The sequence below is a fragment of the Lemur catta genome, chromosome 16 (assembly GCF_020740605.2).
Source record: "Lemur catta isolate mLemCat1 chromosome 16, mLemCat1.pri, whole genome shotgun sequence".
NCBI lineage: Eukaryota > Metazoa > Chordata > Mammalia > Primates > Lemuridae > Lemur > Lemur catta.
In genome coordinates, this window is record NC_059143.1 from 56,483,400 (window position 1) to 56,627,578 (window position 144,179).

Sequence of the window (144,179 nt, forward strand, 5' to 3'; positions counted from 1 at the left end):
TGGCCTCTTCCACCCTCACGCAAGTCACGGGCTAGCCCTCCTCTCACACACGATTCGGGCCTTCACCTCGTCTCATGCAGGATATGGGGCCCCACCTTCTCTTCCGCGGGGAATCGGTGCCCCACTTACTCCCAGGATTGGCTCAGGAGCCCTGGCTCCTCCCCCATAGGGCGTGGCCATCCCATCTCCCCCAGGTAGGCTGGGACAGCACCGCCTGCTCTAAGGGTGTTGAGAGTGCATTGCTTAAAACGCCTCTCACTCTGGGCAAGGGTCCCTGTCTCCTCTCAAGCACCGTGTTGTGGCCCCACCTCTTTTAACAGTGGGTGGGACGTGTTAGCCCCTCCTTCCCTCAAGCAGGGAATGGGTCCCCACTCCTCACGCAGGACACGGCAGCCCCACCAAAGCTCATCTGTTGGCTGTCCAATGTTCTCTAAATCCCAGAGGTGAGAACTGGCCTACAGAACAGGGCTCATCTGTGGGCTGTGTCAGGTTCTCTAAGTCCCTGGAAGGGACCAGCTGAAGACCAGGGCTCATCTCTGGGCTATATCAGGTTCCGTAAATCCCTTGGGGTCTGGTGTACAGACCAGGGCTAAACTGTTGGGATGTCCCAGATTCCCTAAATCCCTGGGGGGACAGGCCTCCAGGCCAGGACTCATCTGTGGGATGTCCCAGGTTCCCTAAATCCCAGGGGGGCCTGGCCAATAGAACAGGGCTCATCTGTACACTGTTCCCTAAATCTTGAGGGGACTGGCCTACAGACCAGGGCTCATTCTTGGGATATCCTAGGTTCCCTAAATCCCTGGGGGGACTGGCCTACAGACCAGGACTCATCTGTTGGCTGTCCCACGTTTTGTAAATGCCAGGAGGGGGGACTGGCCTACAAAACAGGGCTCATCTCAGCAGTCTCAGGTTCCCTAAATCCCTGGGGGCCTGGCTTACCACCAGGGATCCTCTGTGGGCTGTCCCAGGTTCCCTAAATTACTGGGGGGACAGGGATATACAACAGGGTCATTTGTGGGCCATCCCAGGTTGCCTAAATTCAAGGGGGGACAGGTCTACAGGCCAGGGCTCCGGTGTGGCCTGTCCCAGCTTGCGCAAAACCCTTGAGGACTGATTTACACACCAAGGTTCATCTGTGGGCTCTCCCAGTTCCCTAAATCCCTGGGGCAGACTGGCCTAAAGACCAAGGCTCATATGTAGGATGTCCCAGGTTCCCTGAATCACTGGGGGGTGTGGTCCACAGACCAGAGCTGTCCCAGGTTCCCTAAATACGTGGGGGGACTGGCCAGAAGACAAGGTCTCATCTACAGGATATCCCATGTTCCCTAAATTCCTCAGGGTCTGGCCTACACAGCAGGGCTCATCTGTGGGATGTCCCATGTTCCCTAAATCCAAAGGCGCAACTGGCCTACATACCAGGGCTCATCTGTCGGATGTCCCAGGTCTTTAAATACCTGGGGGGACTGATCTACAGACCAGGGCTCATCTGTCGGCGGTCCCAGGGTCCCTACATCCCTGTTGGGGAGTGGCCTACAGCCCAGGGCTGCTCTGTGGGAGGTCCAAGATTCCCTAAATATCTGGATAGGACAGGCCTATAAACCAGGGCTCATTTGTGGGATGTCCCAGGTTCTGTAAATCACAGATGGGGAGGAGTGGCGTACACACAAAGGCTCAACTGTGGGATGTCCCAGGTTGCCCAAATCCCTTGGGGACTGATTTACAGATCAGGGCTCATCTGTGGGCTGTCCCAGTGCCCTAAAACCCTGGGGGCTTACCCACCAGGGCTCATCTGTGTGATTTCCCAGGTTCCCTAAATCCCTGGGGTGGATTGACTTGGAGAGCAGGGCTCTTCTGTGGGCTGTCCCAGGTTCCCTAAATCCCAGGGAGGGACTGCCCTACAGACAAGGGCTTATCTGTGGGCTGTCCTAGGTTCCCTAAATCTCTGGGGGGACTAGCCTACAAGACAGAACTGTCCCAGGTTGCTAAATTCCTGGCAGGACTTGGCTACAGAGCACAGCTCCTCTGTGGGTGGTCCCAGGTTCCCTGAATCCCTGGAGGAGACTGGCCTAAAGACCAGGGCATAATTCTTGGATGTCCCAGGTTCCCTAAATCCCTGGAGGTCTGGCCTACAGACCACTGCTCATCTGTGGGATATCCCATTACCCTAAATCCCTGGGGGGAACTGGCCTACAGAGTAGGGCTCATCTGTGGGCTCTACCAGGTTCCCTAAATCCAAGGGGGGTACTGGCCTGCAGCCCAGGGCTCATCTGTGGTATGTCCCAGGTTCCCTAAATCCCTTGCAGGACTGGCCTACAGACCAGGGCACATCTGTGGGTTGTACCAGCTTCCCAAAATCCTGGAGGGACTGGCCTATAGACCAGGGCTCATCTGTGGGATGTCCCAGATTCCCCATATTCCAAAGGGGACTGGCCTAGAGACCAGGACTCATCTGTGGGATGTCCCATGTTCCCTAAATCCCTGGGTGGGAACTGCCCTACAGATCAGGGCTCATCTGTGGGATATCCCAGGTCCCTAAATCCCTCAGTGTACCAATCTAGAGATGAGGGCTCATCTATGGGCTGTCCCAGGTTCCCTAAATCCCTGTTGGAGAGTGGCTTACAAACTAGGGCTTATCTGAAGGCTGTGCTAGTTTCCTTAAATCACTGAGGGGACTAGCCTACAGCCCAGGGCTCATCTGTGGTATGTCCCAGGTTCCCTAAATCTCTTGCAGGACTGGCCTAGAGACCAGGGCTCATCTGTGGGATGTCCCAGATTCCCCATCTTCCAAAGAGGACTGGCCTAGAGACCAGGACTCATCTGTGGGATGTCCCATGTTCCCTAAATCCCTGGGTGGAAACTGCCCTACAGATCAGGGCTCATCTGTGGGATATCCGAGGTCCTTCAATCCCTCAGTGTACCGATCTAGAGATGAGGGCTCATCTATGGGCTGTCCCAGGTTCCCTAAATCCCTGTTAGAGAGTGGCTTACAAACTAGGGCTTATCTGAGGGCTGTGCTAGTTTCCTTAAATCACTGAGGGGACTAGCCTACAGACCAGGGCTCATCTGTGGGCTGTGCCAGGTTCTGTAAATCCCTGGGGGAAACTGGCCTACAGACCAGGTTCATCTGTTGGCTGTTCTAGGTTCCCTAAATCCCAAGGAGGGACTGGTCTATTAGCCAGGGCTCATCTGTGGGCTGTCCCAGGATCCCTAAATCCCTGGGGAGACTGTCTGCAGACCAGGGCTCATCTGTGTGATGTCCCAGGTTCCCTAAATACTTGGAGAGAATGGCCTTATGACCAGGGCTCATCTGTCGGCTGTTCCAGTTTCTGTAAATCCTTGGCAGTGAACAGACCTACACACCAGAGCTAATCTGTGGGCTGTCCCAGGTTCCTTAAATCCCTGGGGGGACTGTATAGACCAGGGCTCATTTGTGGCATGTCCCAGGTTCCTTATGTCACTGGGGGGACTGCCCTACAGACCAGGGCTCATCTGTTGGCTGTGCCAGGTTCCCTGAATCCCAGGGGGGAACTGGCATGCACAACAAGGCTCAACTGTGGTATGTCCCAGGTTGCCCAAATCCCTTGAGGACTCATTTACAGACCAGGGCACATCCGTAGGCTGTTCCAGTGCCAGAAATCCCTGGGACAGACTGGGCTACAGACCACGGCTCATCTCAGTGATGTAAAAAATCTCTAAATCTCTGGGGGTACTAGCCTACAGACCAGAACTGTCCCAGGTTCCTCAATTCCTGGCAAGACTGGGTTACAGAGCACAGCTCCCCTATGGGTGGCCCCAGGTTCCCTAAATCCCTGGGGGTGGGACTGGGCTACAGACCAGGGCTCATCTGTGGGCCATCCCAGGTTCCCGGAATCCCTCCCATACTGGCCTAAAGACTAGGGCATAATTCTTGGATGTCCCATGTTCCCTAAATCCCTGTGGGTCTGTCTTACACACCACGTCTCATCTTCAGGATGTCCCATGACCCTAAATCCCTCGGGGGAACTTGCCTACAGACCAGGGCTCATGTGTGGGTCTACCAGGTTCCCTAAATCCAACAGGGGACTGGCCGGTAGGCCAGTCTGTAGACCAGGGCTCATCTGTGGGATGTCTCATGTTCCCTACATCCCAAGGAGAACTGGCCTACAGACCAAGGCTCATCTATTGGCTGTCCCAGGTACCCTAAATACTTGCGGGGTCTGACTTACACACCAGCACTCATCTGTGGGCTGTCCCAGGTTGCTGAAATCATTGTGGGACTGTCTATAGACCAGGGCTCATCGGTGGGCTTTCCCAGGCTCCCTAAAACCCAGGGGGGTCTGGCCTACGCACCAGGGCCTATCTGTGGAATGTTTGAGGTTCCCTACATTCCAAAGGGGACTGGCCTAGAGACAGGGCTCATCTGTGGTCTGTCCCAGGTTCCCTAAATCCTTGGGGAGGGACAGCCGTACACACCAGAGCTCATCTGTGGACTGTCCCAGGTTTTCTAAATCCCTGGGTGGACTGTCTATAGACCACGGCTGATATGTGTGATATCCCACGTTCCCTAAATCGCAGAGGAGACTGGTCTACAGACCACGGCTCATCTATTGGAATGTCCTAGGTTTCCTGAATCTCTGGGATACCAGCCTACAGACCAGGCCTCAACTATGGGATGTCCCACGTCCCGTAAATCCCTTGGGGGGCTGGCCTACACACAAGGGCTCATCTGTGGGATTTCCCAGGTTCCCTAATAATTCCCTGGGGAGGACTAGCCTAAGAACAGGACTCATCTGTGGGAAGTCTCAGGTCCGTAAATCCCTTGGAGTACTGATCTACAGACCAGGGCTCATCTGTGGGCTGTCCCAGGTTCCCTAAATCCCTGGGGAGACTGTCTGTAGACCAGGACTCATCTGTGGCCTGTCACAAGTTCCCTAAGTCCCTGCGGTGACTGTTCTACAAAACGGGGCTCATCTGTGCAGTGTCCCAGGTTGCCAAAATCGCTGGTGGATTGTGTACAGGCCAAAGATCATCTGTGGGCTCTCCCAAGTTGCCTAAATCCCTGGAGGGAGGACTACAAACCATGGATCATGTGTGGTATGTCCCATGTTCCCTAAATCACATGGGGGCCTGGTCTGCAGACCAGGGCTCATCTGTGGACTGTCCCAGGTTCCCTAAATCCCTGAGGTGACTAGACTACAGACCAGAGTTGTCCCAGGTTTCCTAATGCCCAGGGGGCATGGGCCTACCCACCAGGGCTTATCTTTGGGATGTCCCAGGTTAACTAAATCCCTGGGGTGGACTGACTTGGAGAGCAGGGCTCCTCGGTGGGCTGTCCCAGGTTCCCTAAATCCCATTGAGGGACTGCCCTACAGACCAGGGCTTATTTGTGCGCTGTCCTACGTTCCCTAAATCTGTGAGGGGGTACCAACATACACAACAGAGCTCATTTATCGGCTGTCCCAGGTTCCCTAAATCCCTGGAGGGACTGGCCTTATGACCAGGGCTCATCTATTTGGATATCCCAGGTTCACTGAATCTCTGGGGTACTGGCCTATAAATCAGGCCTTAACTCTGAGATGTTTCATGTTCCCTAAATCCCTGGGAGTACTGGCCTACAGACCAGGGCTCATCTGTGGGATTTCCCATGTTCCCTAAATGCCTCGGGGAACTGGCCTACACACCAGGGCTCATCTTGAGATGTCCCAGGTTCCCTGAATCCCTGGTGTACTGGCCTACAAATCAGGGCTTACCACTGGGATGTTCCAAGTTGCCTAAATCCCTGGGAGGTCTGGCATACAGACTAGGGCTCATCTCTAGGATTTCCTATGTACCCTAAATTCCTTGGGGCAGTGACCTACTCACCAGGGCTCATGTTGTAATGTCCCAGGCTCCCTAAATCCCTGGAGGGACTGGCCTGCACACGAGGACTCATCTGTGAAATGTCCCAGGTCACTAAATTCCTGGTCAGAATGATCCAGAGACCAGGGCACACCTGTGGGATGTCCCAGGTTCCCTAAATCCTTGGGGGTACCTGTATACAGACCAGGGCTCATCTCTGGGCTGCTAAGTTTCCCTAAATCTCTTGGGGGCACTGGCCTAAGGACCAGGGCTCATCTGTGGGCTGGACCAGGTTCCCTAAATCCCTGGGGGTACCTCTATACAGATCAGGGCTCATCTCTAGGCTGTTGAAGTTCCCTAAATCTCCTGGGGGCACTGGCCTAAGGACCAGAGCTCATCTGTGGGCTGTCCCAGGTTCCCTAAATCCCTGGGGGGACTGGTCTACAGACCACGGCTCATCTATGCAAATTATCAGGTTTCCTAAATCACCTTGGTGGAACTGGGACACTGAAGGACAGTCTCAGAAACACTTCCAGAAAAAGAAAACTGGAACCGAAGGGAAAGACACATTTTTCTCCCAGTTGGGGATGGTGGTGAAGTGGGCCTGGTGGATCGGACTGTCAGGGAGAAAGGTGTATTTCCTGATTTGGGGTTAACGGTGATGACCTGGGAGCGTGTGGCTGCTGCAAAACACATGGTAAAACACACGGGAGTACTTACCGTGAAGTAGCAGACCTCACACAGCAATGACGCTGGAGACTCTGAAGGCGGGATACAGAGGACTTTGCGCTGCGAAGGCACGTTGCCTGGAAGGATGAAATTCCTGTAGGGAAACTACGTTTGTGAACAACCACCTGAACACCCTACCAGTAAAACAGAGATGACAACGAACTCCCTCACAGAGGCTGAGCCAGACCCACATCCAGCTCAGAGTATGATACCCTATTAGGGTGGAGAGGCCACCGCGTGGACGTCAGACCCGTGGCCACCACGTCCTGGGCGTGGGGGACCTCAGTGTCGTGACAACTGTGGGTTCCCCATTTCCAAATGTCCACACGGAGCCCCTCCCGGGTCTTTGAGGACTGGCCGCCCCTCAGCAGGCAGCTGCGGACAGGAAGGCGGTGCCCGTGGGGCTCGGACAGGAAGGTTGAACTCACCCTGGGGGCCTCACGTCTGAGTGAGGACAAGGAGGTCGCACTCGCTTCGGGTCTGAGGCCCGGCCAGCAAGCGGCAGATGGCTAGTACTGGGAAAGCTAACATGGCGGCACTGCGTCCTCTCACGCCACCTGTAATGCCGCATGCAAAGCCGCGGGGCATGACGGGCGCTCCGCCCCCTGCCAGCCGGCACCGGCCCTGCAGCCCTCGGTGCTCATGAGGGGGGGGCGGTGGAGAGCACTCCCTCCTGGCCTTGCTGGAGAACCAGTTAAAATCCAAGTTCAGCATCTTCGGAGCCAGGATCTGGAAATTCAAACTCAGATGGGCTCACTGTCCTGTGTCTTTCAGGAAAATGGGGAGGCCCCTGGGAGGGGCTTGTGCTGAAAGGGCCCCACCTAAAAGGGGTCTCACCTGGGAGGGGGATCACCTTTAACAGTCTCATCAGAAAGGGGCCTTATGTAAAAGAGGCCTCTGCTGAAAGGACCCTCAGCTGGAAGGGCCTCACCTAAAGGGGACTCACCTGACAGAGACCTGCACTGAAAGTGTTCTCGGGTGAGTGGGTCTCACCTGAGAGGAGCCTCACCTGGGGGGGGGGGTCCTCAGCTTAAAGGGCCTCACCTGTAAGGCACTTCTTCTCTTCTCGGAGATCCCTCACCTGAGAGGCCCCTCAGCTGAAAGGGCTTCAGCTGAAAAGGGTCTCGGCTGAGAGCGTCCCTCAGCTGAAAAGGACATCACCTGACAGGGTCCCCAACTGAGAGGGGCCTCACCTGGGAAGGGCCTCAGCATAAAAGGGCCTCAACTGAGAGATGTCACACCTGAAAGGGGCCCTCAGCTGTGAGTGCCTCAGCTGACGTAGCTACTGAGAGGACCTCACCTGAGCAGGCTTCACTGAGAGGCCTCACCTAAAGGAGCCTCATCGGAGAGGTGACTCACCTGAAAGCGGCCAAAGTTGAAGGGGCCTTACCTGAAAAGGACTGAAAGGGGCCTCACCTGACAGGGCCTCAGCTGGAGGGACCTAGCTAACAGGGCCTCACCTGAAAAGGACTTCACCTGAGGGGGCCCCAGCTGACAGCAGCCTCACCTGAGAGTGGCCTCAGCTGAAAGGGCCTCACCTGAAATGGCCTTTCCTGAGAGGGTCCGAAGGGACCTTGGCATTGCAGACAACCACGTGGCCATGGCAGATTCAGCGGCTGCCGATGCTGATGTCCTTGGTGCCGTAATAATACTGCACTGCAGGCCCCTGAGCGCCAGGGCCCAGGCTCACCCACCCACGTCCCAGGACCTCAGGTCCCGGCTGCCCCCCAGAGCCGGCTCCCCCCCCATCCGCCAGGGGCTGCCCCACATGCTAGACAGGGTGGGCTCACCCAGTGCATGACTGTGGGGTCCCGCAGCGCCTTGCCCATGAGGTGACCCAGCAGTGTGTTGGTGCGCAGGAAACGTAGGCGGACGTTGGTGGCTTTGGTGAAGTTGCGCAGCAGTGGCGAGTAGGAGTAGTTCATGGCCCCTGGGCACTCATTCACCAGGGACACCATGATCTGCAGAAGGTGTGGACGGTGAGGCCAGGTGTGGCCGCCAGGAGCAGACCGGCAGAACCCACCACTACGCTGTCCTCGGACTCACCTCGCCATTCTCCAGGGACACTATGCGTGAGTACTCAGTGGTGCAGATGGCGTCGTCATCCCACGTGACCGCGGCCCAAACCGCTCCAGGCAGCCCCTCTTGGAGGCTGCAGGAAAGGGCTGGAAAAGGAGTGCTGAGGCCACCAGAAAAGCCCGTGGGCCAAGAGGCGGGGCCCCTGGGCTCCCTGACTTCCCTGAGCCTGAGCACCTGGAAGGCTGCCTCTTGGACTGGTCACCTGAGCCTGAGCCCGGCCACCTCATCTTGAGGTGGGAATGCTGTGCCCTCGACAGGTCACCCAGCCAAGGCTCCACCAGCCAGTGGGACTTGGGGAAAAGGTCACTGAACCCTGCTGAAGGAGGAGCTCCTGCCCCGCCGGCCACGCTGGGTGTGCACAGCTGCACCGGCTCACCACCTACACCCCTCCACCCCTCTCCCTGGGACATGTCTAGACAGCAAGTATCTCCCGCTCCCCTTGGAGGACTGTCTTCATGTCCTTCCTTGGGGCAGTCCCCCACTGCCTGTGAGAGAACTGCCCCTCCTCCACTCTCGGGCCAGGGAGTTTTGGGGGACACGTGACCAGGCCGCCAAACTGGAGCATCCCCATCCTGCCAACCTGACCCATCAGGGTGGCAGGTGGCCAAAGGCAGCCGGTGAGTGAGTTCCAGGACCCGGCTCTCCTGACACAGGCAGCTGAGCTGGGAGGAAGCCAGCTGGGAGCCACCAGGGACCTGTGTCACCACCACAGGGAGCTGTCAAACATGAAGGCAGCGCAGAAGGAGCCAGGAGATGGCACCGAGATTCCTGCCACCACCAGCCCCTGGGCCTAGCTGTGCTGAAAGTCGGGGGTGACCTGATGAATTCCCCTTTGCTTCTCGGTCCTCACACAGATGGTCCTGACCCACACAGGGGTTGGGCATGAGGGCCGGGCTGGTGACCGAGACCTCAAGAAACCATGGTCACAGCGGCCCCGCTGCCCAAGTTTGCAAACTTGATGAGCACATAGGCCACGTGGAAAACTTGTGGGGACCGAGGGTATCAAGGTGCCCCTGCCAATCGGGAGGGCCACAGCAGGTGATGCAAGACACAGGTGCCCCACAGGGGCATATGTGGATTTGCCTGCCAGGGGCAGAAGGACCCAGGGGACAGGCCTGCACTGTGGACAGTGATGAAGATAGTTACCATCCCTCTGAGAAATCCCCTCCCGAGCCTGGGGTGTGTTGGCCGGAAGCTCGGGGTCACACTGATCCTTCAGGCTCTGTGGTTGCAGACAGAGCTCACTGGGGGAGGTCCCAGGCAGTGGGCCTGGCCAAGGTGGAGACACAAGCACATTCCAGTGTCCCCACAGCATGATGTCTGGCCAGGACAGGTGGCCAGACAGTGCCCCCACCACCAAGCAAGTCCAGCCCCCAGAACATCTGACAGTCAGTGCCGTCCCAGGACGGGCTCTGTCCTGTCACCCACTGACTGGCCCCCAGCCACTGAGTCCCGGGCCAGGTGGAATGAAGCAAGTTGGGACCCAGTGCTGCCATCAGAGCCCTGGGGGGAGACAGATTGGCAAATGGGCCCTTCTAGTGCTGAGCCAAGCTGGGAGGCCTCACTAGCCCAGGACTGGGGGCTACAGCTTCCCTGTGGCCCTGGGCTCATGGGATAGCCCTGGCCCAGGGCAAAGGGAAACTGTTCCTCGAGATGCACCTGGAACCCCCAGGCCCTGCCCAAGGGGCCTGGGCCACCTCTCCTGCTTTCTCCCCATGTTGGCCCTGCCTGATCCCAGGGAGGTGCCCGTAGCCTTATTTCTCATTGTTCTAGCTGGAGGACCACATCTTGGGCCATCTCCTATGCCTGTGCCTGGGACTTAGTAGGGTCATTCCTCAGCACAGCCTTCGTAGGGCACTTTGGACACTGCCTCCGGGAAGCCCTCCCTGACTGCAGCCCATCCACCCCACCCTCGGCCCTGGGCATCCTCTCGCTGGTCATCACTGCCCCAAATGGGCATCTGCACACACCCATGATTGTCCCACTGGCCCCATGCCTACATCCAAGGCGCACACGCGCCCATCAGCCCAACAGTGTATGCTGGGCCCAGCTCGTCAGATCACCCAGGCCTGTTGGGACGAGCCCCTGAAGCAGCAGAGGCTCTTGGGGGCTGAGGGTCCTTCTGGGCTGGGGGCTGGGGGTGAGCTCATGCTGCCACAGGTGCCCCCCAAAGCCCCCAGGGACTTAGCACTGGGCAGGTCCACCCCCACCCACCACAGTAGTGGCTCCCTGCGGGTGAAGGCTATAGCCCCCCAGGAGAGGTCTCTGGCCCCTGAAAACCATCAAGGGCGACAGGCTGACCATGGAGTAGGGTAGGGGGGCACAGAGATCCTCCCAGGAGAGGACGAGTGCCTTGGTGGGACCCCACCGTCACAACCCCGGTGTGCATGTCCCATGTAGATGTCCCCACGTCCCATCCACCTGGGGGGCAGCCAGTGTCTAGGCTCAGCCCCCACATGACAATGAGGAGGGGGTGTAGTTTCCAGGGAGGGTGACAAGGCCCTACACACACACACTGCAGTGCAGGAAACAAAGGGGAAAAGGCCCCGGGGGCCTGCCGGGAGGTCCCTCCATCTGCCCCCCATCTGCATAAGAACCCAGCTCCCAACAGGAGTGGGGGGCTCCCGACACAGGGCAGAATCTCAGCTGGCGCGGACCCCTGCTCACAGGTGGGCTCTGAGCTGCCCGCCAGGCCTCTGAGGGTGACTTCAGACCCCAGGGTCCCCCGGCACCTTCTGTTCCAGGGGATTTCTCTGCATAGGTGCTGCCGGGGACCTGGAGGTGCTGTTGGCCTATGGGTCTGCAGGAGAGAGTGGGGGTCCCTCCAGGGCTGCTCAAGGCCCGCAGTCACCCTTCCCAGACTGAGTTGGCTTGCGGCTGCTGTGCTGTCCCCTATGGAAGGACCACAGGCCCCTTATGGCTCCAGCCCTTGAGGGGCACATGCTGCCCAGAGTCCAGGCAGGACAGGGTTCCAGGACCCCAAGACACACTAGGCCTGAGTCCTGCTGGGAAATCTTGGCATTGCAGGGACACCGAGTGGAACCCAGCGTGGCCCCCAGGGGGTGGGGGTGGGGGCACAGCTTATTCACCCGCTGCTAGGCTCTGAGGTCATCCTCCCCTCCCCCATGGGTGGGGACAGAGGGACCAGCACTGTCCGGCCAGGCAGGGCTTCCAGTGTCTTCGGGAACCAACCCTACACCCAGCCTCACACCTTCGGCTCAGCAGACCCCTGTGGGCCCAATGCAAAGGCACTCCAGGAAGCCTGCACGCTGGGGCATTGACACAGCCTGTTCCTGGGGAACTGGCAGCACAGCCCTCCACCAAAGTCTCCCTAGGAGAAGGAAGGACCCCGCGGGCCCTGGGACCTGCCCCTGTCTTTTCCTGAGCACTGGGAAGGCTGCACCCTCCGATGTCCCTCCCCTCGCCTTTCCTGCAGGCTGGTGGCATTTTTCCCAGCTGAGAGCACTTGCACAAAGATTGACTGGCAGACACCGATCAATTGGCAGGGAAGGGCAGCATGGAAACTTTGCCCCCACACTGCTGGGATCCCGGCATGGGAGTACAAATACTTGTTAGAATTCTTGCTTTCACTTCTTTTGGGTATATACTCAGAAGTAGAATTGTTGGATTATATATTAATGCCATGTTAATGTTTTGAGCTACTGCCATATTGTTTTCCACAGCAGTGGTGCTATCTCACATTACCACCAGCAATGCACAAAGCTTCCAGTTTCTCCATAACATTATTATCTTCTCTTTTTTGGGTAATAGCCATCCTAATGCCTAGGAAGTGGTATCTCAGTGCGTGTGTGTGTGTGTGTGTGTGTGTGTGTGTGTGTGTGTGTGTGTGTTTTGAGATGGGGTCTTGGTATGTTATCTACGCTGGTCTTGAATTCCTGAGCTCAAGCAATCCTCCTGAGTAGCTAGGACTACAGGAGCATGCCACAGCGCCTGGCTTCTCATTGTGGTTTTTTTTTTTTTTTTTTTTTTTGAGACAGAGTCTCATTTTATTGCCCAGGCTAGAGTGAGTGCTGTGGCATTAGCCTGGCTCACAGCAACCTCAAACTCCTGGGCTTAAGCGATCCTACTGCCTCAGCCTCCCGAGTAGCTGGGACTAAAGGCATGCGCCACCATGCCCGGCTAATTGTTTTTCTATATATACTTTTAGTTGTCCAGATAATTTATTTCTATTTTTAGTAGAGACGGGGTCTCGCTCAGGCTGGTCTTGAACTCCTGACCTCGAGCGATCCACCCACCTCGGCCTCCCAGAGGGCTAGGATTACAGGTGTGAGCCACCGCGCCCGGTCCTCATTGTGGTTTTGACTGCTTTTCCCTAATAAGTAGTAATATTGAACACCTTTTTGTGTGCTTATTGGCAACTTGTGTATCTTCTTTGGAGAAATATCTACTCAGATCCTTTGCCCATTTTTTATTTCGGTGATTTTCTTGTTGAGTTGTAGTTCTTTACATATTCTGAGTATCAATCCCTTATCAGATATATTTAAGTCATTAAATATGAAATGTCTGACTTTTTAATCAAAAGTATTGTTTATTATATCTTAAACAAGAAGTAGTACAATTAATCAAAGTATATGCCTAAACTACTGACACAGTTTTGCCATCTTAATGGTAGCTTCTTTATGCCAGCAACGAAGAAGCCTGGAGAGCAAATGGCAATGAAATCTCAAAAGGTGTTTTCCATAGCTTGTTGAGAATTGAGTATTTTTCCTCACAAGATGTGGTCCAAACCCTGAAAGTGGTAGTCAGTTGGTACAAGGTCTGGTGAATACGGTGGATGACAGAGTTTCCAAGTCCAGCCTCTGCAGTTATAGCAGTGTTGTTTGTGCAATGTGTGGTTGAGCATTGTCTTGCAAGAGGACTGGCCTGTCTCTATCAACCAATATCACTGCTTAATTTCAAGCATCCTCATCATTTCATCCAATTGGCTGCAGTAGACATCCACTGTAATCCACTGACCAGGCTTCATGAAGCTGTAGTGGATAATACCAGCGCTGGACACCAAACAGGCACCATTAGCTTTTTTTGATGAATATTCAGTTTTGGACTGTGTTTTGGCACTGCATCTTTATCCAACCATTGTGCCAAATGCTTGCAATTGTCAAAAATAATACATTTTCCATCACACATAACAATATGGTGTAAAAATGGCTCATCTTTATGTTGTGACAGCAAAGAAAAGCAAGCTTTGGGGTGATTTCTCTCCTGACACTCATTTAATTCATGCAGAACCCATTTATCCAGCTTCTTTACCTTGCCAATTTGTTTCAAATGATCCAATGCCACTGGAACAGTAACAGCAAACCTTGCTGCTGGCTCATTCACGCATCCATTGAGATGGATTCGTTTCCACTACAACTTTTAGCTCATCATTATCCACCTTGGTCTCAAGTTGCCCACGTGGCTCATTAGCAAGTCCTAAGAAATTTGAGTTGGTCTTTATTATACAAAGAAAGTAGGAGAAAGGGTATTACAAGAAACTTCTTATGGACATATTTTAGAGTAGGACTATACTTGTTTTTCACATATAGGATTTATAAAGTTTTACATACTCAAATTTATCAGTCTTTGTGTGCGTGTGATTTTTTTCCCCATTGCTTTAGGGCTTTGGATATTCTTCTCCATGCTCAATCTTACAAACAGGTGCCTATATTTTCTTATAGCTTTTGAAAAAAATCTTGTGTTTTTACAGTTGTATTACTTAAGTGATTTGGACTTTGTAAAAAGAGTGTAGTGTAATGTAAGGATATATTTAATTTTTACAGAGACAAATTTTCCACTCCAGTTTGTTGACTGATCCATGCTTTCTCTATTTATATAACATTTCTCAATGCAGAATCTGGAGAAGTGGTATACTGGTCAGGTGTTATGAAACACAGAGAGTGTTCGTTGGGGCAAGGAAGAATTTGGAGGGCCATGCCTAGGGGTCCTTCCCTAGGTGGTCCCGGCTCTGAAACTAGTTGATGAAAAACCATACCTCATGCCCCATTACTCTCCCTTTCCCTTCCTTCCCCTCACCACCTTAGTCTCTTGCCCTCTCTTCACAATCTAGTAGATAAATTCATAAATTCAACCTAATCCGAATTAGGTTGCATGGAAATAACTCTTTTGGTCTTCTGGACTTCCCCCCAACCTCCAGCCCCTGGCCACCAGACCCACACACACATTCACTCAGCTGAAGGACAAAAGAGATAAATAGAACCATTGTAAAGGGAAAACAGAGCCAAGGGTTAAATGCTAGGCAAAACCATTTAGAAATTCATAGATAAGTTACCTAATTTACATTAGGTTGAATGAGAGATGGTATGTGGGTACAAAAATTGAAATGATGCCCACAAAGTATAAGAGGAGAAAAATGTGCAGTTATGCAGCCACTACTTTCCTACACATATATGATGCTGTCTTACTCGAGTGGTCTCTGTGAAATATTAATATATAGAACCATACAGTCCTCTATTTTATAAATTAAGTACCAGACTTAAAAAAAAAGAAAGGCGATTCACTTAAAGCTTTTCATTGTTGGAAGTCCAATGTTCAAACCAGTTATGGCTTGCTTTTCTTCTCACATTCTTTAACCTCTCTACTAAATTTTAATGGCATATATTTATCCTTAAAATCAAAATAAGTTAAAATTATTTTGTGATGGTCTTTGAGATAGACAAAAACTCTGGGATGTATGAGAACAAGGGCTGTGAATGGTTTGAAAGATCATGTTTGACTGATGTACATCATAGACCTATTCAAGTACCACCTGTTTCTAAGTTCTAACTTAATCTTAGAGACCAGCAATGAAAGCTAATTGATAAATTGGATTAGATTCCCAAAATTTCTAGAACAGTCTCTTTCTGATGATTCTCAGGTATAGTGGTCCCCCCTTAAGCTGTAGGGGTTCCAAGACCCCCTGTGGACGCCTGAAACCAGGATACTATCAAACCTTACTTATACTATGATTTTTTCCTACACATACATGTTTATGATAAAGTTTAATTCATAGATTAGGCACAATAAGAGATTTACAACAATAATAATAAAATGGAAGAGTTATAACAAAATACTATAACAAAAGTTATGTGACTGTGGTCTCTCTCAAAATATCTTACTGTACTGTACTCGCCTATTTTCAGACCTCACTTGACTGCTGGTAACTGGAACTAAGTATAGGTGCACGTGCCCACTGATGACGAGAGCAAGACGTCTTAGCCAAAATGTCTTCCTTCCAAACTCCTGGGAGAAAGGACAAGAGGGAAAATATGCGAGCATTATAAAAGTATGCCTATCGCTGATACTTTCTTAAACCACAGGTGTGCGGGGTCTCCTCCCGTTAGATGTCAGATGCAGACTGACTGACTGATAGACAACCTACTTGGAACGCAAATTTGCGGTGCTCTTGCCAAATTGGCAAGGGCTGGTCCTGTTCTTGTTGAGGTGCTGCTTGCCTGTGCACGGAACGGGAGTGCAGCACCTGTCTGCAATTCCTCCTGACGACGGATTAAAAAGATGCTAGAACCAGGTGGCCGGTTTTGTGGCTGCAGAACCAGCGGCGCTGGGACCGCGGAGCCGGCTGCCCCTCAGCGCGCGTGCGGACGGAGGGCGCGTGCGGCTGCGCGGGAACGCGCTGAAGCGGCTGCGGGCAGCGCGCCGGAGCCGGGACGGAGCGGAGGTAGGAGCGGCGCGCGGGGCTCTGGCGGGCACAGCCCGGCCGGGCGGCAGGGACGGGCGGCCCGCGGGGACGCCAACCTTTCCGGCGACGGCGCCGAACTTCCTGCCTGGCCGTGGCCACCGCTCGGAGGACACACAGACAGTGCGGACGCGCTGCCAACATGGCGCCCCCCGCGCCCGCCTGGCGCCGGCTCAGGCCCCAGAGGCGCCGGGCGGCGGGAACCGGCGGCCCCGGAGGGAGGGCCGGGCGTGGCGGCGGCGGAGCCGGAGTATAATGGTGGGGAAAGCTCGGCGGCGCGGGGCGGAGGCCCGGGAGGACGGCGCGGGGCCTGGTCGGGCCGGGAAGCTGCATAGTCGCGTGATCACGTCCGCCGGGCCCCAAGCCGCCCGCCCGGCCAGGCCTCCGGCCGTGCGCGGTGGGGCCGGCGGCAGCGCGGGCCCGGCGTGTGGACGGCGGAGAGGAGAGGACGCTTCGCAGTCTCCGGGCGCCGTGGGCGGTGGGAGCCGCGGCGCAGGGTTGGGCCGAGGCCAGGCGGGGGTCCGTGCCTGTCCCGGGGGCTGCGGGCGATCCCGGGGGTGAGGCCGCCGCTGCCTCAACGGGTCCTCGCAGGCCTCCGGGACTGTCCCGTGGGGTCCGCCGCCCTCCTCCCGCCGGAGCTCTGGGGAGAAGCTGCCGGGCCGCGCTGGGACGAGGGGGCTCCTTGGGGACGGCCGGGCCGCGAACTGTCCTTTGCTCTGTCCTCCCTCGCGGTTTTCTTCAGAGCCAGGCTGTGGAGGCGCTTTGCGGTGTGTGCACAGCACCTGGTGTTTTACACGGCGTCCTGTGCGGGGTTGTATGTGGTGTGTACTCAGAGTCATGCTGTGTGTGCACGGCATCCTTGTCCTTAAGCTGTGTATGCAGTACCGAGTGTCATATAGAGTATTACACAGTACCCAATGCCATGTACAGTGTGTTCATAGTACCTAGTGTTCTGTACTGTGTGTACACACTGTCCTTGTCACGCTGTGTATGCAAGCGCTACCGGTTGTCTCATACAGTGTATACGAAGTACTTGGTGTCATATACAACAGTGTATACATAGTTCCGCATGTCATACATGGTGTGTAGGGAGTATTCTCGTCACTTATGCTGTGCATACGGTACTCAGTGTCATAAATAGAGTATATACATAGTACTTGGTATCATGGGGTATGTACATAGTACCAAGTGTCATATAACGTGTAGATGGTATCCCTGTCATGCTGAGTACGCAGTATACAATGTATCGTATATAGCATATACATAGGACTGCTGTGTATGCAGTATCTTTGTCATGCTGGGTACACAGTACTCGGTGTCATATACATTATATACATAGCATCTGGCATCACATACAATGTGTACATAGTACTTGGTGTTATATACAGTGTGTACACAGTATCCTTGTCACTTTTGCTGTGTACCCAGTTCCCATTGTCATATACGGTGTGTATGCAGGACCCACTATCCTATACATTGTATATGTAATAAGTGTTGTCATATATGGTGTGTACAGTATCCTTGTCACTTCTGCTGTGTACCCTGTGTACATAACCAGTGTTATATACAGTGTATGTGCAGCATCTGGTGTTCTATGCTGTACACATACAGTACCAGTGTGCATGCAGTACCCAGTGTCATATACAGTGTGTATGCGGTACCTGATGCTCTATGCAGTGTGTACAAGGTACCCTGCTGTCATGTACAGTATGTATGCAATACTCAGTGTCATACAGTGTGTACCTAGTACAGTACCTGGTGTCACATATAGTGTGTCTGTAGTACCTGATGTCATATTTGGTGTGTATGTAGTATCCTTGTCACATAAGCTGTGTACCCAGCACCCACTGTCAGATGCAGTGTGTACACAGTCCCCAGTGTCCTATCCTGAGTATGTAGTACCCTATGTCATACAAAGTGTAAACATTGTCCCTGGTAATAAGGATGTTTGTGAGGTTGGAAGTGATGCCCAGGTGGCCCCCTCAAGGAGCGGGCATCCTACAGGCAGGCTGGGTTTTTAGGAAGGTCCTGGGTCCTTGCTCTGCCTCACTGTGGCATTCTGCACCCCACAGTCGCTGTGTCTCATGAGGCAAGACAATTCTTAAAAATAATCTAATTTGTTTGTCCACAGGCAGAAAATTAATGTTTACTTGTTTACTTTTAAACTGAGAAGCACGGTAGTATCAGCTTACTAATAATGGAACGTTTAAACTTTTCAGATTTTGGGGTCATTGGTTCTAATTAATGGTCTGAAGTTATCAGAGAGAGAATGTTGGTTGTACTTTAAAAGTTTAAAGGTTTGAGTGCTTTCTGGTAGGCAAGGTCATATTTGTAATTCTTCTGAATGTCTGATTTGTACATGCAGGAGATAAAATATGATTTTCTGTACAGGCATATTATTTTACTTGTCTTTGACTAATTGATGCAGATTACATTACAGTCATTATTTTTGGTTGACTCATCTTTATAAGATGAACAGGATACAGAATCAGATCAGAAGATATAGTTTGTAATTATGACAGAATCAAAATATTTTTCTTATTTAAGTATGAGATTAAGAGGATTTCTGTATTTTACAATGTCTTTGTTTTCTGTAGAAATTGCTGATGTGAAAACTGAATCTCCCTTTTACATTCTCTAAATTGGGCACCTTATTTTTGCAATTACCATTTGTGAGGTATTTAAATAAGCATACATGTCCTTCCAGCTTTACAAAGAAAAATCAATTAAAATGTTAAAATTTAGCTCTTTAGTTCATACTACACATTCCTAGGATGTGGTTATGTTGGTGCTTTGAATAGATATCATCTTGCATGCTTCAGTAAATGACATATGTTTGTTTGAACTCTTACTGTTTTGTAACCCCCCCTTTTTTCTTTTTAGGGTTGCTCAGATAATGTATAATATGGGCATTCATACCCTTTGGCATACCTTAATTGAGACACTAATTGGAGCGAACTAAGAATTTTAACATTTGTAATAGAAGTATGAAATGCTGCTCTAACTTGCTTACTTAAAGCCCTAATGCTCTGATGTCAGATTGTCTTTGTCTTCCTTGTCCTTCAATTGAATTCTACACAGAGACCATCATTACATTTAAGCAAAGAGGCTGTGTCTTAAAAAAAAAAAAATGGAGAAAATAGTCTTATCCTTGATAGTTAAAAACTTTTCACTGTTTGCAAACCTTAACTTGGATTTACTATTTAATTTTTTTTACAGGGTGATAGGGGTTTTTTTGTTCGTTTGGCTTTTTTTTTTTTTTTCCTTTGTCATTAGAGGTAGCATGGCAAAATGATGAAGAGCACAGACTTTGAGACACAACAGCTCAGGTTTGAATCTCTCCTCTGTCCTTTACTAGCACAGTGACCTTGGGCAAATCACTTTAACTTGCCATGCCTTGTCTCAGTTTCCTTATAGGAAAAACAAGGGGGATAGTAATTGCAGCAAACTCATAGGGTTATTGTGAAGATTAGATGAGGTACCATTTTTAAAGCACCTGAAACAGTGCCTGGCTCATAATGAGCACAGCAAAGATAGGTAAACACAAGTTGAGCTCCTTCTTACAATACATTAATTTCAAGTTGATTTAGGAAACACAGATCCTCAACCTGTAGTCTCAATAAAGGTATTTCCGTACTGTGTTCTGATATAGGCTGTCTTGTGTTCCCAGTGACAGTCTAACCTTAAGAATTCTTTCTAAATTTATTTGTTTTTTCTTCATTCTACTAGGAGAAGGAATATGTGTAATGCATGCCCGTCACTATTTTTTAAAAGCTGCCAGTATAAAAGTTGCCTATTAGAAATGGTAGTTTTAGTATTTGGAGCTCAAGTACCATGTACCTTAGGTTTTGAAACCTCATGTGCCCAAAGCATGGATTTAAATGAAATTCATAAATAACCTAAAACCTCATTCATCATTGATTTTGACTGTTATTTCCTATGATAGAAGTTAGACAGTTTCTGTGTTTAGTTTGCTTTGTTTCTGCTTTGCTTTTCCTAGTGTGCTCTTATTATTTTTTTATAAGTCATATTAAGAATAGAAGGAAGAAGAAAATGGACTGTCACATACATAGAAGGTACTCAAGGTGGTTTATGAGTCAAATCTAATTCAGGAAAATAGTAATTAAACTAGTGTGGAAAGGGATGAGATCTGAAATTATGGTATGATATATTCACATACGATATGCCTTGTCTTATTAATTTGTATTTAACTCTCATGACATACATCTGAATCTCTGCTTTTGCACAGTAGTTATCTCAGAATGTTGGAAAATAAGCATTCCTTACACTCCTGAGGGCTTGTTTACCTGAAGCAATTTTAATGTTTTTTATCATGACTCAATCTTTGACGAATAATACAAATATCTGAAATACGCATTGTGAGAGTTCTTATTTTAACCATTAGTTTTAAATTAATATTTCCCCCCACATCTGTCACCCTGTCTGTAATTGTTTCAGGTTGTATGTTTTATATTTGTTTGAAACAGACTTTTTGAATAAAGAAAATCTTTGTCACCTCTTCATTTGATCGTCCTTAATCCCTTACCAACATTTTTACTAGGAATTTTCACAAGAAGTAAAAAGTAACTGATTTGAGTTCAGTGTCTACCTGTATCTGTCATGTAATAACTTTGAGTTAGTTACTTGCAGTACCACTGTCACATTTCAAAACAAGTATGAATCTGCTTTGGTGCAGAGACTTTGTGCAGAGGTTGCACTGCAGGTTATCAGTGTTTTGCCCCCCAGTAGTCTTGGTTTTTGAAATGTTTTGGTGTCTACAATTTTATAACACAGATGAGTTATAATGATATATATTAATATCATGTATTGTCCATCTACTGTATGTCAGCCACTGTGCAATTATTTACATACATTATCTCACTTAAAACCCTTATGTATTATCATCTTAAAAGCATAGCAGTCCTCCTTTAAGTTATGGAAGGTTCACCTTGTAGCACACCCCTCATCCCCTCCCATTGCAGGACAAACAGAAAAACACACAAGCAGAAGAGAAGTGGGTGAATCAGATGTTTTGAGAGAGAATGTGATCCATGTCACATGAAAGTTTGAGAATCCCTGGAATAAGAGGTAAATGATAGAAATGAAGATAATGGGAGGGACATAAGACTCTAAATCTAAATACTCAATAAAATAGTCTTTTTGAGTAATCACGGCTTAACTTTAATTTTTAAAACATACAGAAATGAATTATTGCTTTAAAGAAAGAGCTTATGTGTGTGTAGGTACCTGCTGTTATGTTTTTTCTGTAGGAAATTCATAAAAAGTTATTTAGTTTGTATTGTGAAAATGCTATATAAGCTTTAATATCAAAATTAGTTACAAATGGAAAGAAATAGTCTATAAAATAAAAATTATTTGGAATTTTTTTTAGTACTTGTATAATCCATTACATATTTTAGGAGGGAAATTTAGCAAATTAGATATTTAACTCAATTCAACAAATTATTTAGATATTTAGTTAATCTTTGTTTTTTGTATATTTTCTATTTCAGAGTAGTATTCTGATTTTTAACACAGGTTTCTTTTAGGGGAAATTTAGCATCTTGGAATGTATTTTCACAATTAAGGTGCAGGGTAAGATCTTTTAAATGTGTTTGATCAGATAGCAGTAGAAATACCCTTATGTGCAAACACTGAAGTAATTTATTCACACTATTAAGTCATTGGAAAGTTACGTTTGCACTGGGTATGTGGCAGATTGCACTTAAAGTTGGTAACATCAGCAATTGTCCAGAGTGTTTGCTCCATAAATGGCTAAAAGTTTGTCTTTATGTAAAATTAAAAAGAGAAATGATGAGGGTAATAGAATACTGTTGCATCAGAGTTTTAAAGGAGTCATATAGACTCTTATCTATGTGTTCTTCAGAGATGAGAGTGATATATTTCCAGATCACATTATCTTATACATTAGTTGGAAAATGTGTTGCTGAAAACTTGTACACAAAGTTTTATTTTTTAAACTGAATAATAAGTATAGTAGCTAAGCTAGTTTTATTTTAAATAAATGCTTTTATAGTTCAAGTTGCTTCATAATTAAATCTTTCATAAAATCACATTAAAAATTGCATTTTTGTACAAGTAGAATATATGCAATTTTAATGTCTTAACTTCATTTATTAATACATTGTTATTTATTGGAACTCTGCTATGTGCCATACACTTGCTAGGTGCTGAGGTGAACAAGATAAGAGAGTTCTTGCCATTACAGAGTTTATAGTTCAGAGTAACACAATTACTGAAGGAAGCACAATAAAGTGTAACAAAAGAGAGTAAGTGCAGGGTACTGTGGAACAGAATCTGAAGTAAGATACATTGTATTTGAGTTAAGATTATTTGTGAGGTGTTACCACTGATGACTTAAAATTTATTCTAATTTGTAACTTTGAGATTTTACCGTATTAACCACCTGCGGGTTTTTTTTTTTTTTTTTTTTTTTTTTTTTTTTGAGACAGAGTCTCACTCTGTTGCCCGGGCTAGAGTGAGTGCCCTGGCGTCAGCCTAGCTCACAGCAACCTCAAACTCCTGGGCTTAAGCGATCCTACTGCCTCAGCCTCCCGAGTAGCTGGGACTACAGGCATGCGCCACCATGCCCGGCTAAATTTTTATATATATATTTTTAGTTGGCCAGATAATTTCTTTCAATTTTTAGTAGAGACGGGGGTCTCACTCTTGCTCAGGCTGGTCTCGAACTCCTGACCTTGAGCAATCCACCCGCCTCGGCCTCCAAGAGGGCTAGGATTACAGGCGTGAGCCACTGTGCCCGGCCCACCTGCGGGTTTTTAAAAGCAACTTTCTTTCTTTCTTTCTTTCTTTTTTTTTTTTTTTGAGACAGAGTGTCACTCTGTTGCCCTGGCTACAGTGTTCTGGCATCAGCCTGGCTCACAGCAACCTCAAACTCCTGGGCTCAAGCAAACCTACTGCTTTAGCCTCCCAAGGAGGTGGGGCTACAGGCATGTGCCACCATGCCCAGCTAATTTTTTCTATATATTTTTAGTTATCCAGATCATTTCTTTCTATTTTTAGTAGATCCGGGGTCTCGCTCTTGCTCAGGGTGGTCTCGAACTCCTGACCTCTAGCAGTCCATCTATCTCAGCCTCCCAGAGTGCTAGGATTACAGGCATGAGCCACCACTCCAAGCCTAAAAGCAACTTTCTTATGTTAATTTTTTACAGTACTCTGTTAAAAAGTAGACCTGTATTAAATATCAAACATATGTTCTCCAGATATTATCTGAGCATTTAAGTGAAACATAGACCCATTTAAAAGTTTTAGTGCTTTTTTTTCCAGTTTGGTCAGCTTGTATGTTAAATAAATTTAAAATATAATTCAAAGAATGTAGGATCTTCTTTCTTAGTTTAAGCATTTATCATATGGACATAAAAGCAAGATATACAAATATTTTTCAATGGATTTCTGTTGAGAGTTTGTCACATTCTCATAAGTGGAATTAAAAATACTATTTAAAAAAATTCAGTTAGATACGATGGTTTATAGCAAGAGAATCTGACTTATATACATTTTAATTTGACCATGCACATTAGATCACTTTGCAAGTCCACTTTGCAAGCAGTTTCTAGCAAGCTAAGTTTTATCACAAACAGTGCCTGTGGCACTACGGTCTTTTTTTAAAGATGTCCATCATTGAGCATCTTCCATACTAGGCAATGTATATTTTCCATTTAGTCTTCACAACAGCATCATGAAGGGAATGTTGTTACAACGATTTTACAATAAGGGAAGAGACACAGTTAAATTGCTGGCACCCAAGTTCACACAGAGATAATCAAATTGGTTTCAATCCATGTGTATGATGACTACCAAACCTGTAGTATGTTATGCTACTCTGTCTCCCTAAAACCCATCAACCTCTTGGGTCTTTGTACTGATATGCCTTCATCTTCCCAATGTATCTTTATAAGTCTGCAAAAGTATGTAATATTAACAAAATGTAAAAACTATGCTCATTCTACCTACAGAAGCAGAAGGTGGAAAGGCAGGGATATTAGGAAACTCCTGATAATCAAAACATTCCTCACATAAAATTCTGGTTAATTCCAGTTTCACTGGTGATGATAGCTGGCAATCTAAGAACAAGTGTGGGTAATTGGCTCATTTTCTTGCTGTCACTATGGTAGCTCATGTTATAAAGATAACTTGAGGCAGGAGCAGTGGAGGTGGGGAGACCTATGATCTTTATTTTAATACTTATGTAATGGAGAAAAATGTTTGAAAACACTTGGAATTAACTCCAACATTAAAGCATTCTTGTCTTCAAAGGGGAAGTCATTGTCTTGAGGAATCTTTTAACATGCCTTCTACTGGATAAGTTCAATTTAGATTGAAATAGCTAATTTCTTGAAAGCTGTGGTAAATGCTAAGGCTTCAGAATTCCATTAGGTGTGCACTGTCATCTAAAATAAAATACCCTTTCATGAGAAGCATGTGGTGAAGAGAGTAACAGACCAAGTGAGTTATAGCATCCACAGATCCAGAGCATCCTGACAGCCATCAATAGCAATGTTCCAGTGGGTTATTAAATGATTTTCTCATATTTGATAGCTATGGAAAGATTTTTAAAAAGAAATTTTTTAACAAAGGCTAAGTATAGAGAAGCTCTCTGAACTTGAAAGCTATTATGAATTTTTTACTTTTCTCTTTTTGTAGATTCTTGATTTACTTGCTTATTGTTTGTTTTTCGTATCTCAAAAGTGCATCTGAAAAATGCTGTTTGAGAGAGCAAGTCCTTAATTTTCAAATGAATTTTGACATGGGGCTCTTCCCCAATTAATATAAAATATGCCCGTTTTAACTTTCCAGTCAAAAAATAAGAATAATTTATTTGGGGTTTCCATTGATGGCAAATTTAATAGGTTTTGGGAGGAGGTGTATTTACCATTAGAGATGTTGTCTTTTTAAATTATAGACAATATAAAGTCTAAAGTAATTTTTTTCTACTGTACTTATAATTTATCATTTCTCTTATATGTTTGGAAATACCAAGTTTAATATCACTTAATATCAACATACCTGAAATGTTTCTTTTGAAATACCTACTTATTTACCACTCTTCACATATATGTTCTACACAATCTTAAGAAGCCTCTTACTTGTGATTAATATTCATGTTGGTTTGTTTCAGGCAAGAAACTGCCATTTCAATCATTTGAAACTTAAATTTTATTTTTTTTAAGGACTATTCAAATAAAATTAGTTTTAGTCCTAGTTACTTTGTTTTTTTTTTTGTTTTTTTTTTTTTTTTTTTTGAGACAGAGTCTCACTTTGTTGCCCAGGCTAGAGTGAGTGCCCTGGCGTCAGCCTAGCTCACAGCAACCTCAAACTCCTGGGCTTAAGCGATCCTACTGCCTCAGCCTCCTGAGTAGCTGGGGCTACAGGCATGTGCCACCATGCCAGGCTAATTTTTTTTCTATATATATTTTTAGTTGTCCAGATAATTTTTATTTCTATTTTTAGTAGAGACGAGGTCTCACTCAGGCTGGTCTCGAACTCCTGACCTTGAACAATCCACCCTCCTCGGCCTCCCAGAGGCCTAGGATTACAGGTGTGAGCCACCACGCCCGGCCAGTCCCAGTTACTTTCAAGTGACTTAAAAGCCAAATGACCAGCACTCTAACATAAAGTTAGACTTTCTCTTGGTTCATCTGCATTTTCAGACAAATGCTGATTAAAAATGTACTATTGTAAGCCTTAGTTACAGTAGTATTTGTACCGTATTGTTTTAAATGAATTCTTTGGGATTTTAGGTGACAGTGCTACACAAGTCACATTAGGAAGAAACAATATTTAGCATGCTGGTTCTCAATCATGACTGAGCATCTAAATTGCTTTTTAAATTTTGTTTTATAAAAACATTAAACCAGAATCTCTGGGGATGGATCTAAGCTCTAAGTTTTAAAAGTTACACTTTTTTAAATGTTTACATTTCAAATTTTTTATTTTTCTAAGTGGTATTCATGCTTTCTTTTTAAATATTTCTTTTTGGAATAGATTATAGAAAATGGTGTACCCTGGGACCTTTAGCTCTAAATCTCAGAAATTCTCTTTCAAGAATCAGATCAATTAAGTTTCCTAGGGAAAAAAAGACGATAATCAAAACAACCTGGGGGGAAAAAACACAACCTGAAAAATAAGTGCATCCTGGAAGAAAGCCTTAAGTCTTTTCAGGTTCCTCGGAAATGCTACTGTGTTGCTAGGTAAGATGGATAGCAAAAGTATCATTGACTGATGTTCCCTGATGGGCTCAGATATAGCTATAATCACAGGTAAATACGTACCATATCTTGAGGTAGGTAATATTCAGGAGATAGGCTGACATCCAGTTTGAATGTCTGGGCATTCCAGTAATTGGACTGAAAAGCAGCAGTGTGGTGTTCCTGCCCCTTCTGCCCTCAGTGCTCTGGATTCCTCATAATCCTGTACGAAAATCAGAAAAGCTTGAAAGCCTTTCCCTAGGGCAGTCAGACCAGCCGTCTTGGGGTCACATCTGCAGTCCATGATGAGACAACCTCAGAAAGTTTTCCAGGCTCTGCCCTGCTCTCTGGCTAGCCCCCTCTTTTCCCTGGCATTTGTCTGGGTTTCAGATGATTCTTCCTGTCCCTTCAGATTGGGGGTGGCATTTCCACCTACAGGTGGTTCAGTGGGTATGGCCATACAGAGGAGGAGACTCAAAGTCTTTCAGCTGAGCTCTAGAAGATTACTTACTTCCTTTGCCCTGGGAAGAAGTCCTTGAGCTGCAAGACTTACTGTGGCTTCAGCCACTACTGGACAATATCTGTGTTCACTCCTCACTAACTGTATTTCTCATACAAGCATTTTGAGGCTTCAGAGTGATCCTAGGACCTAGACAGTTGTGATAATTTCCACAGGTTTCTTTAATTCCTCTTTAATATAGGTTCATAATTCTCCACCAGTTTCACAAAGTCAAGGTGCATGGCAGATGGGTTTTAAAGGAGGAGGGACATCTGGGAAGTGACAGGGAAGCCTCCCTGGGCTGGCACTGTTGACAGGGTGTTCAGCAGAGTCTGGTCCATGTTCTTTATTTGCTTCTCCCACTGCATGACATGGCCCTTCCCCAGGTGGCTGGATTCCCAGTGGTGTTAGTGTTCTGTCTTCTCAGTTTTTATAAAATTTGATCTTGAACAGAGTAGAAAATGTTAGGTGGCTATACTATTGTGAGTCAGTATTCTTAAGTAGGTACCATTTCATAGAATTATCCTAAATATTGTAAATAATAGGAAAGCAAAAGAATCTGAAGTATTAATCATAGAAAATAATTGGCTTTGAAAAATCTGAATTCTCTGAAAAAAGGCTAAACTGAAAATTGGCCACTTCAGTCTCTGGTCTCTGTCTCTGCAACTCAGTCCTCAGACTCCTTTTGGATTCTCTGTGCCTGCACTGTGGCCTGAGAACTGCTTCAAGGCAGTAAACTGGTTATTATTTTAAAAATATAGTTTACATTTGGAAGAGCAACACACTAGTAAAGTATAACTAAATATATTCAGTTACCTTACATTTTAAATATTTGTACTCTACATTCTGGGTATGTTTTAGTGTATATGGGGATGGATTTTATACTTTATCAAGCCTTACCCTTTAACTAGACATTATATCACTTAGGAGAATGGCACTTTATTGTGAGAAAGGACAAAAGCTGAAACAGTCTAATGACGTGCATTGTTTTCACTCTTTCACTTCCTTTTTTATGGAACCCTGCTCCTTAGGTGATGTAATGGTCACTAGTTACCTTGCCCATCCTATCTTCAAAGATAGTGAAGGGGAAATTTGAGAAATGTCATTGTGAGTGAAGGAAATAGTTTGCCAGAATTCACCCAAAGTTAGCCTGAAAGTGTTACATGACTGGCCCAGCACCATCCTGGCAGGTTTGAGTGATTAGCCATGCCTCAGGCTGTGGCCTGGGTCTTGGCAATTTCAGGAAAATAATTTAGATTTAAAATACATGGCACATGTTAATGAACTATTGTAGCACAAAAGGCTTATATAATTCTCTCTACTTTTGTGCTTGAAAAATGTCCATAACAGATACTTTTAAAAGTTAATGGTAACAGTAACAATGATGAAAACTTTCCTAGAGGGTGGGGGAAAGTCGCAAAGGAAGGGGAGACACATGGAAAAATCAGGAATCATTGAAAATTCTTTGTAAATTGATAATTTTAAATAGAAGCTACAAAAATAATCCTCTGCTCACTCCCCACTTGAACAAAGTGACATGTAAATTGGCTCCAGTGACTTTTTTCTTTAAATATACAGTTCAGTGGTTTCTAGTATATTTACAAGGTTTTGCAGCTGTTACTAGTATCTGATTTTAGAACATTTTCACTGCCCCCAAAAGAAACCCCAGATGCAATATCAGTCGTCTCCCATTCTCTTCTCACCCCAGCCCCTGGCACTCACTATTCTACTATTTGTCTCTGGATTTGTCTATTCTGGACATTTTATATGTGTGAAATCATATAATATATGGCCTTTTGTGTCTGGTTTCTTTTACTTAGAACGTTTTCAAGGTTCATCCATGTTGTAGCATGTATCACTATTTCATTCCTTTTTATGGCCGAATAATGTTTCATTGTGTCAATAATATTCCATCTGATGTAACACATTTTGTTTATCCATTCATCAGTTGATGGACATTTGAGTTTTTCCCACTTTTTGGCTATTATGAATAATAATGCTATGAATATACATGTACCTGTTTCTGTGTGGACATATATTTTCAGTTCTTTTGGGCATATATATAGAAGTGGAATTGCTGTGGTCACGTGTCAACTCTGTTTTCTTTTTGAGGAACTGCTGAACTGCTTTTGAAAGCAGCTGTACCATTTTACATTCCTACCAGCAATGTATGAGAATACCAGTTTCTCCTCATCTTTGTCAGCACTTGTTATTGTCCGGATTTCCTGACTATAGCTACCCTGGTGGTTGGGAATGGCATCTCATTGTGATTTTCATTTGCATTTCTCTAATGACTAATGATGTTGAGCATCCTTGTGCTTATTGGCTGTTTGTTGATCTTCTTTGAATAAATGTCTGTTCACATCGTTTGTCCATGTTTTAGTTGGGTTGTCTTTATATTGAATTGTAAAAACCTTTTATGTGTTTTGAGTAGAAGTCTTTTATCAGATGTAGGATTTGCAGGTCTTTTTGACCATTCTTTGGCTGTCACTTTCTTGATGGTGTCCTTTGAAGCACAAAAGTTTTTAATATTGACGTAGCCCATTTTATCCATTAAATTTTTTCTTTGGTTGCCTTTTGACATGATATGATCTCTTTTTTCTAGTTTGTTTGCATTCCACTGTGTAGATGCCTTGCACTGTATTCCACCAGTTCCTTGTGGATTTACTATTACAAATACTGCCATAAGACATGAATGTGTATGTATATCATTTTGTGATTTTGCCAGTGGGATTGCTGGGTCAAAGAGAAAATGCATATGTAATTTTGGTGGTTATTGCCACATTCCCCTCCATAAACATTGGGACATTTTCTGTTCCCACCACTGCTATATGAGAATCCCTGTTTATAGTTTTGCTAGTCTGATAGGTATTAAATAGAAATGCTATATTAGATGTAGTTTAGAAATTGGTCTTCTCTAAGAGAAATTGTCTTTCCATAACTTGACCTTTTGTGTTGTGTTTTCTGTTTGTATCTTTTGCTCATTTTTTTCATTGGGTTTTTGGGGCTTTTTCTGAAATTTTAGAAGTTTCTTTCTTTCTTTTTTTTTTTTTTAACATACCAAGGATACTAACCCTTAATTCATAATTTAACTTGCAAAAATTTCTTTTACTTTTACCTATCCCATTTGTCATGCATATTTTTGCGTTGTTTATGGTGTATTTTGGACATGTAAAAGGTTTTAATTTTGCTTGTTTGTTTTTAGGTTTTGTGGGGTTTTTTTGTGTTTTTGTGTGTATGTGGTGGTAGTCCCATTTTTCAGCCTTTCACTTGCTTTGTTTCTGGATTTTGAGTCATAGGAAAGGGTGAAGCAGGAGGATCTCTTGAGGTCAGGAGTTTAAGACCAGCCTCAGCCACATAGCAAGACCCTGTCTCTATAAAAAATAGAAAAATTATCTGGGTGGGGTGGCATGTGCCTGTAGTCTAAGCTACTTAACAGGCTAAGGCAGAAGGATGGCTTGAGCCCAGGAGTTTGAGGTTGCAGTGAGCTATGATGATGTCGCTACACTCTAGCTCAGGAAAGAGTGCAAGACCCTGTCTCCAAAAAAAAAAAAAAAACTGAGTCTGTCTTCTCAAGCCCTGCTACTGCTTTATCAATTAAATTTATTAAATCCTTTGTTGTCATTTAAATGATGTTCACTGTGTCTTCACCAGGAGTAGATTCTATTTCAAGAAACCACTTTCTTTGCTCATTCATAAGAAGCAACTTCTCATGTGTTAAAGTTTTATCCTATGATTGTGGCAATTGAGTCACATCTTCATCTTCCACTTCTGTTTTTTTTTTTTAATTTAAAAGGCATTCTCCATGATTTTCTAGCTTCCAGGTTGCTACTGAGAAATCTGATACCAGTTTGTTTTATGACCTCTCCTGTCACCCACCCTGCGGAGCCTTTCACCTCCTCTTCGTACCACCAGTGTTTGACTTTCCAGGTGGATGTGCTTTGCGCTTCCTTCCATTCATATGCTGGGCATTTCATGGTCTTTGTCCATTTGCAGATGCCTATTTTTCATTGGCAGGTACTTTTCTTGAATAATTTTTCCCGTTTTCATTCTGTAACTCTTGTTATTCAGATATTGTATCGCAAAGTTTTTTTCTCTTATCTCCTATTTGTGTATTTCTTGTCTTTTGTTTCTACTTTGTGCAAGATTGCCTCAATTTTATTTTCTAACCCTTTTACTGAATTTGTTTATCATATTTAAAGTTTTTTGAATATTTCTATTTAGAGTATCGTATTTATGGTTTATACGTGCGATTCCATTTCTTACTTTTCCATGATATCAATTATATGTATTCTGTTTGCTCCATATGGCCTCTTTCTCTCTTTTGTGGAGAAGCTGGTCTCAAATGTCTGGTGATTCCTGGCTGTCTGTTTGTATTTATGAGTGAGACATTGGGAAGCTAGTTGGACATTCTTTGTGTGGGTTTTACTGTTGGGATGTCAGGTGGTCAGATGGCTTTTTCTTTAGGTTCCTTCAAATGTCAGTGTCTGAAAATTCTTTCTCTGGGATCATTTAATTTCTCCAGAAAGGTACTGTTTGGTCTCTTGTCTGCGCCTGAGATCAGGCAACTGGAATTTGGTGGTAGAAAGGGACTTTACCTGTTCATGATTCATTAGGTAGCTTTTCCCTTAAAAGCCCCCCGATGCCCATCCCACCCACTCCAGCTTAAAATCCCCACCTTGCTCACCTATCGAAATGGTATGAAGCCCAAGCTGCCCACAGTCTGCCTTCAATCCTGCGTGGCCTGATCTGAGTACAGTTCTCCACCTCCTTCATACTGATTCTCCTTATTCGCCACACTCCCTCCGCTGTCCTTTCTCAGTTATGTCTTTGCATGTGTTTTCCCCTTGGTGTGTCTAGCTCTTTTTCATCATTTAAGTTTTACTTCATTTATGATCTCCCTAACTTTCTATGATAGGCAGGATTGGTTAGGTTGTGCTCTGAAACAAGCAACCTCAAACCTCAGTGGTTCAAAAAATGGGTCATGCTCATTCTACCCATCCATCATGGGTTAGTGGGAGCTCTGCCTTGAATGGTCCTCATTCTGGTAGGAGGCTGACAGCAGCCACCATTGGGGCATTGCCATTGCCCGTGGTATATAGAAAAAGCGTAGCAAATCAGAGTAAGATTCATGAATCTTCAAATGCCAAGTGTCATAAATCACTTTTTTAGGGTTGTGGGGAAGTGTGACAACCCAAATAGGTGGCCAGGCAAAGATCTCAATCAGTGGAGGGTTACGAAGCCAAAGTTCAAGGACAAACCACAGAAGCACCTGTGCTATCTGAAGAGGGATTTGGAAACTCAGTATTTAAAGAGTGAGGGCATATAGAAAGAAAAAAGGGGAGAGGGTGGGCCATGATGCAAATGGTGACATTCTTGTGTTAGTGCCAGGAAATCTTCATTTTACACAAGATTAGGTAAATGTTTGAAGAGAAAAGGGAGTAAAGGAAGAATCAGTTATGCAGATGTCCCTGGGTAGCTGGAAGAAAGAATGGTCTTGTCTCTGTTCTGCACTTGGGAAGATAAACTTGTAATCCACATTATTAGTGTGGAATCAAAGTGGACTTTAGTTTTAGGAGCTAGAGTTAGCCTGCAGACCTGGAAGTTACAATTTGCATGTCCTCATTGATGGGAGGCCAGCAAACAGTGTCCTTATGGATGATCTGTGGGAACTGTCCATGTAGATGCCTGAAGCCTTTTACCTTTCTGTGGCAATCTGGCTAGTAGTGTTAGTAACAGCTGTTCATTTGCAAGAGGGCGTTGCATGACTCAGCATCTGGGCTTGACCTTCCCTTTTGGCATAAGGAGTTGGAGGGTCCTGAGGTTTTGATTTTCCTTTACAAGTGCAATACTGCTGTTGCTTAGGACAACTAGAAGTATTTAGTGAACAACACTGATGACCACCACAGCAACCTTGACCACCCAATCTAAAGTGGCACTCCCCATTGCCTGCTGTTTTTTTCCTTTTCTTTTCTTTTTTTCACAGGACTTGTCACTATCTGAAATCATCTTTTTGTTTTCACATTTATTGTCTGTTCCCCCAATAGCCTCAAATATTAACACTAAGCCATATAAGTATAGGAACCTTTCTGAATCATTCACCACTATATCCTGAGTACCTAGAGCAGTGCTTAGCAAATAGTAGGTGCTCAAAAACATTGGATGAATGATTCTAGGTTAATTTTTGAAATAAGCAAAATTTTACACTTCCCACTAACGGGAATACGCACTTTAATAGAACTGGGCCCTTTTCCTATTTTCTTTAATGTCCATTAAACAAAATTAGGTGTGCTTTTGATATGAATTGCTATAGACAACTGAGAGTAATTTTCTTTGATAGTAATAGAGTTATTTTTTAAGTATTCAAAAACATTTTAGGAAAAGTCTTTAGAAATGACCATCATTAATCAATACAAACCAGAAAGTTATCGCAAAAATACAATGTATTATGCTTATAATTCCATAAACTTCCAATTGCAGTATTGATTTAGATCACTGGCAAAAAACTTCGCTGGCCCAACAACGTGGAGTGCAAAATGATGCAAAATTAGTAGTGTTGTCTAACAGCAAATATTTTCAGCTCTTAGCTATATTTTTATGAGAATACTTGTTTATCTTTGCTGAATAGGGAGATATTTATGTTATATTTAATCATAATTTTACGTGACAAGATGTAAAAAAAAAAACACCTTTTAACTTCCTTCTAGTTCTTTCTGTCCCTGCAGAAATGAATAGTCACTAATAATTATTACTCCCTTTTGCTTGTAAATGACATTCTTCCTTATGAAAGAGTTTTTCCTTCCTGTGAATAAAGAATTTTTTACATTTTGAAATTTTAACTTTATATACTTATAGGCTGCTTTCTATTAGAAGTGTAAAATATTAGAGTTTTTAATGGAGGAAGTTTGTAACTTAATATTTGTTAGGTTTGGACACATAACCCACTTTGGATAAAACCAAAATAATTTATAGCAAGTAGAGAAACTAACAGCCTAGGTTTCATAATGTAGTTCTAAAATTTTTAGATTAACGTGATATACTCATCTTTTTAATGTAGTAAATTGTTGATAAGCTATTACAACTCAAATCTCTTCCATAATTTATGATTTTTTGTAGACTTCCATTTTTATGGAGAAATGTGTAGACAGCAAAACTGCTTTAGGTCATTTTTGTATGTGATAGTGTTTTTGACATGTTCAGAATGCAAAAATTTGGCTCACACCTGTAATCTTTGCACTCTGGGAGGCTGAGGTGGGAGAATTGTTTGAGGCCAGGAGTTCAAGACCATCCTGAGAAAGAGCGAGATCCTGTCTCTACAAAAAATAGAAAAATTAGCCAGGTGTAGTGGTACACGCCTGTAGTCCCAGCGACTCAGGAGGCTGGGGCAGGAGAATCGCTGGAGGCCAGTAGTCTGAGGTTGCAGTGGGCTGTGATGACACCACAGTACACTGGCCCAGGCCACATAGTGAGACTCTGTTTCAAAAAAAAAGAAAGAAAGCAAAAATTTGAATTATGCAATCTGCAGCCAAAATTTCTGTTTATATGGATTTATTTGCTTCCCCAGGATACAGTGTTGTACAGTGTTTTGGAATTATTAAATTCAGACTTTTCCATGTTAAGCTTGGATCCCATGCTGAATGGTGTAGGGTCTCTGTCCCACAGAATGTAAAGAAAGTGTCAAAACAAACTAACTCTTATGGGAACTGTGCTGTGCTCTGGCAGGTACAGTGCAGGTTGTATAGGTACATAGGACATTTTTATGCATCAAATACTTGAGGCTAACAGAGAAGCCCTTTATAGTTCCCCACTCTTTATGATTAAGCAGGAGAAAATTGAATACTTTCTTTTCACTATTCTTTTATATTGATTTCAATAATTTTATGGCGTATTCCTGAATTTCTATTTAGGAGAAGATAATTATTTTCCTTAGGATTCTTTAGATTTATAAATATTAATAAATTTTTTCAAATATGGCCAAAGTTATTAATTTGCATGTGATATACTTTTTTTGTTCTTATTAAAAACTATGTTTTCTCTGGCTTGAATTTGATCTTCTGGCTTTAAAAAAAGTTTATGTATGTCTTTTCTCTCTTATATAGTCAACCTCATCCTCTCAACTGAATCTTTTTACAGGATCTCAAGCATTTTGAAGCCTTTAGTATTTGAAATGAATCCTTTGTTGAAACATGATTAACTGAATGTGCATTCTTTCCTGAAACCCTATTGAAATGAGTGTTGGTGTGTGTGTGTGTGTGTGTGTGTGTGTGTGTGTGTGTGTGTGTGTGTGTGTGAATCCATATATAGAGACAAAAAGAATGAGCTAGAATAGAGTGTAGAAAAGATGACATTTTGGAAACTGGAAAGAAGGTGGTGGAAGTGTCTTTTGATTTAGCAGGAAAGGTAAGTGCCTGAGAGGGAAGGTCAAGGAACATGCCAGTTTGAGCCTCAAAACCATGGAAATCTCAAGAATTAGAGGCACCAGGTCCCTCTGGGGGTGGGGAAGTGAAAGGGCTGAGAATGGGGTGATTTCTCCCAGTCTGTAGTAGTTACATGCGCAGAGTCCTTCCCTAGCACCTGCAGCCAGCTCGCTACCTTTTTCTATACTGCAAAAGCCTTGAGGTGTGTTTTCTGAAAAGGGCAAATGAGAACAGTTCTCATTTACACTGTCTTGAAAGTGGGTGATGCCCTTCTAGAAACAGGGGTACTAGGAAACAGTCTAGACTTCTACTTCTGGCCATGGCAGAGCAACTGCTAATGGACTTACATTCCCACCATCCATGATGAAACTGGGTAAAATACACGAGGCTATTGTTTACCGGCACTGGGCAATAGACAGTATAAGACTGCAGTCCCGAGAGGAAGTAAATAGAGGAGATGAGCCCACAGTTGCCCTGCTCTGTGTCTGGGGAAATGTCTTGACTGGGTCTTGGGGCACTGGAGATGCGATAAGAGTTCAGAGCAGTTGTGAGTGTCAGCACGTTGTCCTGGTAGTTAAAACAGTGAATGCTGGGCCGGGCGTGGTGGCTCACACCTGTAATCCCAGCCCTCTGGGAGGCCGAGGCAGGTGGATCACTCAAGGTCAGGAGTTCGAGACCGGCCTGAGCAAGAGCGAGACCCCCATCTCTACTAAAAATAGAAATAAATGATCTGGCCAACTAAAAATATATATATATAAATTAGCTGGGCATGGTGGTGCATGCCTGTAGTCCCAGCTGCTCGGGAGGCTGAGGCAGTAGGATCGCTTAAGCCCAGGAGTTTGAGGTTGCTGTGAGCTAGGCTGACGCCAGGGCACTCACTCTAGCCCGGGCAACAAAGCGAGACTCTGTCAATAAATAAATAAATAAATAAATAAATGATAAATAAAAACAGTGAATGCTGGTTTAATTAGAAAGTCGGGTATGACTTTATTGAGAAGATAAGAGGAAGGATAGTGTATGTGCATTTTTGTTGGGGGTGGGTGTATGTGGAAGAGATTAATTGACTTGAGGTAGGACGTCAGTAGGTAAGGGTAGGGCTTATAAATACAGAGGTAAGTACCAAAAAACAAAACTAAAATAGAGGGCAGGGATTGCTGTAGGGTAGCAGCAATAGAGGTACAGGGTTTGGGATTGTTTGATTTTTGAAAAATCATACGTACGTATTTGAATTAAAATGAGGATAAAATTTGCATAACCATAGACCTTCCTGTGCCTTCTCATCTCTTTCCAGGTCCTTTCCCATCTGCCTCCTCCCTTTGTTCAGCCTGTCTTCTGGGAAGAGCTCTATTTCTGTTTCAGTTTCGCCACCTGTCACTCACTCCTTCACCCACCCTGATCCGATTTGGAACAATATTATTTCAACAAAATAATATTACTCTTGCTAAAGTCACCAGTGACCAACAGTTTGCTAAATCTAGTGGACTTTTCAGTTCCTTTTGCTTTTTGACTTTTCAGTGATACTCTGCACTTTTTGAAACCCTATCTTCACTGGATTTCTATAGGATAGCTCTCCTGGATTTCCTCTTAGTTCTTGGGGCCTAGGTCTCTTTCTGCCATATTCTATCCTAGGGAAGTCAAATCTGCAGTTATGGTTTTGGTTACTATTCTTGGGTGTCTCACAGATCTTCAGCATGTGCTCTCCTGAACTCCCCAGGTGTATCTCCACATAGCTGCTTGGCATCTTCCCTTGGATTTCTAAAAGGCGTCTGAACTTGGTCTGCCCCAAACTGAACTCAGCACACACACGCACACACCACTGCCTTCTGCAAACTTAGTCTTCATCCCACAGTCCTTACTTCAGTACCCCGTGTAAGCCAGAAATGGAAGCTTTGTCCTTGAGACTTGCCTCTCCCTCGTTCCCCGTCCAAAATTAAGTCCTGGTGATGTTTTCTCTAGGCTTTTTTTTTTTTTTTTGTAAGGCAAGCATGGAAATGAGGTTTATTGAGGAGAGAAAGATAGGATTATAGGGCAAGAGCAAGATACAGGTTTACAGAGTGTGATACGTATGCCACAGATGACGACCAGACCCATTGTCACAGCAGAAAAAGAGAGCTAGGCTTTTTTTTGCTTGACTTGTTTTATGACGAAATAAAATAAAAACCTTATATGAGTTAACTCCAGAAGAACTCTCTGATACATAATCCTCTTGGGATCATTGTACTTTATTCTTGATCCTAACATAAAAATATATGAAGAAAAGACCTCTTAGGACTTTTCTGGCCCCCCATGGCTCTTTAACAGTAAAATTTAGTATGTAATTAAAAAATAGCATCCAAGATTCATAGGTCTTAATATATTTAGTAACTCTTATCTATTTATCTTTATAAATTCTCTTCCTTTGTGCATGACTTATTTCTTATTAGCTTCATGCTCTTATTTTATACTGATCTTGAATTAAATTGCTGAAGGGGATGTTACAATAGGGTTATTAAAAATATTTCAGAACTGTTAAAGTGGAAATAATTAAACTCTTCAAAACAGTTTCAAGAACAGTACAAAGATATCCTGTGTTCCCTCAGCCTGATTTCCCAGTTGTTAGAAATTTACCATATCTGCCTTATCACTCTCTCTTTCTCTGTAGATACAAGTAATTTTTTTTGGAACCATTTGACAGTAAGTCACAGATATGATGTCACAGGACCCCTCAATACTTCAATGTCTGTTTCCTAAAAAATAGAGACACTTTTCTACATGAATCACATTATACCCATCAAAATCAGGAAATTAATATAATAGCACATTCTAATCCACAAACCTCATTCAAATTTTACTGATTTTCTCCAATAAAGTCTTTTATAGATCCAGGATCCAATATAGGATCACATGTTGCATTTAACTGTCATGTCTCATTAGTTTCCTTCTATCTTGAACAGTTCTGAGTCTCTCCTTCCTTTCATGACCTTGATATTTTGGAGAGGACAGGCCAATTACTTTGCAGAATGTCTATCAGTATGTGTTTGCCTGATGTTTCCTCATGACTGGATTTAGGACATGCATTTTGAAAGGCAGCTGTGCTCACCACTATACCACCAATGTACTCAGGACATACATTTTTGGCAGGAATACCACAGAAGTGATGCTGTGTTCTTCTCAATGCATCCTATCAGAAGGCACATGATGTTGATTTGTCCCATTGCTGATGACATTTACTTTTATCATTTGGTAAGATGATATCTGCCACACTTTGCAATGGAAAGTTAATGAATAAATATTGTCTGGAGATATTTTGAGACTATGTAAAAATCCTGTTCCTGATCACACTTTCACCCATTTATATTAGTATCCAGTTTTACTCTTTGACCAAAACAATTATTATAAGGGTTACCAAATGGTAATCATCCCTTCCATCATCGTTCTACATTTATTAGTTGACCTTGTATTGTAAGGGAAAGCTTTCCTGCCTCTGTATCCACCCCCCATTTATTTATTAATTGATATCAGTATGGGCTCCTAGGTTCCTATTTTATTCAATGGGTTATAGACAATTGCTCTCATTATATCATTTCTTTGATGTTCAAATTGTCCCAGATTTAGCCAGTGGGAGCCCCTTGGTTAGCTCCAGTGTCATTTTGACATATCTCCATGATCTTTTGGGAATTTCCATACTTTATGGCACATGATGTTCTAGGCTTATTCAATACTTTCCCTGCCTGAGCCCTGAAATTAGCCATTTCTCTGGTTCCTTTTGAGGAGAATAGTATTTAGAAACCAAAGTCTGGATGTCTGGCATGCTCATTGCTGCTGGTATACTCATCTTTGTGTTTATGTGTATATGTATGTATGTGTGTGCATGTATACAAACATATACATTTGTCCCTTGTTCCTTAGTGGGGGATTCAGTCCAGGACCTCCTATAGGTACCAAAATCCATGGATGCTCAAGTCCCTGATATAAAATGGTGTAGTATTTGCATATAACCTATGCACATCCTCTTATCTACTTTAAATCATATCTAGATTACTTATAATACCTATAATACCTAATGCAATGTAAATGTTATGCAAATAGTTGTTACATGGTTTAGGGAATAATGACAAGAGAAGAAAGTCTGTACATGTCCAGTACAGATACAATTTTTTTCTCAAATATTTTTGATCTACAGTTGGTTGAACTGTGGGGTTTACTTGGGTTTGTCAAGGAAAGGGAAGACTGAGGGGGCTGTGAAAGGAAGTGTGGAGGTGGGGAAAGAGGAGATTCACAGGGCTCCGTTGCAATCATGGAATACAGTGAAGTGCTGAGAATGAGCTTCTCTCGCTCATTCTCTTCCCTTGTGGGACGGGAAAGGTCCGGGCAAGGAGATTTTAGGAATCCCAGAAGCTTTAATGTTTACTGTATTTTTAAGGCCTAGAATTTAAACAGTATTATGATCTGTAAGATTTAGAGATATGTTTCAGTTGTTCCCAAATGCTGGGGCTCATGATCTAACACAAGGTTCGTGGTGAAGGTTTCCTAGGCTCATGCTGTTCCTAACAGACGAGTCCCTCCAAGCTGAGTCAGAAGAGGCCTCTTCTGTGAAACCCTCAGTCATCAGACACCCGAGTGTAGCCCCAGGGTTTTCCCCAGTCTTGCCAGGCACAGGTGGAAAATCATCTGGAGGTCGGGTGACTGTTTTCTTCTGTTAATCCAGAATACTGAAATTTGAATAAAATAGCAATGTTGTTTCTTAATAATGTAATAAATACCCCTGAAACTAACATCTATTCAAGAATATGATTGTTCCTAATAATTTGTGGCCCTCTGGTATCCTGTTTGCCAGCTTTTCCCATCTTACCCCAGAAGTAACTATTAATACTTTTTGCATTTTCTGTTCATGGTTTTATTTTATTGAAATGCTTTCATTTATCAATATATGCATATACAATTGGGTTTTTTAAGCCATGATTATAATAAAACAAAGTACAAACAATTAGGGCATTTAAATTCCATTTTCTATTGATCAAATTACAAACAATGCATTATTGATAAATGTTGTCTTGTAATATTTCTGTGCATTAGAATAAAACTTAAATTTATTTAAAAAAACATGTTGGCATAAGGTAGCCATTTGTTCTCCTTGGGAAAACCTTAACCCTTTCATTTTTAGACTCTCACTTTTTATGAAGTAACGAAGCAAATGGTAACTTGTATGAAGAAAGTGATGAGGCGGATGGTAGGGAATGAGGCAGAAAGTTGGCAGAGCTACCTGCTACCTTGGTATGATCAGTAGTCAAGAGGCACTGATGATGTTACTCGCTTGTGTTAATAATAATTCAATTTGTAATCTTTTTTTCCCTTATGTTTTTTTGTATTACTACAGCTAAAGAAGTAAACAGCTCATGGCACGTTTAACAAAAAGATGACAGGCGGATACAAAAGCTATCCAGCATCTTTGGGCAGCCATTGAGATTATACGGAACCAGAAGCAAATTGCCAACATTGACCGTATTACCAAGTAAGTAAATTTAAACAGACAAAAAAATCCTTGTAAAATTTCATGTGAGACCTTGGGGGAAAAGTCCAAAAATACTTTATTATGCTAATCAACATATATTACAAAGGACTGAAGTCACTTTCTTTGCAGGAGTATATAGTTGTTAGAAAAACAAATATAGAAACATACACAAGCAACTTGTGTTTATAAAATAAATATTAGATAAGTAAAATATCAGTATGTACTATTTATAATAGTTTTGCAGTTATCAGAATTTTTAACTCTTGGTAACTTTATTTAGGTCTTTTATTAAAATGGATTTTAGTTAATCATTTGCTTTTATGTAGTGAAGCTGTCTAAAAATAGTATACTGTTCATTACTCATTGTAATACAGGACAAGCATGGTATGTGCAGTAAGTAAATAACATCTTGGCTGTGTGCTCATGCTTGTAATACTAGCACTTTGGGAGGCTGAGGCAGGAGGATATCACCTTAGCCCAGGAGTTGGAGGCTGCAGTGAGCTATGATGATGGCACTGTACTCTAACCAGGGCCACAGAGCCCCTCAAAGACCCTCAAAACAAAACAAAGCAAAATTGTATTAGGTCATAGCCCACTGACAGCATTTTTAACAATTTCATTCTATATTTTAGAAATTATTAAATAAACCACTCGGTTTTGGTTTTTTTGTTTTTTGAGACAGTCTCACTCTGCTGCCCAGGCTAGAGTGCCGTGGCATCAGCCTAGCTCACAGCAACCTCAAACTCCTGGGCTCAAAGCAATCCTTCTGCCTCAGCCTCCCAAGTAGCTGGGACTACAGGCATGCGCCACCATGCCCGGCTAATTTTCCTATATATATTTTTAGCTGTCCATATGATTTCTTTCTATTTTAGTAGAGACGGGTCTCGCTCTTGCTCAGGCTGGTCTCGAACTCCTGAGCTCAAACAATCTGCCCGCCTCGGCCTCCCAGAGTGCTGGGATTACAGGCATGAGCCACTGCGCCTGGCCAAACCACTCAGTTTTTAAAAAGAAATTTCCTCTCCACCCCAGTTTGTAATGCTATTTATATTGGTAGACAAAGATTCAGGATACAAAAAAAAAAAATCAAACTAATTCATGACTCTTCTATTTACTTGTTATATACTAATTATAAGGATGTCTTAAAATTAGAACTTGGTTTTATTTTGTTTCTCTGGGTATTTTTAAAGGAATAAAGCCAAATTTATCCTAGCACTCTGGGAGGCCGAGGTGGGCAGATTGTTTGAGCTCAGGAGTTTGAGACCAGCCTGAGCAAGAGCAAGACCTGTCTCTACTAAAAATAGAAAGAAATTATATGGACAGCTAAATATATATATAGAAAAAATTAGCCAGACACGGCGGCGCATGCCTGTAGTCCCAGCTACTCGGGAGGCTGAGGCAGGAGGATTGTTTGAGCCCAGGAGTTTGAGGTTGCTGTGAGCTAGGCTGATGCCATGGCACTCTAGCCTGGGCAGCAGAGTGAGACTCTGTCTCAAAAAAAAAAAAAGTCAAATTTATCTTTTTAAATGTTTGGAGGTTGGTTTTTTTTGTTGTTGTTGTTAATTTAGATAAAATTTCTTTATACCTATTTCTCCATATTCTTTAAATGCTATTTGTAAAAATGGAAACAGATAATTTACAAAAGCTCACTTAAACACTTTTTGTTGGCTTTTGTTAATAAGTAACAAAATTGAATTCCATATATTTTTGTCCCTTCCCTGTATTCTGGTGAAGAAGATCATAAAATTACCTGCAAGGGAAGGAACAGAAGATGGAGAAAGGGTTCGGGCTCTGTGTGGCTCTGACTCTACACTCACCCTCAGAATACTTTGACGCTGACCATGTTCAACTCTTAGCTCCTGTAGGTTAGTGGAAGGAACAAAATAATACTGTATGAAAAGTAAGAATAAAATAAATAGTACATTGTTTTAATTATTATAGTTTTAATTAAAGCAAATAATTTGAGGTGTGGTAGCTAAATACAAATTACAGAGAGGTGATGTTGATAATAAAAACATTTAAAGAAATCTCAAAGAATAAAAAGTATTTTCTTATGGTTGAGACTTTTAAGAAAACAGTTTTTGTATATCAAATTGCTCATAGAAGACCGCTGAAATAAAATACTGTTCTTTGGATTTGTTTTTAAAAATTAAAATCACGTAAGCTTGACTGAAACATTTCAGTTTTTCAGACTATTCCTTTTTCTCACGTGTAGCATCTTTCTAGATCTCACGTGTAGCATCCTTCTAGAAGCTCTAGGGATGTTCCCTAGGAAGCTGTCAGACTCTCATAGTGAATGTTGCTGTTAGATTGTGACCACCTGCTGTGTGGGAGTCAGAGAATTAACCCCACAGTGCCGGGTGCAGACGTCTGTTGGATTATCGCAACACTTATGTGTGTACGTGTGTGCGCAAGTTAAACTGTGACAAAAGATGCGAAGGTTGTTAAACAGGATTGCACACACCTTCTCCTTTTGTATCTCGGCTTGTCGGTAAGTGTTCCTTTCTCTCCTTGCTTCATCGGTATAGCCTTAAATGATGCCAAGGCTTATTTTCCTTCATGTTGTGAGGTCCATAGTTCCTAATTAAATATCAATAAATTTATTTTACCTAGTAAATGGTCTTAGTTTTATTAGTGTCATCTAAAGATAGATGAAAAGAAAGGAAGAAAATCGGAGGTTAAGTGCTCAGGAGGGGTTCCCCGTGTGTCCTCTGCCTCGTCCCCTCTGAGAGCTGTGTCATATTTCCTCCCATCGCAGTGGCTCACGTCTCAGCGTTCTGTGCTTTTTTCCCAACATCAGTCACAGTTGTAACTATTTCCCTGCTGGACAGTTGGCTCCAGGGGGGACTGTGCAGAGAACTGCCTGACCCAGTGCCTTTGCTTCTTGGTTAACGTCAACTTTCTTGCCTGTTGCGCTTGCCTGAGGTCAGTTAGGAAGTGGCGTGGGATGAGGACAGGCACTCTGATCTTTTGCTGTAAAGCCTGATATGCCTATTCTGTACTCTCAAGCCTTGGATTCATTTTAAGTCAAGTTGTTCTGCTTATTTACAGGTAAGTCTCAACATAGAGGTGTCTTTTAAACTTTAGAAATGGCTGAAGTTACAGAAGGCTGCAGAAGAATTATTGTTAGGATTGCATATGTAGTCATTAAGTTTCACTCTTTATTTTGACTGCTGACTCCATTATAAAAAAAAATTGAAAGCTACATAGTTTTAGTCATGCATTCAAAGTTATGGGAGTTGGTGTGACTCCCTCTTAGGCTATCCTGCATCCTGCATCCTAAACATTATCATTTACTTTGGTATAATGGCTTCATTCTGCTTGTTTCTGTTTTGATCTGTGGATTTCTCATCCATCTTTTTTGTTGTGGCTTTCATTTGGGATTTATTGATTGGGGAAACTGGGTCATTTGGTTTCTCGTAGTCTGGCTTTTGAGGATCGCAGCTCTGTGGTCCAGTTTGACCTGCTGCTCAGTCCTCTGTATTTCCCGGAAATTGATGGTTGGTCCAGAGGCTGTGGGGTGGGTCGAGGCTGTTGCACAGGCTGCGGAAAGTTGTGTTTTCAGGAGGCACACGTGTCAGTTATCTCGTTTTGTGATATATGTAGCTATTGATGCTAGATCCAGTAATTCATTAAGAATTGCAAAATGGTGGTAATCTAATTTTCTTTCCTTTGCTAACTGGAATGCCTCCGTAAGGACATAGGCTTCCCATTATCTGCTATTTGGTTATGCTGTGGTATGGTTCACATGCGAAAAGTAGAAGTGTTTAATTCCTTCTCTTTATGTATTTACCAGTTTTCAAAATAGCATCCTTCAGTGGTAACCAGCTAGGTTTTTTCTTTTAGTTGTCATTCTTTGACAAAATCCTTTCTGATGCTGAGGTTTTCCCATCTTTGACCAGTGGGGGCCTCTGTGTTGGATCCCAAAGTTTGTTCCTGCTTTCTCGGGTGACAAGGTTTAAGGCCCATTTTGTACACATCCTAAACCACTGCTTTCTTCCAAGGGCTCCAGTTTCTTTTAGTTTGAAATTGTATTTCAAGAGTACTTTCTGGCCACTCCGTGTTGCTACTGTCTTCTCTCTCTAGGCCTTGGAATGGACAGAGTTAGGAAATCAATATACTTTTAAAAGATAAAAACACCTCATTAATTCATACTGATATTTTCCATTGAAATTTATGGCTACTGGGTTTTATGTATCTCTTCTATCTAAAATCTTACCTCCTCTCTGACATGGTGAGAATTGTGGATATCATGAACAATAAAATTTTAAAATATCATATAATTAGTCAATATTTTATGCAACATTATGTACACAGCTATTTGAGAATAAGAAACAAAATTATATATAGTTAAGATTATATTACTATTATATATATTTAGTTTATATTATTTGAGGCCTGTCTTAGTGTGTTCAGTCTTCTTTTCCTGTCTTCTGTTTGTAATTTTCAATTGAATTCTTTTCATCTTTTTTCTTTTTGATTTTTAATTTTTTCATTCTTTGCAACTTATGTTTATCTGATATTATCTGCTGTATAATCACTCTTGTGTAGCTTCTAGTTTAGACTTCACTTCTGAAGTGATTTCTTTTCCATTTACTTCAAATGTTTAACCCATTCCTGAGTTTCTCTAATTCTGATTTACAGCATTCCTATTATATCATTTTCTTAATGTCTTTTCTCATTTCTTGAAACAGTGGATCCTGGTTTTCTTCTGTTTTGCAGGCATATCTTTCTGACATGCCTTCATCTAAGGGTGTCACTCTGTCCTGTGAGCCGCAGTCCTTCCTGTTGTCATTCTGGTGTGAAAATCTGTTTTCCCAAACTTGTAGCAGGTAGAAGTGGGTCTGAATCCTTTTACTAGATTTATGGCTCTAATGCTCTTCTTATGACAGTTTTGTGAAGTGCTAAAAATATGGCCTCATATTTCTTGAGATTTCCTAGGTTTTTCTCTATCTTTCCCCCATTTTTCCTTGAACCACCCTTTCTTATACTAAAGGTCTTTTTAACTGACTCCAGTAGTATTTGATATTTTAATTCCTCACACTTATCTATAATGTGGGGCTTTGTCCTGGAAGGGAGCTTTGCCTAATTTTGGGTGTTCAGAGGACTGTCGTGCTCCAGCTCCTGAGGACTTTACCATGGATCCGTGCGTTACTGTGAATCGTCTCACGTGAGGGTGTCTCACCCTGTCCATTGCAGCTGCAAGGTTGGTCCTCCTGTGCTCAGCTCCCCTAGATTCCCCACTGTGTCCCTCCTTGTCCTCCGTAGCTGTCAGTACCGATTGCAACTGTAGCTTTGCAGATTTGTCCTGACTGCTCAAATTTTGGGATTCACAGGACTCCTTATCACTTAATTTTTTTGGTACTGTATATGTTGTCCCAGGGCCTTTTGCTTTGTTTTGTTTGCTTCTCTTCCAGTAACTCTGTCTAGGAGGTTCAGGGGCGAGTTTAAAACTGTTACCTCCACCATCTTCCCAGCTGACAACAATCTTGTGATTTATCTTTAAAAAACAAAAAATTTGTTGCTAAAGGCACTAAATATTTTCTGAAGTTCAAAAGCAGAGCTAAAAGCAATAAAAAAAATCCCTTTTAGCAGAAACAAACCCAAGGCATGTTCTTCATGTTTGTATATAACACTGGACACCTCAAAATCCACAGCAATCTCATCATCAAATACAGGATCCTGAATGTTGTAAGACTTACATTGCAATTTTAAAAGGAAATTCCATGAGTAGAATTTGTGGCCTTTTAAAGTAGTTAAGCCTCAGATCCTCATAATTGATTGAACTCTTAGGAACTAATAATAATCTTTTTGTTGTTTTTTTTTTTTGAGACAGAGTCTCGCTGTGTTGCCTGGGCTAGAGTGAGTGCCATGGTATCAGCCTAGCTCACAGCAACCTCAAACTCCTGGGCTTAAGCAATCCTACTGCCTCAGCTTCCCGAGTAGCTGGGACTACAGACATGCGCCACCATGCCCGGCTAATTGGAACTAATAATAATCTTCTTATCTCAATAACAAAATAGGAGAATGTATCTGTGTTCATTCTAGATGTTTATTCCACCTAAGTATGATGATATCCAACATTCAGAGTTCATAGCAGTACCGGTCCATGATACCTCCCCAGGAAAGAGTGTTCTGAGTCCTTTTTACCATTTTCTTTTAATTTTCCTTTTTTAAAAGAACTGCTAGTGCTGTATCCAAGAAACTAGGAAAGGTGCTGTAAGTTACAGAATCACTGCTGAGATTTATTCAATAATTCAAATCTTTAAAAATATATACCTAAGGGAAACTTCTTTCACAAGTTTTATTATTTTGCTATGGAAAGTATTTTTACTAAAAAGATCAATCTGAGCTCAAAATATATATCTGGGATTAAGTCTGATGTTTTGATTAATGGTGAAGCTGTCCCTCTGATTTACAGCTCATGTTTATAAATTAATGATAACATAAATTCTATAGATGACTTCATTTGGGAACTAAATAAGCACGAATTTTGGCCTCTCAGTAAAAATGTTTTACATTTCTAGAAATGGAAGGATGTCTTCTAATGTTTAATCATTGTAAAATTGAAACAATTGAGTCATTTTATTATTAAAAAAGGAAATACAGTAGTCAGTTGAGGGTTGTATGAAGATACGCATGATAATAGTAGTCCTCTTTTCAGTTTAAATGTCTGTAAACACTATAGTTGTCACATGAATTCATCACTTTTATGTAATTTGGATAGGTGTCATTAAAGCTTTGAAATACTCAGTTACTTAACATTTCTATTAAATATTTATAAAATATTTTTATGCTTCAGATGATGCCCTTGTTTTACAGATTTCCAATCAAGATGTAAAGGGTGAAGAATCAAAGAACAAAGAATCAGTAACAAGTGAAATTTAAGCCTTCAGTCATGCAGATTCCTAATATGATTCATAACTCATTGTCATGTTATTTCTCTAAATGCCATGTATAGTTTAATGTCCAATAAAATCAAGTTACATATATCACTTGCTTTTCTTTAAACCAAACAAATTATGTACATCTAATTTGGGTAATTATAACATGGCATTAGAAGTTTATAATTATTTTAAGTAATAGTTATAGTTTAAAGACATGCTTTTGAAACAGATATGGATTTTTTACTAGTCTCTGCTGGCATTATTAGCTAGGCAGTGTGTTTGGGGAGGTTAACTTATTTTTTATTGACTACTGGGAAAAAGCAATCAAAATAGTCAACCTATGTGTTTCCTTTCTGTCTTGAGTAACTTTGACTTTGTGTTTTTAGAGGTGATCACATTGTGACTAGCATGATTAGACTAACAGCGGATTGGTAGACTAGTCCCAATCAAGTTAATGTTTCAGAATAGGGCATCAATTAATTACATGTATTGCTTACTTTAGGGTCAAACCCAAGTTAGAAAAATGTGACCTCTGACCTCTTGTGACATGTTTGGCATTGAAATTTCTGAGTTCTCCTGGAGTTCTTCCTGTTGCTACAGATATACATAAGCCCAAACTGTAAGTCCTCTTCGTGTGTAGCTTGACTTTGAAGTTGCAACTAGGTACATATTATTTCTTTTTTTATGTATTATAATTTCACTTGTTGAAGCCCAATTTCCAGAAACTGTTTATTTAAGTTAAAGTTTGCTATGTCTCTCTCTCTTAGAATTATTAGAGAGGAGGAGAATGGCCATTCCTAAGTTACTTCTTTGTAAATAAGTTAGTTTGAAAAACTACCTGTTATTATGCTGCTTATGTAATTCCAAGGATTCTGCATGGAATTACTCACTGTATTCTCCTTTCAATCTATATGGATTTATTCTTCTTATGTATCTTATTGTGAAAGTGGATTGGCAGGTATACTTTACCACTGTTATCATTACTATTTTTATTTTACCTGATAGCCTTACAGAAGAAGTAGCTAATTCTGAATAACCAAAGTCCATGGTGAGTTTTTTCCAGGAAGCCAAAATCTTCTGACATTCATCTTGCCTTGGATTGTCTAGCTGTGTTCATGTGCTTGACATTTCTTTGCAGTTCTATGAAGGAAACATGCAGACAAGGCACATAGAAATGTAAACAGCTGTTAAAGAATCAGACAGTAGTACCTAGTAATAGGAGAGGGTCGTTACAACATGATGAGGGTTTATTAATTTACAACACTGGAGGCTTTGTTTGAGGGGAGAGGCACCAGGAGAGCTCGGAAGGCCTTGTGGGTGGCATGCAATTAGTCAGGCCTCAGTCGTCGGATGGGGTTTGACGTGGCAGAGAGGACAGTCCAAGTAGAGGGACCGTGGGGTGTAAGGAAAGTGGATAAAAAGGCAGAGAGGTCAGACTAGGAAGGCCTTGAACGCTAGCGTTGACATTTTAATCCATAGGTAGAGGGGAATAGTGAGTGCTTTTTGAAGAGAAAAATGGTAAAAATAGAACATACTCATTTTTTTTCCTCCCAGGCTAGACTGAATGGTCCCCTCAAATGTCTCTTGAGTCCATCTGCTCTTCCCTCTTCTGGGCTGAGTTTTCACTCGTGATTTCCTGCCTGTTCCTCCAGCCCCTGTTTTTCCACAACGTCATCTTCTCAGATCGCTCTACCATCGCAGGCCTTTCTCTCTTGCCCTCAAAGCCCACATTCCTGGGCAAAGGTGTCGCTGTCTTGGACCGTGTCTTCCACATCACCTCCGCCGCCCCCATTCTGCTACGCTCCAGAAGCCGGAGATGTGCTTGGCAGGTCCTCAGGTCTGTGTCTCCCACATGCCACATGGGATGACCTTCCCAGACTCTTCTTCCAAATGTCATCCCTGGGAAGTCTTTCCTGACACTGTTAAGCCAACCTAATTTTACCAGTTATTTTTCTAAATTTTAGGTCTGATTGTGTTCTTAAATCCTCTTTTGATTTCCCTATTGTGCATAAAGTCCAAATAATGGAGCAGGGCATTTTTATAAAGCTCTTCACAATTAGATCATAATATTTCTTCTTTTTACAACCAGCTTTTCCCCTCTCAGTGTTCCATCTGATGAGACAAGTCTCAATGGCCTGAGCACTCTATAGATTTTTTTTTTTAAGAGATGGGATCTTGCTAGGTTGCCCAGCCTGGACTCGAACTCTTGGATTCAAATGATCCTCCCACCTCACCCTCCTGAGTAGCTGGGATTACAAGCATGTGCCATCATGCCTGGCTTGGATTTTTAATTTTGTATTTTTCCTTCATTAATGGACAAAATCATACCCAGTCTTTCAAGATCCAACTAAAATATCATCTCCTTTGAGATTTTGATACATTCCTCATTGTTACCAATCCTGTTCCCCTTTGTCTTTATTCTCATAGTAATAGATATAAAATTTGATTTTATTAGTTATTGAAGTCTCCTATGATCTTTGAAATATATTTCCATTTCTTTTATTGACTGTGAGAACCTTAAGAGTAGGGAATATCTCTTTTCTATTTTTGTATCTTAATGTGAAACAGTGATTGAGACATTAATAATAATATTCAGTTTCATTAACTGCAGAAGTGGTTTTAAGGAGGATTATAATAATTGGTAACATTAAATGAGCCATTATTTTGTGACAAGCACTGTGCTATATATAAGTTACTTATCTCATTTAATTTTCACAGCAACGCAGGCATGTGGTCATTACCCCCACACTGCTGAGAAGGTGCTGTAGTGAGAAGGTGAAGTAGTTGCCCAAAGTCATCCAGGTTGTTGGTGGCAGAGCTAAAATTTGAAAATAGGTCCATCTAATGTTGGAGTTCAAGCTACTAAACATTTAAAATTTTTTCTTCTGGTATTTAATGGGTTTATATTTATATCTTTGCAAACTTTGAAGTTTTCAAAACATGATCATCTCCATGGTACTTACATATTATCTCATTTCATCCTCACAACTGTGAGTTAAAACTAGCCCCACTTTATAGGTGAAGAATGCAGCTCTCAGTAAATTATTTGTCCCAGGTTAAGTGTTAGAATTAAGAAGAACCTAGTGCTTCAGAATATATTCTAGAATTTTAAAATTAACTCCATTTGATACAGAATCTATAAAGATGCTGTTTAGGTTTTGAAGTTTAACACTTTTTGTTCAATGCAATTTTAAAGTAAAATATTTGTTTGCCATGAAATATTACATTTCTAAACGTAACATAACCATATAATAGGATAGTCGGAAAATAGAAAAACAGAAAAATAACCACCTGTAATTTCTCTACCCAAATTCAACTAAGGTACTCATTTTGATGTTGTTCTTTCTAGTCATTTTCTGTATATGTATGTGTTGTCTCAGCATGGCTGAGTCGTCCTCCATGTTGTCGCGTGGCCACCGCAACATGTGATGGTGGCACGGGGCTCCCCCTGGTAAGACGGCACCTCCCCATACCTGGGAGGGAGGAGAAGCGAGGTGAACAAGCACTTGTTATGAGGTCTGCATTATCTCATTTACCCGCAACACAGCCACATGGCACTGGCTTTAATGATTGTCTAGGTGCGCAGTTGGAGATGCGGGCGGAGTGAGGGCTTCTCCTGCTGTACAGTGGCCGCTGTGCACAGGGGACCCGCAGACTCCAGAGGCCTCGCCTCCCCCGGGCACTCACGTGGCCGCCGCATCTTCTATTGAGTTCTCGTAACAAAGCTCCATGCTCCAGCTGCACAAATAAATAGTGGGGTGAAAGCTCAGAGGGGTAACCTATACCAAGGAGCAGGAATTCCTTTTGTAGGACTAAGGGCAAGGGACTGGGCACTTTACGTGCATTACCTCATCTGGCTCTGTCTACAACCCTGAGGTGAGTGTCCTCTGCCTTTTTCATCACGGTGCCATCACCGTCGCATGCTAGGATAACCTGGGTGTTTTCACCATGCTCCGTGTCCCCTCGCATCATACCCTTGCCTCGTGCTTTGAATTATTTCCCTACTGTGGACACGCAGGCGAGTGTCTCTGGCTTCCTTCCAGCACAGATAACTGTGCATTGCCCCAGCTCTTCACGGCCACTCACTGGGATGTAGGTCCAGAAAGAATTCCTCCGTGGTGATGCCATACGCATATGGGTACTTAATTTGACTAAGCTCTTAAGAAAGGATGCCTCAGTCTACAAGTTCGGTAGCACTGTGCACATTGGGTTTTGTTTTCCTGTACATCTGCATATACTGGACGTTCACTTGCCCCAATTTTGTCATTCAGAGGGATGTTTTAATTTGCATTTCTGTATTTGGTTTAGGCAGCTCATGGTGTTCTTATATGGTTCTGGGCCTCCTTTGCTGCGGGTGCCTGTTACTGCCTTCTGCCCATTTCCCACTGGGATTGCTGTCTTTTCCTGTTGACTTCCAGAAGCTCTTGTTACACTGGACGATAATTCCTTTATAGGTTTTATGGTTTGTAAATCTTTTCTCTGTCATCTGTTTATTAATTTTTTCCATAGTTTTCTTTACTGAACAGAAACTTCTAATATGGATGTGATCAAATTCAGTCTAGTTTGCCTACTGTTTTATGCTTTTGAAATTTTATTTAAGAAGTCCTTAAGGCAACAAGAATATTCCCTACATTTTCCTTTACTAACTTTATAGTTTTACCCTTCATAGGTCTTTAAACCATCTGTAGTTATCTTTTTATGTGTTAGGTAAGGATCTACCTTACTTTATTGTTTGTTGTGAGTCTACCTTCTTCTTTAGACTTTAAACTTAAAAGTCTTAAGAACTCTTGTGGGAGATACTTTAGGGGCCCCTGTAGCAGACCATGTGGTTGAATTGCTTGTTGGCAGTGCCATAGTGTTCTTTGCCCTCTGCCGTGAAACCTCTTCCCACCGGTGTGTGGTCTCTGTGAGGTAGGGGTCTCTGTCGCGTGTGGCTGGCATGTGGCCCTCACCCAGCTGTCTCCAGCAGTGTTTGTTACATGCTGGGTGCACGTGAGCTCTTTTCCTGCAGCCAGTTTGTCCTTCTGAGAGAAAGCTTGAAAATGTTAATAGACCGAGACTAATGCTAATATTGCTCTACTATTAACTGGCTGTGTTTTCTCGAGGAAGTCATTTTTCTTACTTTGTCTGTAAATCGGTACCTCTGTGTCACCACCGTCTCATTCAAGATACAGGAAGTTCCCTGTGCTCCTGTGTGGCCAGCCCACCCTGCCCTCCAGCCCCACTCCATCACCAATTGGCTGTCACAGTGATGAGCTTTGCCTGCTTTGGAATTTTATATAAGTGGAATTATACAGTGTATTACTTTTCATGATTGGCTTTTTTGATCAACATGTTTTGAGATTCATCTGCTTAAGGATGTTGGTGCTTCATTCTTTTTCATTGCTGAGTAGTAGTCCATTGTGTGCATATATATATATATACCATGATTTTTTAAATCCGTTTAGCTGCTGAAGGGACATTTGGGGGTTATTATGACATAAGATAGAGTGTGCTTTTATGTACAGGTATAGGTGTGTATTGGGATAAATATCTAAGAGTGGAATCACTAGGCCATATGATAAATGTATGTTTAACTTTATTAGAAACAGCACAACTGTTATCCAAAGTGAAGAGTTTACATTTCCACCAGCAGTATATGAGAATTCCAAGTTTTCTACACCTGGTATTGTCCATCTTATAAAATTTGTGTCATTCCAGTGGGTTTGTTAGTGGCATCTCACAAAGTTTAAGTTTGCATTTTCCTGATGTAAGCACCTTTTAATGTGTCTATTGACCAATGATATCTTCTTTCACAAAGTGTCTGTTCAGTTCCTTTGCCCATTTCTTAGTGAGTTCGTTTATTTCAGCATTCTTACTGAAGTGTTATAGAGTTCATATGTGCTGGATACGAGTTCACTGACAGATCTATATATCTGTGGTTCTAGAAGGAGATAATAGAGGAAATGAGGAAGAATCACTATTTATAGAGATATTGGGTAAAAGATACTAGTACTCAATCCAGGAAGCCCAGTGCAGAACAAATCAAAAGGATATCCACATTTAGCCATATTATAGTGAAAACTGCAGAATTTACTAGAGGGAAAGAGAAAACCTTAAATACAGACAATAGATTTTTGAAAAGACATCATTTATAAAGGTGTGGTAGTTAGACTCATGACTGACTTCTTAACTGCAGCACTGGAATTCAAATGACTGGAACAATAGCTTCAATATGTCTTGAGAGATATTAACTCTCAGCCTAGAATTACTTACCTTTCAAGTAAGAAATTGAAATAAAGGCTTTTTTAGACAAAGTCTGAGAGAAAAGAAATTCTTAATGGTTTACATTAGGTAGAAAAAAAATGATCCCAAATGAAAGTTCTGAAATGTAAGAATGAATAAGGAGCAAAGTTGATAAGTGTGGTTAAAATTAAAGCATGAACTATAAAATATAAAAATAACATTCAATTTGTGAAAAATAATTAGGCCAGAGCAACTGTAACACCAGCAGCAGAATATAGAAACAACAAAGGATCATCAGCAGCAGAACAGATAGTCATATGTTTATATAACAAGCTATTACACTACAATAAAAATAAACTGTTGCCTCACACATCAATATGGATTAATTGCAAAAATGTAATGTCAAAGAAAGGAATCATATTACCAAAGAATACTTGGAGAATGACTCCATTTCTGTAAAGCTCAAAAACCGGCAGCACAGAGCAAAGTGTTTTTAAGGAATGCACATACACAGGACCCAACGGTATGAAGACAAAAACGGGGAGATGGTTACCACAGGATTAAGGACACTGGCAGTGGTGGCAGGAGCCAGCAGGAGGGGCCTATCCAAGAAGCTTCTGCTCTTTCTGAGGCGAGGTGGTGGTTTCTCTGGTGTTTCTTTTATTCTTCAAACTGCACATATTTTAAAATACTTCCTTGTATGAGTAATTTCTAAATGAAAAATTTTAAAGAAGGAGTAAGTGGATGGCACAGAAGCCTGTTGGGGAACGTGGATGATAAACAGGGGTCAGGAGGTGGGATATGTAATGAAAGGATTGATTATCCTGCCTGGTCGGATCACTGTTGTGTTGCCAGCAGAGCTTTCCTTCTGTTCCCAGATGTGCACATCTCAGTCACATTCAGGCATTGACAGCCTATTCCATTATGTTTTAGGGAACTGGTTCATTCAGTAGTAATCATCATCATTTAAGTCAACTGTTTCTTTTTAGGTATTTCTCTTTTCTTCCACTGAAGACTTTTCTATGCGAGATTATCAAACTGAAAATGATATCCTAATTACATGGAAACTACATTATTTGAATGCCGTGTGTTTTTGAACACTTGGCACTATAGAAAGAAGTGTATTTGGCTGAGTGTTGTGAGTAGAATTCTATCAAGTGTTATCAAGAGAAATTTCATACAGAATTGAAAAAGAAGGCCTAGTATTTACCATTAATTATTTTTCTCTGACAAATAGACAAAGCATATAATTTTATTGTGACCTTTTTTTTAGTTTTTATTTCAATAGATTTAGGGGGTACAAGTATTTTGGGTTACATGGATGAATTATATCATGCTGAGGTTAGGGCTTTTCAGGTACAATGTACATTATTATGATAATATTTTATAATTGAGTTTAAAATGAAAATAGAAGTTTTAAAAATGTATATGATTTAGAAAGATGTAATTACATAATTTATTTTGAAAGAAAATCCATTCAATAAAATTAGTAGGTTATACATCATAAAGTTTGCTAATCATTGAAAGTTTGTCTTAGAGTTCTGTTAAAATAGATTGTGTACTAAGTGTTGTACAAAATACAGTTAGATTTGGTTTAGGGCTAGTAAATGTATATAATAAGAAAAACATATAACAAATATTTTCAATGGTGGAATTGAGCTTTAATGTAACATTTTGAAACATCTCATTTCATTATGAGACATTGATTAATTCCTATTCTCAACTGCTGAGGAATGGAGAAACAAAAGAGATGGGAATGTTTGCCACTGGCCAAGAGTGAGACTGGCGCTGTCACCAGTGCTGTCGGTGCAAGACGCAAGCCACACAGCGCAGGAAGCAGGGTCCCCATCATCCTGAAGGAAGAATAAAATTCGGTTGGCTTCTAATCCATGTGTGTGCATGTGTGCACATTGTCCTCATGTGTATCAATCAGTATACATGGGATATTTTATTAGAGCTTTTGTTCCAAAAATATTTTGAGGACAATTAGAAAAGAAGATACAGAGTAAGGCTATATATATTAGAAGGGGATGAGAAGGATGAGGAAAAGAGAAATGAAGTTTAGGATCTAAAATAGAGCCAGGAGGAAACCTAATACGAGAAAGTCTTCCATGAATTCCTACAGCTTGTTAAGGATGTGTCACAAATTTGGGTTTTGGTATAAAAGGGCAAGCTCAACATTTTAGTGATGGCCATAAAGCAAATTTGTTGCCCAGGTGAACCGTAGCTATTATTCACAATGCTAAAACCAGAAAGAAATTTATCCTGAGGGTTTTCAGAAAGGTAACCATTTTCTAATTGATGGCAGAGCATAGCTAGTCAAGGTTGGGCTTTCGGGTGCGATTTTGACTAAACTGTCACTGGTTGTGTGATGAAGAGTGTCCCAGGACAGTCCTCTGCTGTTGCCTGTGCTCTTTTTCCCAACTACCAAGGAAATGGACTGTACAACTTACAGTATATTTTAGGCCTGGTGCAGTGGCTTGTGCCTATAATCCTAACACTTTGGGAAGCCAAGGAGGGAGGACTGGTTGAGGCCAGCAGTTCAAGACCAGTCTGAGCAAGAGCGAAACCCCATCTCTACTAAAATGGGAGGGGGGGAGAAAAGCCAGGTGTGGTGGCATGTGCCTGTAGTCCCAGCTACTGGAGAGCCTGAGGCAGAAGGATCACTTGAGCCTAGGAGTTTGAAGTTGCAGTGAGCTGTGGTAGTAACACTGTACTGTATCCCAGGTAACACAGTGAGCTGTGGTAGTAACACTGTACTGTATCCCAGGTAACAGAGCGAGACCTTGTCTCCGAAAAAAGAAAAAGACAGCCCCCTCAAATTTACAATATGTTTAATCTTCAGATATGAAACAAGTACATTATTCTTGAACCTATGGTGAGTTTTGCATCATTACACAGATATGTCATTTTCATCAGTTGTGTCATTGTTATAGACTGGTAAGTTTTTTAAAAGTTGGTAAAACTTGGGGCTAGGTCTAATTTAATTGTGTAAAAAGATTAGAGCAAGCTATAAAATGTACAATTCATCATTACTGAAATCACAACTTAGAATTAAAAATACTTTTTATAAAATGGAACCAATGTTAATAATGTAAGTAGTGTATGTGTCACAGTAAAAACGGTTTATTTCTCCCAAATGAAAACTCTGCCTGTTATGGAAGGGATAGTTAAGTCTCTACTAGCTTTAAGATAAATAAATGTTTTACTTTTCTACTTTTAATTAATGTCGCTGCATAAATAAGAGGTCAAAATCTAATGTAATTATTTGCAGTGTAACCTTTGGGACAATCATAATAGAGAAACTTTTTACAGAGAAAGTATTTGTAATGCCTTCACTATTCATGAAAGATATAATGGAAAGAAAAGGGATTTTATTGGTTAGTTAATCCCCATAAAATCTACATAATCTTTCACATATATTTTTATTTCTCTTGGGTATACACCTAAGCGTGGGAATGCTGGGTCCTACGGGAGGTAAACACTTAACTTTTTAAGACATTGCCCAACTGTTTTCCAAAGTGGTGGTTCCATTTTACATTCCTACCAGCGGTGTATGAGAGCCCCACTTTCCCCCATCCTTGCTAACACGTGGAGTCGAGAGTGGCTATATAATTTGCTGGGTCTGGGGCAAAATGAAAACGCCGGGCTCCCTGTTCTAAGATCATTAAGGATTTCAAGATGAAAACAGGAGAGGGCATGAAACAAGGCGCAGGGCCCTCTGTGCAGGGGCTCTGTGTCACTGCACAGGTCACAGGCCTGCACAGCCAGTCCTGCGTGGCCTGCCAGTCTCTTTCAGCCACTCGGACAGGTGCGCAGCAATTCTCACTGTGGTGTAAGTTGCAGTTCCCCCACAACTAATGACATTGAGCATACTTACTTGTCTTCTGAGCATCTTCTTTGGTGAAGTATCTAGCCAAATTTTTTGCTCATTTTGTTATTGGGTTATTTACTTTTTATTACTGAGTTTGAGACCTATTTACATATTCTGGATACAAGTCCTTTATCAGGTACAGGCTTTGCAAATATTTCCTGCCAGTCTATGGTTGGTATTTTCACTCTAACAGTGTCTTTGGAAGAATATAAGTTTAAAATCTTGATAAAATTCTATGTGCTCTTTCGGAAAACCATGCTTCAGGTGTTATATTTAAGACGTCTTTGCCTAGCCCAAGATCACAAACATGTTCTATTTTCTTCTGGAAGTTTATAGTTTTACATTTATATTGATGGCCCAGTTCGTATATGTATGAGATGTGGAATGAGTTAAATTTTTTTTTTGATACACGAGTAGCCACATTTTCCTGCACACTTTATTGAAAAGACAATCCTTTTTCCCCTGCATGGCCTTTGCTCATCTGTAACACATCTGTTTTCCATGCATGAGTGAGTCTATTTCTTTTCCTTTTTTTTTTTTTTTTTTTGAGACAGAGGCTTGTTCAAGTCGCTGGGCTAGAGTGACATGGTGTCTGCCTAGCTCCCTGCAGCCTCTAGCTCCTGGGCTTGAGTGATCCTCCTGCCCCAGCCTCCTGAGTAGCTGGGACTGCGGGTGCCACCACCACACCTGCCTAATTTTTTTTCTATTTTTAGTAGAGACGGGGTCTCACTCTTGCTTAGGCTGGTCTCAAACTCCTGACCCCGAGTGATCCTCCCTCCTTGGCCTCCCAGAGTGCCGGGATTGCAGGAGTGAGCCACTGCGCCCGGCCGTGAGTCTGTTTCTGAACTCTCTATTTCGTTCTATTGATCTATTTGTCTTTATACCACTGTCTTGATTACCATAGCTTTATTAAAAATCCTGAAATTGAGTGGTATTAGTCCTCGAACTTTGTTCTTTTTTTTTTTTTTCTGGAGGACTTATTCTATGTCATTTGCATGTCCACATGAATATTAGAATCAGCTTGACAATTTCTATAACAGAGAACACTTAGATGTTGACTGGGCTTGTGCTGAATCTGCAGATCAATTTGGTCAGAACTGATGTCTGAGTGTTTTTCTGACCTGCGAAGAAAGAGTATCTCTCCCTTTGCTAAGGTCTCCTTTATTTTTACTCTGCAATGTTTACAGTTTTTATAGTACAGGTCTTTTGTAGTTTTGTCAGATTTACCTGTAAATATTTCTTTATAAATGCCATGACAATCTAATGCCACCAGTGGTATGACAAGAGGTGGAGCCCAGGTGGCAATGTGAGCGATGGTTTCCTCCAGAGCAAATGTTCCAAGAGACAGGCAGTGGAAGCTGCTGGTTTCATGAGTCCTGGGCCTGGAAGCTGATACCATGTCATTTCCACCATGTTCCATTCACCAAACACGTCCTGTACGTTTTCTCTTCATCTCATCAGCTCTTTGCTCTGTTTTCTTTTATGACTTCATTTGCATTGAGTATTTTTTCATTCTTATTTCCTTTGTGGCCCATTAGCTATAACTTTTTGTTTTACTATTTTAGTTATTTAGCTTTAGGGCATGGTTTCTCAACCTTACATTTTGGGTTGGATAGTTCTTTGTTTGGGCACCTGTCCTGTGCAGCATAGGATATGAAACAATACCGTTGGTTTCTACCTTCCAGTGATATGACACCACTTTCTGTGCCGTGTAAGAGCCATACAGAATGCTCCACACTTCCATCGCTTCCCCTCAGGTCTCTATGGTATTGTCATACATGTTACTTACACATGTGTTATACACCCCAATTTCATTATTGTTATTTTTGTTTAAAGAGTCAATTATCTTTTAAAGACCTTTTAAAAAGAAAAAAAGTCACATACTACCCATTTGGTTACCACGGGCAGATCTCTAAACATAATCTCATCTGGTATCATTTTTCTCCTGCCTAAAGTACGTCTAACATTTCTTGCATTTTAAGAGTGTGTTGCTGATTGATTCTTTCAGCTTTTATGTATCTTAAAAAGTATTTCACTTTAAACCTATTTTTCTTCTGATATACACAATTTGCCACTGTAACCATTTGTAAGTGTAGTTCACTGGCGTTAAGTAAATTCACAATGCTGTGCAACCATCATCAATATATATGATCATCATACCAAGCGGAAGCTCTGTAACCATTAGGCGATAACTCCCATTTCCCCTGCCCTCAGCCCCGGGTAACCTCTAACATACTTTGTCTGTATGAATCTGCCTATTCTAGATATTTCAAAGAAGTGGAATCATATGGTATTTGTCCTTTTATGCCTGGCTTATTTCATTTATCATGATGCTTCCAAGATTCACCCATGCTGTAGCAGGTGTCATATAACTCCATTCCTTTTCATGGCTGAGTAATATTCCTCTGTGTGTACTTGCCACATTTTCTTTATCCATTTATCATCTGTTGATGGACATTTAGGTTGTTTCTGCCTTTTGGTTAGCGTGAATACAGTTGCTATGAACATTAGTATGCAAATGTAAGTTTGAATCTCTGTTCTGAATTCTTTTGGTTACACACCTGTAATTGGACTTGCTGGGTCATACAGTAATTCTATGCTTAACCTTTTGAGGAACCACCAAAGTGTTTCAACAATAGCTGCACCATTTTCACTCTCATCAGCAATATATGCGGTTTCCAGTTTCTCACAGGCGAGGGGGGGGATGGAGGGATGGGATGGAAGATGCCTGGGCGGGGAGTCGGTACCCAGTGTTCCCTCCTGGTCTTAGATCAGGCTCCTCATCTTCTTGGCCATCGGAGCAGGGCTGCTCCCCATACCCACTGTGGCAGTCCCCTGGAGTCCCCCAGGCTTCACCAAGCAGCGCCCAGGTGACAGGTCCCCAACAACCCCCTTGGACATGCTCAGACACTCCGGGGCCTTCAACAATTAGAAGCCTGCCCTCTGCCGGCTGCTCAGTGACACAGACCCCAGGACCCAGCAACAGAAACAGGAACGCGCAGGCGCGGCTCTAGCGAGGTGGAGTCTGCGCTCCACTGCCGGCTGTGGTTGCAGCACTTCTGGCTTCTGAGGGAAAGAGGCCGACGCTGCGCCCGAGGATCAGGCCGGCTCAGCCACGGTGAGGGAGCAGGGCCCGCCCAAGCAGCAGCCGCCTCCGCCCCCACGTGCCTGTCGCTCCCTGGCTCAGGCATCCCCCTCAGGCTCCTGCCTTCGCCCAGAGCCCCTTGCTACCACCCGCTCGGTGTCCAGTTCCCCCTTCCCCGTGCAGCCCATTCACCTGCTGGGGTAAAGCCCTGTAGGTGGCACCGCCTTAACCTCCCTTCCCAGTAACAGCCTTTCCACGTTCTCTTTGCCACCGTCTCCCCATCCTTTAACCCTGACCCTTTCTTCTTTTTCTCTTCCATTTTATTTTTCTCTCTCTTCTGTGATCCTCACTCCTTTCTCCCTGTTTTTTTGCTCTTCCTTCTCATCCCCCTCACTGTTTTATCTCCGTTGACCCCTCCTCTCCATGTCCCTTCTCGCGTCTGTCCCCTCATTGGACATCCTTCCTCACCCGCTGCCACACTTGTCCTCCATTTCCTTCTCCAGGCTTCAGGGGTCTAAGCAGGAACAATTTGAGGACTGTCTCTTCCCAGGAACTGCAGGGTGGGCAGATGGGGATTTGTAGTTTTCATCTTCCTTTTGTGTTTGGAGAAAGGGGAGCTTGGAGGCGTTGAAGAGAGCCTGGAAGCCTTGTTACCTACTGTCACGGCAAAACCCAAGAGATGGTGTGTTACAGCGTGATAAAGAGAGGGCCGACATGCATATTGAGACCTTACAAAATATTTAGCTTTTTGACAAAAGTAGCTAAAAAATATTTTGATTTATTTTTTTTTAATTTTGAGCATCTTTTAGTGGGGAGATACAGCTTCGGAAATTTAAAAATATTTATTTACAGGCTTGACTATTGTAACTTAGAAAAAAAATGATTTTTTTTTTTCTTGGAGGCAGAGACCAAGGGCATTTGAGAACTGACAATGACCTTGCTTTGCAGTCAGATTGTGACAGCCTCTTTAATACCTTCCAAAGGGTGCGTATGTTTTGCCTTCTCTGCTTTAGCTGGGAAAACCTTATATTTGCAAATTTTCTCCTTCCTGTTTCAAAATAGCTTGAGATTTCAGTTGGTTTTTTTTTCATTGAGTTGGATTACACGTGGTTTGCTGTACATTTATTAAAAACATTGCTCCATAATATGCAACACGCTAAATGTTGGTCTCCTAGAGGGACAGACATTCTAGTCAATAATCATATTCTCATAGAATGTTAGTCATTTCCTATTTTCCCTCCATCTGTTCTTTAGGAAAATAGATTACTATAAAATCGTTTAATCTATGAACTTTCCCTAACTCACTGGCTCCTGCATTTTTAGGTTGTCATTTTCCTGTGTCTGTCTCCTTGGCTTTCACAGCCCATCACCCTGTTATTGTGTGCTGACCTCTTTCTCTTTGTGGAATATGAGTTCCTATAGGCAGCAGCTGTGCCTTAGTCCTCCTATTCCTAGTGCTGAGGCCAACTAGGTGATTGAATGATTTACTTTATGGTCTCATTTTCCCTCCTGACAAGCATAATCTTAAACTGAAATTTGAGGCAACTGGACTACTCAGAGTGACTTTGAGAATCTTATTTTTGGTGCAAAAAGAAATTTTAGTGAGATATAATGATACTCTATTCAGAATAACAAGCCATCCTCCCTAAGACATGAACTGGCTAGGTTTTTGAAGTGTAAGCCCTTTGGTTTTTAATAAAAGTATAAGTAATGAGGGAGGAGTTATGTTACTCCTATTTGGGTATTTAGGGCCCCAAAGTGTCATTTGGGCTGGGCCTGAAAGACAAATAGGATTTATCTAGATCATTTTGGGAAGAGAAAGAATGCTGCATTGTGAATGTGAGTACAAAGTGCTAAGGAATTAGGATGCATTGTAGGAAGCAGGATTACCATTACATAGCATGGAAGGATGCAAGAAAGAAGATATATACTAGGAAATGAAGCTAGAAAGATACTATCTTAGTCCATTTAGGCTATGGTAGCAAATGCCATAAAATCCTTGTAAACAAAAGAAACTTAATTTTAGGATAAAAAGAGAAGGGAGAAGACCCTTAAGGATGCACCTCCAAATCTAAGTTAGGATCCCAAACAATTCCTAGGAAAAGAACCAGCTCAGAACCATCAAACAAAAACGGTGCTCGGGACGACCCACCAGTCCCACCAAAGAAGAAGCTCGGAGTCAGAAGGTCCAAAGGGGCCATGCCGGTACTCGGTGCCGACTTCGTTCCCTGAGCCCCGAGCCCCACGCCCGGGCGTCAATCTCGTCAACAGAAAACAAACCAAACTCTGTAACATAATATGAAAGAGATTTAATCTGAGCCAAATTTGAGGCTCATGACCCGGAACCATGCCCAAGAGGCCTTGAGCAAGTGGACTCGCTGTGGCCGGTATGTTCTACTTTGGTTTTATACATTTCAGGGAGACAGAGGTCATAGGTAAAGTCATAAATCAATATGTGGGAGGCACACATCGGTTTGGCCCAAAGAGGTGGGCCATCTGGAAGCGGGCGGGAGCTCACAGGTTATACGCGGCAGCAGCGGTGTGTGTCAGGGGGGGTTGAGCCTCAAAACTTTACTTTAGTTCGCAAGTCCCCCCCTTTTGGCCAAGATACGTCAGAGAGATGGCATCTATGGCAAAACCTTTATGACCTTTAACTTTCACATCCACTTAATTTTTAATGACCATTGACATATTGAAGTTTACTTTCAAAGATCAGTGAATTAGACAAAATCATCTTTTCACAAAATACTTATATCTTATGATATTTTCATTAAAAAATTTTGTATGGAATTATTTTCCTTTCATCTACAAGTTTTAATTACATACATATACAGATGATCACGTCAACTCTTAGAAAAACCTAGAAAGTTAAAGTAACTTTGAAGTGTTAACGTCGCCCATTTTATTGGCATTCCTAAATACAAAGATAACAAGGTATAAGCTTTAAACTTATGTTTAAGAACTAATGTTGTAGTATTTTACCTTATAAACGATCCAAACATTTTATGATTATCTCTTTCAAATTAACATAATGACTTTAAGATTCTCAATTATAGGAAAATTTTATTCATTTGTATTTACCTACTTTATCTTATCTATTCATTTACCTTAGCAGTTTACTTAGATTCCACCTATTCATTTAAGTTACTTTTCTGTTTGCCATTTTTGTACCCTGTAAATTAGATCTGTAACACAGAACAGGGATTAAAATATAGTTTAAGTTATTGGCTTTTCAATCTTAAACTCGCAAATCTTACCAAAAAAAGCAAGTAAGTCCTTCAGTAAGACTTAGTAAACAAATATGACATCACTTTAAAATGCTATAAATGTAGTAGATGTTTTAGAACATCCCATTAGTTCATTAGATCCTTCCAAAATGTCACGTCCTGAAACAGAATTTATTGACATCAAAGTGTCGCTGGTCCCCAAAGTCTGAGAGCAAATGCCCCCAAAATGTCCCCGTGAAGACCTGTTGAGAATTTACTGCCGAGAAGGTTACTAGGAGAAAGGAATGAAACTTATGCATGCACACCTTCAGAACGAACACTCAAAGGTGCAGGGGAAACTGTCCATTATTTATGTTGAAAGCATGGACAGTGCAGTAGAAATGACTGGCCCAAAAGTGGGTGCGCTCATTCTAACAGGCCGAGTGGCAGAACCAGCAAGGTTTTTACATTTAGAATCTGCTTGGCCCCTGCCCTTTCTGGCACGGGGTTTTATGGTAAAACAAAGAAAGAACAAAGCAGGTCAGATAATTACTTCAGGGCCATTTTACATAGACTAAGTTTGGGTTTTAAGTCTAGCTTTTGAAGAACAGGAGTTGTTTAAAAAAAAAAAAAGTGTGCTCTCCTTGATTCTAACGGATGCTAATTGCTTCTGTAAATATGGCTTGCTGACCTAGCTTAAGTGAAGCCGAGATGGACTCGACAGGCCGGGGGGGGAGATAACTGTAAGTTACTTCCTGATAAAGGGATGGAGAGTCCCTGGGCCTTCCAACCAATTAACCAGATAAGAAGGGCAAGGCGTAATCAGAAGCCGGTCCTGCAACTTAAAAACCAACCAATCAAAAGCCAGTCCCACGGCTTGAAAACCAACCAATCAGGAGCCAAGACAATCAGCCACGTTTGAAGGAGCAAATGAATTAAGGGAGGGAGGGGGGATGGTATACCCCGTGCATGTAATCTGCTGAAAAGTACAAAAGACATTCACCCCCCCTGAGCAGGGTCCCTGCCCAGGGAAAGAGACCACTGCGTTGGTGCTCAGGGCTTGGACCCCAGCTCAAGCTAGTCAATAAAACTCCTTTGCCTTTTTGCAGCCTCAGTGACTCTGTCTTTCTGTTCCTGGGGATGAGGGGAACCAGCTTTAACACTTTCAAAAAAAAGGGGTTCTGGTTTTTATGGCCAGCTTCAGGGAGGGATTGGTATAAGAAGCAAGTACACGAGGCAAGGTCACAACATTTTTGCTGCTGAAGCATTCGTTTTAAGTTTTCTGAATCCCATATCAACATAAGATCACCTGAGTGTAGACTGAGAGAGAGAAAAAAAAAAAAAACAATTCTCAGTGCCAGTCCCCAGCACCTCAAACAATGCTACAAAGAAGTAGCATGCTTTTTGCATGAGGATCAAGATTAAGTTGTCTGGAAAAGAATCCAAATGGTCTCAGAACAATTCTTTTTTTTGGGGGGGGGTGTACTTGAGTACCCGCAATATTTATAAAGAGTAAGACTGTTTTCAGATCCTCTAGACTGTAATCATCATTCACTTTTCATCTTAAAATAAATGACTACACAAAAATTAATAATTTACAAACGTTTTCCCCAGGCACAAACTTTGTTACAGCCACATAATGTACACATAACTGGCTCGCTTGTAAAGAGTGGGACAAAAATGGACGAGACCAAGGGAAAACAGAAGCTTTCAATTTAAGCTCTTCTAACCACAACTTGTAGGACAACTCTGAGTCCCTGAGGGTCGGGTTAACATTACATGACAGTGCATTTACAAACACCTTCTGTGTACCTCTCTATAGACGCTGAATCAGTGGAGGTAAACTCTATCTGCCGTTAGGGTTAAAAGACGAAAACGGAAATATTTTCATAAACCTTTGACCAATAACTGGCATCAGGATCTCCACGTAGCCTTTCCATTGTAAATGCCGTAAAGAATGAGTTATCTGGACATCAACAGAAAAAGTTAGCAGGGTTTAGAGTAGCCAGAAAAGAAGAGAGAGAAATAGCTCGAGACACTTCAACTCTATAGGTGGTAGGTCGACCGTTTCAGCTCTGAATTTTCCTGGATGTAATTTGCCCTTTCGTAAAAACTTGTGCACAAGCATTAGCTGTAACCAGCTGGAGCCCTAGCAACACCTGGCATGCCTTCGACTCTTCTCATTTCCAGAACTACTTGCAAGTAGAGGTACCACACACCAACTGCGGTGCCCCATGGGGGTCATTCTCCCTTGTCTTTCCTCGATTTTAAAGGATGTCCCATTTTTTCTTTAAAAGAAGCAACCGAACTGTAACATGGGGTTTGGTGTCGTGGATCAGAGTGTGCTGCTTGTGGGTGGGGCTCCTCAAGGTCTCACCACTGAGTCGCTCCCACCCTCTTAGGTGTCTCAGGTTTCTCTCTCGGAGGTCTAGCACCTCCGAGAGGGCTCCAAACGCCGAGTGATCAGCTCTTATATGCGTTTCCTGGAAGAGCCTTCTTTTAATTAACGTGTGTGGGGGATCCCTATGGGGCCACTCGCGCCTCGGGGAATCGCCCCAGGCAATTCCCACCTGGGACCCCGGTTGCCGGGTCTCCCAAACTGGGAGGAGTAAGGTTGCCCCTTCTCTTCGGAGCTGAGGAACTCAGTCTCTCATTTATCTACCAACAAGACAGTTCAGTTTCCTCTTTCAAAAATGCACAGCAAAGCCAATTGAGATTAATTTTAGGATAAAAAGACAAGGGAGAAGACCCTTTAGGATGCACCTCCAAATCTAAGTTAGGATCCCAAACAACAATTCCTAGGAAAAGAACCGGCTCAGAGTAAACCAAGAACATCAACCAAGAACGGCGCTCGGGACGAACCACCAGTCCCACCAAAGGAGAAGCTTGGTGTCGGAGGGCCCAAAGGGGCCGTACTGGTACCCGGGGCCACGTTCGGGCTGCTCCTTCGGTGGTCCTGAGTCTTCCCCGAGCGCCACACCCAGGCGTCAATCTTGTCAATGGAAAAGAAACCAAACTCCGTAACATAATTTGAAAGAGATTTAATCTGAGCCAAATTTGAGACTCATGACCTCGAACCACGCCCAAGAGGCCTCTAGGTAAAGTCATAAATCAATACGTGGCAGGTACACATCCCTTTGGCCTGAAGAGGTGGGCCATCTGGAAGCAGCAGCTTGCAGGTTATAGGCAGCTGCGGCACTGTTGGGGGAGGGTGAGCCTCAAAATTTTACTTTAGTTCGCAAGTCCCCCCTTTTGGCCAAGATATGTCAGAGAGACGGCATCTATGACCAAACTTTTATGACCTTTAACTTTCACATCCACTTAATTTTTAATGACCATTGACATACTGAAGTTTACTTTCAAAGATCAGTGAATTAGACAAATTCATCTTTTCACAAAATACTTATATCTTATGATATTTTCATTAAAAAATTTTGTATGGAATTATTTTCCTTTCATCTACAAGTTTTAATTACACACATATACAGATGATCACGTCAACTCTTACAAAAACCTAAGAAGTTAAAGTAACTTTGAAGTGTTAGTCGACCATTTTATTGGCATTCCTAAATACAAAGATAACAAGGTACAAGCTTTAAGCTTATGTTTAAGAACCAATGTGGTAGTCTTTTACCTTATAAACGATCCAAACATTTTATGATTATTTCTTTTAAATTAACATAATGACTTTAAGATTTTAAAATATAGGAAAATTTTATTCATTTGTATTTACCTACTTTATCCTATCTATTCATTTACCTTAGCAGTTTACGTAGATTCCAGCTATTCGTTTAAGTTACTTTTCTGTTTGCCATTTTTGTACCCTGTAAATTAGATCTGTAACATGGAACAGGGATTAAAATATCGTTTAAGTTACTGGCTTTTCAATGTTAAACTCGTAAATTTTACCGAGAAAAGCAAGTAAGTCCTTCAGTAAGACTTAGTCAGCAAATATGACATCACTTTTAAATGTTATAAATGTAGTAGACATTTTATAACATCCCATCAGTTCGTTAGATCCTTCCAAAACGTCACGTCCCAAAATAGAATTTATTGACATCACTGGGATCAAAGTCTCTCTGGTCCCCAAAGTTGGGGAGCAAAGGCCCAAAAAAGTCTCCGTGAAGACCTGTTGAGAATTTACTGCTGAGAAGGTTACTAGGAAAAAGGAATAAAACTTATGCATGGACACCTTCAGAACGTACACTCAAAGGTGCAGGGGAAACTGCCCATTATTTATGTTGAAAGCATGGACAGTGCAGTAGAAATGACTGGCCCAAAAGGGGGTGCACTCATTCTAACAGGCCAAGTGGCAGAACCAGCAAGGCTTTTACATTTAGATTCTGCTCGGCCTCTCTCCAGTGTGCCTTCCTCCCTTCTGGGCCGCAGGGCGGCAAGGCCCTTTCTGGCACGGGGTTTTATGGTAAAACAAAGTAAGAACAAAGCAGGTCAGATAATTACTTCATGGCCATTTTACATAGACTAAGTTTGGGTTTTGAGGCTAGCTTTCAGAAAAACAGGGGTTCTGGGCTGTACGACCTGCCTTGGGTAGAGGGATTCTGGTTTTTATGGCTGGCTTCAGGGAGGGGTTGGTACAAGATGCAGGCAGACGAGGCAAGGTCAGAACATTTTTGCTCCTGAAGCCTTCATTTTAAGTTTTCTGAATCTGATATCAACATAAGATCACCTGAGTATAGGCTCAGAGAGAGAGAGACAGAGAAAGGAAAAAAAAAAAAACAAACAAATCTAAGCACCAGTCCTCAGCAACTCAAACAATGACATGAAGAAGTAGCATGCTTTCTCCGTGAGGATCAAGATTAAGCTGTCTGGAAACAATCTAAATGTTCTCAGAACAATTTTTTTTGGGGGGGGCTGTACACTTGAGTACACGCAATATTCATAAAGAGTAAGACTGTTTTCAGATTCTCTGGATTGTAATCATCATTCACTTTTCAGCTTAAAATAAATTACTACACAAAAATTAGTAATTTACAAACGTTTTCCCCAGGCACAAACTTTGTCACAGCCACATAATGTACACATAACCTGCTCGCTTGTAAAGAGTGGGACAAAAATGGACGAGACGAAGGGAAAAACCGAAGCTTTCACCTTAAGCTCTTCTAACCACAACTTCTAGGACAACTCTGAGTCCCTGACACTCCGGTTAACATTACAGGACAGCGTTTAGAAACACCTCCTGTGTACCTCTCTATACACACTGAATCACTGGAGGTAAACTCTATCTGCCTTTAGGGTTAAAAGACCAAAATGGAAATATTTTCATACCCCTTTGACCAATAACTGGCATCAGGATCTCCACGTAGCCTTTCCATTGTAAATGCCGTAAAGAATGAGTTATCTGGACATCAACAGAAAAACTTAGCAGGGTTTAGAGTAGCCAGAAAAGAAGAGAGAGAAATAGCTCGAGACACTTCAACTCTATAGGTGGTAGGTCGACCGTTTCAGCTCTGAATTTTCCTGGATGTCATTTGCCCTTTCGTAAAAACTTGTGCACAAGCATTAGCTGTAACCAGCTGGAGCCCTAGCAACACCTGGCATGCCTTCGACTCTTCTCATTTCCAGAACTACTTGCAAGTAGAGGTACCACACACCAACTGCGGTGCCCCATGGGGGTCATTCTCCCTTGTCTTTCCTCGATTTTAAAGGATGTCCCATTTTTTCTTTAAAAGAAGCAACCGAACTGTAACACGGGGTTTGGTGTCGTGGATCAGAGTGTGCTGCTTGTGGGTGGGGCTCCTCAAGGTCTCACCACTGAGTCGCTCCCACCCTCTTAGGTGTCTCAGGTTTCTCTCTCGGAGGTCTAGCACCTCCGAGAGGGCTCCAAACGCCGAGTGATCAGCTCTTATATGCGTTTCCTGGAAGAGCCTTCTTTTAATTAATGTGTGTGTGGGGGGGGTTCCCTATGGGGCCACTCGTGCCTCAGGGAATCGCCCCAGGCAACTCCCACCTGGGACCCCGGTCACCCGGGTCTCCCAAGGCTGGGAGGAGTAAGGTTGCCCCTTCTCTTCGGAGCTGAGGAGCTCACTCTCTCATTTATCTACCAACAAGACAGTTCAGTTTCCTCTTTCAAAAATGCACAGCAAAGCCAATTGAGATTAATTTTAGGATAAAAAGACAAGGGAGAAGACACTTTAGGATGCACCTCCAAATCTAAGTTAGGATCCCAAACAACAATTCCTAGGAAAAGAACCGGCTCAGAGTAAACCAAGAACATCAACCAAAAACGGCACGCGGGACGACCCACCAGTCCCACCAAAGGAGAAGCTCCGAGTTGGAAGGCCCAAAGGGGCTGTGCCAGTACCTGGCGCCGAGTTCGGGCTGCTCCTTTGGTGGTCCTGAGTCTTCTCGGAGCCCAGCGCCCGGGCGTCAATCTTGTCAATGGAAAAGAAACCAAACTCTGTAACATAATTTGAAGGAGATTTAATCCGAGCCAAATTTGAGGCTTATGACCCCAAGCCACACCCAAGTGGCCTTGAGCAAGTGGACTCGCTGTGGCTGGTATGTTGTACGTTGGTTTTATACATTTCAGGGAGACAGCGGTCATAGGTAAAGTCATAAATCAATACGTGGGAGGCACATATCGGTTTGGCCCAAAGAGGTGGGCCATCTCGAAGCGGGCAGGGGCTCGCAGCTTATAGGTGGCAGCAGTGGTGTATGTGTGGGGGGGGAGGCCTCTAAATTTTATTTTAGTTCACAAGTCCCCCCCTTTTGGCCAAGATATGTCAGAGGGACAGCATATATGGCCAAACTTTTATGACCTTTAACTTTTATATCCACTTAATTTCCTATGACCACTGACATATTGAAGTTTAGTTTCAAAGATCAGTGAATTAGACAAAATCATCTTTTCACAAAATACTTGTATCTTATGGTATTTTCATTAAAAAGTTTTGTATGGAATTATTTTCCTTTCGTCTACAAGTTTTAATTACACACATATACAGATGATCACATCAACTCTTAGAAAAACCTAGGAAGTTAAAGTAACTTTGAAGCATTAGTCACCCATTTCATTGGCATTCCTAAATACAAAGATAACAGGGTATAAGCTTTAAACTTATGTTTAAGAACCAATGTTGTAGTCTTTTACCTTACAAATGAGCCAAACATTTTCTGATTATCTCTTTTATATTAACATAATGACTTTAAGATTTTCAATTATAGGAAAATTTTATTCATTTGTATTTACCTACTTTATCTTATCTATTCATTTACCTTAGCAGTTTACTTAGATTCCAGCTATTCGTTTAAATTACTTTTCTGTTTGCCATTTTTGTACCCTGTAAATTAGATCTGTAACATGGAACAGGGATTAAAATATAGTTTAAGTTACTGGCCTTTCAATCTTTTTTTTTTTTTTTTGAGACAGAGTCTCACTTTGTTGCCCGGGCTAGAGTGAGTGCCGTGGCATCAGCCTAGCTAACAGCAACCTCAAACTCCTGGGCTTAAGCGATCCTACTGCCTCAGCCTCCCGAGTAGCTGGGACTACAGGCATGTGCCACTATGCCTGGCTAATTTTTTCTATATATATTTTTATTTGTTCAGATAATTTATTTCTATTTTTAGTAGAGACGGGGTCTCACTCAGGCTGCTCTGCAACTCCTGACCTCAAACAATCCACCCACCTCGGCCTCCCAGAGGGCTAGGATTACAGGCATGAGCCACCGTGCCTGGCCTTGGCTTTTCAATCTTAAACTCGTAAATCTTACTGAGAAAAGCAAGTAAGTACTTCAATAAGACTTAGTAAACAAATAAGACATCACTTTTAAATGTTATGAATGTAGTAGACATTTTAGAACATCCCATTAGTTCGTTAGATCCTTCCAAAACGTCACGTCCCCAAACAGAATTTATTGATATCACAGGGATCAAAGAGTCTCTGGTTCCCAAAGTCTGGGAGCAAAGGCCCCCAAAAGGTCCCCATGAAGACCTGTTGAGAATTTACTGCCATGAAGATTAACTAGGACAAAGGATTAAAACTTATGCAAGGACACCTTCAGAACGAACACTCAAAGGTGCAGGGGAAACCGTCCATTATTTATGTTTAAAGCATGGACAATGCAGTAGAAATGACTGGCCCAAAAGTGGGTGCACTCATTCTAACAGGCCAAGTGGCAGAACCAGCAAGGCTTTTACATTTAGATTCTGCTCGGCCTCTCTCCAGTGTGCCTTCCTCTCTTCTGAGCTGCAGGGTGGCAAGGCCCTTTCTGGCACAGGGTTTTACGGTAAAACAAAGTAAGAACAAAGCAGGTCAGATAATTACTTCATGGCCATTTTACGTAGACTAAGTTTGGGTTTTAAGGCTAGCTTTCAGAAAAAAAGGGGTTCTGGGCTGTATGACCTCCCTTGGGTAGAGGGATTCTGGTTTTTATGGCCGGCTTCAGGGAGGCATTGGTACAAGAGGCAGGCAGAAAAAGCAAGGTCAGAACATTTTTGCTGCTGAAGCATTCGTTTTAAGTTTTCTGAATCCCATATCAACAAAAGATCACCTGAGTGTAGACTGACAGAGAGAGAGAGACAGAGAGGGAGGGGGGAAAAAAAAACCTCTTAGCGCCAGTCCTCAGCAAATCAAACAATGATGCAAAGAAGTAGCATGCTTTTTCCATGAGGATCAAGATTAAGCTGTCTGGAAAAGAATCCAAATGGTCTCAGAACAATTTTTTTTGGGGGGGGTGTACATGAGTACAGGAAATATTTATAAAGAGTAAGACTGTTTTCAGATCCTCTGGATTGCAATCATCATTCACTTTTCATCTTAAAATAAATGACTACACAAAAATTAATAATTTAGAAACTTTTTCCCCAGGCACAGACTTTGTTACAGCCACATAATGTACACATAACCAGCTCGCTTGTAAAGAGTGGGACAAAAATGGAAGAGACCAAGGGAAAACGGAAGCTTTCACCTTAAGCTCTTCTAACCACAACTTGTAGGACAACTCTGAGTCCCTGAGGCTCGGGTTAACATTACATGACAGTGCGTTTACAAACATCTTCTGTGTACCTCTCTATAGATGCTGAATCAGTGGAGGTAAACTCTATCTGCCTTTGGGGTTAAAAGACCAAAACGGAAATATTTTCATACCCCTTTGACCAATAACTGGCATCAGGATCTCCACGTAGCCTTTCCATTGTAAATGCCGTAAAGAATGAGTTATCTGGACATCAACAGAAAAACTTAGCAGGGTTTAGAGTAGCCAGAAAAGAAGAGAGAGAAATAGCTCGAGACACTTCAACTTTATAGGCGGTAGGTCGACCGTTTCAGCTCTGAATTTTCCTGGATGTCATTTGCCCTTTCGTAAAAACTTGTGCACAAGCATTAGCTATAACCAGCTGGAGCCCTAGCAGCACCTGGCATGCCTTCCATTCTTTTCATTTCCAGAACTACTTGCAAGTAGAGGCACCACACACCAACTGCGGTGCCCCATGGGGGTCATTCTCCCTTGTCTTTCCTCGATTTTAAAGGATGTCCCATTTTTTCTTTAAAAGAAGCAACCGAACTGTAACACGGGGTTTGGTGTCGTGGATCAGAGTGTGCTGCTTGTGGGTGGGGCTCCTCAAGGTCTCACCACTGAGTCGCTCCCACCCTCTTAGGTGTCTCAGGTTTCTCTCTCGGAGGTCTAGCACCTCCGAGAGGGCTCCAAACGCCGAGTGATCAGCTCTTATATGCGTTTCCTGGAAGAGCCTTCTTTTAATTAACGTGTGTGGGGGTTCCCTATGGGGCCACTCGCGCCTCGGGGAATCGCCCCAGGCAACTCCCACCTGGGACCCCGGTTGCCGGGTCTCCCAAACTGGGAGGAGTAAGGTTGCCCCTTCTCTTCGGAGCTGAGGAACTCAGTCTCTCATTTATCTACCAACAAGACAGTTCAGTTTTCTCTTTCAAAAATGCACAGCAAAGCCAATTGAGATTAATTTTAGGATAAAAAGACAAGGGAGAAGACCCTTTAGGATGCACCTCCAAATCTAAGTTAGAATCCCAAACAACAATTCCTAGGAAAAGAACCGGCTCAGAGTAAACCAAGAACATCAACCAAAAACGGCGCTCGGGACGAACCACCAGTCCCACCAAAGGAGAAGCTCGGTGTGGGAGGGCCCAAAGGGGCCGTGCCGGTACCCGGGGCCACGTTCGGGCTGCTCCTTCGGTGGTCCTGAGTCTTCCCCGAGCGCCACACCCAGGCGTCAATCTTGTCAATGGAAAAGAAACCAAACTCCATAACATAATTTGAAAGAGATTTAATCTGAGCCAAATTTGAGACTCATGACCTCGAACCACGCCCAAGAGGCCTCTAGGTAAAGTCATAAATCAATACGTGGAAGGTACACATCCCTTTGGCCTGAAGAGGTGGGCCATCTGGAAGCAGCGGCTTGCAGGTTATAGGCAGCTGCGGCACTGTTGGGGGAGGGTGAGCCTCAAAATTTTACTTTAGTTCACAAGTCCCCCCTTTTGGCCAAGATATGTCAGAGAGACGGCTTCTATGGCCAAACTTTCATGACCTTTAACTTTCACATCCACTTAATTTTTAATGACCATTGACATACTGAAGTTTACTTTCAAAGATCAGTGAATTAGACAAATTCATCTTTTCACAAAATACTTATATCTTATGATATTTTCATTAAAAAATTTTGTATGGAATTATTTTCCTTTCATCTACAAGTTTTAATTACACACATATACAGATGATCACGTCAACTCTTACAAAAACCTAAGAAGTTAAAGTAACTTTGAAGTGTTAGTCGCCCATTTTATTGGCATTCCTAAATACAAAGATAACAAGGTACAAGCTTTAAGCTTATGTTTAAGAACCAATGTTGTAGTCTTTTACCTTATAAACGATCCAAACATTTTATGATTATCTCTTTTAAATTAACATAATGACTTTAAGATTTTAAAATATAGGAAAATTTTATTCATTTGTATTTACCTACTTTATCTTATCTATTCATTTACCTTAGCAGTTTACGTAGATTCCAGCTATTCGTTTAAGTTACTTTTCTGTTTGCCATTTTTGTACCCTGTAAATTAGATCTGTAACATGGAACAGGGATTAAAATATCGTTTAAGTTACTGGCTTTTCAATGTTAAACTCGTAAATTTTACCGAGAAAAGCAAGTAAGTCCTTCAGTAAGACTTAGTCAGCAAATATGACATCACTTTTAAATGTTATAAATGTAGTAGACATTTTATAACATCCCATCAGTTCGTTAGATCCTTCCAAAACATCACGTCCCAAAATAGAATTTATTGACATCACAGGGATCAAAGTCTCTCTGGTCCCCAAAGTCGGGGAGCAAAGGCCCAAAAAGGTCCCCGTGAAGACCTGTTGAGAATTTACTGCTGAGAAGGTTACTAGGAAAAAGAAATAAAACTTATGCATGGACACCTTCAGAACGTACACTCAAAGGTGCAGGGGAAACTGCCCATTATTTATGTTGAAAGCATGGCCAGTGCAGTAGAAATGACTGGCCCAAAAGGGGGTGCGGTCATTCTAACAGGCCAAGTGGCAGAACCAGCAAGGCTTTTACATTTAGATTCTGCTCGGCCTCTCTCCAGTGTGCCTTCCTCCCTTCTGGGCCGCAGGGCGGCAAGGCCCTTTCTGGCACAGGGTTTTATGGTTAAACAAAGTAAGAACAAAGCAGGTCAGATAATTACTTCATGGCCATTTTACATAGACTAAGTTTGGGTTTTGAGGCTAGCTTTCAGAAAAACAGGGGTTCTGGGCTGTACGACCTGCCTTGGGTAGAGGGATTCTGGTTTTTATGGGTGGCTTCAGGGAGGGGTTGGTACAAGATGCAGGCAGACGAGGCAAGGTCAGAACATTTTTGCTCCTGAAGCCTTCGTTTTAAGTTAAGTTTTCTGAATCTGATATCAACATAAGAGCACCTGAGTGTAGGCTCAGAGAGAGAGAGACAGAGAAAGGAAAAAAAATAAAAAACAACTCTAAGCGCCAGTCCTCAGCAACTCAAACAATGACACGAAGAAGTAGCATGCTTTCTCCGTGAGGATCAAGATTAAGCTGTCTGGAAACAATCTAAATGTTCTCAGAACAATTTTTTTTTGGGGGGGGGGCTGTACACTTGAGTACACGCAATATTCATAAAGAGTAAGACTGTTTTCAGATTCTCTGGATTGTAATCATCATTCACTTTTCAGCTTAAAATAAATTACTACACAAAAATTAATAATTTACAAACATTTTCCCCAGGCACAAACTTTGTCACAGCCACATAATGTACACATAACCTGCTCGCTTGTAAAGAGTGGGACAAAAATGGACGAGACGAAGGGAAAACCGAAGCTTTCACCTTAAGCTCTTCTAACCACAACTTCTAGGACAACTCTGAGTCCCTGACACTCCGGTTAACATTACATGACAGTGCGTTTAGAAACACCTTCTGTGTACCTCTCTATACACACTGAATCACTGGAGGTAAACTCTGTCTGCCTTTAGGGTTAAAAGACCAAAATGGAAATATTTTCATACCCCTTTGACCAATAACTGGCATCAGGATCTCCACGTAGCCTTTCCATTGTAAATGCCATAAAGAATGAGTTATCTGGACATCAACAGAAAAAGTTAGCAGGGTTTAGAGTAGCCAGAAAAGAAGAGAGAGAAATAGCTCAAGACACTTCAACTCTATAGGCGGTAGGTAGACCGTTTCAACTCTGAATTTTCCTGGATGTCATTTGCCCTTTCGTAAAAACTTGTGCACAAGCATTAGCTGTAACCAGCTGGAGCCCTAGCTACACCTGGCATGCCTTCGACTCTTCTCATTTCCGGAACTACTTGCAAGTAGAGGTACCACACACCAACTGCGGTGCCCCATGGGGGTCATTCTCCCTTGTCTTTCCTCGATTTTAAAGGATGTCCCATTTTTTCTTTAAAAGAAGCAACCGAACTGTAACATGGGGTTTGGTGTCGTGGATCAGAGTGTGCTGCTTGTGGGTGGGGCTCCTCAAGGTCTCACCACTGAGTCGCTCCCACCCTCTTAGGTGTCTCAGGTTTCTCTCTCAGAGGTCTAGCACCTCCGAGAGGGCTCCAAACGCCGAGTGATCAGCTCTTATATGCGTTTCCTGGAAGAGCCTTCTTTTAATTAATGTGTGTGTCGGGGGTTCCCTATGGGGCCACTCGCGCCTCAGGGAATTGCCCCAGGCAACTCCCACCCGGGACCCCGGTTGCCCAGGGCTGCCAAGGCTGGGAGGAGTAAGGTTGCCCCTTCTCTTCGGAGCTGAGGAGCTCAGTCTCTCATTTACCTACCAACAAGACAGTTCAGTTTCCTCTTTCAAAAATGCACAGCAAAGCCAACTGAGATTAATTTTACGATAAAAAGACAAGGGAGAAGACCCTTTAGGATGCACCTCCAAATCTAAGTTAGGATCCCAAACAATTCCTAGGAAAAGAACCGGCTCAGAGTAAACCAAGAGCATCAACCAAAAACGGCGCTCGGGACGATCCACCAGTCCAACCAAAGAAGCTCCGAGTCGGAGGGCCCAAAGGGGCCGTGCCGGTACCCGGCGCCGCGTTCGGGGTGCTCCTTTGGTGTTCCTCAAGCAAATTAATCTGTCAAACTGAAAATACTGTAGAGTCAGAATTAAGTAACACAAAGCCAAATGCGGGCAGAAAACTGTCATGTGCAGAGAGGAGGAGGAGAACGAACACACAGAGATGCAGAGGCAAGAAACCATAGTAATTGGTACATGAGAAGGGAGAGGAAAAGCCACAGTTCCCAAACCTTCTGTTTAGGTCCCCATGTAACCTAATTGTACTTTGTTTCCTTCCTTCCTACTGTGGAAGGAAACAAAAAATTCACCCTCCATGTGAAGTGTCACTGAGATGAGAGGAAAGGAGTTTCCAGAAAGAAATGACTAAGGAGGCCAAGGAGTCACGAAGGCAGATGGGGAAAGACTAACGAAAAGGTCACCAGTGACAATGGAAAGAGGAGTTCAAGTGAAATTGTAAAGACGGAGGACAGATTATTAGGACAAACGAGAGAAGCAACCAAAGAAATTGAGACATTGGATATAAATCACTTCCTTGAGAAGTCTGGCAATAAGAACACAAGACAGATAAGGACAGTAACGTCAAAGGAATGCAAAGTCAAGTGAAAATCCTGTCGGGATAAAGAAGGGCTATGCCTGACTGAGAGTAGAGACAAAGGTCTGTGAATGGAAACGGTAATGCTATAGAAAAGGAATGTGATAACTCCAGGAATTAGGAAAGGATTGGAAAACAGACAGAGTTGAAAGAGATCCCTATATCTTATTAAGGGAAAAATTTAGATTCATTTATTTAACGAATATTTTTCTTTCATCCATTTATTAAAAAGGGATTTGTGCTGATCTGTAAATTCAAAGTAACTCCAGTAAAAATCCAAGTAAGATTTTTGTTGTAGATAGACAAGTTGAATTATAAAATTTATATAGCAAGACAAAACAGACTAGAACAGCCACAATTTTAAAAAATAATAAAGTTAGAGGACTCATTCCACCTGATTTCAAGAGTTACTATAAAGCTACAGTAATCAAGGCCATGTAGTATGGGTGGAAAAATGGAACTGTCACAGTCTAGAAATAGATCCACACAAACGGGGCAACTGATATTTGGCCAAGGTGCAAAGGTAATTCAATGGACATTAGACAGTCTTCTCAACAAATGACACTGGCACAATTCCATATGCAAAATAGAAACAAATACAAAGAATCAAAACCACCACAATTCAACCTCAAACAATTTATAAAAATTAACTCAAAACTTTTGTGACCTTGAATTATGCTAAGAGCTCTTAGCTACAACACTAAAAAGTTACAAAAGCAAAATTGATAGTTTATACTTTATGAAAATTAAAAACCCCTGCTAAGAAAGACACTGTTAAGATGAAAAGACAAGGCACAAGCTGAGAAGAATTATTTGCAAATCACATATCTATCTGATAAAGAATTCAAAAGTCAGTAAGAAAATAACTGAATAAAAATGAGGAATACTTGAACAGGAATGAAATACTTACACACACAACAGCATGGATCAACGTCAAGTGCATTAAGCTAAGTAAAAGAAGCCAGACTACTGGGGATACATAGTATGGTTTCATTTACATGACATTCTGAAATAGGTAAAATTTTAAGAACAGGAAATATATCACAGCATGAGAGAATTTTCTGGAATGAGGAAACTGTTCTGTATCTTGATTATGGTGGAGGTTACTTGCCCGTATGCCTTCATCTAAAGTCATGGACACCAAAATGTGCATTTTACTACATGTACATTGAAAAGAAAGGTCTGTGGATGCCTACGGGATCCCAGGCATTTTGCTGAGAAGTGGAAAGAGTGAACAAAGCAAACTTCCATCATTTTCCACATCGTGTTTAAAACTTCAGTGAGGTAAAGATGAGGGCATAAAAAAATAAAATGACTGCATTTTATGGTTTCAACAATTATGAGATAACGTTAGCTACAAAAAGTGATGAAAGTGTAATAATTAGTCACTTATAGAGTAGCACTATTCAAGAATAAAGAATTAAAAAAAGACTGTAAAGCAGCAGTCCCCCACCTTTTTGGCATCATTTCTTTCACAGCCATCTTTACATCACTGTTTTTTTTTGTTGTTGTTGGAAAGCAAGAGATGCATATCTAAAATACAAAAGCAGAAAACCAAAAGATTTTTCATTAATGACTTTAAATTACCTCAAACTTAATTTTGTAACCACTGGCTCAAATATAGTTTTCAAAATAATAAATGCTCTTATAAAGGATGATATACTAAGCCGGGCAGGGTGGCTCACGCCTGTAATCCTAGCACTCTGGGAGGCCAAGGCGGGTGGATCGTTCAAGGTCAGGAGTTCGAGACCAGCCTGAGCAAGAGCGAGACCTGTTTCTACTAAAAATAGAAAGAAATTATCTGCCCAACTAAAAATATATGTAGAAAAAATTAGCCAGGCATGGTGGCACACGCCTGTAATCCCAGCTACTCAGAAGGCTGAGGCAGTAGGATTGCTTAAGCCCAGGAGTTTGAGGTTGCTGTGAGCTAGACTGATTCCAGGGCACTCTAGCCCGGGCAACAGAGTGAGACTCTGTCTCCCAAAAAAAAAAATGGTTGATATACTTAGCTTGAAATCAGGAAGAATGTTTATTTAGGATAACTAAATAAAAACCAAATTAAAGATGAGAAATAAAAGATAGTAAGCATTTCTCATGAATTATCTCCTATTAATTTTATATTAAAATTTAACATAAAACATTTGCAAAGCTGATGTATGATAAAGTTGCAGAGACTAGCAATCTGGGGACTATTTATACTAAAAAAATTAAAATTAATTCCTATGTTCAAACATAACCTCCAGATGACCCAAAGGCCTGCAATGTGAAAGTCAAAATTTAAAACATTTACCAGAATATTTAAGAGAATATCTTTATGGCCTTGTTGTGGGGAAATATGTAGACCAAAAAAAGAGCTGGAACATCTAATCAGAATTTTAGCCATATAATTGAGGCAGTCGAGCAAGAGCTATTCCTATAAAAGCACAGACCTAGACAGTGGCAGGATACGTATCAAATCTAAAAAGTGGTTGTTTTCAAATGATGCGACTATGGATAATTTTTTATAACCTCCTTGTATTTTTGCATTTAATTGTATTTCCTAAATTTCCACACAGTATGTATAATAATTAAGAAAAAAAACCCCACAGTTTGTTTTAAGGATTCAACAAGATATTGAAAGAATCTTTCACATCAGGTAATACTACTAGAATTATAATACTACTTTACTATAATGAAATGTATTAATACCACATTAATGAGTAAAATTTAAAAAGCACATACTCTTAGGTGACTCCATTAAATAAAATTAAACACCTATTTTTTAACAAATTTCAACCCCAACTACAAACAGGATTCTCTTAATTGATAAAAGATTTTCATATTTGAAATGAACAGCCAGCACTTTTTATCAGAAGATAGTAAAGGTATTTCCATCACCACTGTGATTTGAATGATCTGAGAATGTCACAAAATAGAAAGTACCAATGTATATACTGGAAGAGATTATATATAGATGATGTAGCTATCTACCTAAAAAGTATAAAAGTGTCATCTAAAAAGCAATTAAAATTAGAAATAATAGAATACAATTTTCTGCGCATCTACTATGTGCTAGGCTTTACTCCTAGTGCTTTACATACTTAACTCATAGTTTCACAACAACGCTATGACAGTACTATTAACCTCACTTTATAGACAAAGAGGAGGCTGAGGTACAAAAAGATTAAGTAAATTGCCCAAATTTATTCATAAAGTTGCTAACAGACCTGGGAATTGAGCCAAAGTTATCTATTTCTGGAGCCCATTCTCCTTAACTAAGGCACTCTAATGACAAGCTACAAAGTATAATCAAAGAAAGATCTGATTAAGAACAGCACAAACTAATGACTGCAGCTATTTGTCTATAATGACTGCAACTATTTGTCTACGTGTCCCCCTATACTAGCCTGGGACACTCCTGTGGGAATGGCCTTTGACTTTATCACCACTGTGGCCGATGTCTGCTACAGAACCTCTAGTGAACAGCAGGCACACAGTAATGCACATTTGACTGAATTTGGGAAACACACCTGTAATTAGTAGAAGAATCATAAATTGAAATTTCAGAAACTTGGTATTTCTGGAAATGAGACCTTCAATCAGCATAAAAAAAGAGAAATAACTTTGTGAAAAGTAGAAACACAACAAATGATCATAATATGAACAATTAACAAACTTAAAAATGAAGTTCAAAAAAGAAATCTTGGCATACCTCAGATACTGAAGGACAGAGACCACCAATATGTACCAAATAACCTTTATCTCTTCGTAAGGGTTCGGCATTCATTTCTGCTTGTAGAAAAACACAATATACCACAGAAATGATCATTATTGTATTGAGAAGTTTAAGAGAAAATGAAAAATTGCTAAATATTTCATGGTTTCTTTTTACTATCACAAAGCTTATTATAAAGTTATCAGCAAATATCAGCAAGACCAGACTAAAGACCAAAAGCCTGGAGTACAGTGCTAAGATTTCTGGGCCTTAATCATATCTTAAAAAATAAATGGGTTGGATTAGTTAATATTAAGTCTCTCATAGCTCAAATGAATAAATTACATCTAAAAGGAGTAATCAGTTACAGCTGATTACTGTCCCTTGGTATCCCTGGGGGACTGGTTCTAGGACTCCCTGCAGATACCAAGATCTGAGGATGCTCAAATCCCTTATATAAAATTGCATAGTATTTGCATATAATCCACACACATCTTCCTGTATACTTTAAATCATCTCTAGATTACTTATACTAGCTAATACAATGTAAATTCTATGTAAATAATTGTTATGCTGCATTGTTTAGCAAATAATGACAAGAAAGTTGGTTGAATCCATGACTACAGAACCCATGGGCTGACTGTACATCACGACTAAAAAAGTCTGTCATTTGTCCTTGGTTCAGAGAAGTGCTGTGAGAACACCGGATGTACACAGGATCTTAACTCCTTAGTGTCAGCACTGGCTAGAGCTAGTGTTTCAGAGACCTCTTTACACACATTCCTTTGCTGGTGAAATAGCACACCAAGAAAACCTTTCAATCAGACAAATATCAACAGCAGGTATTATATAGCTTGTGATAATGTTAAGAGCACATACGAAAAAGAGACAAATTACTTGAGTTAAACAGTATGATTTTGGAAACCACAAATACGAGGATTATAGATAATTTTTTTCTTGCTTGACAAAAAAAATGGAAAATTCTTAGACTGCAATCTCATAGTCAATATTGTGAAGGGAACCTGATCTGAAATCAAAAAAGATTCAGTAAATTGAGATTTGATGGCCGGGCGCGGTGGCTCACGCCTGTAATCCTAGCACTCTGGGAGGCCGAGGAGGGCAGATTGTTTGAGCTCAGGAGTTCGAGAGCAGCCTGAGGAAGAGCAAGACCCCGTCTCTACTAAAAACAGAAAGAAATGACTTGGACAGCTAAAAATCTATATAGAAAAAATTAGCCGGGCATGGTGGCGCATGCCTGTAGTCCCAGCTATTCGGGAGGCTGAGGCAGAAGGATTGCTTGAGCCCAGGAGTTTGAGGTTGCTGTGAGGTAGGCTGACACCACGGCACTCACTCTAGGCCGGGCAACAGAGTGAGACACTGTCTGAAAAAAAAAAAAAAAAAAAACATATCCACACAAAAAAACCCATACATGAATTTTCATAGCAGCGTTGTTCATCATAGTTGTTTGGGTTCACTCACTCACTACCTATTCATTAGTGCATACATAAGTCAAATGTTGTATATCCTACAATGGAATAATATTTAGCCATAAAAGAGAATGATGTACTATTGATATACACTGTCCAGATCACACTTGAAACATTATGCAAAATGAAAAAAAGCCAGTTGGCCACACAGCATATAATTCCATTTATATCACATGTCCAAAGAGGCGAATCTAGAAAGATGAAATATGTTAGTGGTTGCTAGGGGCTGAGGAGAGGGAAGAACGGGGAACGACTACTAATTTCTTTTTTTTGGGGGGGGGGTGATGAAAACATTGTAAAATTAGATAGTGGCAAGGGCTATATAACTCTGACTTATGTACTTTAAAAAGGTGTTTATGTTATGTGAATAATCTCAATAAGGCTGTTACAGTAAAAAAATTATTTCTCCCCTCACTCCCGCAAAACAGAAAAATCGGTTACTTAGGATGTACTCTCAGAAGTACTAAGTTCTGCTCTGTGACATTGCCAAAGTGCTTCTGCAACAGGTTCCACAGATCTGTACTCCCTCCAGCACTGCATTTAGCACCTGTGTCACTGTGCGCACGTCTGAATCAGCACCATCTCTTAAATCTGATAAAAAAAATTTTATTATTGGTTTAACACTTTCTTCTCCTATTTTCATCATATATTTCTTTTCAAAGGGTCAGTTCTTAGCCTTTAAAATTTACCATCTTTATGCATACAGCACAAATGCTTCAATTTCTCAGGAAATGTAGAAATAGTTACTTTCTTGCCATTTTGGTCAGCAATAATTAACTCATCCCAATGGGTTCCATTTCAGCTTTTAACAATAAAACCTGCCTTGAAGTCAAATATTTTGAACAGTTATAAGAACCACTCTGCTTCTCAGACAGGGAAATTAAGAGGGTCACTACAATATGAGTCCACCTGGGTTATGTCTATTTCCAGTTTCCTGACTGCAATTCACTTTCAAGTGAAATGTCCAAGTGGCTTCCAAGATATTTTAAAACCATAAGGTGTAGCAGAAAGGAAATGAAACATTTATCGGCACCTTCTACAAGCCAAGCGCTTTATGTGTATTACTTCATTTAATCTTAATAAGCCTATTACCCTCACTTAAATGAAAAGAAAAATAAAAATCACCAAGGGTAAGAACTTGCCATGCAGCAAATATGTGACAGATTTAGGAATCAAACTGAGGTGTGTCTAACTCCAAAGTCCATATTCTTTCTGCCACTGTACAGCGCTTCCCAAGCTTACTGACTCTGAAAAATCAGAAAAGACTTCAAATGTGAGTTCTGCCACTTACTGTGTGACTAGTTTCTAAGCTTCTTTAGAACAGTTTACAAAAACAAAATAAATGTAAAAAGAGGAGGCTAAAAACTCACTGTGGAATGAAACTTTTTAAAAAATAACACTTTTTTAAAACAGCAAAATGTATGGAATAATTCTAAACACTTTTCTCGAATTTATCTCAAGATTCACTTTACCTTCCAACAAACAGAGACACCTGCATATCCATTCACAAACATATAATGTGGATGAAAAACATTTTTTAGTGACTACACTGCCAGTCTCTAAACAAGAAATACATCATTTCTCAGTAAAAAAAATCCACATTGACTACACTGCTTTTTATTTTTCTTTACCATGTGAGAAGTGCTTTCCACAACACATGCACCGTCCAGGATATAGCATTGTGGGGTAAGAGAAATGGCTACTGAACAGAAAATGACTACAAGAGCTTGCGAGCAAGCAGTAATACAACACAGAAAATGACATAGCTAAAAACAAGGCAAAACATCAACAGCCTACTTCTACCCTAGGTAACAGGTACCTTTCCTGTGGCAAAGAAAAAAACATTTAAATTATAAAACCCTTAAAGCATATTTGATTGGCTTTAAAAATTGCTACTTCAGGCCCAGCACAGTGGCTGGTGCCTGTAAGCCTAGCACTCTGGGAGGCCGAAGGGGGAGGATCCCTTCAGCTCAGGAGTTCAAGACCAGCTTGAGCATGAGTGAGACCCCATCTCTACCACAAACAGAAAAAAGTAGCCGGGCACGGTGGCGCATGCCTGTAGTCCCAACTACTTGGGAGGCTGCGGCACGAGGATCACTTGAGCCGAGAAGTAGGAGGTTGCAGAGAGATATAACGACTCCACCAGCACTCTAGCCCCAGCAACTGAGTAAGAGCTGTCTCAAAAAAAAATTGCTGGCCGGGCACGGTGGCTCATGCCTGTAATCCTAGCACTCTGGGAGGCTGAGGCGCATGGATCATTTTAACTCAGGAGTTTGAGACCAGTCTGAGCAAGAGCAAGACCCCGTCTCTACTAAACATAGAAAGAACTGATACGGACAGCTAAAAATATATATAGAAAAATTAGCCGAGCATGGTGGTGCATGCCTGTAGTCCCAGCTACTCAGGAGGCTGAGGCAGGAGGATTGCCTGAGCCCAGGAGTCTGAGGTTGCTGTGAGCAAGGTTGACGCCAGGGCACTCTAGCCCAGGCAACAGACTAAGACTCTGTCTCAAAAAAAAAAAAAAAAAATTGCTACCTTAAGACCTAAACAATTACTTGACAAGATTGGGACCGGTAATTTCCAAGAATGCAATACACCAATACATATCAGCAATTCTTCCACAAGAATTTTCAGTCATAAAACAAAAGTCAAATCAGACATTAACATAAGAATTCTTACATGCTAAATTTTCTTTTTCTAAAAACTCCCTCACTCTGACACACAAAAAGGGTAGCAATATCTAATAAAACTGTCGTACTACACATAGATGAAGGATGTCAAAAAAACACATTTTTCTTCTAGAAGTTTTTAATATTAAGACATCAGTAGGACTTGGGCAGTCTAAAAAATATGAACATATTTACAGGCCCATATTTCACCATATGGCTATTTAAAATAATTCTACTTTACATAGAGTCAGGAACGGTTTTTGTTAGCTAGTATAAAACAATCAGGCTATTGTACAATGGTGAGAGAGCTCCTAAGAAAACAATTACTGCTTAAGTAATTCTCATCTCCAGTTGACTCTGCCACATTCTGCTCTCCATAAACACCATTGTTTTTAATCACAACTTTACTGACAGCTTTACCCTTGTCAAACAAAATTTTCACTTTCCAATAAGACCCTTTCAAACTGAAGTAATAAAAAGCAATGCTTATATGATCATAACATTTGCTAAGGCAAAATGTTATAGAATAGTATGTATAATAAGATCCTACTTTTGTGAAAAAGCATATATTCACTGATTTATCTGGAAGGACACTCAGCAAAATATTACCAGCGGTTGGTTATCTTGCGGTGGTAGGCGTAAAGGTTTCTTCTTTACCTTATATGTACTTTCTGATGCTCTATATTAAACACTTTTTTTTCATACGCACATAAGAGAACAATTTGAGTTAAAGGATAGGAAATGTGGGTGTCATATTTTATAACAATTCAATACCACCAGTTCAAATCCACTTATTCAGAATTAACATAAAGCAAATGTTGCTCAAGAAATACCAATAAATTCCCCTGAGCCAACAAAGTTCAATTTTCAAACAATAAACTTCCTCAGATAAGAAAATGATGCCTGTAATTTCATGTCTCTTTACTGGAGAGCTGGGGGGAGGGTTGGAAATGGGCTGGAATGTCCAGGTAACCACAGGAAAGATAACAGGAAAAAACTCGAGAAACAAGACAAAATCATTTCATTGATTTAGTGACATTTATTTGTAGAAGAAATCATGGAGTAGCAAAAGTAAATGATCAGAAAATGTAAGCAAGCGCTTCAGGAGTAATAATGGGCAAAAGAAGAAAAAAGCCAGAAAAAAAAAAAAAACCAAAGAATTGAACTCGGACATATTTATGTAAATCATTCTGGGGGGGAAAAAAAGGGTAGATAATGCCGTATCACTAACTGAATCGGATCTGCTTTCTTGACTAGAAAAGGAACACCTTTCAAAAGGCTTATTTACTGCTCAGTAGCAAAACCAAGAACATTCTCAGAGGAATCTGAAGATCTTTCGTGCCTGCTTTGGAATAAGCTAAACTATTAGATATACAGCTAAATAACATACAAACATATAAATAGCTAATTTTATGCATTAAATGAATTTCAAGTAATCATCAGATGTGAAGGGAACATAATTTTGAAAAAGAAAGAAAGTAAAGCACTGAGGTAATTTCACTAACTCCTATGAAGAAATTATCTTTAAACCAAACCAACTAACTACTAGGTTAAAACATAAGAAATTGCCAATATTCAAGCAAAAACCAGCAATTTCACATGGGCCCACCCAGTGGTCTCCTGATAAATACTGAACCACCACCTCTTTTGAAAGACAGAGCCCTGATCTGCAGCTTTTGCCCACTCCCGTGTTGTAACTGTCCCCCCACGGCCAGTCCAAGCTGCAGACGAGGCACCGGGCGCGGACTCGGAGCGAGAGGCACAGGCACCCACCGACGCCAGCACCACTGGCTCCACAGGACACGCTGAGGACCAGAGCAGGTCCCAGACTGTCTCACCCTTTTCTAAAACCAGGCTTTTGTCTGACCGATCCAGTTTCTGTCTTCCCCAGGTCAGAAGAAATGGGCTGTTGACAGTTTAAAATACTAGTACACTAAAATCATTCATAACAGAACAGCTGAGACTGGTCTGGCCCTGCCCAGACCCTGGTCTGCCCTTGACCCGGTTTCATCCATTCAACACTTCACTGCACACCTGTTTGGTGCCAGGTAGCATTCTAGGCATTGTGGACAGCAGGGAACAAGACAAAGGAGGTCCCTGCTCTCATAAGAAATATACATAAAAATACATAATTTCAAGGACTGAGAAATGCCATGAAGAAATTAAAACAGTAATGGGGAAGCTATTTTAAACGGAGTGGTGACTTAGGTGATATTTAAGCTGAGACCTTAAAGTTAAGGGGCCAGGCTCCAGATCTGGGAAAGACCATTCAGACAAAGGAAACAACTAGTGTAAAAGTCCTAAGGCAAGACCAAGCATGGCATGTTTGAGAAATTGAACAGACTAACTTGGATAGAGTGTAATGAGCAAAGGTGAGATTGTCTGAGAGGTTGTCAGAGGCAGGAAGATCTCCTGAGCCCAAGAATTCAAGACCAGCCTGGGCAACACAGCAAGACCCCATCTCTAAAAAAAAAAAAAAATTCTGCTCAGCTGGGCACGGTGGTACACGCCTGTAGTCCCAGCTACTCAAGAGGCAATGGCAGGAGATTGCCAATGTAAAAACCTCCAACAGAAGTCTCATAGTTTTAGGGAGGGATTTTCAGTGTACAAAAATGTATTGGTATACCTGTCCTCTTGGTACTGTACTGCCTATTTAGTCCCCCTTAAAAAAGGAGAGGAATATAAGTACATCTATTGTTCTGCATGGCAAATTAGTAGCTAGCTACAACAATCCCAGGAGTTATGATCACACCACTACACTCCAGCCTGGGCAACAGAGCAAAACTATGTCTCTTTAAAAAAAAAAAAAAAAACCTGTGACTACAGCTGAAATAAACTTAGTGGTAGGACTACACACCAGCTCAGAAATAAGGATCTTACTAACCCAAGATGGTTACTTCATATGTGAAATGCTAACATATGAATTCAAGTACATCAATGTTGAATTCTAATGAAGATGACCTAATTAGTCTATAAAATAAATTCACTATGTTGTTCAGGCTAGGATTATTTCAAAACCATAGGCAAACACTTCTAGTGTATCATCCAAAATCATTTTATTTGGTATGTAAATAGACTTTTTAAGAATTATAAAGGTCATGTTTATTTTAAAGTGAAAGAAAAATATAACACCAAATCCGATTTTTGTTCAAATTAGTGCTCAGGAGTTAAAGTAAAATATCAGCGTATCAGTCTAAATTACATGTTCATATTACAAAAACTGTAAAGAAATACACACATATACACCCACACTCCCTATAGCCATGAAAACCAAGTCCACATTATGGCCGCATAAAAGTCCCCCAAGTCAATAAACACAAATTTTTGCATATTACACAAAAATAGGAAACTGTGGAGACTGGTTTAAGGAGAATTTATACTTGCACATAAAATTATTTATTCATTCAGGAACTACTGAGCTACTCATTTCAACAATTTATCTAAAAGATTTTTTTTTTAATCAACCAACAGGAAATGAGACCTACAGCTCAGGGAAAAAGGGTAAAAGAAAAAAATCTTGTCTTAGCAGAAAGAAATACTAAAAATCTGCATATCATTAATTCCCCTTGCACTCTCATTTCCCAACTAAATATCAGTTAAACTGCATTTTTAGACTATGCATTTAAGTCTGTACAAGCATTTTTCTTTTTTTTCATTTAAGAGCACAAATAAGTATATGCATTTAATGCTACTCAATAAACTTGTGATTATTGTAGCTAGCTGCTAGTTTACCATGCAAAATAAATGTACTTATATTTCTCTCCTTTTTTAAGGGGGGACTAAATAGGCGGTACAGTACCAAGAGGACAGGCATACCAATACATTTTTGTACACTGAAAATTTCTCCCTAAAACTATGAGACTTCTATTGGAGGTTTCTACAAAAAAAATAAAAACTGCTAAGAATACCATTAGGCTTTCTCAGTAATTTCTCCTTTTCTTTAACAAAAAGAATTGAGCAAAACACAGAAGAACAATGAAGTTTTGGCTTCTGATCTCACCTGAGCCTACATCCCTGATAAAAAGAAGGGTATCATATAGTCCAACTTGAAGTGTCTAGTCCATGAAAATCACTAACACTCAGAACTCAAGAAATGGAACTTAAAAGAAATACGGGGCAAGCAAAAAATACATTTTTTACACGTTGTCACCCTATTTCCAAATCAGGTTTTCCTCTTCTTTATTTCATTTGCCTTAGCTCTCTTCATTCCTTTCCCATCTCCTCTGTTCCTTACCATTTCACTGTGTATTTTCATTTCCCATACACAAAAATTGAGTTAAAACTTACTTTATATTCTTGTATCTAAATTTGTTTCTACTTAATTCTTACAGGACTATACAGTTTTAGGTGAAGTTCAAATACTTTTGTTACAGAAACATGCATATAGGCTGTAACCAGAATCAGGAGTAATAAGACAAGCAGCCATTCATTCAGGAACTGTGAGTGCCCATTAAGAGGCCACGGTCCTGGGGACTCTGCAGTGAATAAAACAATGCTCTATCCCTGAGGGCATGAAAGCAAGCCTGCGCTTGGCAGGTTCAAGAAACCTGGAGGATGCCTGGGGGCCAGAGTATAGGAAGCCAAGTAGAAACCTGATTGTGTAGGACACAAAACCAGAAAGGCAGGAGGTATAGATCAACAGAGGCTCTTATAGGCACAGTAAATATTCTGGCTTTTACTCTCAAGGATATAGAAAGCCACTGAACGGTTTGAACACAAGAGTAAAATAATCAGACTTTCATGTTAAAAGGATCACCCTGGTTGCTGGGTTGAGAATAGAAAAGTACAGAAGCAGCGGGGAGACTAGTGACTACGAAAATAACACAAACAAGAGATTATGGTTGCTTACAGGGGTGGCAGCAAATTGTGGTTCCATTTATAGTTATGGCAGCATTTACAGTACACAAAGAATGTACTTTCATGACAATTATTTGAATTAGACATGGGAGTATCAGAAGGAAAGCAGTCAAGATGTCTATGAGGTTTGGGGCCAGAGATACTGCAAGAGCGAGTGGACATTTAAAAGATGAGGAAGAATGGAATGGAAACTATTATTGGAGGGGGTGGGAGAGAAGAAGGAGGCGATGAGTTGTTCAGTTGTGACATGTTAAATTTGGGATCTAGATGTCTAGTTAAATTAGACATCTAGCTGAAAATGTTGAGTACACAGACGAACATACAAGTCTGGAGATTAGGAAAGAAATTCAGACTAAAGATAAAATTTTTAGTTAGAAATATATAATTCTAGCTAGATGAGATCAAAAGGGACTAAATATAAATACAGAAGAGGTCTAAATATATATACCTGGAACACTGCCTCATTTTTTAGAAGTTGGAGTGATGAAAAGGAACCAGCAAAAGAAACTGAAAATAAGCAGTAATATCACAGAAGCAAAGGGAAGAAGGTTTCAAACAAGAGAACATTATCAACCACATCAAATGCTGTTATTGCTGCTATATTCACTGACATTAGAATTCACCAAAGAGGTCACTAGTAACCTCAAAAAAGAGCTGCTATGGTAGAATGGAAGAGAAAAAAAACCTCACTGTAGTGGATCCAAGAGAGAGAGGGAGTACTGAAGACCACAAATGTCAACTTTTCTGGAGAGTAGTAACTAAAGAAAGATGTGAACAAGGTTTTTTAAAGATGGGAGATAGCAGTATCTATATGCTGCATATATTATCTATACGCTGACAGAAATGATCCAGCAACTATTATAAGCATTGACAAGTCAAAAGGGTCCACCAAAATTCAAAAGCTAACTGCAAAAAAAATAGTAATCTACATTATTTTGTAAAGATCAAGATTGGCTTTGGAGTGCATTAACTCAGACTTCTGAAGAGGCCAAATATTGTTTTTAAACATACATAAATAAAATAATAATAGGCAATGCAACCTTAGAATAAATGCAATACTAAAAATTTCATCGTCTTTTTAATAAGCAGTTCTATCAGTTGTAAAACTATAGATGAAGTCCATATATGGAACCACAAATTATTACTAATAATCCTTCTAATTTCAGCATTATCAAGTTAATCCTGTGTTTGTAAATAGTAAAGAAAAGGACAAAATAAAATTCCTGAAATGGTGCTTTAATTAAAAATGTTCCTTATGGAAAAGGAAGCCAATGTTTATCATCACTGATTTTTAAACACAGAAAATATTGTTGTTGCAAAGATTATTTACAGAACACAGAACCAGAAGTACAAGACCTTTCAATAAATATGCTATCCTAAAATCTTCTTGTAAGACAGAGATAATAAAAACACCAATTTGTTAAATCTCTTCCTCCCTTCTTTTTAAAATGTAGATAGATTTTACTAAACAGACAATAGGAAAGTGTAACCCAATGATCTTAGCCCTTTTAAGTTACTTATTAACTTTTAAATAGACTGTTAGGAATTTACAGTTCCTGCAGTTCACCTGCCATCTTTCCCAACCTAAAGCAGGCACTAGGCGTTTAAGACAGCCTCCACTTGCAACATCGATTATAAGAACTTTATGCTCGTTTTAAAAAAGGATTATTGTGAGTTTTGTTCATCCCCAGAAACAGCACTCAACACAGATTCTCAGCACATAATAGATGTTTAATGAATATCTGTTGAGTAAATGGTAATGTTTAATTGTATCAGTGCAACATTAGGTTTTTTTTTTTTCTCTCCTTCAATTTACAGTTCTCCCTTGTAGAAAAAGAAACTCAAGACCATAGCAGTCCCTCAAAAACATATAAACAACTTTACTCACAATGAAAAATAAAGCCGGGTCTCAAAATACAATCCCAGCGCCTCTTTATGTTCTCCATTATTTTTAAAGAAAATGAGATATAAAGCCTGTTTTTAAGAAATAGATAATGTATACCAACTTTTCTCAAAATAAAAAATTCACATTTCAAACTTATTTTCTATGTTAGTAGCACTGAGAGTAACAACTGATTTTCCAAAGTATGCATATATTGGGTAAAAATCAAAAACAAGCATATAAACAAAACTACATGTTTTTTGCCAACGTTTTTTCCTTAATCTTAGGCAAAAGGGTATGTGCCTAAATTTTACTACACGTGAGACCCGCTTTGTCTGATGTTTCCAGATTCATTCGTTCAACAAATATTTTAAGGAGCATCTACTGTATTCCAAGCCCTTTAACGTTTAAATTTTTTAAGCTGCACACCACCACCAAATTCCTCTACGAAGCCTCATCATTTAAAATAATTGCAAGGTAATAAGGAATCTCAACACTGTTTATTGCACATATTTAAGTCAGTGGATTGGGGCGCTTTTTCAGCTGTTAAAGCGGCAGAGCGAGCCGCTACCCACCACACCCGGGACCAAAGTCACAACCCGCAGCCACAGCCGGTGACCCACCTGCGGGAGTCACCCGCGCTCCTCCGAGGAGGCGGCGGGACTTTCGCTCCGAGCCCAGCGAGCTCCGCGGCGGGACCCGCGGGCGGGACGCGCCGGGCGCCTCGGGCGACAGTCAGGGCTCCGGAGCCCGGGTCCCCGCCCCGCCAACCCGCACCTGGAGACCCCGGGTGTCCCCGCCAGCCCCTCGCGCCACCCTCGCGACCGCCAGACCCGCCAAGTGGGGGAGGGGTCCGCATTTCCGTGTCCCCGCGGCGGGCGCTCGGCCACCTCAGTGCCCGCCTGCCTGAATTCTGAGCTGCGCTCGCGTCCGTTCCTCAGAGAGAACGGACGAAACCCAAAGGGCGGTCCTCGGGGAAGAGACCTCGCCCAAACCTGGAAGCGGAGCCGCAGGCGCAGCCCGCAGCCCGCGGCTGGCAGGGCCGGGCCGCGCTCACCGCGGAGCCCTCGGGGACCGGGGTTCGGGGCTTCAGGCCGCCGCGCAAGGGCCCGAGAGGGCAAGGCGCGGGGCCGGCGCTGCACTCACCGTCGCCTTTGTCTCGGCCGCCCGCTCCGGCAGCCCCGCTCCCCGGCCGGCTCCGCGGCTCCTGCCGCACCCACGCCCGCAGCTGCGCTCCAGGCGCGCTCGCCGCTTCCGCTTCCCGGCTCCCTTCGCCCCGCCCAGACTCGTGCGCGGGCGCAGCCAGAGGCGAGGCACATTCCGAGACTGCCGGGAGGGCGGGGCTTCGTGACGCAACCGCCGCGGCCGCCATGACGGCCCCGCCCCGGCCAGGACCCGCCCCGGCCGGGCCCCGCCTCGCGTTGGGCTGCGGCGGCTCCCCCACCTCCACAACGCCGCCCGCCGGCAGCAGGGGGTGGAGCCTGGGCGGGAGCGCGCGGGAGCCTCTTCCCCGCCCGGCCTGCAGGCGACTGCGGATGGCGTCTGCGCACGGTGTGGGCCGCAGCCGTGCCCTGACGAGGAAGCGGGGTGCCGGGCTGGCGGGGGGCGAGGTGTCTGTCGGTGGCAGGTGAGACCTCAAGGTCCTGAAACCCTCCGACCACTGTTTTTTTCAATGTATCAGTCAGAATCGTTTTGTCATTCACTGGCTTCAGGCCAAACATCCAGCTGCGTTTTTTTTTTTTTTTTTGAAACAGTGTGTCGCTTTGTTGCCCAGGCTACAGTGAGTGCCCTGGCGTCAGCCTAGCTCACAGCAACCTCACACTCCTGGGCTTAAGCGATCCTCCTGCCTCAGCCTCCTGAGTAGCTGGGACTACAGGCATGCGCCACCAGGCCCGGCTAATTTTTTCTATATATATTTTTTAGTTGGCCAGATAATCTCTTTCTATTTTTAGTAGAGACCGGGTCTCGCTCTTGCTCAGGCTGGTCTCGAACTCCTGACCTCGAGGGATCTACCCAAAGTTTTTTTCTATTATCTCCTATGTACTACACCATATTAGCATAATGAAGGAAAAATATCACATCATCATATCCATTCTTACAGAAGGAGCTTTAAACAAAATACAACGCCATTTTTTTATCTAAAAACCAAACAAGCTAGGTATAGAATGCAATTTTATTAGTATGATAAAAAGCATTTATGGAAAACACACCGTGAACATTATCTCAATACTGGGGACTGAGAGCTTTTACCGCTAAGATCAGGGACAAAGCAAAGATGCTCTCTTTCACCTCTGCATGCAACATTATACTGAACAACAAATCTGGAGGTATGACATTACGTGACATCAAATTATACTACAAGGCTACAGGAACCCAAACACCATGGTACTGGTGTAAAAAACTGAGACTAATCCAAGGGAACAAAATAGAGAACCCAGACATAAAACCATCTACCTAGCACCAACTGATTTTTGACAAAGCAGAAAACATACACTGAGGAAAGGAAGCTGTATTTAATGAATAGTGCTGGGAAAATTGGATATCCATACGCAGAAGAAGGAAACAGGATCCCTCTCTCACTACATACAAAACTCAATTCAAGATGGATTAAAGACTTAAATGAGAAGCATGAAACCATAAAAATTCTAGAAAAAAAGTAGGAAAAACTTTTGAGACTTCAGCCAAGTCAAAGAATTTATGACCAAGACCCCAAAGACAAAGAGCAAAAACAAAAATAAATAAATGGGACTTAATTAAATTAGAAAATTTGTACACAGCAAAGGAAATAACCAACACCCTGAACAGACAACCTACACGATGGGAGAAATACTCATAAACTATACATCTGACAAAAGACTCATATCCAGAATCTACAAAGAACTCAAACAAATAAGCAAGAACAAAATGAACGCCCTCATCCGAGAATGGGCAAAAGACTGAAACAGACATTCTTGGAAAGAAGATAGACAAATGGCCAAGAAACATATGAAAAACTGCTCAACATCACTAATCATCAGAGAAATGCAAATTAAAATTACAATAACGTACCACATTACCCCAATCAGAATAGCCATTATTAAAAAGTCAAAAAACAGGGCCGGGCGCGGTGGCTCACGCCTGTAATCCTAGCACTCTGGGAGGCTGAGGCGGGTGGATTGCTTGAGCTCAGGAGTTCAAGACCACCCTGAGCAAGAGCGAGACCCCGTCTCTACTAAAAATAGAAAGAAATTATCTGACCAACTAAAATATATATATAGAAAAAATGAGCCGGGCATGGTAGCGCATGCCTGTACTCCCAGCTACTCAGGAGGCTGAGGCAGGAGGATCGCTTAAGCCCAGGAGTTTGAGGTTGCTGTGAGCTAGGCTGACGCCACGGCACTCACTCTAGCCTGGGCAACAAAGCGAGACTCTGTCTCAAAAAAAAAAAAAAAAAGTCAAAAAACAATAGATGCTGCCACAAATGCAGAGAGAAAGGAACGCTGATACACTGGTGGGACTGAAATTAGTAGAAACTCTATGGAAAACATAATGGAGAGTCCTCAAAGAAACAAATGTAGAACTACCATTGGATCCAGCAATGCCACTCCTAGGTATCTACTCAAGGGAAATGAAGTCATTTTATCCTGCACTCGAATATTTATAGCAGAACAATTCACAATTGCAAAGATGTGGAATCAACGTAAGTGCCCTTCAATTCATGAGGGGACAAAAATGTGTGTATATATGTGTGTGTGTATGTGTGTGTGTGTGTGTGTATATACATGTATGTATATAAATCATGAAGTACTATTCAGCCATAAAAAGGAGGGAAACACCAGCCAGAGCAAGAGTGAGACCCAGTCTCTAAAAAAAAAAAAGAAAGAAAGAAAAAAGAAAAATAAGGCAGGCATGGTGTCATGTCCCCGTAGTCCCAGCTACTCAGGAGGCTGAGACAGGAGGATCACTTCAGCCCCAGAGTGTGAGGTTGCAGTGAGCTATGATCATGCCATTGCCTTCTATCCCAGGAAACAGAGCAAGACCCTATCTCTAAAAAAAAAAAAAAAAAAAAGGACTGAAGTAATGTCATTTGCAGCAATGTGGAGGGAACTAGAAACCATTATCCTAAGTGAACTATCTCAGGAATGAAAAACCAAAAACCATATGTTCTCACTAACAAGTGGGATCTACTAGATGGGTATACATGGGCACAAAGCGATATAAAGGACATGAAAAACCTATAAGGGAGGAGAGAGGGAGAGTTGTTGTAAGATAAAAGCTTGCCCACAATGAACACTATTCTGGCGATGAACACACTGAAACCCCTGACTTCAGCATCATACAAGACATCCATGTAACAAAATCACTTGTACCATCTTAATTAGCATTTTGAAATAAAAAATAACATTGTACTGAAAGTTCTGTCCAGAACATTTACATAAGAACAGGAAATAAAAGGCATCCATATGTGAAAGGAAAGTAAAACTATTCACAGATTCCAAATCACATGATCTTAAGTATAGAAAATCCTAAGGAATTAAAAAAAATTATTTGAGCTAGCAAACAAATACAGCTTAGTCACAGAACAACATATCAATGCACAGAAATCTATTTTATTTCTTTACACTAGTAATCAACAACGGGGAACTAAAATTAAGAAATAAATTCCATTTGAATAACATCAACAACAATAATCCAGTTAGGAAAAAACTTAACCAAGGTGCAAACCTGTATGTCAAAAATTACAAAATCCTACTGAGAAAATTAAAGAATTTCTAAATAACTGTAAAAACAGTCCATGCTCATGGACTGGAGACTGAATGTGTTTGAAGATGGCCATACTACACAAAGTGATCTCAAATTCAATGCAATTCCTACAAAAACCCAAAACAGCCTTTTGGCAGAAATGGGCAAACTGATCTTAACATTCAGATGGAATTTTAAGGGAACACAAATAACCAAAATCTTCTTGAAACAGAAAGACACACTTGGAGGCTCACACTTCTCAATTTTAAATCTTAAACCTTACTGCAAAGCAACAGCAATCAAAACAGGATGATACTTGCATGAGGGTACACATATAAATCAATGGAACTGAACTGACAGTCCAGAAATAATTCCATACCTTTACGGTCAATTGATTGTAAACAAGGTCCGAGGTCACTAAATTCAACAAGTGACGTTAGAGAACTATCCACATGCACAGGAAGGAAACTATACCCTTACATTACATCACACAGAAAAATTTAACTAAAAATGCTCCAAAGCTCTAAGTGTAAGAGATAAAAATATAAACTCTAGAAGAAAACACGGAGATAAACCTTCATACCATTGGGTTTAACAATGGCTTCTTAGATCTGACACCATAAGCACAGCAAGTAAAGAAAAAATTTCCTCAAAATTAAAAACTTTTGGGAATCTAAACACACCACTAAGAAGTAAGATGACAACCCGCATGTTATATATGTGATGACGGTCACACTTAAAGTGTTTTTTTTTTTAGGTTAAAATAAACTTTTATTAAATGTTAGAAGAGAGTTATATATAATTCAGAAATTCTTTACAAAGAATTGCCAATCCTTGTCCACTTTTGTAATAATTCCTGTACAGATTTAGAAATTTTGCTGTGAAATACGGTCTACAAAACATTTCTTTAGAAAGCATCATAATGCTAATTTTAGGCAAAATAATGTTTAAAAGTGAAATCTTTGCATGAAACTGAGCCGAAACACCCTTATTCTTTATCCCAGTGACAAAATAATGGTAAAATAAACATTAAACTGAGGAAACCATAAGTATCATGTAAACTCCTTAAATTCACCCAAAACATTTGATTACTTTCAGAACCAGTGCCATTACAAGGTATCAAAAATCATAGTATGTACTCAAATAAAATGAATGTTAATCAAATTAACATTCAAAGAATAAAGATATTGTCACAAAGAAGTACCCCTTATTGTAAGATATATTATAGAGGTCTTTGTACATTGAAGACTTATGGCAAGAGCCATAAACCCTACAGAAGATAGTCTCCTCACACAGAATAATGATAATTCATCCATTTTAGAAGTGAATAACATCTTCTTAGTAGTGCTGCTGGTATAAAAAAAGATACAAATTCAAAATAAGCTGGCAACATACAAAAGTAGACAATGGTTTTGGTCTTTGTCTAAGAGTACACTCTCTAGTTTAACAAAGACTGGCTTTGAATCTCCCATTCAGAAGCACACGGTCACCACTTAAACATGGTGAAAATGGTGAAAATGGTGAATGCTATATGTATTTAATCATACAGAAAAAAGGAATGAAGTACTGATGAATATCGCAACATGGATGAACCTCGAAAATGTACTAAGTGAAGGAAATCAGACACAAAAGGCCACATATTATATGAGTCCATTTGTATGAAATGTCCAGAGCAGGCAAATCCACGGCGATGAAAAATAGATTAGTGCTTGCCAGGGACTTGGGGGACAGGGAAAGGAAAGTGACTTTGTAATGGGCTCTGAGTTTCCTTCAGAGGAAGAAAAAAAACATCTGGAACTATTAATAAATACATGGTTGCACAACACGGCCAATGTATGACACTCCATTACATTATATATTCACAAGTGGTAAAAATGGTGAAATTTTAAAAGGTGCTTTCCAATATTTATATACATTGTCATAGGATGGACTAGGACTTTGTCATATTGATTGGTGATGTAAACATAAGTGTGCAAACCTGAGATACCTCGCAACTGGTGGACACACGTGGGCACACACATGGCTAGAGAACACAGCAAGGTAACATGGGGTTCAGTAAATTCTTATGAAATTTCCATGATCAATTAGGCCATTTGCCTTTCATTTGGCAGTGAGATTTAATTTTTCTTTACTAGTTATCTAAAATATAAACTGTTTTTGGCTACTATTTCCTTGGTCTATATATAAATCGAAGCTGAGTCTCACAAACGATACACTAAATAGTGAATTTTTTTATCTTTTGAAAAATCACATTATCAACTTTTCTACTGTTAGATACCACAGACTGCTGTGACTTTAAGGCTCTAGCTAGGCAAACCCTTGGAAAATTTGCTAAGGGTGTCCACTGGGTGGATGCGTTGAGGGAACCTGAATAAAAACCCTGAGACACCAAAAACCGGCTGTGTCCCTGAAAGTGAGAGCAGAGTAGACTGCAGGCAGCTGGGGTTGACTGTGTGGGAGAGGGGAGCAGGCAGGACCGCTCAGGGTCTGGAGGCCGTGGCCAGTCCTGCGTTGTTTCTCCAAGGCCAGTGGGAAACCACTGGCAAAGTTATAAATCAGGAGAGCGACATGACGAGACTTGAGTCTGTAAAGCGCTGTTTGCCTTTGTCAGGTTGAGACCACCAGTGGGGGGGAATCTGCGCTCCCCCTGGGGGGCTGCACTGAGAGAGCACAGCATAAACACAGGGTGTTCCTGCCCGGAATGTGCAGTCTGCATCTGCTCAGGAGGAAGCGCTGCCCAGACCAGCCTTGGAGTCATCTCTGCTCTTTAGATCTGCCAAGGCTGGGAAACTGAGGGCCAGTCTCAGAAACAGTTGCAGAAAAAGAAACTGGAACTGAAGGGAAAGACACATTTTTCTCCCAGTTGAGGAAGGCAGTGAAGTGGGCCTGGTGGATTGGACTGTCAGGGAGAAAGGTGTGTTTCCTGATTTGGGGTTAACGGTGATGACCAGGGAGCGTGTGGCTATTGTGAAACACACAGTGAAACACACGGGAGTACCTACCGTGCAGTCGCAGACTTCACACAGCAATGACGCTGGAGACTCTGAAGGCAGGACACAGAGGACTTTGCGCTGCGACGGCACGTTCCCTGGAAGGAGGAAATTACTGTAAGGAAACTACGTTTATGAACAACCACCTGCACACCCTGCCAGTGAAACAGAGATGACAATGAACTTCCTCCCAGAGGCTGAGCCAGAGCCACGTCCAGCTCAGAGTCTGATACCCCGTTAGGGTAGAGAGGCCACCGGGTGGAAGTCACACCAGTGGCCACCACGTCCTGGGCGTAAGGGACCCCAGTGTGGTGGAAACTGTGGTTCCCCATTTCCAAATGTCCACATGGAGCCCCTCCCAGGTCTCTGAGGATTGGCCGCCCCTTAACAGGCGGCTGGGGACAGCAAGGCAGTGTCCCCAGGGCTGGGACTGGAAGGTCGCACTCACCCTCGGGACCTCAGGTCTGGGCATGGGAAGGCCTCACTCACTGGCAGCCGCATCCTCTCACACAGGGCGTGATGCCAGAGGACAGGAGCAAACAGATGGTATATCTGACATACCATCAAAACAGAAAATAAAATAACTTTTTCAGACCAAAAAATGAAAGAAATTATCACCACCAGATTCTCATTACCAAAAAAAAACTAAAAGAAATTCTTCAAGCAAAAAAACATTAACCAGCTGGAAAGGTGAATCTGCACAAAACAACGAGGATGACAAGAACGATGCCCTGTCCCCATCCAACGATCCTGCGTTTTCAAACCAACTCGCAGAGTCCCAGAGGGTGGGACCGTCTCACCCACGCGCGCAAACGCTAACCTCGGTGACGGCTCCGCCGGGTCCCCCACGACGGGGCCGACACAGACTCGGCAGTGGCGGGTCAAGGCAGGGGCGGCAGCTCTGCCTGGGCACCTCAGCCCTTCCCATGGGTCAAGAGAACAGGACCTCCCCAGAGCCCAGGGGGACTCAGGGCTTCACGGTGAGTCCCCACCCCCGCGGGGCCGGAGGGCAACGCCGGCTGAGCTGTGGCCGCCTCCTCCAGGGACGCTGTCGCTGTGGCCCTCTGGGAAGGGAACATCGGCACCTGCCGTGTGCAGAGCGCGAGAGCGGAGCATCGTCCGGCCACTGCTCCCCCCCACCCCATGCAGAGAGAGAGACTGAGTCAGAAGCCAAGGAGGGCCCTGCTCGCCCCTGGTCACTCGGCCACAGGGGACAGCTCCAGGGCAGGGACCCGGTGGTCCAGCAGCTGAGGCCCCAGCGGCAACGCCCTCTGCCCCCCACCCTGGCGCCATCTGCCACCTCATGGCCAGGCTGGGGCATCCGCCCCCCCCACTGGCCGCCATCGGGCAGACGTTACCCGCACTGCAAGGAGCACAGAGGAGACCACCGCCTCTCAGCAGCCCCTGCCGGCCCGTCACACTCGGCTTTCCCACGAGCCCCCGGTGCTGCCTGTGCCTGACGCCTCCAGACCAGAAAGTGGCCTCTCAGCTGAGCTGTGGGTTTGCTGTACTGTTACTTTCAAAGGCCAGGGAGAGGTTCACCTGCTCAGGCGCCAGAGGAGTTTGCGCACACCTGGCGAGAAGCTCACCAAGTGACCCAGGAGTTCCCCCACAGGCTGCTCAGACGTGGGTGCGGGTCTCTGCTGCGTCCTCCCCGTCCGCGGCCCAGGCGGGAGCCAACAGGCACCAGAAGCTGCTGTGTGGTCAGCACACGGCTGGGAGAAGCCCCTGGCACTGGAGCTGTCCAAGCCCCGGGGACAGGCAGGGCCAGACCAGGCCCGCATCGGGACAATTCAGCACCGGCCATGCAGGAGCCCAGGGCAGGGCAGAGCCCCAGCCGGGAACCTGACCCGGAGCCCCAGCCGTGCCCCCCCACAGTGCCCTCCCCACAGTGCAGACGCTGCCTGCTTCGTGGTTCTGTGAAAGAGGAAGTAAATCCAAGCGTTGTCCTTGTAAGGACACAGCAAGGGCAAACCCCAACCTGGGAGAGCTGGAGGCTGTGCAGCGGCCAGGCCATCCCTCCTGCTTCCCAAGTATTTTTCAGCTCAGACAAGGTAGTTTTCATTTATGTAAGTTTCATTTGGGTCTTCTTTATTTACATCTTCTATACCTTTGCTTTGAACACGTTGATACAGTTATGACAGCTGTTTTAATGCCCTTGTTCTCTGCTGACATCTGTATCAGTTCTGGTTTGCTTTCAATTTATTGACTGCTCCTTAGTATGGGGGTCATATTTTTCTGCTTGCTCGGACATTTCGTTGGATGCCAGACCTTGTGGATTTTACTTTGTTGGGTGCCAAGTGTTCTTATGAGGCTACAAATACACTTGAGTTTCGCTCTGGGATGCAGCTGGGCTTCTTGGAAAACATTGACCAATTCCCATTGACCAATCAGGACTCAGCCTCACTGACCAATCAGACTCGGCCTCACTGGCCAATCAGGACTCAGCTGCACCACCCATTCAGATTCAGCCGCATTGACCAATCAGGACTCAGCCACACTCCAATCAGACTCAGCCGCATTGACCAATCAGGAATCAGTCCCACAGACCAATCAGACTCAGCCACACTAACCAATCAGGACTCAGCTGCACTGACCAATCAGACTCAGCTTTAGCACGTCTGGAGCTCACATGCATTAAGCAATTAGAACTGAGATGCACTGATCAATCAGTCTCAGCCACACCGAACAATCACACTCAACGGCATTAACCAATCAGACTCAGCTCCATTGACCAAACAGGACTCAGCCGGACTGACCAATCAGATGCAGCTGCATTGACCAATAAGGACTCAGCTGCACGGACAAATCAAGTCTCAGCTGCATTGACCAATCAAACTCAGCTGTACTGATGAATCAGGACTCAGCCGCACTCCAATCACACTCGGCGGAATTGACCAATCAGACTCAGTCTCACTGACCAACCAGACTCAGCCACACTGAACAATCAGGACTCAGCCTCACTGACCAATCAGACTCAGCCTCACTGACCAATCAGGACTCAGCTGCACTCCAATCAGACTCACCCGCACTGATCAATCAGGACTCAGCTTCCCTGACCAATCAGGACTCAGCCGCACTCCAAACAGACTCAGCAGAATTGAGCAATCAGACTCAGCCTCACTGACCAAGCAGACTCAGCCTCATTGACCAATCAGGACTAAGCCTCACTGACCAATAAGGACTAAGCCTCACTGACCAATCAGACTCAACCACATTGACCAATTAGGACTCAGCCTCACTGACCAATCAGTACTCACCCTCACTGACATATCAGAGTCAGATGCACTGACCACTCAGGACTCAGCTGCACTGATCAAACAAGACTCAGCCGCACCGACCAATGAGATTGAGCCGCATTGACCAATCAGGACTCAGCCTCACTGACCAATCAGGACACAGCCACACTGACCAATCAGGACGCAGCTGCACTGACCAGTCAGGACTAAGTTGCACTGACCAATCAGGATTCAGCCACATTGACCAATCAGGACTCAGTCTCACTGACCAATCAGACTCAGCCACATTGACCAATCAGGACTCAACTTCCCTGACCAATCGGGACTCAGCCTCATTGACCAAGCAGACTCAGCCGCATTGACCAATAAGGAGACAGCCTCATTGACCAATCAGGACTCAGCCTCCCTGACCAACCACAGTCAGCTGCACTGACCAATCAGGAATCAGCTGCACTGACCAATCAGAAGTCAGATGCGCTGACGAATCAGGACTCTGCCGCACCGACCAATCAGGACCCAAGTACACTGACCAGTCAGGACTCAGTCGCACTGACAAATCAGATACAGGCACATTGACCAATCAGGACTCAGTCTCACTGAGCAATCGGAATCAGCTGCACTGACCAGTCAGGACTCAGCCTCACTGACCAATCAGGACAGAGCTGCATTGACCAATCAGGACTCAGCCTCACTGACCAATAAGGACTCAGCTGCACTGACCAATCAGGACTCCGCTACATTGACCAATCAGGACTCCGCATCACTGACCAATCAGGACACAGCTGCATTGACCAATCAGGACTCAGCCTCACTGACCAATCAGACTCAGCCACATTGACCAATCAGACTCAACCCTATTAACCAATCAGGAGTCAGCCTGACTGACCAATCAGGACTCAGCCCCACTGACCAATCAGGACTCAGTCTCAGTGACCAATCAGGACTCATCTGCACTGACCAATCAGGACTCGGCTGCACTGACCAACCAGGACTCAGCATCACGGACCAGTCACGACTCAGCCTCACTGACCAATCAGGACTCAGCCTCACTGACCAATCACTATTCAGCCTCACTGACCAATCTGGACTCAGCCTCACTGACCAATCAGGACTCAGCCTCACTGACCAATCAGACTCAGCTGCACTGACCAATCAGACTCAGCCGCATTGACCAATCAGGACTCAGCCTCACTGACCAATAGGACCAAGCCAGTGAATCCCTCATTTGTATAATGAACCTGACCGGAGCCTGGGCGGGAACTTCCACTGTGTGACCTGAGCCTTCCCTGTGCTCTCTGGAACGGCCACCCTATCACACGGAAGGCGGGGTCTCTGGAATGAGTCTCTTTCCTTCAGTCTCCTTTTTAGAGAACTTCTGTTCCCGGCATGGCGCGCGTCCAGCAGACCTTCCCCCAGCTGTCCATACCCGCGGCCGGCCCGGCCCCGCCATGCACCCTCCCCAGACCTCCCGCTCAGGCTGCAGCTCATCCCTGCCGGGGCTGCACGGGAGCTACTGGAGCCCCGAGGGCACGGACCTCGCTCGCTCGGCAGTGGGCTACATGGTCGCGGTGCCCGGCAGAGGCTGCCTGGCTCCCGCACATCACCTGGTTCTGGCAAGCAGTGGGGTCGCAGGGTGTGCTCCCTGGCGAGGGCTGTCATTGGGAGCGTGCAGATGTCCTGGGGACACCTGCTCCGGACACCAGCTCCGCCCTTTTCCTCTCACTTCCTCGGGAACAGTGAAGGAGACCTGCCAGGCTTCGTCCTTTCCAGCCTCCAGGTTGCCCGAAGGAAGGGCAGGCACTCCCAGCACCCTCGCGGGGCTGGGGCGGCACTGGAGTCAGAGACCTCATCCCAGCGACCTTCTGGGCCAGTGAGTAGCCTGAGGCCGGGCACCTGGGCTGGGCTAGAGCTCAGCAGCCCAGCCGTGCCTGGCCCCTGGGTGGCCTCTGCCCGCAGGGTGCGGGGACAGCGCTGTGGCTCACAGCGGCTTGAGCTTCCGTGGCTCCTGCTGGGTGTGCGGGGGAGGCACAGACAGCCAGTGCCGCTCTGTGCCGCCCTGGGAAGCTCTCCCTGACTGGGGCAGCGGCCGCAGCCACGACAAGTGGCCACTCACTTGGAGTGTCCTGAGGAGAGGCGGAGGGTTGCCCTGCTGTGACTGGAAACACGGACAACCGCCCCAGGGCCCCTGCGCTCGACTGGACTGTGACAGAAGAGCTGAGAACACCCAGTGTGGGAGCTTGGTGCCGTCTGGGGCATCCACAGCCTCTGAACGGCCTTTGTTCCCCTGGGCCTGTTCACTCGGGCCCTAGGGACCCGGGAAGTGCTGGGCTCAGGAACGCAGCACAGGGAGGTGAGTTCTTCAGGGGTGCCGGCCACTTGCTCCCACCAAGGGCAGTAGGGAGCCTCCCTCCCCCAACTCCAGACTGCCGTGGTCTTTCCATTTCACTGTCCCCAGGCCTCACTGTGACCACCAGGGATCTCGAGAGCCCCGAGCAGCCGTGGCCCAAGCGTGGCAGGCAGGTGCCTCCCCTTGCCCCAGGGCCCGGCCTCCCTCTCGGGTGCTGCAGCTGGCTTTGGACATAGCTGGGGGCTGTTCCCCTCCTGTCCCCGTCTCCTCTCCCCTGTCCCCTGTCAGCTTCCAGGGACCAGGCCATCATGGAGCCCAGGGCATGTTCTGGAGAGGCTGTCTGGGGCCCTGGCAGGACTTGCCTCCCTGGAGACCCGGAGGAGCTGGAGCTCCTTCCCTTTCCTCCTTTTCCTTCTGCCCACTCTGGGCTGGGCAGGCTGCCTCTGAAGGTCCAGTCGCGTCCTGCCAGGTGCAGGGCCTCCACAGGCATGTCCTTCACTCGGCTCTGAGTCCGAGGGCGATGGCTGGAGGGGCCCTGTCCCCAGGGCCTGGGCGAACCCACGGTCTATGCAGAGCCAGGCCTCGTCCGATCCTTGGGACGCCTCCGTCTCCAGGACGCACGGGCCGTCCCTGCCTGCAGCGGTGGCAAGATGCCCGGTGTTGCCTGCCCAGGAGTGGGGTCTGTCTCAGCAGGTCCTCCCTCGGTCTGCGGCCACACCTGGTCATGGTGAGCAGCACGGGCTCAAGGTGTGCTCCGAGGTGAGGACACGATGTGGGGTGGCCCAGGAAGGCTCCAGGGACTCCGGGAGGGCTGCAGGCCGCTGCCCCTCTGGGTGGAGGGCAGTACCCTGGACAGGGCTTGGGATAGAGATTGGAAGGGTCCCGGCGGCACCACAGCCCCCAAGCCAGCCCTGCGGAGGCTGGAGCATTGAGGGGAGAACCACGGATGGGCGTAGGAGCTGGCAGCCCCCAGAGGGGGGGGCACCCAGCAGTGGCTCAGGAAGACCCGCTTTAGGAAGCCCTGCCCACCTGCAGGGCCTGGGGCTGTCACCAGCCGGGAGACACAAGCTCCTGCCAAGCACAGCAGCTGCCCAGCCGTTTCTCAATGGTCTGGCAACACAGCTTGGCCCGCACAGCTCCCTGGGCTACGGCACCCTCGAGGTGCTTGACGCTTTGCCCGCAGATGGAAGAGGTCGGTGAGAGGGGCCCAGGCCAGGGCACCCACACACAGGGTGCTGGTTGCTGCCAGGCAGAGACACGCAGGGCGAGCTGAGAACCTGAATTATGAAGATTTAGGGGTAAAGGTCATGATGCCAAGGTCACAGAGTGTCTTCATCCGCAGGGATGGGTTATCCCCATGGGACAACCTGGTCCTAGTGACAGGCCCCTGGTCCTAGTGACAAGACTTTGTCCTAGTGACAGGAACCTGGTCCTGGTGACAGGCCTCTGGTCCTAGGGACAGGAACATGGCCCTAGGGACAGGAACGTGGTCCTACTGACAGAAACCTTGTCCTAGTGACAAGGACTTGGTCCTAGTGACAGGGACATGATCCTAGTAACAGAGACCTGGTCCTAGTGACAGAGACCTGGTCCTAGCGACAGGTCCCTGGTTCTAGTGACAAGACTTTGTCCTAGTGACAGGTCCCTCATCCTAGTGAAAGGCCCCTGGTCATAGTGACATACCCTGGTGCTGGTGACAGGAACCTGGCCCTGGTGACAGGCCCCTGGTCCTAGGGACAGGGATGTGGTCCTAGTGACAGACCTGGTCCTAGTGACAAGACTTTGTCCTAGTGACAGGAACTCAGATCTAATGACAGGAACCTGGTCCTAGTGATAGGCCCTTGGTCATGGTGACAGGTCCCTGGTCCTAGTGAAAGGCCCCTGGTCATAGTGACAGGCCCTTGGTGCTGGTGACAGGAACGTGGTCCTAGGGACAGGACCTGACCCTGCTCACAGGCTCCTTGCCCAGGTTGCTGTCACCTCACTGGCACCCCAATTTCCAGTCCTTCTGTTGGTGTCTCTGCTCTGATGCTGCCATGGCAGCTGTCCCTCTGCCTGTGATGTGTTGGATCACATTTCTACAGGTTTTGTTTCAGGCAGGCGAGTGGCCAGGAAGGTCCAGGGAGATTCATTTTGGGCTGTGGGTTCCATGGGGCCTATTCTGAGCAGGGAAGGCCCGTGAGCTGGTGGGCAAGGCCAGTTCAGGTGTCTGAGCCCAGTGGGGACGAGGGCAGCAGTGTCCAGGCCTGTGGCACTGCGGGAGGGCACTTGCTCCCCCACAGCGTGACATCGCTTACCTGTGCGTTTGCACCTGTGCTCCCGCCAGAAGGCAATCCTCACGAGGGCAGGACTTGCACCTGCGCTCGGTCCTCACTCCTCACTTTGCCCTGAAGGCCGATCTCTGAGCGGGCTCAGGCATCCTGCGTGATTGCCCAGGGCCGGCTCGAGAGCCAGACTCAGCCACATTGACCAATGAGGACTCAGCTGCACTCCAATCAGACTCAACTGCTTTGGCCAATCAGGCCTCAGCTGCACTGACTAATCAGACCTCAGCCGCACTGACCAATCAAGACACAGGCACACTGACGAATCAGGACTCTGCCGCACTGACCAATCACGATACAGCTGCACCGACCAATCAGGACCCAGCTGCACTGACCAGTCAGGACTTAGTCGCAACGGCCAGATACAGCCGCATTTACCAATCAGGATGCAGTCTCACTGACCAATCGTAGTCAGCTGCACTGACCAATCAGGACTCAGCCTCACTGATGAATCAGACTCAGACGCACTAACCAATCAGACTCAGCCGCATTGACAAATCAGGACTAGGCTGCACTGACCAATCAGGACTCCACTACACTGACGAATCAGGACACAGGCGCATGGACCAATCGTGCTTCAGCCTCACTGACCAATCATGACTCAGCCTCACTGAACAATCAGCACTCAGACCAACTGACCAATCAGACTCAGCGACACTGATGAATCAGACTAAGCCGCACTGACAAATGAGGACTCAGCCTCAATGACCAATCAGGACTAAGCCTCAGTGACCAACCAAGACACCACCTCACTGACCCATCAGGACTCAGCTGCACTGACCAATCCGGACTCAGCTGCACTGACCAAACAGAATTCAGTCACACAGACCAATCAGGACTCAACAGCACCGACGAATCAGAACTCAGCTGTATAGACCAATCAGGACACAGCTGTACTGACCAATCAGAACTCAGCCTTACTGACCAATCAGGACTCACCTGCAATGAACAATCAGAACTCAGCCTCACTGACCAATCAGGACACAACTGCACTGACAAATAAGGACTCAGCTGCACTGACCAATCAGAATTCAGCCACATTGACCAATCAGGACTCAGCTGCATTGACCAATCAGAACGCAGCTGCACTGACCAATAAGACTCAACCGTATTGACCAATCAGGAGGCAGCAGCACTGACCAATCAGAACTCAGCCTTAATGACCAATCAGGACTCACCTGCACTGACCAATCAGAACTCAGCCTCACTGACCAATCAGGACACAACTGCACTGACCAATCAGGACTCAGCTGCACTGACCAATCAGAATTCAGTTGTACTGAACAATCAGGACACACCTGCACTGACCAATCAGAACTCAGCTGCACTGACCAATCAGACTCAACCGTGTTGACCAATCAGGACGCAGCAGCACTGATCAATCAGATCTCAGCCACATTGACCAATCAGGACTCAGCTGCACTGACCAATCAGAACTCAGCCACACTGACCAATCAGGACACAACTGCACTGACCAATCAGGACTCAGCTGCACTGACCAATCAGAACTCAGCAGCACTGACAAATCAGACTCAACCATATTGACCAGTCAGGACGCAGCAGAACTGACCAATCAGAACTCAGCCTTACTGACCAATCAGGACTCACCTGCACTGACCAATCAGAACTCAGCCGCACTGACCAATCAGGACACAACTGCACTGACAAATCAGGACTCAGCTGCACTGACCAGTGCCCCGTAAGCAGGGTGGGCCCCGTCGGGCTGGCACAGCGTCTCCATCTGAGCCAACCCCGCAACGGCAGGAGCAGCCCCCTCCCCTCTATGACTCAGCACACACACCTGTGCGGTTCAGGCCAGCCCAACAGGTAGAATCTTCTCTTCTCTCGACAAAGGATGAAGGTTTCCCTCTGCAGACCGAGGCTTCCCAAGTCCCTCAGCAGACCTCAGGATCGCCCACATCTCGGACCCGCGGTCTGAACTTTGGGGCAGGCCCTGCCCCGGGAGAGAAGGGACAGGGTCGCAGGACACGGCTGTGGCTCTGGTCAGGTCCCTGCCTGGCTGGGACAGCATGTTTCCCCAGCTGCACTGACCAATCAGAACTAAGCCGCACTGACCAATCGGGACACAACTGCACTGTCCAATCAGACTCAGCTGCACCGACCAATCAAGACTCAGCTGCACTGAAAAATAAGACACAGCTGTATTGACCAATCAGGCTTCAGCTACACTGACCAATCAGGACACAACTCCACTGACCAATGAGGACTCAGCTGCACTGACCAATCAGACTCAACCGTATTGACCAATCACGATGCAGGAGCACTGACCAATCAGAACTCAGCCACACTGAACAATCAGGACTCACCTGCACTGGCCAATCAGAACTCAGCCTCACTGACCAATCAGGACACAACTGCACCGACCAATCAGGACTCAGCTGCACTGACCAATCAGAATTCGGCCACACTGACCAATCAGGACACAATTGCACTGACCAATCAGGACTCAGCTGCACTGACCAATAAGAACTCAGCTGCACTGACCAATCAGGACACATCTGCACCGATCAATCAGGACTCAGCTTGACTGACCAATCTGAATTCAGCTGCACTGACCAATCAGGACACAACTGCCCTGACCAATGAGGACGCAGGTGTATGGACCAATCAGGACTCAGCCACACTGACCAATCAGAACTCGGCTGTATTGACCAATCAGGACTCAGCTGCACTAACCAATCAGAACTCAGCCACACTGACCAATCAGGACACAGCTTCACTGACCAATCATGACACGGCTGCACTGACCAGTCAGAAATCAGCCTCACTGACCAATCAGGGCACAACTGCACTGACCTATCAGGACTCAGCTGCACTGACCAATCAGAACTCAGCCGCACTGACTAATCAGGACACAACTGCCCTCACCAATCAGGACTCAGCTGCACTGTCCAGGGGCTCTGTCCAGCCCTCGCTCCCGTCTGCCGGGACCCCCATCATGGTGTGGAGGGCGCCCCCCTGCTCCCTGGGAGGGGAAGGGACCCGCAGTCCCGCCGGCCAGGGTGGCCTCTGCGCACCTGGCTGAGGCATCAGCATCCAGGCGGGCTCTGGGGAGGCCTCGGGAGGGTCCTGCCATACCCTGACCTTCGTCCCTATGTCATCGAGGCTGCGCGGGAAAGGAGCAGACACATGACGCCAGAGGTGAACAGGCGAGTCATCCTTCCAATGTCACCGAGCACATGATGGGGACTCCTGGGACTGCAGGACACGGTCTGCCATAAGTGTCCAGGATGACAGGGTCAGACAATCGGGGGAAGGCATCTCATTTCCAAACTCCTTTTACTTGGGGGACCAGACAACAGGCTGTCAACACCCCGATACATTATTTTTTTCTCTCTCTCTTTTTTTTTTATTTCAGCTCATCATGGGGGTACATAAGTTTAGGTCATATACATTGTCCATGTCCCGCCCATCCCCCCGAGTCAGAGTCCCAAGCGCGTCTGTTCTCATTCTCCAGACAGTGCGCCTGGTACTCATCATGTAGTCATACCTCCATCCCCTCCCCCCCCAACACCCCGATACATTATTAAGAACGTGTCACCCCCACCAGGAGGCTGCCAGGGCCTTGAGAAGGGGTGGCAGGTCCTTCAGGCGTGGGGAGGCGGCGTGGGTGCCCGTGCTCATGGCCCATTTGCTGTTTTAAAAACTACCCGTTAGAGGAGCCCCCACAGCAAAGCTGCACCCCTCCCACCGCTCTCCTGCAGAGAGACGCGCCCAGGGCCCACGGGGGTCCGCAGGTGAGCCAGGGGCGGGGTCTGCCAGTCACCCCGCGCTCTCCTTGCAGAAACTGCTGCGGGACCCTAGTCCCCCTTCCCTGGGTGGGCTCTGGGTCTGAAAACCAGCTTGGGTTAGAACTGGGCGTGAAAAAGTCATTTTCCGCTTGCCCCCACCAAGGCCACCTCGGGCAGAAGAGCGGTGACGTCCTTTTGCTCTCAGATGTGGGCCCCAGGGTGCCCTCACTCTCCCCAGCTCTGCACCACCTTTTCTTCCTTGTCTACCGCGGTACCACCCTGAACGCGCCTGGTCTTGGCTGATCTCGGACGCTAAGCAGGGTCAGGCCTGGTTAGTACTTGGTGACCCCAGCAACCCCAGCCTTCTGTAAAGGCTGCAGTTGCCCCACCCTGTGGGCGGAACTCCTGTGCCAACCCCACATCCACAGCCCTCACTGCGCTCCCTGACTGCACCTGGACAGATCCAGGGCTGCTCCTGGGGCAGGACCCCAGGCACAGGCTCTCTGAATCATCTCTGGGTGTCCGGAATAGGTTCTCTGCTCCGACCTGCAGGGCATTCACACCCTGCTTCCCGAGGTCCTGGGTGCTCATTGCCCACAGGACTGGCAAATAGAGGCAAAATACTAAAATTGTCACCTACAGTTACACCTGTAGTCAAGTGTCGGAGGCGAGTAAGTAGCTGCTTCTAAGCGTGTTGCAGAACTTGGGGGAAGAGGGGAAAGCCCCCAGTTTAGCAGCAAAGGTCCCGGGCAAACTGGGACAGTTGCCATAACAGATGGAGACGCTGCTCCAAGACCAGGGAAGCAGGCTGCGGGCGCCCGAGTCCCAGCCCCTGTTGGTCTCCTGCACAGAGGTGCAAAGTCTCCGGGCCCCAAGCAGCCCGGGGAAGGAAATCCCTGCACCTCCTCTGCAGCCAGGACTCTGGCCCAGGGGGTGTGACCCTCAGTTCTCTTAGGCAAGGGACCTCCAGCCAGCCTGTGGCAGGGATCAGGCCAAAGCTCTGCCCACCCCGCTCCCCGCAACGACTTATTTGGCCTCTGCCCCCTCACCGAACGGCTGCAAATGGAGCAGCCTAGGCCAACCAGGGAGAGCTGCATGTTCCCGGGAGGGGAGGGCACTGTCCCAGGCCAGTGCCTGCCTCCCCACCTGAAGGACCGCAGGGCCAGCACGGATCCCATCCGCAGGGTACAGGGGCACCAACCTGGCCCTGACTCCAGCCCTGCAACGGGCACACACGTGGGCATTTAGGGCTGCACTGGCTCTTGTCCCCAGCAGCGACAGAAGCTGTGATCGAAGCTCTCGCCAGACCCGTCCAAGGCACCCAAAGCCCGGGCTCAGTCTCAAGCTCTGGGTGGACTTGGCTGGCCCTGAGCAGGCCGAGCCCCCGTCACTAGGAGATTTACCGAAAATCAGGAACTTGCTCACCACTTTGAGTCCCCTCGACCTTGGCAAAACTAACAGTAATTGCATTTAAAAACGTGTCTGCCTTTACTCTTCTCTGAGACTTTGACATTCAAAGCGTCTGTCAGCTCAGTCGTCAAGAGTAGTTACTGCTGTGTCACATTTAGGTGGGTCTAAGCTGACATTCGGGCCAGACGAGGGTCTGGCGAGGGCTGGGTGAGGGCTCAGGCCCAGCTCTGGTTTGTGCTGTCCAGGGTTTGAGTCCCAGGCCCGCTTTGGCCTCTTCACTGGTTTGTGTGTCTCAGTTTCCCCACGAGGACGACCAGAACAGCTAGTGCGTGTTAGCGCTGTCCCCGCGGACCACGAGCACGCGCTGCACGATCTGTTTCCGCCAGCCACGTTCAGCGACTCATTACAACGACCGTCACGATGCTGCTCGCGGGGAGTGTCAGGCTTGGCCCGCCCGGGACCGCGGGGTGCCCCGGCCCCGACCCCACTCCTCTCCGCTATCCGCCCCGGCCCCGCCCCTCCCGTCCGCGCCCACCCCCGAGCCCCGCGCCGCGGCTCCGCTCGTCCCCCCGCGGCCACACGGGGGCGCAGCCGGACAGCGGGCGAGGGCGGGGCGGGGCGGGGCGGGAGGACCGGGAGGGGGAGAGGACGGAGAGGCGCGGGGAAGGGGGCGCCGGGGAGGCGGGGGTCTGGCGTGCCGCGGCGCAGGTGGGGGATGGGAGGGGTGGGGGGTGGACGGGCAGGTGGAGGATGGGGCGGGAGGCGGGCCTCCGGCGAAACATGGGGAGAAGGGCTGAGGGGTCACCGGGAGCGGAGCCTTCAGCCCCGCGGCATTTCCTTGCCAGGGCTGGGGGTGCGCTGGGCCCCACGGCCCCCTGGAAGGGGTGCGGGCTCTCGGGAGCTCCTGCCAAGGCTGCCCCGCCCCGGGCCGCGGGCATAGGGTCCCAGAGCCGGCCGTGCAGCTGGCGGCGTCACGCCAACCTGGGAAAGCCCAGGCAGTGCCGGAAAGTGGGAGGCGGGGCCTTTCCCTCCTCCGCGTTTAAGGCTTCGGGTGGCCCTGTGGCCTGGCGGGCCGTGGAAGGCGGAGGAGGTGGGTGTGGTGGCCCCTGCCGGGCACCAGCCGCTCCTCCCAGGCCCAGCGCGCGCCAGGCCCCACCCCAGCGCCTGGCCGGGTGCAGACGGGTGCGCTGCTGTCTGCCCAGCCCCCACCCCGCTAGGTCCGTGGCTCAGGGCAGATTCCCACACCTACCCCAGGATGAGGGCGGCTGCTGCCACACTGCACTGGCTGGTGAGAGGGCGGGGACGTAGGCTCCTTCCTGGGGACCGTCTCCAGCCTGTCTGCCCAGTGCACGCCCGGTGAGGGATGCAACCCGGTGTCTCCCCCAGTGCCCCGTAAGCAGGGTGGGCCCCGTCGGGCTGGCACGGCGTCTCCATCTGAGCCAACCCCGCAACGGCAGCAGCAGCCCCCTCCCCGCTGTGACTCAGCACACACACCTGTGCGGTTCAGGCCAGCCCAACAGGTAGAATCTTCTCTTCTCTCGACAAAGGATGAAGGTTTCCCTCTGCAGAGCGAGGCTTCCCAAGTCCCTCAGCAGACCTCAGGGTCACCCACATCTCGGACCCGCGGTCTGAGCCTTGGGGCCGGCCCTGCCCCGGGAGAGAAGGGAAGGGATGGCAGGACACGGCTGTGGCTCTGGTCAGGTCCCTGCCTGGCTGGGACACTATGTTTCCCCAGCTGCACTGACCAATCAGAACTCAGCCGCACTGACCAATCAGGAAACAACCCCATGGACCAATCAGGACTCAGCTGCACTGACCAATCAGGACTCAGCTGTATCGACCAATCAGGACTCAGCTGCACTGACCAATCAGAACTCAGCCGCACTGACCAATCAGACTCACGCGTATTGACCAATCAGGACGCAACAGCACTGACCAATCAGAGCTCAGCCTTACTGACCAATCAGGACTCACCTGCACTGACCAATCAGAACTCAGCCTCACTGACCAATCAGCACACAATTGCACTGACCAATCAGGACTCAGCTGCACTGACCAATCAGAATTCAGTCACACAGACCAATCAGGACACAACTGCACTGACCAATCAGAACTCAGCTGCACTGACCAATCAGAACTCAGCTGTATAGACCAATCAGGACTCAGCTGTACTGACCAATCAGAACTCAGCCTTACTGACCAATCAGGACTCACCTGCACTGACCAATCAGAACTCAGCCCCACTGACCAATCAGGACACAACTGCACTGACCAATCAGGACTCAGCTGCACTGACCAATCAGAATTCAGCCACATTGACCAATCAGGACTCAGCTGCACTGACCAATAGGAACTCAGCTGTATTGACCAATCAGGACTCAGCCGCACTGACCAATCCAGACACAACTGCACGGACCAATCAGCACTCAGCTGCACTGACCAATCAGCATTCAGATGCACTGACCAATCAGGACAAACTGCTCTGAGCAATCAGGACGCAGCTGTAGTCACCAATCAGGACTCGGCTGCACTGACCAATCAGAACTCGGCTCTCTTGACCAATGAGGACTCAGCTGCACTGAACAATCAGAACTCAGCCGCACTTACCACTCAGGACACGGCAGCACTGACCAATCAGAATTCAGCCGCACTGACCAGTCAGGGCACAACTGCACTGACCTATCAGGACTCAGCTGCACTGACCAATCAGAACTCAGCCGCACTGGCTAATCAGGACACAACTGCACTGACCAATCAGGACTCAGCTGCACTGTCCAGGGGCTCTGTCCAGCCCTCGCTCCCGTCTACCCGGACCCCCATCATGGTGTGGAGGGCGCCTCCCCTGCCCCCCGGGAAGGGAAGGGACCCGCAGTGCGGCCGGCCAGGGTGGCCTCTGCGCACCTGGCTGAGGCATCAGCACCCAGGCGGGCTCTGGGGAGGCCTCGGGAGGGTCCTGCCATACCCTGACCTTCGTTCCTATGTCACCGAGGCCGCACAGGAAAGGAGCAGACACATGACGCCAGAGGTGAACAGGCGAGTCATCCTTCCAATGTCACAGAGCACATGATGGGGACTCCTGGGACTGCAGGACACGGTCTGCCATAAGTGTCCAGGGTGACAGGGTCAGACGATCGGGGGAAGGCATCTTATTTCCAAACTCCTTTTACTTGGGGGACCAGAGAGCAGGGTGTCAACACCCCGATACATTATTAAGACTGTGTCACCCCCACCAGGAGGCTGCCAGGGCCTTCAGAAGGGGTGGCAGGTCCTTCAGGCGTGGGGAGGCGGCGTGGGTGCCCGTGCTCATGGCCCATTTGCTATTTTAAAAACTACCCGCGAGAGGAGCCCCCACAGCAGAGCTGCACCCCTCCCACCGCTCTCCTGCAGAGAGACTCGCCCAGGGCCCACGGGGGTCCGCAGGTGATCCAGGGGCCGGGTCTGCCAGTCACCCCGCGCTCTCCTTGCAGAAAGTGCTGCGGGACCCTGGTCCCCCTTCCCTGGGTGGGCTCTGGGTCTGGAAACCAGCTTGGGTTAGAACTGGGCGTGAAAAAGTCATTTTCCGCTTGCCCCCACCAAGGCCACCTCGGGCAGAAGAGCGGTGACGTCCTTTTGTTCTCAGATGTGGGCCCCAGGGTGCCCTCACTCTCCCCAGCTCTGCACCACCTTTTCTTCCTTGTCTACGGCGGTACCACCCTGATTGCGCCCGGTCTTGGCTCATCTCGGACGCTAAGCAGGGTCAGGCCTGGTTAGTACACGGTGACCCCACCAACCCCAGCCTTCTGTAAAGGCTGCAGTTGCCCCGCCCTGTGGGCGGAAGTCCTGTGCCAACCCCACATCCACAGCCCTCGCCGCGCTCCCTGACTGCACCTGGACAGACCCGGGGCCGGTCCTGGGGCAGGACCCCAGGCACAGGCTCTCTGAATCATCTCTGGGTGTCTGGAATAGGTTCTCTGCTCCGACCTGCAGGGCATTCACACCCTGCTTCCCGAGGTCCTGGGTGCTCCTTGCCCACAGCACTGGCAAATAGTGGCAAAATACTGAAGTTGTCACCTACAGGTACATCTGTAGTCAAGTGTGGGAGGCGAGTAAGTAGCTGCTTCTAAGCGTGTTGCAGAACTTGGGGGGAAAGGGGAAAGCCCCCAGTTTAGCACCAAAGGGCCCGGGCAAACTGGGACAGTTGCCATACCAGATGGAGACACTGCTCCAAGACCAGGGAAGCAGGCTGGGAGCGCCCGAGTCCCAGCCCCTGTTGGTCTCCTGCACAGAGGTGCAAAGTCTCCGGGCCCCAAGCAGCCCGGGGAAGGAAATCCCTGCACCTCCTCTGCAGCCAGGCCTCTGGCCCAGGGGGTGTGACCCTCAGTTCTCTTAGGCAAGGGACCTCCAGCCAGCCTGTGGCAGGGATCAGGCCAAAGCTCTGCCCACGCCGCTCCCCGCAAGGACTTATTTGGCCTCTGTCGCCTCACCGAACGCTGCAGATGGAGCAGCCTCGGCCAACCAGGGAGGGCTGCATGTTCCCGGGAGGGGAGGGCACTGTCCCAGGCCAGTGCCTGCCTCCCCACCTGAAGGACCGCAGGGCCAGCACGGATCCCATCCCCAGGGTACAGGGGTACCAACCTGGCCCTGACTCCAGCCCTGCAACGGGCACACACGTGGGCATTTAGGGCTGCACTGGCTCTTGTCCCCAGCAGCGACAGAAGCTGTGATCGAAGCTCTCGCCAGACCCGTCCAAGGCACCCAAAGCCCGGGCTCAGTCTCAAGCTCTGGGTGGACTTGGCTGACCCTGAGCAGGCCGAGCCCCCGTCACTAGGAGATTTACCGAAAATCAGGAACTTGCTCACCACTTTGAGTCCCCTCGACGTTGGCTAAACTAACAGTAATTGCATTTAAAATCGTGTCTGCCTTTACTCTTCTCTGAGACTTTGACATTCAAAGCGTCTGTCAGCTCAGTCGTCAAGAGTAGTTACTGCTGTGTCACATTTAGGTGGGTCTAAGCTGACATTCGGGCCAGACGAGGGTCTGGCGAGGGCTGGGTGAGGGCTCAGGCCCAGCTCTGGTTTGTGCTGTCCAGGGTTTGAGTCCCAGGCCCGCTTTGGCCTCTTCACTGGTTTGTGTGTCTCAGTTTCCCCACGAGGACGACCAGAACAGCTAGTGCGTGTTAGCGCTGTCCCCGCGGACCACGAGCACGCGCTGCACGACCTGTTTCCGCCAGCCACGTTCAGCGACTCATTACAACGACCGTCACGATGCTGCTCGCGGGGAGTGTCAGGCTTGGCCCGCCCGGGACCGCGGGGTGCCCCGGCCCCGACCCCACTCCTCTCCGCTATCCGCCCCGGCCCCGCCCCTCCGGTCCGCGCCCACCCCCGAGCCCCGCGTCGCGGCTCCGCTCGTCCCCCCGCGGCCACACGGGGGCGCAGCCGGACAGCGGGCGAGGGCGGGGCGGGGCGGGGCGGGAGGACCGGGAGGGGGAGAGGACGGAGAGGGGCGGGGAAGGGGGCGCCGGGGAGGCGGGGGTCTGGCCTGTGGCGGCGCAGGTGGGGGATGGGAGGGGTGGGGGGTGGACGGGCAGGTGGAGGATGGGGCGGGAGGCGGGCCTCCGGCGAAACATGGGGAGAAGGCCTGAGGGGTCACCGGGAGCGGAGCCTTCAGCCCCGCGGCATTTCCCTGCCAGGGCTGGGGGTGCGCTGGGCCCCACGGCCCCCTGGAAGGGGTGCGGGCTCTCGGGAGCTCCTGCCAAGGCTGCCCCGCCCCGGGCCGCGGGCAGAGGGTCCCAGAGCCGGCCGTGCAGCTGGGGGCGCCGGGCCCACCTGGGAAAGCCCAGGCAGCGCCGGAAAGTGGGAGGCGGGGCCTTTCCCTCCTCCGCGTTTAAGGCTTCGGGTGGCCCTGTGGCCTGGCGGGCCGTGGAAGGCGGAGGAGGTGGGTGTGGTGGCCCCTGCCGGGCACCAGCCGCTCCTCCCAGGCCCAGCGCGCGCCAGGCCCCACCCCAGCGCCTGGCCGGGTGCAGACGGGTGCGCTGCTGTCTGCCCAGCCCCCACCCCGCTAGGTCCGTGGCTCAGGGCAGATTCCCACACCTACCCCAGGATGAGGGCAGCTGCTGCCACACTGCACTGGCTGGTGAGAGGGCGGGGACGTAGGCTCCTTCCTGGGGACCGTCTCCAGCCTGTCTGCCCAGTGCACGCCCGGTGAGGGATGCAACCCGGTGTCTCCCCCAGTGCCCCGTAAGCAGGGTGGGCCCCGTCGGGCTGGCACGGCGTCTCCATCTGAGCCAACCCCGCAACGGCAGCAGCAGCCCCCTCCCCGCTGTGACTCAGCACACACACCTGTGCGGTTCAGGCCAGCCCAACAGGTAGAATCTTCTCTTCTCTCGACAAAGGATGAAGGTTTCCCTCTGCAGAGCGAGGCTTCCCAAGTCCCTCAGCAGACCTCAGGGTCACCCACATCTCGGACCCGCGGTCTGAGCCTTGGGGCCGGCCCTGCCCCGGGAGAGAAGGGAAGGGATGGCAGGACACGGCTGTGGCTCTGGTCAGGTCCCTGCCTGGCTGGGACACTATGTTTCCCCAGCTGCACTGACCAATCAGAACTCAGCCGCACTGACCAATCAGGAAACAACCCCATGGACCAATCAGGACTCAGCTGCACTGACCAATCAGGACTCAGCTGTATCGACCAATCAGGACTCAGCTGCACTGACCAATCAGAACTCAGCCGCACTGACCAATCAGACTCAAGCGTATTGACCAATCAGGACGCAACAGCACTGACCAATCAGAGCTCAGCCTTACTGACCAATCAGGACTCACCTGCACTGACCAATCAGAACTCAGCCTCACTGACCAATCAGCACACAATTGCACTGACCAATCAGGACTCAGCTGCACTGACCAATCAGAATTCAGTCACACAGACCAATCAGGACACAACTGCACTGACCAATCAGAACTCAGCTGCACTGACCAATCAGAACTCAGCTGTATAGACCAATCAGGACTCAGCTGTACTGACCAATCAGAACTCAGCCTTACTGACCAATCAGGACTCACCTGCACTGACCAATCAGAACTCAGCCCCACTGACCAATCAGGACACAACTGCACTGACCAATCAGGACTCAGCTGCACTGACCAATCAGAATTCAGCCACATTGACCAATCAGGACTCAGCTGCACTGACCAATAGGAACTCAGCTGTATTGACCAATCAGGACTCAGCCGCACTGACCAATCCAGACACAACTGCACGGACCAATCAGCACTCAGCTGCACTGACCAATCAGCATTCAGATGCACTGACCAATCAGGACAAACTGCTCTGAGCAATCAGGACGCAGCTGTAGTCACCAATCAGGACTCGGCTGCACTGACCAATCAGAACTCGGCTCTCTTGACCAATGAGGACTCAGCTGCACTGAACAATCAGAACTCAGCCGCACTGACCACTCAGGACACGGCAGCACTGACCAATCAGAATTCAGCCGCACTGACCAGTCAGGGCACAACTGCACTGACCTATCAGGACTCAGCTGCACTGACCAATCAGAACTCAGCCGCACTGGCTAATCAGGACACAACTGCACTGACCAATCAGGACTCAGCTGCACTGTCCAGGGGCTCTGTCCAGCCCTCGCTCCCGTCTACCCGGACCCCCATCATGGTGTGGAGGGCGCCCCCCCTGCCCCCCGGGAGGGGAAGGGACCCGCAGTGCCGCCGGCCAGGGTGGCCTCTGCGCACCTGGCTGAGGCATCAGCACCCAGGCGGGCTCTGGGGAGGCCTCGGGAGGGGCCTGCCATACCCTGACCTTCGTTCCTATGTCACCGAGGCCGCACAGGAAAGGAGCAGACACATGACGCCAGAGGTGAACAGGCGAGTCATCGTTCCAATGTCACAGAGCACATGATGGGGACTCCTGGGACTGCAGGACACGGTCTGCCATAAGTGTCCAGGGTGACAGGGTCAGACGATCGGGGGAAGGCATCTTATTTCCAAACTCCTTTTACTTGGGGGACCAGAGAGCAGGGTGTCAACACCCCGATACATTAAGACTGTGTCACCCCCACCAGGAGGCTGCCAGGGCCTTCAGAAGGGGTGGCAGGTCCTTCAGGCGTGGGGAGGCGGCGTGGGTGCCCGTGCTCATGGCCCATTTGCTATTTTAAAAACTACCCGCGAGAGGAGCCCCCACAGCAGAGCTGCACCCCTCCCACCGCTCTCCTGCAGAGAGACTCGCCCAGGGCCCACGGGGGTCCGCAGGTGATCCAGGGGCCGGGTCTGCCAGTCACCCCGCGCTCTCCTTGCAGAAACTGCTGCGGGACCCTGGTCCCCCTTCCCTGGGTGGGCTCTCGGTCTGGAAACCAGCTTGGGTTAGAACTGGGCGTGAAAAAGTCATTTTCCGCTTGCCCCCACCAAGGCCACCTCGGGCAGAAGAGCGGTGACGTCCTTTTGTTCTCAGATGTGGGCCCCAGGGTGCCCTCACTCTCCCCAGCTCTGCACCACCTTTTCTTCCTTGTCTACGGCGGTACCACCCTGATTGCGCCCGGTCTTGGCTCATCTCGGACGCTAAGCAGGGTCAGGCCTGGTTAGTACACGGTGACCCCACCAACCCCAGCCTTCTGTAAAGGCTGCAGTTGCCCCGCCCTGTGGGCGGAAGTCCTGTGCCAACCCCACATCCACAGCCCTCGCCGCGCTCCCTGACTGCACCTGGACAGACCCGGGGCCGGTCCTGGGGCAGGACCCCAGGCACAGGCTCTCTGAATCATCTCTGGGTGTCTGGAATAGGTTCTCTGCTCCGACCTGCAGGGCATTCACACCCTGCTTCCCGAGGTCCTGGGTGCTCCTTGCCCACAGCACTGGCAAATAGTGGCAAAATACTGAAGTTGTCACCTACAGGTACATCTGTAGTCAAGTGTGGGAGGCGAGTAAGTAGCTGCTTCTAAGCGTGTTGCAGAACTTGGGGGGAAAGGGGAAAGCCCCCAGTTTAGCACCAAAGGGCCCGGGCAAACTGGGACAGTTGCCATACCAGATGGAGACACTGCTCCAAGACCAGGGAAGCAGGCTGGGAGCGCCCGAGTCCCAGCCCCTGTTGGTCTCCTGCACAGAGGTGCAAAGTCTCCGGGCCCCAAGCAGCCCGGGGAAGGAAATCCCTGCACCTCCTCTGCAGCCAGGCCTCTGGCCCAGGGGGTGTGACCCTCAGTTCTCTTAGGCAAGGGACCTCCAGCCAGCCTGTGGCAGGGATCAGGCCAAAGCTCTGCCCACGCCGCTCCCCGCAAGGACTTATTTGGCCTCTGTCGCCTCACCGAACGCTGCAGATGGAGCAGCCTCGGCCAACCAGGGAGGGCTGCATGTTCCCGGGAGGGGAGGGCACTGTCCCAGGCCAGTGCCTGCCTCCCCACCTGAAGGACCGCAGGGCCAGCACGGATCCCATCCCCAGGGTACAGGGGTACCAACCTGGCCCTGACTCCAGCCCTGCAACGGGCACACACGTGGGCATTTAGGGCTGCACTGGCTCTTGTCCCCAGCAGCGACAGAAGCTGTGATCGAAGCTCTCGCCAGACCCGTCCAAGGCACCCAAAGCCCGGGCTCAGTCTCAAGCTCTGGGTGGACTTGGCTGACCCTGAGCAGGCCGAGCCCCCGTCACTAGGAGATTTACCGAAAATCAGGAACTTGCTCACCACTTTGAGTCCCCTCGACGTTGGCTAAACTAACAGTAATTGCATTTAAAATCGTGTCTGCCTTTACTCTTCTCTGAGACTTTGACATTCAAAGCGTCTGTCAGCTCAGTCGTCAAGAGTAGTTACTGCTGTGTCACATTTAGGTGGGTCTAAGCTGACATTCGGGCCAGACGAGGGTCTGGCGAGGGCTGGGTGAGGGCTCAGGCCCAGCTCTGGTTTGTGCTGTCCAGGGTTTGAGTCCCAGGCCCGCTTTGGCCTCTTCACTGGTTTGTGTGTCTCAGTTTCCCCACGAGGACGACCAGAACAGCTAGTGCGTGTTAGCGCTGTCCCCGCGGACCACGAGCACGCGCTGCACGATCTGTTTCCGCCAGCCACGTTCAGCGACTCATTACAACGACCGTCACGATGCTGCTCGCGGGGAGTGTCAGGCTTGGCCCGCCCGGGACCGCGGGGTGCCCCGGCCCCGACCCCACTCCTCTCCGCTATCCGCCCCGGCCCCGCCCCTCCGGTCCGCGCCCACCCCCGAGCCCCGCGTCGCGGCTCCGCTCGTCCCCCCGCGGCCACACGGGGGCGCAGCCGGACAGCGGGCGAGGGCGGGGCGGGGCGGGGCGGGAGGACCGGGAGGGGGAGAGGACGGAGAGGGGCGGGGAAGGGGGCGCCGGGGAGGCGGGGGTCTGGCCTGTGGCGGCGCAGGTGGGGGATGGGAGGGGTGGGGGGTGGACGGGCAGGTGGAGGATGGGGCGGGAGGCGGGCCTCCGGCGAAACATGGGGAGAAGGCCTGAGGGGTCACCGGGAGCGGAGCCTTCAGCCCCGCGGCATTTCCCTGCCAGGGCTGGGGGTGCGCTGGGCCCCACGGCCCCCTGGAAGGGGTGCGGGCTCTCGGGAGCTCCTGCCAAGGCTGCCCCGCCCCGGGCCGCGGGCAGAGGGTCCCAGAGCCGGCCGTGCAGCTGGGGGCGCCGGGCCCACCTGGGAAAGCCCAGGCAGCGCCGGAAAGTGGGAGGCGGGGCCTTTCCCTCCTCCGCGTTTAAGGCTTCGGGTGGCCCTGTGGCCTGGCGGGCCGTGGAAGGCGGAGGAGGTGGGTGTGGTGGCCCCTGCCGGGCACCAGCCGCTCCTCCCAGGCCCAGCGCGCGCCAGGCCCCACCCCAGCGCCTGGCCGGGTGCAGACGGGTGCGCTGCTGTCTGCCCAGCCCCCACCCCGCTAGGTCCGTGGCTCAGGGCAGATTCCCACACCTACCCCAGGATGAGGGCAGCTGCTGCCACACTGCACTGGCTGGTGAGAGGGCGGGGACGTAGGCTCCTTCCTGGGGACCGTCTCCAGCCTGTCTGCCCAGTGCACGCCCGGTGAGGGATGCAACCCGGTGTCTCCCCCAGTGCCCCGTAAGCAGGGTGGGCCCCGTCGGGCTGGCACGGCGTCTCCATCTGAGCCAACCCCGCAACGGCAGCAGCAGCCCCCTCCCCGCTGTGACTCAGCACACACACCTGTGCGGTTCAGGCCAGCCCAACAGGTAGAATCTTCTCTTCTCTCGACAAAGGATGAAGGTTTCCCTCTGCAGAGCGAGGCTTCCCAAGTCCCTCAGCAGACCTCAGGGTCACCCACATCTCGGACCCGCGGTCTGAGCCTTGGGGCCGGCCCTGCCCCGGGAGAGAAGGGACAGGATGGCAGGACACGGCTGTGGCTCTGGTCAGGTCCCTGCCTGGCTGGGACACTATGTTTCCCCAGCTGCACTGACCAATCAGAACTCAGCCGCACTGACCAATCAGGAAACAACCCCATGGACCAATCAGGACTCAGCTGCACTGACCAATCAGGACTCAGCTGTATCGACCAATCAGGACTCAGCTGCACTGACCAATCAGAACTCAGCCGCACTGACAAAACAGACTCAACCGTATTGACCAATCAGGACGCAACAGCACTGACCAATCAGGACTCGCCTGCACTGACCAATCAGAACTCAGCCTCACTGACCAATCAGCACACAATTGCACTGACCAATCAGGACTCAGCTGCACTGACCAATCAGAATTCAGTCACACAGACCAATCAGGACACAACTGCACTGACCAATCAGAACTCAGCTGCACTGACCAATCAGAACTCAGCTGTATAGACCAATCAGGACTCAGCTGTACTGACCAATCAGAACTCAGCCTTACTGACCAATCAGGACTCACCTGCACTGACCAATCAGAACTCAGCCCCACTGACCAATCAGGACACAACTGCACTGACCAATCAGGACTCAGCTGCACTGACCAATCAGAATTCAGCCACATTGACCAATCAGGACTCAGCTGCACTGACCAATAGGAACTCAGCTGTATTGACCAATCAGGACTCAGCCGCACTGACCAATCCAGACACAACTGCACGGACCAATCAGCACTCAGCTGCACTGACCAATCAGCATTCAGATGCACTGACCAATCAGGACAAACTGCTCTGAGCAATCAGGACGCAGCTGTAGTCACCAATCAGGACTCGGCTGCACTGACCAATCAGAACTCGGCTCTCTTGACCAATGAGGACTCAGCTGCACTGAACAATCAGAACTCAGCCGCACTGACCACTCAGGACACGGCAGCACTGACCAATCAGAATTCAGCCGCACTGACCAGTCAGGGCACAACTGCACTGACCTATCAGGACTCAGCTGCACTGACCAATCAGAACTCAGCCGCACTGGCTAATCAGGACACAACTGCACTGACCAATCAGGACTCAGCTGCACTGTCCAGGGGCTCTGTCCAGCCCTCGCTCCCGTCTACCCGGACCCCCATCATGGTGTGGAGGGCGCCCCCCCTGCCCCCCGGGAGGGGAAGGGACCCGCAGTGCCGCCGGCCAGGGTGGCCTCTGCGCACCTGGCTGAGGCATCAGCACCCAGGCGGGCTCTGGGGAGGCCTCGGGAGGGGCCTGCCATACCCTGACCTTCGTTCCTATGTCACCGAGGCCGCACAGGAAAGGAGCAGACACATGACGCCAGAGGTGAACAGGCGAGTCATCGTTCCAATGTCACAGAGCACATGATGGGGACTCCTGGGACTGCAGGACACGGTCTGCCATAAGTGTCCAGGGTGACAGGGTCAGACGATCGGGGGAAGGCATCTTATTTCCAAACTCCTTTTACTTGGGGGACCAGAGAGCAGGGTGTCAACACCCCGATACATTATTAAGACTGTGTCACCCCCACCAGGAGGCTGCCAGGGCCTTCAGAAGGGGTGGCAGGTCCTTCAGGCGTGGGGAGGCGGCGTGGGTGCCCGTGCTCATGGCCCATTTGCTATTTTAAAAACTACCCGCGAGAGGAGCCCCCACAGCAGAGCTGCACCCCTCCCACCGCTCTCCTGCAGAGAGACTCGCCCAGGGCCCACGGGGGTCCGCAGGTGATCCAGGGGCCGGGTCTGCCAGTCACCCCGCGCTCTCCTTGCAGAAACTGCTGCGGGACCCTGGTCCCCCTTCCCTGGGTGGGCTCTCGGTCTGGAAACCAGCTTGGGTTAGAACTGGGCGTGAAAAAGTCATTTTCCGCTTGCCCCCACCAAGGCCACCTCGGGCAGAAGAGCGGTGACGTCCTTTTGTTCTCAGATGTGGGCCCCAGGGTGCCCTCACTCTCCCCAGCTCTGCACCACCTTTTCTTCCTTGTCTACGGCGGTACCACCCTGATTGCGCCCGGTCTTGGCTCATCTCGGACGCTAAGCAGGGTCAGGCCTGGTTAGTACACGGTGACCCCACCAACCCCAGCCTTCTGTAAAGGCTGCAGTTGCCCCGCCCTGTGGGCGGAAGTCCTGTGCCAACCCCACATCCACAGCCCTCGCCGCGCTCCCTGACTGCACCTGGACAGACCCGGGGCCGGTCCTGGGGCAGGACCCCAGGCACAGGCTCTCTGAATCATCTCTGGGTGTCTGGAATAGGTTCTCTGCTCCGACCTGCAGGGCATTCACACCCTGCTTCCCGAGGTCCTGGGTGCTCCTTGCCCACAGCACTGGCAAATAGTGGCAAAATACTGAAGTTGTCACCTACAGGTACATCTGTAGTCAAGTGTGGGAGGCGAGTAAGTAGCTGCTTCTAAGCGTGTTGCAGAACTTGGGGGGAAAGGGGAAAGCCCCCAGTTTAGCACCAAAGGGCCCGGGCAAACTGGGACAGTTGCCATACCAGATGGAGACACTGCTCCAAGACCAGGGAAGCAGGCTGGGAGCGCCCGAGTCCCAGCCCCTGTTGGTCTCCTGCACAGAGGTGCAAAGTCTCCGGGCCCCAAGCAGCCCGGGGAAGGAAATCCCTGCACCTCCTCTGCAGCCAGGCCTCTGGCCCAGGGGGTGTGACCCTCAGTTCTCTTAGGCAAGGGACCTCCAGCCAGCCTGTGGCAGGGATCAGGCCAAAGCTCTGCCCACGCCGCTCCCCGCAAGGACTTATTTGGCCTCTGTCGCCTCACCGAACGCTGCAGATGGAGCAGCCTCGGCCAACCAGGGAGGGCTGCATGTTCCCGGGAGGGGAGGGCACTGTCCCAGGCCAGTGCCTGCCTCCCCACCTGAAGGACCGCAGGGCCAGCACGGATCCCATCCCCAGGGTACAGGGGTACCAACCTGGCCCTGACTCCAGCCCTGCAACGGGCACACACGTGGGCATTTAGGGCTGCACTGGCTCTTGTCCCCAGCAGCGACAGAAGCTGTGATCGAAGCTCTCGCCAGACCCGTCCAAGGCACCCAAAGCCCGGGCTCAGTCTCAAGCTCTGGGTGGACTTGGCTGACCCTGAGCAGGCCGAGCCCCCGTCACTAGGAGATTTACCGAAAATCAGGAACTTGCTCACCACTTTGAGTCCCCTCGACGTTGGCTAAACTAACAGTAATTGCATTTAAAATCGTGTCTGCCTTTACTCTTCTCTGAGACTTTGACATTCAAAGCGTCTGTCAGCTCAGTCGTCAAGAGTAGTTACTGCTGTGTCACATTTAGGTGGGTCTAAGCTGACATTCGGGCCAGACGAGGGTCTGGCGAGGGCTGGGTGAGGGCTCAGGCCCAGCTCTGGTTTGTGCTGTCCAGGGTTTGAGTCCCAGGCCCGCTTTGGCCTCTTCACTGGTTTGTGTGTCTCAGTTTCCCCACGAGGACGACCAGAACAGCTAGTGCGTGTTAGCGCTGTCCCCGCGGACCACGAGCACGCGCTGCACGATCTGTTTCCGCCAGCCACGTTCAGCGACTCATTACAACGACCGTCACGATGCTGCTCGCGGGGAGTGTCAGGCTTGGCCCGCCCGGGACCGCGGGGTGCCCCGGCCCCGACCCCACTCCTCTCCGCTATCCGCCCCGGCCCCGCCCCTCCGGTCCGCGCCCACCCCCGAGCCCCGCGTCGCGGCTCCGCTCGTCCCCCCGCGGCCACACGGGGGCGCAGCCGGACAGCGGGCGAGGGCGGGGCGGGGCGGGGCGGGAGGACCGGGAGGGGGAGAGGACGGAGAGGGGCGGGGAAGGGGGCGCCGGGGAGGCGGGGGTCTGGCCTGTGGCGGCGCAGGTGGGGGATGGGAGGGGTGGGGGGTGGACGGGCAGGTGGAGGATGGGGCGGGAGGCGGGCCTCCGGCGAAACATGGGGAGAAGGCCTGAGGGGTCACCGGGAGCGGAGCCTTCAGCCCCGCGGCATTTCCCTGCCAGGGCTGGGGGTGCGCTGGGCCCCACGGCCCCCTGGAAGGGGTGCGGGCTCTCGGGAGCTCCTGCCAAGGCTGCCCCGCCCCGGGCCGCGGGCAGAGGGTCCCAGAGCCGGCCGTGCAGCTGGGGGCGCCGGGCCCACCTGGGAAAGCCCAGGCAGCGCCGGAAAGTGGGAGGCGGGGCCTTTCCCTCCTCCGCGTTTAAGGCTTCGGGTGGCCCTGTGGCCTGGCGGGCCGTGGAAGGCGGAGGAGGTGGGTGTGGTGGCCCCTGCCGGGCACCAGCCGCTCCTCCCAGGCCCAGCGCGCGCCAGGCCCCACCCCAGCGCCTGGCCGGGTGCAGACGGGTGCGCTGCTGTCTGCCCAGCCCCCACCCCGCTAGGTCCGTGGCTCAGGGCAGATTCCCACACCTACCCCAGGATGAGGGCAGCTGCTGCCACACTGCACTGGCTGGTGAGAGGGCGGGGACGTAGGCTCCTTCCTGGGGACCGTCTCCAGCCTGTCTGCCCAGTGCACGCCCGGTGAGGGATGCAACCCGGTGTCTCCCCCAGTGCCCCGTAAGCAGGGTGGGCCCCGTCGGGCTGGCACGGCGTCTCCATCTGAGCCAACCCCGCAACGGCAGCAGCAGCCCCCTCCCCGCTGTGACTCAGCACACACACCTGTGCGGTTCAGGCCAGCCCAACAGGTAGAATCTTCTCTTCTCTCGACAAAGGATGAAGGTTTCCCTCTGCAGAGCGAGGCTTCCCAAGTCCCTCAGCAGACCTCAGGGTCACCCACATCTCGGACCCGCGGTCTGAGCCTTGGGGCCGGCCCTGCCCCGGGAGAGAAGGGACAGGATGGCAGGACACGGCTGTGGCTCTGGTCAGGTCCCTGCCTGGCTGGGACACTATGTTTCCCCAGCTGCACTGACCAATCAGAACTCAGCCGCACTGACCAATCAGGAAACAACCCCATGGACCAATCAGGACTCAGCTGCACTGACCAATCAGGACTCAGCTGTATCGACCAATCAGGACTCAGCTGCACTGACCAATCAGAACTCAGCCGCACTGACAAAACAGACTCAACCGTATTGACCAATCAGGACGCAACAGCACTGACCAATCAGAGCTCAGCCTTACTGACCAATCAGGACTCGCCTGCACTGACCAATCAGAACTCAGCCTCACTGACCAATCAGCACACAATTGCACTGACCAATCAGGACTCAGCTGCACTGACCAATCAGAATTCAGTCACACAGACCAATCAGGACACAACTGCACTGACCAATCAGAACTCAGCTGCACTGACCAATCAGAACTCAGCTGTATAGACCAATCAGGACTCAGCTGTACTGACCAATCAGAACTCAGCCTTACTGACCAATCAGGACTCACCTGCACTGACCAATCAGAACTCAGCCCCACTGACCAATCAGGACACAACTGCACTGACCAATCAGGACTCAGCTGCACTGACCAATCAGAATTCAGCCACATTGACCAATCAGGACTCAGCTGCACTGACCAATAGGAACTCAGCTGTATTGACCAATCAGGACTCAGCCGCACTGACCAATCCAGACACAACTGCACGGACCAATCAGCACTCAGCTGCACTGACCAATCAGCATTCAGATGCACTGACCAATCAGGACAAACTGCTCTGAGCAATCAGGACGCAGCTGTAGTCACCAATCAGGACTCGGCTGCACTGACCAATCAGAACTCGGCTCTCTTGACCAATGAGGACTCAGCTGCACTGAACAATCAGAACTCAGCCGCACTGACCACTCAGGACACGGCAGCACTGACCAATCAGAATTCAGCCGCACTGACCAGTCAGGGCACAACTGCACTGACCTATCAGGACTCAGCTGCACTGACCAATCAGAACTCAGCCGCACTGGCTAATCAGGACACAACTGCACTGACCAATCAGGACTCAGCTGCACTGTCCAGGGGCTCTGTCCAGCCCTCGCTCCCGTCTACCCGGACCCCCATCATGGTGTGGAGGGCGCCCCCCCTGCCCCCCGGGAGGGGAAGGGACCCGCAGTGCCGCCGGCCAGGGTGGCCTCTGCGCACCTGGCTGAGGCATCAGCACCCAGGCGGGCTCTGGGGAGGCCTCGGGAGGGGCCTGCCATACCCTGACCTTCGTTCCTATGTCACCGAGGCCGCACAGGAAAGGAGCAGACACATGACGCCAGAGGTGAACAGGCGAGTCATCCTTCCAATGTCACAGAGCACATGATGGGGACTCCTGGGACTGCAGGACACGGTCTGCCATAAGTGTCCAGGGTGACAGGGTCAGACGATCGGGGGAAGGCATCTTATTTCCAAACTCCTTTTACTTGGGGGACCAGAGAGCAGGGTGTCAACACCCCGATACATTATTAAGACTGTGTCACCCCCACCAGGAGGCTGCCAGGGCCTTCAGAAGGGGTGGCAGGTCCTTCAGGCGTGGGGAGGCGGCGTGGGTGCCCGTGCTCATGGCCCATTTGCTATTTTAAAAACTACCCGCGAGAGGAGCCCCCACAGCAGAGCTGCACCCCTCCCACCGCTCTCCTGCAGAGAGACTCGCCCAGGGCCCACGGGGGTCCGCAGGTGATCCAGGGGCCGGGTCTGCCAGTCACCCCGCGCTCTCCTTGCAGAAACTGCTGCGGGACCCTGGTCCCCCTTCCCTGGGTGGGCTCTGGGTCTGGAAACCAGCTTGGGTTAGAACTGGGCGTGAAAAAGTCATTTTCCGCTTGCCCCCACCAAGGCCACCTCGGGCAGAAGAGCGGTGACGTCCTTTTGTTCTCAGATGTGGGCCCCAGGGTGCCCTCACTCTCCCCAGCTCTGCACCACCTTTTCTTCCTTGTCTACGGCGGTACCACCCTGATTGCGCCCGGTCTTGGCTCATCTCGGACGCTAAGCAGGGTCAGGCCTGGTTAGTACACGGTGACCCCACCAACCCCAGCCTTCTGTAAAGGCTGCAGTTGCCCCGCCCTGTGGGCGGAAGTCCTGTGCCAACCCCACATCCACAGCCCTCGCCGCGCTCCCTGACTGCACCTGGACAGACCCGGGGCCGGTCCTGGGGCAGGACCCCAGGCACAGGCTCTCTGAATCATCTCTGGGTGTCTGGAATAGGTTCTCTGCTCCGACCTGCAGGGCATTCACACCCTGCTTCCCGAGGTCCTGGGTGCTCCTTGCCCACAGCACTGGCAAATAGTGGCAAAATACTGAAGTTGTCACCTACAGGTACATCTGTAGTCAAGTGTGGGAGGCGAGTAAGTAGCTGCTTCTAAGCGTGTTGCAGAACTTGGGGGGAAAGGGGAAAGCCCCCAGTTTAGCACCAAAGGGCCCGGGCAAACTGGGACAGTTGCCATACCAGATGGAGACACTGCTCCAAGACCAGGGAAGCAGGCTGGGAGCGCCCGAGTCCCAGCCCCTGTTGGTCTCCTGCACAGAGGTGCAAAGTCTCCGGGCCCCAAGCAGCCCGGGGAAGGAAATCCCTGCACCTCCTCTGCAGCCAGGCCTCTGGCCCAGGGGGTGTGACCCTCAGTTCTCTTAGCCAAGGGACCTCCAGCCAGCCTGTGGCAGGGATCAGGCCAAAGCTCTGCCCACGCCGCTCCCCGCAAGGACTTATTTGGCCTCTGTCGCCTCACCGAACGCTGCAGATGGAGCAGCCTCGGCCAACCAGGGAGGGCTGCATGTTCCCGGGAGGGGAGGGCACTGTCCCAGGCCAGTGCCTGCCTCCCCACCTGAAGGACCGCAGGGCCAGCACGGATCCCATCCCCAGGGTACAGGGGTACCAACCTGGCCCTGACTCCAGCCCTGCAACGGGCACACACGTGGGCATTTAGGGCTGCACTGGCTCTTGTCCCCAGCAGCGACAGAAGCTGTGATCGAAGCTCTCGCCAGACCCGTCCAAGGCACCCAAAGCCCGGGCTCAGTCTCAAGCTCTGGGTGGACTTGGCTGACCCTGAGCAGGCCGAGCCCCCGTCACTAGGAGATTTACCGAAAATCAGGAACTTGCTCACCACTTTGAGTCCCCTCGACGTTGGCTAAACTAACAGTAATTGCATTTAAAATCGTGTCTGCCTTTACTCTTCTCTGAGACTTTGACATTCAAAGCGTCTGTCAGCTCAGTCGTCAAGAGTAGTTACTGCTGTGTCACATTTAGGTGGGTCTAAGCTGACATTCGGGCCAGACGAGGGTCTGGCGAGGGCTGGGTGAGGGCTCAGGCCCAGCTCTGGTTTGTGCTGTCCAGGGTTTGAGTCCCAGGCCCGCTTTGGCCTCTTCACTGGTTTGTGTGTCTCAGTTTCCCCACGAGGACGACCAGAACAGCTAGTGCGTGTTAGCGCTGTCCCCGCGGACCACGAGCACGCGCTGCACGATCTGTTTCCGCCAGCCACGTTCAGCGACTCATTACAACGACCGTCACGATGCTGCTCGCGGGGAGTGTCAGGCTTGGCCCGCCCGGGACCGCGGGGTGCCCCGGCCCCGACCCCACTCCTCTCCGCTATCCGCCCCGGCCCCGCCCCTCCGGTCCGCGCCCACCCCCGAGCCCCGCGTCGCGGCTCCGCTCGTCCCCCCGCGGCCACACGGGGGCGCAGCCGGACAGCGGGCGAGGGCGGGGCGGGGCGGGGCGGGAGGACCGGGAGGGGGAGAGGACGGAGAGGGGCGGGGAAGGGGGCGCCGGGGAGGCGGGGGTCTGGCCTGTGGCGGCGCAGGTGGGGGATGGGAGGGGTGGGGGGTGGACGGGCAGGTGGAGGATGGGGCGGGAGGCGGGCCTCCGGCGAAACATGGGGAGAAGGCCTGAGGGGTCACCGGGAGCGGAGCCTTCAGCCCCGCGGCATTTCCCTGCCAGGGCTGGGGGTGCGCTGGGCCCCACGGCCCCCTGGAAGGGGTGCGGGCTCTCGGGAGCTCCTGCCAAGGCTGCCCCGCCCCGGGCCGCGGGCAGAGGGTCCCAGAGCCGGCCGTGCAGCTGGGGGCGCCGGGCCCACCTGGGAAAGCCCAGGCAGCGCCGGAAAGTGGGAGGCGGGGCCTTTCCCTCCTCCGCGTTTAAGGCTTCGGGTGGCCCTGTGGCCTGGCGGGCCGTGGAAGGCGGAGGAGGTGGGTGTGGTGGCCCCTGCCGGGCACCAGCCGCTCCTCCCAGGCCCAGCGCGCGCCAGGCCCCACCCCAGCGCCTGGCCGGGTGCAGACGGGTGCGCTGCTGTCTGCCCAGCCCCCACCCCGCTAGGTCCGTGGCTCAGGGCAGATTCCCACACCTACCCCAGGATGAGGGCAGCTGCTGCCACACTGCACTGGCTGGTGAGAGGGCGGGGACGTAGGCTCCTTCCTGGGGACCGTCTCCAGCCTGTCTGCCCAGTGCACGCCCGGTGAGGGATGCAACCCGGTGTCTCCCCCAGTGCCCCGTAAGCAGGGTGGGCCCCGTCGGGCTGGCACGGCGTCTCCATCTGAGCCAACCCCGCAACGGCAGCAGCAGCCCCCTCCCCGCTGTGACTCAGCACACACACCTGTGCGGTTCAGGCCAGCCCAACAGGTAGAATCTTCTCTTCTCTCGACAAAGGATGAAGGTTTCCCTCTGCAGAGCGAGGCTTCCCAAGTCCCTCAGCAGACCTCAGGGTCACCCACATCTCGGACCCGCGGTCTGAGCCTTGGGGCCGGCCCTGCCCCGGGAGAGAAGGGACAGGATGGCAGGACACGGCTGTGGCTCTGGTCAGGTCCCTGCCTGGCTGGGACACTATGTTTCCCCAGCTGCACTGACCAATCAGAACTCAGCCGCACTGACCAATCAGGAAACAACCCCATGGACCAATCAGGACTCAGCTGCACTGACCAATCAGGACTCAGCTGTATCGACCAATCAGGACTCAGCTGCACTGACCAATCAGAACTCAGCCGCACTGACAAAACAGACTCAACCGTATTGACCAATCAGGACGCAACAGCACTGACCAATCAGAGCTCAGCCTTACTGACCAATCAGGACTCGCCTGCACTGACCAATCAGAACTCAGCCTCACTGACCAATCAGCACACAATTGCACTGACCAATCAGGACTCAGCTGCACTGACCAATCAGAATTCAGTCACACAGACCAATCAGGACACAACTGCACTGACCAATCAGAACTGAGCTGCACTGACCAATCAGAACTCAGCTGTATAGACCAATCAGGACTCAGCTGTACTGACCAATCAGAACTCAGCCTTACTGACCAATCAGGACTCACCTGCACTGACCAATCAGAACTCAGCCCCACTGACCAATCAGGACACAACTGCACTGACCAATCAGGACTCAGCTGCACTGACCAATCAGAATTCAGCCACATTGACCAATCAGGACTCAGCTGCACTGACCAATAGGAACTCAGCTGTATTGACCAATCAGGACTCAGCCGCACTGACCAATCCAGACACAACTGCACGGACCAATCAGCACTCAGCTGCACTGACCAATCAGCATTCAGATGCACTGACCAATCAGGACAAACTGCTCTGAGCAATCAGGACGCAGCTGTAGTCACCAATCAGGACTCGGCTGCACTGACCAATCAGAACTCGGCTCTCTTGACCAATGAGGACTCAGCTGCACTGAACAATCAGAACTCAGCCGCACTGACCACTCAGGACACGGCAGCACTGACCAATCAGAATTCAGCCGCACTGACCAGTCAGGGCACAACTGCACTGACCTATCAGGACTCAGCTGCACTGACCAATCAGAACTCAGCCGCACTGGCTAATCAGGACACAACTGCACTGACCAATCAGGACTCAGCTGCACTGTCCAGGGGCTCTGTCCAGCCCTCGCTCCCGTCTACCCGGACCCCCATCATGGTGTGGAGGGCGCCCCCCCTGCCCCCCGGGAGGGGAAGGGACCCGCAGTGCCGCCGGCCAGGGTGGCCTCTGCGCACCTGGCTGAGGCATCAGCACCCAGGCGGGCTCTGGGGAGGCCTCGGGAGGGTCCTGCCATACCCTGACCTTCGTTCCTATGTCACCGAGGCCGCACAGGAAAGGAGCAGACACATGACGCCAGAGGTGAACAGGCGAGTCATCCTTCCAATGTCACAGAGCACATGATGGGGACTCCTGGGACTGCAGGACACGGTCTGCCATAAGTGTCCAGGGTGACAGGGTCAGACGATCGGGGGAAGGCATCTTATTTCCAAACTCCTTTTACTTGGGGGACCAGAGAGCAGGGTGTCAACACCCCGATACATTATTAAGACTGTGTCACCCCCACCAGGAGGCTGCCAGGGCCTTCAGAAGGGGTGGCAGGTCCTTCAGGCGTGGGGAGGCGGCGTGGGTGCCCGTGCTCATGGCCCATTTGCTATTTTAAAAACTACCCGCGAGAGGAGCCCCCACAGCAGAGCTGCACCCCTCCCACCGCTCTCCTGCAGAGAGACTCGCCCAGGGCCCACGGGGGTCCGCAGGTGATCCAGGGGCCGGGTCTGCCAGTCACCCCGCGCTCTCCTTGCAGAAACTGCTGCGGGACCCTGGTCCCCCTTCCCTGGGTGGGCTCTGGGTCTGGAAACCAGCTTGGGTTAGAACTGGGCGTGAAAAAGTCATTTTCCGCTTGCCCCCACCAAGGCCACCTCGGGCAGAAGAGCGGTGACGTCCTTTTGTTCTCAGATGTGGGCCCCAGGGTGCCCTCACTCTCCCCAGCTCTGCACCACCTTTTCTTCCTTGTCTACGGCGGTACCACCCTGATTGCGCCCGGTCTTGGCTCATCTCGGACGCTAAGCAGGGTCAGGCCTGGTTAGTACACGGTGACCCCACCAACCCCAGCCTTCTGTAAAGGCTGCAGTTGCCCCGCCCTGTGGGCGGAAGTCCTGTGCCAACCCCACATCCACAGCCCTCGCCGCGCTCCCTGACTGCACCTGGACAGACCCGGGGCCGGTCCTGGGGCAGGACCCCAGGCACAGGCTCTCTGAATCATCTCTGGGTGTCTGGAATAGGTTCTCTGCTCCGACCTGCAGGGCATTCACACCCTGCTTCCCGAGGTCCTGGGTGCTCCTTGCCCACAGCACTGGCAAATAGTGGCAAAATACTGAAGTTGTCACCTACAGGTACATCTGTAGTCAAGTGTGGGAGGCGAGTAAGTAGCTGCTTCTAAGCGTGTTGCAGAACTTGGGGGGAAAGGGGAAAGCCCCCAGTTTAGCACCAAAGGGCCCGGGCAAACTGGGACAGTTGCCATACCAGATGGAGACACTGCTCCAAGACCAGGGAAGCAGGCTGGGAGCGCCCGAGTCCCAGCCCCTGTTGGTCTCCTGCACAGAGGTGCAAAGTCTCCGGGCCCCAAGCAGCCCGGGGAAGGAAATCCCTGCACCTCCTCTGCAGCCAGGCCTCTGGCCCAGGGGGTGTGACCCTCAGTTCTCTTAGCCAAGGGACCTCCAGCCAGCCTGTGGCAGGGATCAGGCCAAAGCTCTGCCCACGCCGCTCCCCGCAAGGACTTATTTGGCCTCTGTCGCCTCACCGAACGCTGCAGATGGAGCAGCCTCGGCCAACCAGGGAGGGCTGCATGTTCCCGGGAGGGGAGGGCACTGTCCCAGGCCAGTGCCTGCCTCCCCACCTGAAGGACCGCAGGGCCAGCACGGATCCCATCCCCAGGGTACAGGGGTACCAACCTGGCCCTGACTCCAGCCCTGCAACGGGCACACACGTGGGCATTTAGGGCTGCACTGGCTCTTGTCCCCAGCAGCGACAGAAGCTGTGATCGAAGCTCTCGCCAGACCCGTCCAAGGCACCCAAAGCCCGGGCTCAGTCTCAAGCTCTGGGTGGACTTGGCTGACCCTGAGCAGGCCGAGCCCCCGTCACTAGGAGATTTACCGAAAATCAGGAACTTGCTCACCACTTTGAGTCCCCTCGACGTTGGCTAAACTAACAGTAATTGCATTTAAAATCGTGTCTGCCTTTACTCTTCTCTGAGACTTTGACATTCAAAGCGTCTGTCAGCTCAGTCGTCAAGAGTAGTTACTGCTGTGTCACATTTAGGTGGGTCTAAGCTGACATTCGGGCCAGACGAGGGTCTGGCGAGGGCTGGGTGAGGGCTCAGGCCCAGCTCTGGTTTGTGCTGTCCAGGGTTTGAGTCCCAGGCCCGCTTTGGCCTCTTCACTGGTTTGTGTGTCTCAGTTTCCCCACGAGGACGACCAGAACAGCTAGTGCGTGTTAGCGCTGTCCCCGCGGACCACGAGCACGCGCTGCACGATCTGTTTCCGCCAGCCACGTTCAGCGACTCATTACAACGACCGTCACGATGCTGCTCGCGGGGAGTGTCAGGCTTGGCCCGCCCGGGACCGCGGGGTGCCCCGGCCCCGACCCCACTCCTCTCCGCTATCCGCCCCGGCCCCGCCCCTCCGGTCCGCGCCCACCCCCGAGCCCCGCGTCGCGGCTCCGCTCGTCCCCCCGCGGCCACACGGGGGCGCAGCCGGACAGCGGGCGAGGGCGGGGCGGGGCGGGGCGGGAGGACCGGGAGGGGGAGAGGACGGAGAGGGGCGGGGAAGGGGGCGCCGGGGAGGCGGGGGTCTGGCCTGTGGCGGCGCAGGTGGGGGATGGGAGGGGTGGGGGGTGGACGGGCAGGTGGAGGATGGGGCGGGAGGCGGGCCTCCGGCGAAACATGGGGAGAAGGCCTGAGGGGTCACCGGGAGCGGAGCCTTCAGCCCCGCGGCATTTCCCTGCCAGGGCTGGGGGTGCGCTGGGCCCCACGGCCCCCTGGAAGGGGTGCGGGCTCTCGGGAGCTCCTGCCAAGGCTGCCCCGCCCCGGGCCGCGGGCAGAGGGTCCCAGAGCCGGCCGTGCAGCTGGGGGCGCCGGGCCCACCTGGGAAAGCCCAGGCAGCGCCGGAAAGTGGGAGGCGGGGCCTTTCCCTCCTCCGCGTTTAAGGCTTCGGGTGGCCCTGTGGCCTGGCGGGCCGTGGAAGGCGGAGGAGGTGGGTGTGGTGGCCCCTGCCGGGCACCAGCCGCTCCTCCCAGGCCCAGCGCGCGCCAGGCCCCACCCCAGCGCCTGGCCGGGTGCAGACGGGTGCGCTGCTGTCTGCCCAGCCCCCACCCCGCTAGGTCCGTGGCTCAGGGCAGATTCCCACACCTACCCCAGGATGAGGGCAGCTGCTGCCACACTGCACTGGCTGGTGAGAGGGCGGGGACGTAGGCTCCTTCCTGGGGACCGTCTCCAGCCTGTCTGCCCAGTGCACGCCCGGTGAGGGATGCAACCCGGTGTCTCCCCCAGTGCCCCGTAAGCAGGGTGGGCCCCGTCGGGCTGGCACGGCGTCTCCATCTGAGCCAACCCCGCAACGGCAGCAGCAGCCCCCTCCCCGCTGTGACTCAGCACACACACCTGTGCGGTTCAGGCCAGCCCAACAGGTAGAATCTTCTCTTCTCTCGACAAAGGATGAAGGTTTCCCTCTGCAGAGCGAGGCTTCCCAAGTCCCTCAGCAGACCTCAGGGTCACCCACATCTCGGACCCGCGGTCTGAGCCTTGGGGCCGGCCCTGCCCCGGGAGAGAAGGGAAGGGATGGCAGGACACGGCTGTGGCTCTGGTCAGGTCCCTGCCTGGCTGGGACACTATGTTTCCCCAGCTGCACTGACCAATCAGAACTCAGCCGCACTGACCAATCAGGAAACAACCCCATGGACCAATCAGGACTCAGCTGCACTGACCAATCAGGACTCAGCTGTATCGACCAATCAGGACTCAGCTGCACTGACCAATCAGAACTCAGCCGCACTGACCAATCAGACTCAAGCGTATTGACCAATCAGGACGCAACAGCACTGACCAATCAGAGCTCAGCCTTACTGACCAATCAGGACTCACCTGCACTGACCAATCAGAACTCAGCCTCACTGACCAATCAGCACACAATTGCACTGACCAATCAGGACTCAGCTGCACTGACCAATCAGAATTCAGTCACACAGACCAATCAGGACACAACTGCACTGACCAATCAGAACTGAGCTGCACTGACCAATCAGAACTCAGCTGTATAGACCAATCAGGACTCAGCTGTACTGACCAATCAGAACTCAGCCTTACTGACCAATCAGGACTCACCTGCACTGACCAATCAGAACTCAGCCCCACTGACCAATCAGGACACAACTGCACTGACCAATCAGGACTCAGCTGCACTGACCAATCAGAATTCAGCCACATTGACCAATCAGGACTCAGCTGCACTGACCAATAGGAACTCAGCTGTATTGACCAATCAGGACTCAGCCGCACTGACCAATCCAGACACAACTGCACGGACCAATCAGCACTCAGCTGCACTGACCAATCAGCATTCAGATGCACTGACCAATCAGGACAAACTGCTCTGAGCAATCAGGACGCAGCTGTAGTCACCAATCAGGACTCGGCTGCACTGACCAATCAGAACTCGGCTCTCTTGACCAATGAGGACTCAGCTGCACTGAACAATCAGAACTCAGCCGCACTGACCACTCAGGACACGGCAGCACTGACCAATCAGAATTCAGCCGCACTGACCAGTCAGGGCACAACTGCACTGACCTATCAGGACTCAGCTGCACTGACCAATCAGAACTCAGCCGCACTGGCTAATCAGGACACAACTGCACTGACCAATCAGGACTCAGCTGCACTGTCCAGGGGCTCTGTCCAGCCCTCGCTCCCGTCTACCCGGACCCCCATCATGGTGTGGAGGGCGCCCCCCCTGCCCCCCGGGAGGGGAAGGGACCCGCAGTGCCGCCGGCCAGGGTGGCCTCTGCGCACCTGGCTGAGGCATCAGCACCCAGGCGGGCTCTGGGGAGGCCTCGGGAGGGTCCTGCCATACCCTGACCTTCGTTCCTATGTCACCGAGGCCGCACAGGAAAGGAGCAGACACATGACGCCAGAGGTGAACAGGCGAGTCATCCTTCCAATGTCACAGAGCACATGATGGGGACTCCTGGGACTGCAGGACACGGTCTGCCATAAGTGTCCAGGGTGACAGGGTCAGACGATCGGGGGAAGGCATCTTATTTCCAAACTCCTTTTACTTGGGGGACCAGAGAGCAGGGTGTCAACACCCCGATACATTATTAAGACTGTGTCACCCCCACCAGGAGGCTGCCAGGGCCTTCAGAAGGGGTGGCAGGTCCTTCAGGCGTGGGGAGGCGGCGTGGGTGCCCGTGCTCATGGCCCATTTGCTATTTTAAAAACTACCCGCGAGAGGAGCCCCCACAGCAGAGCTGCACCCCTCCCACCGCTCTCCTGCAGAGAGACTCGCCCAGGGCCCACGGGGGTCCGCAGGTGATCCAGGGGCCGGGTCTGCCAGTCACCCCGCGCTCTCCTTGCAGAAACTGCTGCGGGACCCTGGTCCCCCTTCCCTGGGTGGGCTCTGGGTCTGGAAACCAGCTTGGGTTAGAACTGGGCGTGAAAAAGTCATTTTCCGCTTGCCCCCACCAAGGCCACCTCGGGCAGAAGAGCGGTGACGTCCTTTTGTTCTCAGATGTGGGCCCCAGGGTGCCCTCACTCTCCCCAGCTCTGCACCACCTTTTCTTCCTTGTCTACGGCGGTACCACCCTGATTGCGCCCGGTCTTGGCTCATCTCGGACGCTAAGCAGGGTCAGGCCTGGTTAGTACACGGTGACCCCACCAACCCCAGCCTTCTGTAAAGGCTGCAGTTGCCCCGCCCTGTGGGCGGAAGTCCTGTGCCAACCCCACATCCACAGCCCTCGCCGCGCTCCCTGACTGCACCTGGACAGACCCGGGGCCGGTCCTGGGGCAGGACCCCAGGCACAGGCTCTCTGAATCATCTCTGGGTGTCTGGAATAGGTTCTCTGCTCCGACCTGCAGGGCATTCACACCCTGCTTCCCGAGGTCCTGGGTGCTCCTTGCCCACAGCACTGGCAAATAGTGGCAAAATACTGAAGTTGTCACCTACAGGTACATCTGTAGTCAAGTGTGGGAGGCGAGTAAGTAGCTGCTTCTAAGCGTGTTGCAGAACTTGGGGGGAAAGGGGAAAGCCCCCAGTTTAGCACCAAAGGGCCCGGGCAAACTGGGACAGTTGCCATACCAGATGGAGACACTGCTCCAAGACCAGGGAAGCAGGCTGGGAGCGCCCGAGTCCCAGCCCCTGTTGGTCTCCTGCACAGAGGTGCAAAGTCTCCGGGCCCCAAGCAGCCCGGGGAAGGAAATCCCTGCACCTCCTCTGCAGCCAGGCCTCTGGCCCAGGGGGTGTGACCCTCAGTTCTCTTAGGCAAGGGACCTCCAGCCAGCCTGTGGCAGGGATCAGGCCAAAGCTCTGCCCACGCCGCTCCCCGCAAGGACTTATTTGGCCTCTGTCGCCTCACCGAACGCTGCAGATGGAGCAGCCTCGGCCAACCAGGGAGGGCTGCATGTTCCCGGGAGGGGAGGGCACTGTCCCAGGCCAGTGCCTGCCTCCCCACCTGAAGGACCGCAGGGCCAGCACGGATCCCATCCCCAGGGTACAGGGGTACCAACCTGGCCCTGACTCCAGCCCTGCAACGGGCACACACGTGGGCATTTAGGGCTGCACTGGCTCTTGTCCCCAGCAGCGACAGAAGCTGTGATCGAAGCTCTCGCCAGACCCGTCCAAGGCACCCAAAGCCCGGGCTCAGTCTCAAGCTCTGGGTGGACTTGGCTGACCCTGAGCAGGCCGAGCCCCCGTCACTAGGAGATTTACCGAAAATCAGGAACTTGCTCACCACTTTGAGTCCCCTCGACGTTGGCTAAACTAACAGTAATTGCATTTAAAATCGTGTCTGCCTTTACTCTTCTCTGAGACTTTGACATTCAAAGCGTCTGTCAGCTCAGTCGTCAAGAGTAGTTACTGCTGTGTCACATTTAGGTGGGTCTAAGCTGACATTCGGGCCAGACGAGGGTCTGGCGAGGGCTGGGTGAGGGCTCAGGCCCAGCTCTGGTTTGTGCTGTCCAGGGTTTGAGTCCCAGGCCCGCTTTGGCCTCTTCACTGGTTTGTGTGTCTCAGTTTCCCCACGAGGACGACCAGAACAGCTAGTGCGTGTTAGCGCTGTCCCCGCGGACCACGAGCACGCGCTGCACGATCTGTTTCCGCCAGCCACGTTCAGCGACTCATTACAACGACCGTCACGATGCTGCTCGCGGGGAGTGTCAGGCTTGGCCCGCCCGGGACCGCGGGGTGCCCCGGCCCCGACCCCACTCCTCTCCGCTATCCGCCCCGGCCCCGCCCCTCCGGTCCGCGCCCACCCCCGAGCCCCGCGTCGCGGCTCCGCTCGTCCCCCCGCGGCCACACGGGGGCGCAGCCGGACAGCGGGCGAGGGCGGGGCGGGGCGGGGCGAGAGGACCGGGAGGGGGAGAGGACGGAGAGGGGCGGGGAAGGGGGCGCCGGGGAGGCGGGGGTCTGGCCTGTGGCGGCGCAGGTGGGGGATGGGAGGGGTGGGGGGTGGACGGGCAGGTGGAGGATGGGGCGGGAGGCGGGCCTCCGGCGAAACATGGGGAGAAGGCCTGAGGGGTCACCGGGAGCGGAGCCTTCAGCCCCGCGGCATTTCCCTGCCAGGGCTGGGGGTGCGCTGGGCCCCACGGCCCCCTGGAAGGGGTGCGGGCTCTCGGGAGCTCCTGCCAAGGCTGCCCCGCCCCGGGCCGCGGGCAGAGGGTCCCAGAGCCGGCCGTGCAGCTGGGGGCGCCGGGCCCACCTGGGAAAGCCCAGGCAGCGCCGGAAAGTGGGAGGCGGGGCCTTTCCCTCCTCCGCGTTTAAGGCTTCGGGTGGCCCTGTGGCCTGGCGGGCCGTGGAAGGCGGAGGAGGTGGGTGTGGTGGCCCCTGCCGGGCACCAGCCGCTCCTCCCAGGCCCAGCGCGCGCCAGGCCCCACCCCAGCGCCTGGCCGGGTGCAGACGGGTGCGCTGCTGTCTGCCCAGCCCCCACCCCGCTAGGTCCGTGGCTCAGGGCAGATTCCCACACCTACCCCAGGATGAGGGCAGCTGCTGCCACACTGCACTGGCTGGTGAGAGGGCGGGGACGTAGGCTCCTTCCTGGGGACCGTCTCCAGCCTGTCTGCCCAGTGCACGCCCGGTGAGGGATGCAACCCGGTGTCTCCCCCAGTGCCCCGTAAGCAGGGTGGGCCCCGTCGGGCTGGCACGGCGTCTCCATCTGAGCCAACCCCGCAACGGCAGCAGCAGCCCCCTCCCCGCTGTGACTCAGCACACACACCTGTGCGGTTCAGGCCAGCCCAACAGGTAGAATCTTCTCTTCTCTCGACAAAG

At 47.8% G+C, this 144,179-nt stretch overlaps 3 long non-coding RNA genes across 7 annotated transcripts; 1 reads left to right on the forward strand and 2 right to left on the reverse strand.

Moving 5' to 3' along the window:
• Positions 1-16,204: 16,204 nt before the first annotated feature.
• LOC123621865 lies at positions 16,205-47,949 on the forward strand. Of its 2 annotated transcripts, XR_006729295.1 has the most exons (4): positions 16,205-16,303; positions 40,823-40,957; positions 46,060-46,160; positions 47,777-47,949. It is a non-coding gene; the product is annotated as an uncharacterized LOC123621865 (long non-coding RNA). The 2 variants fall into 2 exon arrangements; XR_006729294.1 differs by lacking the exon at positions 46,060-46,160 and having other exon boundaries at positions 16,206-16,303.
• On the reverse strand, positions 34,506-94,211 carry LOC123621866. 4 transcript variants are annotated; one of them, XR_006729299.1, is made up of 7 exons: positions 94,084-94,211; positions 82,040-82,116; positions 79,802-79,881; positions 48,840-48,981; positions 44,748-46,454; positions 42,705-43,534; positions 34,506-34,522 (listed from the first exon to the last, which is right to left on the reverse strand). It is a non-coding gene; the product is annotated as an uncharacterized LOC123621866 (long non-coding RNA). The 4 variants fall into 4 exon arrangements; XR_006729297.1 differs by lacking the exon at positions 34,506-34,522 and adding an exon at positions 39,835-40,157; XR_006729298.1 differs by lacking the exons at positions 34,506-34,522; positions 44,748-46,454 and having other exon boundaries at positions 42,516-42,813; positions 94,084-94,208.
• Positions 53,403-55,322, reverse strand: LOC123621867. The gene is made up of 2 exons (XR_006729300.1): positions 54,491-55,322; positions 53,403-53,764 (listed from the first exon to the last, which is right to left on the reverse strand). It is a non-coding gene; the product is annotated as an uncharacterized LOC123621867 (long non-coding RNA).
• Positions 94,212-144,179: the final 49,968 nt, after the last annotated feature.